The sequence below is a fragment of the Asterias amurensis genome, chromosome 5, assembly GCF_032118995.1.
Source record: "Asterias amurensis chromosome 5, ASM3211899v1".
Lineage (NCBI taxonomy): Eukaryota > Metazoa > Echinodermata > Asteroidea > Forcipulatida > Asteriidae > Asterias > Asterias amurensis.
The window spans coordinates 7,877,692-7,999,587 of NC_092652.1; the positions used below are offsets into that span (position 1 = coordinate 7,877,692).

Sequence of the window (121,896 nt, forward strand, 5' to 3'; positions counted from 1 at the left end):
TTTCCTTCGTGCGTTACACAACACACGGGACCAGCGGCTTTACGTCCAATCCGAAGGACAAAGCATCATGGTTAAGTGTATTGCTTTTCAAGGACACAAGTTTGAATTCGGTGCTCCAACCGAAGCAGAAAATATCAAAGAGAGTAAGACGTTTTCTTTATGCATATTTTATGTTGAGATGCACCAAATGAGAAGACTGGCTTGTGCACAATTACCAATAGTGTCCAGTGTCTTTAAGAGTGATAACTAAACGTATATACATTCCTCTTGAGATCGTTTTCATGCATAATGCCGCCCTTTCTAATTCTGCGTTTTATTGTTATAATTACAGTCGTTGAATCAATATGCTCCTACGCTTTTTAATAATACCGCATGGCGGTAAAAACAAAGCGAAATAACGTGTTACCGTTCAATTATGTACTCAACCTTTGGTGCTTTGTTTTATGGTTGAACATGACGACATACAGCAGCCCAGTTTATATGCGGATGACTTCGGATTATGAATCACATTATTTTTATATAAAAATATTTTTTATAAAAAGTTCACAAGACAATTTCAAGCTGGACAAACAAAAACAGAACGAGAGGTGGGCAAAGATCAAGTTTGAAAACTGAAAAAAAAATTGTTAGCCAAATTCTGTATTAAAGTGAATTGTCGTGTTGTGTTCATAATTAATGACAATAAAAAACTTACTTGGTTAAAAAGTAACACAAGCTTTTGATAGTAAAACGCATTTAGAGAGTCATTTCACTTAAAAGTAATGTGTTTTTCGACAAATATGCCAGTTTTTATCCCCAAAAATTAGAATATGACAAACGTAACTATCAGATACATTTCTCATGATTGTCTCTTCTAATTACGGATTATTACTCCTGCGTGGACATAAATAAACGCTCCGGATTTTCGGCGCTATATCAAAAACGCAACCACCCTTTGAAATGAAATGTTTACAGGTTAGCTCTGTTGTATACATCTTCATTTGTTTATTTTGTAAAATTGAACCATTCGAAGAAAAGTAAAAAAAAAAATTAAAAAAAAGCAGTTTCCCGTAAAAGCAGTGGACACTATTGGTAATTACTCAAAATAATTTTTAGCAGAAAACCTTACTTAGTAACGAGTAATTGGGAGAGGTTGATAGTATAAAACATTGTGAGAAATGGCTCCCACTGAAGTGACGCAGTTTTCGAAAAAGAAGTAATTTGCCACGAATTTGATTTCGACACATCAAGTTTAGAATTTGAGGTCTCGAAATCAAGAATCTGAAAGCAAACAACTTCGTGTGACGAGGGTGGTTTTTTTTTCACTATTATCTCGCAACTTCGATGACCAATTGAGCTCAAATTTTTACAGAATTGTTATTGTATGCATATGTTGAGATACACTAAGTGAGAAGATTTGTCTATGAAAATTACCAATAGTGTCCAGCGTCTTTAAGATCGAATATAATCATGGTTCACTCACAATATCATTGTTTTAGTTCAAGACCAACAGTTCAGCTGGGTCGTTTTAAACATTATCTATCCACAGAGATCAGACACGAAGATCTTAAAAAATAAAGCCAACGAAAATAAAGCCACCAATTTATAACCATGGTTCGTATTGTCGCAAGTGTGGGCGCGGGGGCTGTTCAAATAAAATATCGTGATAATGGACTGCTTGCAAGTCTAGTGCCTTTTTTCCGGACCAAGCTGGTTAGAACCAGATTGGTTTTGTTGCGAGCGCAATCTTCCTTGAAATACGTTAATTTAGCATGGTTTATGGCTGTATGATGGGAAAGTAAAACTAAGCCATGAAATTTACGAATATAAAATCGACTTACCAAACCAACATAGAAAACTAGAGAATTATTGACTATAGCTTCATTTCCGATTACTTGTAAACAATTGAGATTTTGCGACGTTTATATTAAAGCCATTACAAATAACTTACAGGGTTTACAGAAGGTAATGGTGAAAGACTTCTCTTGAAATATTAGTCCATGAAATCCTTTACTTTTTGAGAAAACGGTAAAACAATATAAAATTCTCGTTAGCGAGAATTACGGATTTGTTATAAACACATGTCATGACACGGCGAAACGCGCGAAAACAGGAGTGGGTTTTCCCGTCGTTTTCTCCCGTTTCCGATGTCCGATTGAGCCTTAATTTCCACAGGATTGTTATTTTATATATAAGTTGTGATACACGAAGTGTGGGACTTGGACAACACTGTTTACCGAAAATAATGGCTTCAAAGGCCGTGGACACTATTTGTAATTGTCAAAGACTAACCTCCACAGTTGGTGTTTCTCAACATGCATAAAATAATGAACCTGTGAAAATTTGAGCTCAATCGGACGTCGAACTTGCGAGATATGAATGAAAAAAAAAAAAACCTTGTCACACGAAGGTGTGTGCGTTTAGATGGTTGATTTCGAGACCTCAAGTTCTAAATCTGAGGTCTCGAAATCAAATTCGTGGAAAATTACTTCTTTCTCGAAAACTATGGCACTTCAGAGGGTGCCGTTTCTCACAATGTTTTATACCATCAACCTCTCCCTATTACTCGTCACCAAGGAAGGTTTTATGACAATAATTATCTTGAGTAGTTACCAATAGTGTCCACTGCCTTTAATACGGAACCTTTGTAATGGTAACACACATTCGGGCGTGATTTGCAAATGGGATTTTTTGACAAGCGTCGGTTGTTTTGACAATATTTCGTGTGCTGTGCCTGTAGAAGTTACAGCTTCTTTAATCGTCAAGTTTTTTGAGAAAAGGGGAAGATTTGGTCTGGTTGTTGCGTTGTACATGCTGAAATAATATTTTGTCCTGGTCACTGAGACGAATTTGTTGTTAGTTTGTTAAAGTGTTACTAATTTATCCAAAAGCCCTAGCACCTAAAAAGCAGCATTATCTTTAAGCTGGGTCAGTTTAATGTGTTTGTAAACAGTTTGTGCCGTACCCGAACCCTTTAATAGCGTGCCAAGGAAATTAAGTTGTGCACTTCACCGGGTCCAATGCTCACAAACAAAGGTAGCCGAAGTATTGTCCTTTACGGTCCTATAAACATAAGCTATAATGACGTCATTGTGACGATAATGACGTCAACGGGTGATTGGCCGAGTAGGTCATTAATGGTCTGCCATTACCAAGGAGCCTTACCGTTATGAAACATTGGACAATATTTGTTGCTTTGGACATTGTTTGCGAGATGAGCTGGGACTCTCAATGGGTTTTCCCCATTATGCTGATTCTTGGTTAGCATTTATTTATTATGTTAATTTTATATTTTGGAAGCACGTACACGGGTTATGCAAACAGTGATTGTGTTTCCTAAAAGGCGCTAGACATTATTGGTAAGCACTCACAATTGTTAGCATAAAATCTTACTCGGTATAACGAGCAATGGAGAGCTATTGATAGGATAAAACATTGTGAGAAACGGCTCCCTCTTGAAGTAACGTACTCACGTTAAAAAAAATTCCGCATGAAGCCTTTTATCAGGCAATATGAATTCAATTAAATTCAATTCAATTCATCAAGGTTTATTAAAAATATCACACAAATACACGACAGAAGTTAAAAAGACTTCAATCAAAGCACACATGAAAGCACACACACGTTGCACAACAGGGGTTGGTTTTTGTTGTCACTACTCTCTTGCAACTTGAGTCACTTGATCAAATGAGTCCAAATTGGCATAGATTTGTTATTTTATTCATTGCATGTTTTACCCACACGGCAGATCGTCTTAAAAAAAATAACAAATATCATTGTTAAAGCTCTTTTAAGAAATAGACGAAGGGGAAACTTGGCCAGAAGTGCCCTCTAGAAAAATTGTGCATCCCCTAAAAAATAATGTCACTCTCGTTACGGCGCGGCGTAATGGTTTGGAAGACCTTAGGAAACAGGTATTGTTTTGTAGGCTAGACCGGGCATATATACGGCGAATGTATGTTATTAGTCACGGTGATGGTTTAATCATGGAGGGCAGGAATTACCTATACATGGTTCAATTATAGCACTAGGAGCACTTACTCGTAAAATAATAGTAAAATTGTCACGACTCATTTCATATCTAGCTGTAGAGAGCCCGTTATGTTCCAAAACATGGCTCGTTTGTTTTGTCAGAGTCTGCTGAATCCATTCATGCGGGCCGTCATAAACCATATTGACATAGTTACAATTATTACCTCAGAGAGAAAAAGTGAGATCAGCAGCTGAAATAAGAAAAAATGGAGGTCTGTGCAATATTACCAAAGCGCATTTGCTACCACATGAATAAAACAAATCCCTCTTATTGTGTAACACGTAGCTTTTTTCTCTTTTAGTACTATTTACTTTGGTCGTCTTCAAAGTTAGCCAACTGTCGATTTCACCAAACTCTTCCTAACTTAGGATTAATCTTATAATCTTAGGAATTGAGGACGAGTTAAGTTCCGTATCGTAGACGTTAATAAGACGCATTGAACCCACCCTAAGTTAGGACAAGGTACTCTCTAACTCGAGATATGATTAATAAGAGCGTTTCGTGCGATCTGGGGCTGGTGCTTTACTTCTTTGTGATTTGTCGTCAGCATTTTTTTTTTAAATGTTCGCCTTGTCTGTCTTGTCCTTGTTTCGTGATTCGCTGTTTGGTTGTTTGTTTGTTTGTCTGTATAAGCGCACTTTTTTTACGTGCGTTACACAACACACGGGACCAACGGCTTTACGTCCCATCCGAAGGACGAAGCATCAAGGTTAAGTGTATTGCTTAAGGATACTGGTGTCACGACTGGCACTTGAACCATCTGCTACGCAGAATCATACTGTCGTATAAGCAACATTTACACAAAAAAGTACATCTGAAGTGTCAAAGAGTGAGGAAGATTGGACGGGGTCTCAAATTCTCAAAGAAATTTTTCCCAATGTCTAATCCGATTTTAATATTATGTTGTCGTATACGCAACATTTACGAAAAAGTACATCTAAAGTGTCAACGAGTGAGGAAGATTGGACGGGGTCTCAAATTCTCAAAGAAATATTTCCCAATGTCTAGTCCGATTTTAATATTATGTTTCGATTCATGGTGATCAATCATGGACATACGGTTGCCAAGGAGTCGGTCTGTATAATGCCCGCTATGCTGTTAGAAAAGACACCGTCGTCATGATTTGCACCCTGGCTGTTGACGTCACTACACTGCCAGGGCCTTGCTTAAACCTAGCAGTAATACTTTATTTCTGTATCACCCTGTATCTTTCCCTCCATCCTTACAATCTAGACTGTTTTAAAGACACTGGACACTGTTGGTAATTGCCAAAGACCAGTCTTCTCACTTTGTGTATCTCAACATATGCAAAAAATAACAAACCTGTGAAAATTTTAGCTCAATCTGTCGTCAAAGTTGCAAGATAATAACGAAAGAAAAAACAACCTTGTCACACAAAGTTGTGTGCTTTCAGATGCTTGATTTTGGGACCTCAAATTCTAAACTTTAGGTCTCAAAATCAAATTCGTGGAAAATTACTTCTTTCTCGAAAACTATGTCACTTCAGAGGGAGCCGTTTCTCACAATGTTTTAACTATCAACCTCTCCTAAATAATCGTTACCAAGTAAGGTTTTATGCCAATAATAATATGATTATTTTGACTAATTACCAATAGTGTCCGCCTTTAAAAAGAATATCAATTCATGCATTTAGCTCCACTGAATTCTCTCCAATTTAAAGGCAGTGGATACTATTGGTAATTACTCAAAATAATTATTATCATAAAACCTTTTTTGATAACGAGTAATCTTGATTACGAGGTATGGGGAGAGGTTGATAATTTTAAAACATTGTGAAAAACACAAGTGACTTAGTTTTCGAGCAAGAAGTCATTTTCAACTAATTTGATTTCGAGACCTCAGATTTATAATTTGAGGTATCGAAATCAAGCATCTGAAAGCACACAACTTCGTCTGACAAGGGTGTTTTTTCTTTCATATCTCGCACCTCAGACGACCAATTCAGCTGAAATATTCATAGGTTTGTTATTGTATGCATATTATGTTGAGATACACCAAGTAAGGAGACTGGTCTTTGACAATTACCGATAGTGTCCTGTGTCTTTAAACTAGCATCTTTATGGTCCAGAGTGGGCACGTCTTTCGTAGAATTATAATATTTTGTAATCATGTCATTTGAGTATATTATTATTGCCATGTATGATACCGACAATGTGTTGTGTTTTGAAACCGAGAAAAAATGGTTAAAAAATGTATACAGTCAAAATACCTTGCTAAACTCATGTCTGTTATAGCACACAGCTCGCGGCCGAAGAACAAACTCGTATACAGGAGTGGTTGGTGCAATTACAGCCCCGTGTGTGTATTGCATTTCATTATATACAAGAACAAACAGCTCCCTTAAATATCTCCCTCAATTTCCATCACCTGCTTTAATTAAAGCTGTAAAAAAAGTAGAGTTAAATAAATCATAACAAAACAATCCATGGATACTAAAAATTTCGCCTTGGCGCGAATAACGCACAAGGGTCTTTAGCAGCGGCGGATGTTTGTGAGGTAAACAAATGATATCACCTTGGCAACCGCAACAATGATTTTTCCTTCGTGCAGGGTAATAATTCATTGTTGGTCAGTCATTATAGCTCGTTATAAGAACTACAATGGTAAGCCCTCTTGTACTGCAATCCATTAAGTAGTGACAGGTGGTTTGGAACGAAAAAAAAAACGGAGTTATTGTGTCCTCTGAATCTCTGGTCTTCCTTTTATCTCGATTTCCTCTCTTTAAACTATCTTTACTAAAAAAAAAAAAATTGTAATTTTCTGTACACGTTACTGTTTCTTCTTGATGTTTTTCTTTTTGATGTTATGTTCCCATATCGAAGTTTGGATTTGATTTACCTTGTTTGAGTACGCTTTAAAAACAAAAATCAGGGTCAGCTTAACATGATTTGTATTTTGTTTTTGTTACTTAAAAAATATATAAATATTTCCCGTGTCTCATCGTGTACGTACACAATACGATATGTTGTCGTGTACGTACGCGATAAATCTAAACTTGTCTTGTACGTACACGGTACGTATGACGATGGGGGTTCAAAGGGGTGGGGCTAGTTCAAACGCATAGTCTCAAATGTGTAAAGCGAGGCGAAGTGAAGCAAGTATGGTTGGCTAGTAGGGAAACAAATATCCATAGATTTGAATTAAGATTTGGATGGGACTGGATGAATATATTCAAAGCACCTCGTAAAGACCTTACAAACCTCAATGTTTTCCGTAATAAAAATGCATTTACCCTTGCTGTAAAGTCATTGTTTTTTAATACTAAAATCTGTTCCTCCTCAGAGGATGAGACAATCGACGATTTTGTGCGGTAAAAAATTATGTCCATCAAAATAATATAAAGTGGCTTCTTATGCATAGCGTGCATATCCGTCACTCAGTGACGCCCAGGGCGCTGTTAACAAAATACGATAGTTTACTGCAAGGTATTATGGACTACGTTTGAATTATGAGACCTACTCTTTTTAAATAGCACCATGTAATGGTTTAGAAGGTGCTATGGAGCAATATGCTGGCAATCAAACTAGAACACCGCTGCGAACCCCTTCTCTTTTCGATAAGCGCACTTGGGTATTTTACGTGCGTTACATGACACACTGGACCAACGGCTTTACGTCCCATTCGAAGGACGAAGCGTCATGGTTAAGGGTCTTGCTTAAGGACACAGATGTCACGGCAGGGACTCGAACCAATAAATCCGGTGCTCTTAACCGCTAAACCATAACGCGCCAAAATAAATGTCAACAGTTATTCAAGTTGTTGATATAATGGTCGTTTCCCCCGGATCAACCAACGCAGCTATTATCCATAGTGAAGATTATCTTGCAATTGCATTTTTTTTTTTTTTTTTTTTTTTGAAAGGATAGTCATCTGCAGTCAATGCACGACACAATGGACAGATATTCTGCAACCCGCTTCATCGTCCTGACTGTTTTCATGATTGGTAAGAATCACAACTATATTAAAGAGACTTGCCAGAGTGATCAGCTTGCTAAGAGTTGACAAAAATAACAAAGAACAACATTGCAAAAGGTTATCAGAGATTCATCAGTTATACACGTACATAATTACGTACATGATGACAAAAATATGAAAATAGAACTGCTGAACGTACAAGGCTGAAAACCCTTTAAGGCAGTGGACACTACTGCGAATTACTCAAAATTATTATTATCATAAAACCTTTCTTCATTACGAGTAATGGGGAGAGGTTGATAATATAAAACATTGTGAGAAACAGCTCCCTCTGAAGTGACGTATAGTTTTCGAGAAAGGAGAAATTTTCCACGACCTTGATTTCGAGACTTCAGATTTAGAACTTGACGTCTCGTTCGAAATCAAGCATCTGAAAGCACACAACTTCGTGTTATTATTATCTCGCAACTTCGACGACCGATTGGGCTCAAATTTTCACAGGTTTGTTTTGTATGCATATGTTGAGTTGCACCAAAACTGTGAACACCTATTTTACAATTTCCAATAGTGTCCAGAGTCTTTAACATTAAAGTTGATTATCAGCATCCAATCCACAATCAGGCCTATCCAATAAGCAGCTACAGCTACGTCTACGGCTGGTTTTTTGCGCCATCGTGTGGGGAAGTATAGGACGTCCTTAGCAACACCCCTAGCAACAGCAGTAGCCGTAGCCAAATGCTGCCAATTCGGATTCCGCCAAATTTCCTGTGATTAAAGACATTATACACTTTCGGTAAAAAAAAAAAAATAAAAGTTCACAGGTTTACAATTAATTTATAGGGTTTACAGAAGGTAATGGTGAAAGACTTATCTTGAAATATTATTCCATGACACGCTTTTTGAGATAACATTAAAACAATATCAATTCTCGATAGCGAGAATTACGGATGTATTTCAAACGCATGTCATGACACGGCGAAACGTGGAGAAAGGGTGGGTTTTCCCATTATTTTCTCCCGACTCCGATGACCGATTGAGCCTAAATTTTCACAGGTTTGTTATTTTATATATAAGTTGTGGTACACGAAGTGTGGGCCTTGGACAACACTGTTTACCGAAAAGCTTTCGGTATAGCTAGGCCGATGATTTGGAACAATCTCCCGACTGCCATTAGGGAATCTGTTACTCTATCCGCATTTTGTAAAATTCCAAAGACTCACCCTTTTCCATATCAATTGCTTTTAAGTGCGCTGCAATCTTGGTGGAATATACCTTATACATTTTAATTATTATGTTTTGAGGGCTCTAGGTGCGAGCCACAGTTTGAACTCTAATGAAGAACAAGATCCATCATAATAGGAAGAACCTAACAACCAAGAGTGTCTCTATTCTACACACTCACCCTTATAAACGTCGATCGTATAAAATGATTATCAGTAGACAAATTCAAACCACAATGGATCATACGATTTATGTTGCTGTTGTTTTTATTTAATCGCAAATCACAGCTTCAACAGTTTCAACCGCAGCAACAACAGCAACAGAAACAACTGCGGCAGCAACAGAGACAACTGCAGCAGCAACATCTTCAGCCACAGATGTAACAACTGAGATATTAACTGTAACAGGAACAGCAGCGTCAACTGCAGCAGCAGCAACAGCTACAACAGTTTCAACTGCAGCAGCAACAACAGCAACAGAAACAAGTGCAGCAGCAACAGAGACAACTGCAGCAGCAACAGGTTCAACCACAGATGCTGCAACAGGAACAGCAGCGTCAACTGCAGCAGCAACAACTGCTTCAACTGAGGCAACAACAACAGCTACAGCTATAGCAGCAACAGCAGCTTCAACTACAGCAGCAACAAAAGCTTCAACTGCAGATGCAACAACAGCTTCAATTACAGATGCCGCAACTGCAGCAGCAACATCTTCAGCCACAGATGTAACAACTGAGATATTAACTGTAACAGGAACAGCAGCGTCAACTGCAGCAGCAACAACAGCTACAACAGTTTCAACTGCAGCAGCAACAACAGCAACAGAAACAACTGCAGCAGCAACAGATACAACTGCAGCAGCAACAGGTTCAACCACAGATGCTGCACCAGGAACAGCAGCGTCAACTGCAGCAGCAACAACTGCTTCAACTGAGGCAACAACAACAGCTACAGCTATAGCAGCAACAGCAGCTTCAACTACAGCAGCAACAAAAGCTTCAACTGCAGATGCAACAACAGCTTCAATTACAGATGCCGCAACACCTTTAACTGCAGAGGCAACAGCTTCAACTATAGAGACAATCACATCATCTGGAGGAACGACCGTAACCGCTGCAGGAACGACACAAGCTGCTGAAGGGACCACCCACACTACAGCTATAGCAGCAACAGCAGCTTCAACTACAGCAGCAACAAAAGCTTCAACTGCAGATGCAACAACAGCTTCAATTACAGATGCCGCAACACCTTTAACTGCAGAGGCAACAGCTTCAACTATAGAGACAATCACATCATCTGGAGGAACGACCGTAACCGCTGCAGGAACGACACAAGCTGCTGAAGGGACCACCCACACTACAGCTATAGCAGCAACAGCAGCTTCAACTACAGCAGCAACAAAAGCTTCAACTGCAGATGCAACAACAGCTTCAATTACAGATGCCGCAACAGCTTTAACTGCAGAGGCAACAGCTTCAACTATAGAGACAATCACATCATCTGGAGGAACGACCGTAACCGCTGCAGGAACGACACAAGCTGCTGAAGGGACCACCCACACTACAGCTACAGCAGCAACAGCAGCTTCAACTACAGCAGCAACAAAAGCTTCAACTGCAGATGCAACAACAGCTTCAATTACAGATGCCGCAACACCTTTAACTGCAGAGGCAACAGCTTCAACTATAGAGACAATCACATCATCTGGAGGAACGACCGTAACCGCTGCAGGAACGACACAAGCTGCTGAAGGGACCACCCACACTACAGCTATAGCAGCAACAGCAGCTTCAACTACAGCAGCAACAAAAGCTTCAACTGCAGATGCAACAACAGCTTCAATTACAGATGCCGCAACAGCTTTAACTGTAGGAGCAACAACAACTCCCAAAACAACAACTGCTGTTCCACGTAAGCTTGAACCTACTTACTTTTAACTTGTTGTACACATGCCCGAATTACAAATTAGGTGTTTGCTGATCTGGACAGATTTTTTTCTCTTCAAAATCTCGTTACTAATGAGCGGTAAACACGTTTAAACTCTCATGAGATACTCATCTCAGGTGGGTATGGGATATAAATCAAAATTATACTCGTTGGCAGGAATTGGAGGAACGAGAATTAAACTCGTTCGAACAAGATCAACAAAATAATCAAGAATAAAACAAATTCACATGTAACTATCCCGTACTCCGTTCGTGAAGGAATACTTCACAATATTTTACCACTGACCGTTTTTTTTTTTTTTTTTTTACAGCGCCCAAAAAGTTCTCCGGAGAGTTTCGGATAACAGATATTGGTGGTAACAAGACTGAATTTACTGAAAATTTGAAAAATTCCTCGTCTGCACAGTTTAGGATGATCAGTGACCTTGTGTGTACAGAGGTGAGTGTGTAATTATTGTTCACTTTTTGTTGAGACTAGAACGCACTGTTTTACGCTCATCGTTCGGTATATATAGACTTGCGTCCGCGTCAAATCCAATCCATCACCAGGGCCCAATTTCATAGCTCTGCTTACCGCCGAATTATGCGCTTACGTTCGCGATTCACCGCTTACGTGCAAGCGCCGAATTTCTGCGCTAGCCTTGTGAGCGTAAAATGCCCAGTAACGTGGAGTACGCACGCGCAGAAGCCCAAATTCGCCGCTAACCCGTGAAATACGCTTGCCGTAAGCACAGAATTCCCTGCTTCCGTAAGCGCCGATTCTGTGCTTACGGTAAACAGAGCCATGAAATCGGGCCCTGCTCTCATTCAGTTGCCGTAGCTATTCTCAGCCCTCTACCATTCCATTTTGCAACATTGTCTACCGAACACAGCTTAGGGCGACCTCTGCCACGACTTGTACCCAAAATATTATGCAGACAATCTATAACTGCAGCAGGTGGGCCTCCCTGTTTCAATGAGCATACCACTTCGCTATCCGCTCTAAACACATGGGCCCAATTTCATAGAGCCGCTTAGTGCTTAGCATGAAATGTTTGCCTTGATAACAAAACAGGATTACCAACAAAATATTCACGTGATTTCCAGGATATGCAAAGGACAGCTGAATACCAGTAACAAGCAATGTAAAACAAATGGAAATTTGGTTGGTAATTCTGTTTTTATCAAGAAATAAATTTCATGCTAAGCACATTTTTGTGCTAAGCAGCTCTATGAAATTGGGCCCTGGGGACGATTTCACAAAGAGTTAGGACTATTCCTAGGACTAGTCCTAGGAGATATACAAATTGCAAGGGTAGTCCTAAGTTAGGACGAGTAACTGGTCCTAACTCATGATAAGACTAGTTCTAGTCTAACTCTTTGTGAAATCCACCCCTGGTCACCTGTAAAACAACAGCTTCCCCCAATCAGCTCAGCCAACCATTCATTAAATATAAAATCTGTCCATTTCGTTGCGATAATAATATCATTCATTGTATAGTGGTCCCAAAGATGTGGAATACACTTCCTGCATATATCAGAGATGCCGGTTCATTTAAAACATATAATAAACTCCTTGTCAAAGATCAGGGTCTAAACAGCCTTTTAAAACCATTTGAATTGTTTTGTGCCTCAGCACCTTAGAGCAATTTGTGAAGTTTGTACAACTGTTTAACATTTGATTTTATTGACTGGTTGATTGATCGATTTATATAATTTTACACCTCAAGTTCGTTCTGAAAAGTGCCATGTATGTCTTGATGGGTCTAATTCATTTCTTAACTTGTATAGACGATGTGACATCTGACGTCACACGAAAACCATAACATGATTCGCGCGCATACCGCCGGGCAAAACCTTTGTGTTTTGGCAGCCAGCTAGAAAGTGTATGCAATCTCACCATGACGTATACAGTATTTTTTTCAACAGAGGGCGGTTTTAATGTAGACATAGGTCACATCGTCTATACATTGAAGCATATCGCAAAGTACCTTCAAGCCTTTTGTCAAGGTCTTCGCCACTCGACTTGCGCGAGTAGTAACCTCTTCCATCGCTTACGGAGCTGACCATGCCACGATGGTCTTGACAAAAGGCTTACTAAGTGCCAAACAGTCAGAACATCATCTAGTTCCTTATTCCTCATTGAAATGCTTTACCCACCAGCTTATCAAGGCTTCAAACGAGTCTGCGGGTGGTGCGCTTACTGGCTGTGAGGTCACAGCATTCAAAAACGGCAGCGTCATAGCCGAGTTTCGTCTGGAGTTTACAGCAACAGCAAATGTGTCGACCGAAACGTTAAACAGTCAGATTGTGGCTACACTCAACAATTCGGACACATTCACTGTCGACCCAGAGTCGATCACAGTTAAAGGTGAGTCTGCATAAAGGCATTCGACATTTTATTTTACAAAGACACACACATTTAGAACAACTCTAAATCTCCTGGATCATAATTGACCCGGTTTCAGGCCCTGGGCTTCTGACTCTGTTCTGGGTCATGGTGATCCGGATTCTGTGCCAATACGACACATAATACGGGTCAAACAAGAAAGGAGTCCGAGCTGTAACCAGTTTCCGGATCAGCATTGAATCCAGAAATGGTTCAGTACTTCATTGACCCGGGTCTGTTGTGGCCCGGAAGTGTTTAGAGTACACTCTTTACTGCAAATACTGGGGTTTTAAAATTGACACCGTGAGTGTTTCACATATAGATACCGAATAATTTTCACCGTAAGCTGTTAAAATAACACTAATTTCTGCCAACACAATTGGTGTTATCTAAACACCATAATGATGTTAAACTCGTTTCATCCTGTGGTATATACAAACACGTTGTCAATTATAACACCCCTGTGTTCGCAGGATAATAAAATTGAAAGAAATTCCCTCTGCTGCCGTTTACCTTCCCACCGGACAAACCTTTAAGCTAGTTTTCTCATTGTATTTTCAGAAATCATGGTTACTGTAGCACCGACAGTGGGTAAGTTGTACACATTTGACTGTTATTTTTACTACATCACAAATTAATTCTACAAAATGTGATAACCAGAGGGGGGGGGGCACTTTCCACATTTCCTGATATTATAGAGTGCGGGATCAGGCCCCATATTATTACTGTTCCTTTTTGTTTTCCTTTTTTTTTTTTTCGCCCAGAAAAGTTAGATGGTTTGATGTAAGTTGGTCCATTGCCATATTTAGAAGCACACATAAAACTGGTTCTTAATGGACACAAATAGTCAAAGAAAAAAATGGGAATGCAAAGAAGAAACTTGGATCAACAACAAAATTGATGTGGAAATGCGCATGAAAACATGTATTATTTTGTATTGCGATGTTATCAAATTGACCCTTTCGTCCCTCGAGAAAACGTCGGGCTGTTTCCACGCCCCTAAAGGATTAGCCAATTAGGGGGAAAATCAATTACCATGAAACTAATGAAATCAATTACCATGTGATTAGCTTGTCATGTAAAGAAGTCATTTAAATTGATTATATCTAATGACCCCTCGGGGATTTTCGTTCACATTAGACTTTTATAGCCCATTTTTAGAATATTACTCATAACATGACATTCACGTATATGACGCTTCCATTAGAAATGTCTCAAATTTAGGGGAAAACCCATAAATTTATGTTAATGAAACCCAAATTGTCGCCTTGCCGGGCTCGATGTTGGACACGTCACATAGCTCTATCCTGCACACAACTGATTCGCTTCTTAATTTTACTCAACTTTGTTGGAAATATTGAGGCATGACACCACACTGTCACACTTAAAGGAACACGTTGCCTTGGATCGGTCGAGTTGGTCTTTGAAAAGCGTTTTGTAACCGTTTGTTATAAAATGCATATGGTTAGAAAGATGTTTTAAACATAGATTACAATGATCCACACACATTTGCCTCGAAATGGCGCGGTTTTTCTTTTACTTTGCGAACTAACAGTAAACACGGTCGGCCATTTATGGGAGTCAAAAACTATAATGACTCCCATAAATGGCCGACCGTGTTTGCCGAGGAGGTGAAAGGAAAACCACGCAATTTCGATTGATACTTGTGTGGATCAAATTCTACTTTTAAAATATCTTTCTAATCTTATGCATTCTATAACAAACGGTTACATAGCGCTTTTCAAAGACCAACTCGACCGATCCAAGGCAACGTGTTCCTTTATTAATTGAGTCTTGCTATGTGTCATGTCATGCTCAACCTATTGTTTTAATTAAAGTTCATACACTCCATTGTCATAACTTATTTAATGCTGTTGAAGTAACAGCTGCATGCTCAGAAAACATGATAACATCAAGACAATCATTTGATTATTGTGTAAACAAAGCTTCCAAATATTCATTCTGTAGAACCATTGTATTGTATTGTCCGAACTATCCCAAAACTTAAATAAATTTTACTATCCAATAAAACAATAAACAGCTACTGTTATGTTGTGCTAAAACGGGAAATTGTTTGGCCAGCTAGTCTTTACTTTTATAGGTTCCATACAAAATGTTGGTCAACAATGTTTGAATTTTTTTAAAAGGTTACGGACAACTTGGAGGCAAACAACTGCAGTGAATGCTACAGGACCAGTTTGGTAGCATATGGGTCACTTTATACAAACGATATGTTTTGATCCCCAAGAAGTTATGAAAATATTCAAATTTGAATGGATTCTCTCCATGGTAGTTGCCTTGAACTGGTTGCATGTTACCTCGTGTGACATGGCCCTGGTAAGAGTTTGGTGGGGGGCGCCCCCAACGTGCGTTTAGTTCTTCTTGAAAAACAACCACAGAAGACAAGAACTATGAGTTAATTAATAATTTCCTCCGGTTGTAAAATAAATTGATTTCCTTTGTTTAATTGCAGCTGCTTCACCGACCACCATCAATGAACCCGTACCGTACGGTCTGTCGGGAGGGGCAATAGCTGGCATCGTAGTGGGCGCTGTTCTGTTCGTGATAGTGTTCGTCATCCTGTTAGCGTTCATAGTGATGAAGGTAAAAGGGAACGGCGCGAAAGTGGCTGGGGAACCAAACACGCCACGAACGACGCACGAATAAGAACACTTTGCCTCATTATTTTTTGACAATGAGGGTGCTTTCAACGGCAAGTTTCTTTGCATCTGTCGCAGTTTGATCTTCATTTTTGACTGCCTGTAGGTCTTTGGCTTTGTTCATGAGCATCTTTAAAGGAACACGTTGCCTTGGATCGGTCGAGTTGGTCTTTGAAAAGCGTTTGTAACCGTTTGTTATAAAATTGATATGGTTATAAAATTGCGTGGTTTTCGTTTTACTTCGTCGACTAACACGGTCGGCCATTTATGGGAGTCAAAAAGTTGACTCCCATAAATGGCCGACCGTGTTAATTCGCGACGTAAAATAAAAACCGTACAATATTGAGTGAGACTTGTGTGGATCATTATAATTTACTATTAAAACATCTTTCCAACCATATACATTTTATAAGAAACGGTTTCAAACGCTTTTTTATAGACCAACTCGTCCGATCCAAGGCAACGTGTTCCTTTAAGTGTAACGTCAGATGTTCAGGTTACCGCGATATATGCTTTTGCACTTAACGGTATTGCGATCGGATACCAGTGTGCGATATGGTTTTAAACAACCTTTATACTATGTAAAAAGTGTGCCTTTAAATGTTTTACCAAAGTAATGTTTTTGTATGGCGAACACGCATACAATAACTTTCACTTGTATGCCTTAGTTTAAGTAATAATTATTGTTATGTTTTTCATAATTGCTAAAGATTTTCCACCTTTGAGATATTTATATTTTTAAAGAGTGATAAAAACGATAGCCCGAAACTGTACATAAATCAATCACTATAAGCTGGTGTGATTGTCGCACGACCTTTCTAAAAGAAATATGTTCGTTTGGAATAGGGTCACCTTGACGGGGACCACGGGGAATTGGTAACAAAAATTATGTCCACCCTAAAATACTCAACCATCAAGTTTAGGTCAACGCTAATGATAACCAATATTTGTTTTTCTCGGCTTTTTCGGCTCTTCGCATCAAAATCTAAAGTACACTCTGATGCTAAGCTAGTCTTGATTCGCGGCGTTCGTTTTGTTAACATATAATCGCTGATATCGCAAGATGAATTACTGGAGAAGAGATGTGTGTATAAAACACACGTCTGGATCAGAAACTTTGAACAGGATTCATGTGCCCTTTTCGAAACCACGGCTTTGGCTTTGGATTCTGCTTCAGGCTCCGTTCTCTCGTCTGAGGACGAGAGCGCGTATACGTAAAGCATGTGCAAATTGTCAAAACCAACGGGCGGGGCCAAGCTAGCCTGAGCCGAATCCAAAACCGAAGCCGACGTCGTTTCGAAAAGGGTCATATAGGCTCTTTTTGAAGTTTACAGCCCCTTTTCGAAACCAAGGCTTCGGCTTTGGATTCGGCTTCAGGCTCCGCCCTCTCATCTAAAGCCCCAAACGCCTACGCAACGCAAGCGCAATCATTGTCAAAACAACCGCGGGGCCAAGAAGTAACCTGAGCCGAATCTGGAGTGGAAGACGTGGAAAAGGATCATATTTTTTGGCTAGTCCTGTTTAGGCAGCTGATGTTTGCGCCCTTTATCGGCGACTAAAACCAAAACCAGCGTCACTAATCGAGACTAATGCGAAGCTGATGATTGAATGCGATAAGTGAGGTATCGCACCGTTAAGTGTAATGGAGCTTAAAGCAAACGACATCCAAAGATCTGCTGAGTATCTAAAAGGTACATAATGTAGTTAATTATATGACTTGTTCGGGTTGGATGCTCGCGCTCGTGTCAAATTGAAATGAAAGTAACATTGTGTGATCGAAATTTCTAAACAATGAACGGAATTAAATCCGATGACTACTTTGAGCTAGTTTGCCAATAATAACACTGCAGAGCCGTTTACTGAGGTTTGTGCTCATTTTTGGTATCTGATGGAGACACAGGAGAAAATGAAAAAGGAAAACAAAAGGGTATCCATAAGGGGGATTTAAAAGACTCAGGGTACGCCACAAGGACATTGCGAGCAAAGTCTCTGGGAAAATGAAAAATAAAACTTACAAAAATCTTTCAACAAAAATTGCTCCTCAGGATGCGTTTTTGAGAACTTTGGGTTTTGTGTGCCCTGACAATTAACTTACGGGGTACTTTAACAATAAAGCAATGCTATCCAACAGAGTTTTTTTTTTTATTATTCTAGTGGTACCCCACAGAGAATTTCAAAAGAAAAGGTAACAGAAAAAGTAAATTTGCTGTAAATTAAATTAAATTCAAATCGCTAACAATGCAAAAAGGGGCTTTCTGTCGTAAACATTAACGGTCATGAATGCAGTGCAATGAAAATGAGGAAAAAATCACCAGCTCGCTTGAGTTGGTAAAAAGAAGATGCCCATTTAAAACGGGATTAGAGATTACATAATTATCAATAAACAGAAAATTCCCACTAACATTCAAGGAAGCCAATCATGGTGGCATTTTTTTAGGTTAAGTTTATGACGTGTGTCTTGAAAGTAACACCGTAGAAATAACGCCACACCTTCGAAGACAAGAACTGGAAACTGATTTATCAATTTTTTTTTCAAATCCAGTCGGTATTTAAAAATTAAAGTGACTTTTTTTTTGTATTTTCCTGAGAATTGGTTTGTTTTTAAAATCATCGTTTTACTCTTTGGTCAATTAAAGGGATAATTTGCGATATTTGTCATGTTTTTGTAAAATATTAGTGTAAATGTATCAGCACGAATCATCTTGAAATAATTAATATGTGCAATAATATATTAATAAAAGTAAGAATCATATAATATGTGTTTTAGACACGGAAGTTAATTTTACATGCAAATACAACAAAAATTATATTAAACAAGTATATGTAAATATAGTATAGGCGTATATTAATATATATGAGCAAAAAGTGTTTGCGTAAACATTGAACAGAATCTATAAATGCATTGTAATATTAGGGCTTCGATTTATAAAAATATTTGTATTCAAGACATTCTATTGTGAAAAGTGTTGCATTAAATTTTTGTTTTACTTTAGTTGCTCAGTAAGAAGACTTTAGAACTCTATAAGGTTCAGCAAACTTACCATGTAAATTCCATTGTTTTAGTTAGCATTCAGTCATAACAGTGAACAATATACTTATTCGCGGTAATCAATACCCATTGCTCAAGAGCTAGCTGTTGAATGATGTGCATGCTGGTCTAGCTATAAGCTATGGCTCAAACATTCACCGCCTATTTATTATAGCGTGCGTACATAAGCCCTTTTCCAAACCAGGGCTTCGGCTTTGGATTCGGCTTGAGTCTTCATTCTCTCGTCTGAAGCCCGCTGAGCACGTACGACCAAAACACGCGCAAATTCTCAAAACAATCGGCGGAGCCAAGCTAATCAGTGAGCCGAATCCAAAGCCGAAGCCGTCGTTTCGAAAAGGGCCCGAGTATTTACGAAAGGGCAACGGACTTACCTGGCAGGTCTACCGCCACCTAGCATCCCAAAAGTCCCCCATTGGACATGACTCTAAGAAAAGGGACAAATCACCCAAGGTGAAACAAGACATAATATGTATTTCGAAATGTTTGAGGACAGATTAATCATATATTTACTTATATACACTAAGTGCGACTAAGTTAGTTATAGTTAATTGATATCTTTATATTTTTTAAATGTTTATTGAAGTATTTTGTTAATTTATTTATTTATTTTATAGTTATGTGTGATACTTATTTATTTTGATAATAAAACAAGCCGTGGGTCTCCATAAGGATTTAGGTACTTATTAATATAATATATTATGTTTTTGTAAATAATAGTTTCGTAAACCACCACAATATTGTGCCTAATCTTAAGAAAAGAATCATGATAGTAATTTTAAAAGTATTTAATCTTCAGCTAACATAACTAAACATAGGTTTTTGGTCTAAATATTTGGCAAAGTGCTTATAAAAAAAACGAAAAACCAGACAAATATGATACCCGAGTGCAGCTTTATGCATCAAGTGTCTTGCAATATTTCACTTGCAGATGCAATAGTTCAGTGTTTATTTATGGAAGCTGATTGCCTTAGAATGTTTTCAGTGAAGTTAAATAAATTTAAAACAAATGATGATAATCACACTATTGGTTGGTTGTTCATTTATGTTAAAGAATCAGACGAAAATGTCAAGCATGCATGAGGTGGACCGCAAGAGCTGGGTCGAAGTCCAGGCACGGGGCGGATGGGGGGGGGAGGGGGTCGAGACATGTGCCTGTCAATTTGTTCAAATTTACACATTGTAAGAGCAGCCATATTTGTTTCCAATAACTACAAAAAGGGTTGATCAATTGCGCTATTTCTTATTTTGAACTATCACTCTGTGGTATAATGTAGTGATTTCTGTGTGGGTAAAACTCAGAGGTTGACACATAGTGTGGGAAGGCAGCTTATAGTCTTTTTATGGACCCGTTAAGGTGCACACAAATACCCAACTGTTTGCACACAAAAAAAGGTAATCATTTGGATACATGTAATTGTAATCGTCACATTTAGGTAATACTTTCAGAATGCTTCAATGACACCTTTTGTACTTTCTGTTGTTCCTGTGTTGAAGCAATTCCTATTGGTTTTGTACACAAATGACTAGTAAGGACCCATGAAAACAAAGAACCGACTAGTGAGGACCTATTGTCCCTTTAGTTAATAAATGTCCTCGGACTTAAGGCAACACAAACACACAAACACAGTTATTTTATTACCCCTAGTACAATCTGCCTTCCGATCGCGCCCATCCAGTGGGTCCAGCATGTTTTTTTTTTGTTTTTTTTCAAGGGCTGTTTGGAGGGTTAAAGTAAAACATGGCATCATATTAGTTGCGTGGGGAGGTACACCCAACCCCTCGCGGTGATAAATTGTTGCCCAATATACCACAAAGCCACGACTGTATATCCATCCGGTCCTATCAAATCAAACTGCATGAGTTTCCAATCCACTTTTTAGTAAACCTCGTTACCAAGAGCAGCGCACCGTCTCATCGACCAAGACATTCTAATGGGAAAACATAGCGCGGTGAGATCATACACCACTGGGAACGAGGTGGCAATTCGTTCGCGACTTTTGAAAAGTTCAATAACGGGAGAAATCGTTACTCCACAACGGTATTTAGTTCGAGAACAATGCAGTTTTAAAGGCACTGTACACTACTGGTAACTATTCAAAATAATTGTTAGCAGAAACATTTAATGAGCAACGGAGAGCTGTTGATAATACAAAACATTGTGAGAAACGGCTCCCTCTGAAGTATTAAAGTTTTTTAGAAAGGTAACTTCTCACCTGAATATTCAAAGACTTCAAAGCCTATTATTAGGCATCTGAAAGCACACAAATCTGTGCAACAAGGTTGTTTTGTCTTTTATGCTAGTTTGCAACTTCGAGAACCATTTCAGTCAAAATTTTCACAGAGTTGTTAGTTTATGCATTACCAAATGGATACACCAAGAGAGAAAACTGGTCTTTGATAATTCCAGCCGTCGATTTCACCAAACTTTTAGAACAAAGGACGAGTCGCAACCTGGCATTTTAAAATGTAAACCTTAAGATGAATCCAAGTTAGGACCAGTTACTCGTCCTAACTCGAGACAGGATTAATCCTAGCCTGTTGTGAAATCGGCTGGTGTGCCTTTAATTCTAGTTGGTCGATTACAAACTGTGCTTTAATCATTCGGACGCTGAATGTTCAATCAACGGCACTCGATAATCAAGGATCGTTTTTGTTAGCTTTTTTTGTTTGCTTTTTGTGCAGCTTGTATTGACATAAACACAATTCGTGTTTCCATGAGTTCAATAATGCAAAAGGGCCCTTGAATACGTCTATCATACTAATTGACATTCATGTTTAGTAGCGAATTTTAAACTCAAATTGCCATTATCAGCGACACAGAAAATTTAATACACGTTATAACATCACTGTTTTCTCTGTAATTAATGTGTACGTTTGGTTTTGGTAATGGGGGGGGGGGGGGGGGGGTAACGTAAATAGCAAGATGGTGTCCAACCACAGATCAATGACGTCACGCGGGTAACGTCATTGTATGCGGCTAATTTATGTGGGAGTCCGAATACGGACACGTTGCGCATCTAAACTGCACGGCGTTGAAAATGCCTTAAAAAACGGTAACAGTACTATAAAACGCGGGAATTCTGTCTCAAAAATGGCGCGAGCGAGAGTTATCGCGTGATGAAGTATTGGCTGAAAGCTTGTGAGCACAAAAACGTGCCGAGCATAACAAATTATTACTCAAGAGAAGCTGCTCACCAGCCAAAATTACATTAAGTTTACATTGGTGTGACTGGTGCCCAATTAACTCTTTGCATAGCTGAGACATTTGCCAAGCAGTATTTTCTGTTTAACAGCTTTATGAAATTTGGCCCAGGTGAATCGGGCCTACACCGAAATGTTTCAAACATGTTGTGTTTTTGTTTGAGCAATGTATTCAAAGAAATGAGTTCAGGATTAGCAAGCCGACGAGGGGGCGGGGACACTGGGTGTTGGTTATTAAAATTACAACACTAATAGTGCTGTACCTTTGGGAAGAGTTAATGGCTTGACCTTATCAGAGTCTTTCTCTTTAAATGCCCGGTCACACAGGCCCCGATAACTAGAACGAAACCCCAACGATAAAAATGCACGCCCTCGATTGGTTGAATAAGCGTGGGTGTATTCTGCGTGGAGCAATTCAACCAATCGAGGGTGTGCATTTTAATCGTTCTCGTTTTCGTTCTCGTTTTCGTTCTCGTTATCGGGGCCTGTGTGACCGGGCCTTTAGCCTTCGAGTGGAAATTAATACTCATTAGGCCGTTAACTATATTTTTAAATTGGAATGTAAGTTCGCTATGAAACAAAGGTGTATGAATTAATAAAGCATTATTTCAACTGCCACAATTCATAACTTTCAGTGTATTACCAAATCAACATTTTGTTGGTAACATTGGATGTGATTACTCGAAACAAAAACCTTGATCAAGTTGTGTGCACTCTTCGTTTTTCATTGCTTATAAAAGCTCCAGTCACTTTCGGTAATTGTCAGAAACCATTATTCTCACTTGGTCCACCTCAACAGAAGCACGAAATAACAAACCTGTGAACATTTTGACTCGATTGGTAGTCGAAACTGCATAAAAAAACAAACAAGTGTTGGACATTTATTTTGTGCGCTTTCATAATTATGCATAGTACTAATAAAAGGTTGCAGGCCTTTACGAAATCTTTTATTATTTGAGTGAGAAATTACCCCTTCCTCAAAACTTTACTTCAGAGGGAGCAGTTTCTCGCGTTGTTTTATACTATCAACAGCTCCCCATTGCTGGTTTCCAAGTAAGTTCTATGCTAATATTTATTTTGAGTAATTACCAGTAGTGTCCAGTGCCTTTAAAACAGGGTTGTTTTTCAAAAGATCAATTTATAACGGGAGTACAGTTCATGCAAAGAGAGTTTTCCGATTGAAATAAATAGTGTCCACTCATCACACAATCATGAATTATTCCAATTTAATAATGAATTATTGGCAAATCTAAGAATCAAAGATTAAACGCACCACCCATTGAGTCAACCAAAATATTGTTAACAAAATCAAGCTTCCACCCCACCCCACCCCCAAAAATATAGTAATAATATTGTATAAAACAATAAAAAAGAAAAAGAAAACCCGCAAATTGTCACTCAAGTTTAATGTTATGTTTATTCATAACCACGCAACGGATAACCTTTATCCCTTCTTGACGAGTGGGGAGTAAATATCTGTAGCACCACTCATCAAAAGGGAAATATTGTTTACTAGAGTTTGTACGCCGTTGCCACCTCGTTGCCAGGAGCCTTTCGATAATTACATAGCAATTTACATGGTTACCGACATCAACAACAAACTTTGCTCCCAAGAGCAAAGATCTATCCCCGGGTAGGACAGGACTCGCAACTTCGCTACTGCGTTATTCTCCGTTCTGGATTCATTTAAGCGGGCAGTTGGAGAGATTTTACGGTGAGCACATTCAACACGATTTGACGTAAGTATAATAACCCGTGCGGTGTTTTGTGTTCTGCACTTGAATCATTATTCGAAGTTGGTAGTTTTCGAAGTGTCCGTTTTTGGTGTTATTAATGTCAAAGGAAATAGGGGAAATTAATGAAAATCGGGGTTCGAATCTAACTTGAGGAAGTGGCATAAAGTGAGGGTTCAGTTTTCTGGAGTAAAGCCTGTTCCATGCTTTCTTTGAAGGCGAATGCGATACGAGTGTTTACGGTACAAAATTCGCCACGATTATTTCGCATCAGTTTAAATATTGCTCAAAATCGTGCAAAACATTAGTAAGTGAAGGCAGTCCTGTGACTTCAACATTTATATCGCATTTACATTCGCAGGATAATTGTCAGATTCAATTTATTTTTAACAGAAGAAAGAGACAATGACTGCGCGATCTGGCTTTACAACATTTTTTTATAATTTTTTCTTCATTTTCATCAATTTATTTCGTCTACCTCAGAAAATAAAAAAAATATTAAATGCAAGATACAAGTCACATTTTTTCATCAAGTCTAAGGTGAAAGACTTGACGATCGGTTCCAGGTTATATTCACTGAGTACATTTTATTTATTGGCGGCTTCTTTTTATCTTTTTGCTACACATTTGTCTTTGTTTAAACTAATCCTTTGTTTTTCGTCATTTATGTTACATAATGATTTGATTTTTATATTTGTATATTACAATATTGTGCTTCTGTTATTCCTTTATTTTTCCGTCGTTCTTCAGTAAATTATCTGAACATTATTCGACGAAGCAAATGATTTGACGAAAAACTTGTATTCTATGAAGTTTATTGTTAAGTGCTTGTTCTTTTTCCCATTTCAAAGTAAGAGCAATTTGTGGCAAGTAGCTTCTAACTACTTTAAACTTCCATGCATTCAAAGGTTGGTACGTTTGGTTAATGACAATTACAACTAAGGCCTACTTGGTCAAACGTACAACAGCTTTGGATGGTAAAAAAACAACATTTTGAGGAACTTCTCAACTCGAAGTACTGTTGTTGTGGAAAAAGATATCACTGATCATCACAACAGAATTTGTGAATCTGAGAAGCGTTACTGAATGTAAGGTTTCTTAGATTGTGTAGTCAAACTGTATAACATTCTTCCTGCGTGCACGACCACTCCGTATTTTCGGCAATACTGTCTCAAATTTGCAACCACCTTTTGAAATGAAATCTTCACATGTTAGTGAAAGGCAGTGGACACTATTGGTAATTGTCAAAGACTAGCCTTCACAGTTGGTGCATCTCAACATATGCAGAACATAACTAACCTGGGAAAATTTGAGCTCAATCGGTCATCGAAGTTGCGAGATAACAAATGAAAGAAAAAACACGCTTGTCGCACGCAAGTTGTGTGCGTTTAGATAGTTGATTTCAAGACCTCAATTTCTAAATATAAGGTCTCGAAATCAAATACGTGGAAAATTACTTCTTTCCCGAAACTACATTACTTTAGAGGGAGCCGTTCCTCACAGTGTTTTATATTGCCTTTAAATTGTAATGAGGTCTAACTATGTATAATCGAAACAGTGGTTTCAATTTCCTAAACGTGTACAATCTCTCTAAATGCCTGACGGACCTCTGCAACAATATGGTAACATTTTGGAAATCAAACATTATAAACAAAATTATCATGTCCCTTCTCCATAAATGCTGCAAGTTCGTGTTTTTGGTTCCTCTTCTTTGATTCGAAAGCACAATTGCGATAATTAAAACAATTAACAGAATTACAAAAGTATAGCTAAAATTGAGAGAAAAAAAAGAAAGAAAAAAAAACCAAATAATAATAATAATTATAATAATAATAATAATAAAAATAATAATACAAAATAACATGCTAAAGCAGATAGAATTTACAGATTTTAAAATCGTACCAGTATCTGCCTTTCACGAATAGTTAATAATGCACCAGGATTTCACATTAATATTTGCACAGTATCTCATTGTATTATTGAGCGGCATGTCCGACTAGGATAGCTGTTGAACTTTGCGCTTAGTTACTGTACGTTATTGCTATAAATATTATGCGGGAAGTAGATATTGCTATGTACACTAGCCCGTATAAAATGCATGCACAAGTTACTTATTAATTAATCAAAGCATAAATAATGATATATGCATGGTCGTTTTGAACAAACGAACATAAACCCCACATTTCAATTTAAAGGCTGCACTGGACACCTTTGGTAAGTGGCAAAGACCATGTATTCTACTCACTTGGACTCAATTGGTCATCGAAGTTGCTAGATAATAATGAAATAAATTACACCCTTGTTGCACACATTATTTGTGAGTATAAGAAAATACCCCCTTGTAAATGCCTACTTTACTTCAGAGAGAGCCGTTTATCACAATTATACTACCGACATTTCTCCATTGCGTGTACAAAATGTGTCCAGAATGTGTTCACGCAGCATAAATGATCCACACATGAACTGTGTAACATACTGTTAAATTCTATTTCAGATAACATATTAAAGAAGCATCATGGAAAAATACACGGCCGAGATTTTCCGTCTTACTATAGTACTTGTGTTAGGTGAGTCATAACTGAGAGTAACTTCAAAATTAATATTTAAAGGGTCTGCGTACGTATGATAATGAGTCTGAAAATTAATGTCAATGTAAACTTACGTTGATAAGATGTACAGCAGCCCAATGTTAACTTTAATTATATTGAATTTTAACTCGTTCTTTGTAATGGAGGTGTAAAGACGGAATTTATGCCGAGAGACGGGTGTGGATACTAAACGACTGACCTCATAACCCTTACGACAAAATGTATTTCATCTATTTTGGCAAATATGAACGGGGGTTAAAGAGAAAGGCCTAAGTTTGTAATAATAAAAAGGGTTTGCGGTAACACCAATCATGTATACTAGGTATCTCTTTTGAGTTAAGCGTTGGTTCTGTTCTGAAGAAAAAAAACCGGTGGTTAACGACTCAATGTGTCGATCAAGAATGACTCTGGAGATCGTCTTCGTCTTCTCCTGAAGACCATCTGAGCATACTGATCAAAACGTTGAGTCGTGTACTACAGGTTATTTTCAACACCAACACTACTCAAACAGAGATATTCAAATGGTGTGTTACTTCCACCATGCAAAGTTTCAAATCCTACTTGAGTTACTTAAATGACTTTTCCATGTGTGTTTGTGTGTGGTACCTTTTTGTAAAGCAGTTGCTTGTATTTTGGGACAAACGGCCACGACGGATGTGGCTGGAACCGAAATAACAACAGCACCTACAGCCGAAATGACAGCAGAACCTGAAACCAAAACGGCTGGAACTCACACGTATGGGCCAACTGTAAAACGAACCGAGGCAGGGGCCGTCACTGAAGCCATTACAACCAATCCAGTGAATACAACCAATCCAGTGACTACAACCAATCCAGTGACTAAAAGCAATGGTAAGCGACTTATCGATAGGGCCTGCCACACCATGGCATTTCGCCTGAACGTATGCCGACGTATTCACTAAATATAGTTCGACATTTTTTAAAGTCCAAGAACGTCCACAGTCCTGAAGAATTGCATCTGGAAAATCTGAGTCGACACCACTAAAATTCTCTAAACGTCTGACGTTTAGCTTTGGCCGGAAAAGCCCTATAATATCAACATGACACCGATGAACATTGCACAATGTACCGAAAGAAAGGTTTTCTGAAGCCACAAAGAAAACCTGTTAAAAATAAACTCAGTGCTTTCCTAGTTTTTCAAAGAGTGAATATCAGGCAAAACATAAGAGTGAAGTTTCCCATTATAAACATATCATATCATATATATCATGTATTTTTTATAATAAGTGCACATTCGAGAACATAATCTGTATGTTTATGTATTTCGTTACACATCATGCACACACAATGTGGTAAGCATTTTGTAACAATATATAATTACTCAACCACCACCCCACCAGCAAACGAAACTGTTATGAAAGTAACTATTTAAAGACACTGAACGCTATTGATAATTTTATTGCCAAAGACCAGTCTTCTTACTTAGTGTATCTCAACATATGCATAAAGTAACAAACCTGTGACAATTTGAGCTCATTGGTCGTCGGAGTTGCGGGATAATAATGAAAGAAAAAATACCTTGTCACACGAACGTGTTTCCAGCCGTTGCAACTGTCAACTTGTCGCACAATGTTGAAAGTAGACTGGTGCTTTGTTTAAAGCAACGTTTTACTATACAACGATCCAATTATATCCATGTATTATAAACAACCAGCATAAATATACGGATCCGGCAAATCCTTCGACGCATCGTGATCTTTTGGGTTATAGGATAGAAACGTTAAACGTATTCGTCTGACAGCCTATACTGATGTACTACTAGACTACTAGACCATTTTTATTTTTGAGTTGCCGATGAAAAGTACAAAGGAAATAACCAACGTGTGCGTAATTTCAACGAGTACAAGATGTGGTTCAAGGTTTAACAGCCGCGTCGGTTTTACCAAACTCTTCTTAATAATGTATAATAATTTGGTTTGCGGTAACACCATGTGTGTATCTACTTGCCAGGTAGAGTTGTTCTTAGGGAACTGTCTTGCTTTATTCTACTGCCGCGGAGTAGATAATCGGAGGTTCGAGAGACTTCTCAGTTCTGAAAAGAACTGTCCTGCTTTTTAACTAAGAACAACTCTACCTGGCAAGTATACCAAATATACATTCATATCTCACCATGCAATGCCTCAAATCCTATCTTCTTAATAACTTGCGATAAATCTTAAAGGAACACGTTGCCTTGGATCGGTCGAGTTGGTCTTTGAAAAGCGTTTGTAACCGTTTTTTATGAAATGTATATGGGTAGAAAGCTGTTGTAAAAGTAGAATACAATGATCCACACAAACATGCCTCAAAAATGCGTGGTTTTCCTTTTACCTCGTCGACTAACACGTCGGCCATTTATGGGGGTCAAAAATTTTGACTCCCATAAATGGCCGACCGTGTTAGTTCGCACAGTAGAAGGAAAACTATGGTGGCCCTGAAGGGACATCGCATATCGCAAACGTGTGCGCATACGTATGCAATGTCGTGAAACAATTCGCAAATATGTGCGCACACGAATGCAATGTCGTGAAACAATTCGCGAATATGTGCGCACACGTATGCAATGTCGTGAAACAATTCGCAAATATGTGCGCACACGTATGCAATGTCGTGAAACAATTCGCGAATATGTGCGCACACGTATGCAATGTCGTGAAACAATTCGTGAATATGTGCGCACACGTCTGCGAATATTATTTGCGATGTCGTGAATTTTATTGCATACCATGTTGCATACCTTTGAATAAAATGTCTAATGATCTGGGGGGTTTCTTTCCAACAGTGAGATAAGCGGTAGTCATTGCAGCAGTAGTCTTTGTTGTGAGGCAAGCGAGGCGTGTGGTCGTCCTTGGCCTGGTGCCAAGTTCCTGGGTATACACATGCTTTACAGAGGGAGCCTGCTGTAGCGCCACAGGACTCCCTAGATCGGTAACAAATTATCCACAACTATGACATCATCCTAATGGTATGCAACATGGTATGCAATAAAATTCACGACATTGCAAAACAAATCGCACTCGTGTGCGCACATATTCACGATTTGGTTCACGATATTGCATACGTGTGCGCACATATTCACGATTTGGTTCACGAGATTGCATACGTGTGCGCACATATTCGCGATTTGTTTCACGACATTGCATACGTGTGCGCACATATTTGCGAATTGTTTCACGACATTGCATACGTGTGCGCACATATTCGCGAATTGTTTCACGATATTGTATACGTGTGCACATATATTCGCGATTTGTTTCACGACATTGCATACGTGTGCGCACACGTTTGCGTTATGCGATGTCCCTTCGGGGCCACCATAGAAAACCACGCAATTTCGAGGCAAACTTGTGTGGATCATTGTATTCTATTTTTAAAACATCTTTCCAACCATATGCATTTTATAAAAAACGGTTACAAACGCTTTTGTTTTGACCAACTCGTCCGATCCAAGGCAACGTGTTCCTTTAAGTTCCGTATCCGAAGACGTTAGGACGCATTGAATCCATCCTAAGTTAGGGCGAGTTACTCGTCCTAACTCGAGATCCTAGCGTTTAGGATTAATCCCAGCGCTTCGTGAAATCAGCTGCGGGATTGGAAATTACACACAAATCTTTTAGTCTGAAAGATTATGAAATTCTTACTAAGAGCCATGTTTTATGTAGAACATTCTCCACTGAAATGAAGTTGTACTCGATAAAAACTGCGAGGCTGTTACTTGTACAAAACCAATTATGTCTGTCAAACTTCTTTTACATTTGCACATACACGGTCAACCTTTATAATGATAGTAATACTCAGAATTGAGAATGAAAAAAACCCGAATGTATTATGAAAAGGCCCTACAGCACTTATGAATAATGAATTTCATAATTGTTATTATCAGATCAGAGAGAGTTCGTGGGGACGTTGAAAATCACGAAACTTGGCGACAAAGTTGCTAATTTCACAGATGACTTAAAAGACCCCAAGAGCGAGCCGTTCAAGAAATCATCGACAATCGTCTGCGATGCAGTAAGTATAAGAATGAATAAGTGAGTCGCTCCGTTATGAGATATTTATCGTGAGTTGAGAACAAGAAAACGATAGAAAGGAAGACATTTGTTTTATAAGACATTGCCCGGCACATCGTAAACGAAAATTCTCAAAGGTAAGTTCCGTCGCCGGCAAATATTGCTTGCAATGCAGTAGATGCATGGATAAGTTAGTGGTTTCTATGTGGATTTGGAAGTATTTATCGGTTGAACTATATATGAGACCAAATCCTAAGCACCATGTAATGATGGTTAACAAGGTGCTGTGGCACAATATGCTGACAACCAAACCGGGAACGCCGGGGCGACCCCCTTGTCTTTACGATAAAGTGTTGCTACGCTCTTTTGCGTGCGTCACACTACACACGGGACCAACGGCTTTACGTCCCATCCGAAAGACGAATCATCATGTAAACACAGTTGTCACGACTGGGACTCGAACGTACACTCTGCTGATCAAAAACACCAGAGTTTAAATCCGGTGCTCTTAAAGGCAGTAGACAGTATTGGTAATTACTCAAAATAATTATTAGCATAAAATCTTACTTGGTAACGAGTAATTGGGAGAGGTTGCTGGTATAAAACATTGTGAGAAACAGCTCCCTCTGAAGTGACGTAGTTTTCAAGAAAGAAGATATTTTCCACGAATTTGATTTCGAGACCTCAGATTTAGAATTTGAGGTCTCGAAATCAAGCATCTGAAAGTACACAACTTCGTGTGGCAAGGGTGTTTTTTCTTTCATTATTATCTCGCAACTTCGACGACCGATTGAGCTCAAATTTTCCCAGGTTTGTTATTTTATGCATATGTTGAGATACACCAACTACGAAGACTAGTCTTTGACAATACCAATTGGGTCCAGTGTCTTTAAACGCTTGGCCATGACACGTAAATAATATGCAGCCAATCAAACCAGGAACACCCTTATTTATACGATAAAGTGCGCTAGGATATTTTACGTGCTTTACACAACACACGGGACCAAGGGCTTTACGTCCCATCATTGTCATCAATTTCAATTTTTTTTTTTAATATATCCAGCTCAAAATTGCCGCCAAGGACGACTCAATTGGCGAGGTGGAAGACTGTTCAATAACTTCATTTAAGGCAGGAAGTATTGTGGCGGATTTCTCACTCAAATTCAATGCCGATACAAAATTTACTGCAGCTCAACTTCAAGAAAAGCTGGTGGAAAGTTTCAATAGCTCCCTCGATACTGGTATAACATTAGACGTAACTTCAATTACTTTGGAGGGTGAGTTACAAAGTTTACTTTAAAGTTGGGACGGGGAGTTCACCTCAAGAAGAGAGATTTTAAGCTTTTTCAAGGTTGTTCATAAAACAACTTATTTTCATATGTTTTTTTCTACAATCTGTTTATTAATTTTTGTTAGCACTGTACACTCAGTACTTTCCCGAGTCCTGTGAAAAAAATATTACAGGCATGTTACTCGGGTGGGATTCGAACCCACGAACCTTGCAGTTCTAGAGCAGTGTCTTACCAACTAGACTACCGAGGATGCCCGGTTACTGGAGACAGCTCAAATCCTAAACTTTGGCAGCGGGTACCGCAACGATAACAGTAATTCAAGCATAAAATTGCCTCCACGTCACGTTTTTAATATTTTTGTTCAATTTGGTCTACATCTCTTAAATCTGTTTGATGTTTCCAAAATGTTCAGTGTTTTGTCTGGACTGTTTCAATCAAGGTCAGTTTGTTAGTTTTCCCGCTGTATGTTAAAAAAAGGTTTCATCTATTGTTGAATCGCCTCGTTGGATTAAAGACTAAACATTTCTAATTAGTGTTTTTGTCCGTTACAATTTCAGAGAAAACTGGGGAGGAGAAAGCACGTAAGTGAACCATATTATTGTTTCGAGCATGTAAGGACAATAAATTATTTCAGTTTTGTGCATGGATAATTCCCCCTGTTGCACCGCAAATGGTTTAACCGATATGTTCACAGGTTTGTAATTAAAGTCACCTGGAAGTGGTATTTTTTCAAAATAAAGCCTTTGTCACTAACATATGTGTTTTGATGAGTGGAATGTGAATAAACAGTTAACTAAGGTTTTAAAAAAGTTCTTATGTTATTTACAAATTTAATTTAGCAGACCCCGACCCGAGAGGGCGCTGTTCGTGACGTCAATCGAGGCAGACTTTGCCTGTAATGCGTAGAGTAAACACAATTGCAAAGTATATGTACGGACCAAGTCGTGAGTTTGTACGTTTAAAAAAAAAAATGTTTTTTTCCGGCAATGCCGACCAGGTGTTTTGCTGCTGAATGCAGAAAAACACTTTTTGAAATGTACCAAATCACGACTTGGACGTACATGTACTTTGCATGTGTGTTTACTATACGCATTGCAGGCAAAGTCTGCCTCGATTGACGTCACAAAAGGGGTAGGCGGAGTCAGCCCCCCCCCCAACAACTTTATATATATTTTTTAAACATATAAATCGTGACAAACAATTACTAAAAAAAATGTTTTATTGTTCGTAAGCATATACTCTTATGTTTGAAAGAAAACAAATCTATTTCCAGGTGACTTTAATCATTTTGATCACACAAAACATGAACACTGGCACTGTCTGTGACTTTTATCAGCTCTGCCATACCTTTATAGACTGGCACTGTCTGTGACTATTATCAGCTCTTCCATACCTTTATAGACACTGGACACATTTGGTAATAGTCAGGTGACCAGTATTTTCACTCGGTGTATCCCAACATTATGCATAAAATAACAAACCTGGGAAGTTTTAACTCAATTGTCATAGAAGTTGCAAAAGAATTATGAAAGAAGGAAAGAAAAAGATGAAATTAAAAAAATAAAGTAGCACAAACGAAAGAAAAAGATATTTCCCTCTAATCGCGTACACGATAACTAGTTGTATATTGTTGTACGTACACGGTAAGTCTAAACTTATATTGTACATACACGATAAGTTTTTGATTTATTGTGTACGTACATAATAGGAAATATGTGTCCATGTAGCGACAATATCAATCGCTTTCCAAATTATCACTTCTGCAACGCGGCTCATTTCCCCAAGAAGTGTTCATTATTATGAGAGACCAGCTTAATATTAGTATCTTTATTTCTTGAAGATTTAACACTTAATCTTCAATCCTGTCTGTTCAACCACCAGCTGCTGGGTTGTCGACCGGAGCGATTGCCGGCATAGCCGTTGGGGCTGCAGTGGGTGGACTTCTCCTTATTGTTGTTCTCGTGCTTGTTATCATGAAGTGTGCGGGAGGCAGCAGTAAGGTATCCGGCAGTGATCAGGATTTAAGGCCAGCGGCACCGCCAGGAGACGCTGAGGTTGACAGGAGTGATGGTGTGTTGCGTGCGTAATAATAATAGCTCCCCACAGATCGAAAACCTCATAATAATTGTTTGCTTTTTCTCTCTTTTGGCCAATAAAGAGTATAGGGTCTTAAATCGTTACGTCGTGGAATGAAGAATATTTAAAACCATATTGGGCTACCTGTGTCTTTAAAAATACGCGGCACTGCCGATGTTTTCCCATAAGAACCAGCACAATGTCTTACACTAGACAATTTTGATTTTTGGAACGCTAGGTGGCAGCAGACTGGCCGAGTAAGTTCGTGCGGTTCTTGTTAATGTGGGCACTTGCCACCGAGCATTTCGAAGTCCTCCATACATGGCTTAGTTATAGAAAACAGCGACGATTTGTTTACAAACGTAAGATATTAATCAGGTGGAGGGGTTTTGTTTTCTTCTTCTGTGTTTTCCGTGTTCCTACTACGATGGCCTTACAAAAGTTTGAAAAGCTGGCAAGTGCAACCTTCGATCGCAGTTACGGTTGTCGGTTTGTGCACCCTTTTGTCGAATTACTAAAATAAATTACCGAGCAATCTCAGTAGGGCTGTGATGTGAAAGCAGTGGGGCAAATGGCGTTTTGCATGACTGGTGCAGACGTAAAGAAAAACCTCCGCAATACACACAGTGTACGCCTAGGGGCATTGTAAGGAAAAATTACCAAAACTTGCTTTAATATTTCGAAACTAAAATATTACACATTATAATCCCTGTCAAAAAAATGACAGTAAAAAGAAATAACTAAAACTTTACAACTTTTTTTTTTAATTTTGTACAGTTTTTGTTGTATGTGTTGGTTTAGAAAACTAAAATAAAATTATGTGAATTATTTTTAAGCATACTTTTCACGAATGAATAATACATCCCAGATACAACAATACTAAATATATCTTTAAAAAATGTACATAGTGTTACAAGTTTTTACCATTTTATAGATATACATATTTGGTATTTTCAACAGAGTTACGCAGAAGACGGGGTCACATATTGTTCGGTAACTTGTACTATAGGTTTTCCCGGCCAATTTCAGCAAAAAATTAACCAATTTCATTAACATGCATTCAAATTCACGCATTTTCCCCTAATCCCCTTAAACCAGGGTTTCTTTTTAGCTCTTTTAATGCCTTCAATTTCGTTTTCATGCACACACGTTCGCATTTTTCTCGTTCAGATTCGCTTCAGTCATTCTATTTCATTTATAGGTATTCAAGACTACACTTTGACCGTTCTTAAATGGAATTTCTACTACATTATTTACAAGTGATGCATTCAAATTAAGACTCACCGAAGCGAACATGATTTTGCTGCTAGTTTGAGTTTTCTTTTTCATTTATGTGCAACGAATTTCAATTTCTTTGCATTCAAATTAAAGATGAGTTAGACCCCCTATGGCTTTATGACTTAACTAAGAATTATACCTCCTTTGCTAGCACATACATGTACTTGTCATGGGTGTTTCTGCTACAGTGCGGTACATGTCAAGTTATAAGTTAACAAGTTTTTTTAATGAACAAAAAGCTTAAAATTATAAAGGGTCGTTATAAAATTTTAAAACAAATTAATCTCAATGTTATCTTGCAATGTGCCGACCAGGGGCAGCCATTGTTCGTTCAAAACCTTTGGGCTTAAACGTCAAACCGGTGTACAAATGAGTTACCCTGAAAGTATCTGCCTTTATATAGGATAGCAACGAATCAGCACATAACATATAATTTGAATTTGAATGCAGACAGATGGAAAATGTTTGCCCATTAATGAAATTGAATGGTTGACCAGCTCTTGCTGATGGCTTTAACGAAATTGAATGAGTCTTGCGGCCTGATGAAATTGAATGATTTTGTTTGACCAGTGAATGCTTAAAATGTTGAAATTGAATAACTCTTTTTGACTCTTGAATGCTGATTCAAAGTGCATTCATTTTCAAAACGAAAACGAATGAGCCAGGAGTTAACGTGAATGGATTTTTGTTGCATTTGACCGGGAAAACCTATATTAATTGCTGTTTAATTTGTTTGAAGAGAAACAAAAGACTTGACAAGTAATCACAGTTTTATTAAAGTTGTGTGTTGATGTTTCGATAAATTAATTTGTCTGTATAGATCAGAACAACACAAATAGGGCCTGGTGCATGTTCGTGTTTCTTAAAATTGTGTAGAAGGTAGTTTTTTTTTATGAGCCCATCCCCTTTAATAAAAACGCACCAATTGTACATTGAGATATTCTTCATGCTATTCCTTGCTTTACCAAACAGAGGATGTGAGGATGTATAGAAAGGCACGGGTGGATTTCACAAAGGTAGTCCTAACTTAGGACTGGTCCTTGAGATAGGACCAGTCCTAAGTTAGGATGGGTTACTGGTCCTAACTTAGGACCAGTCCTATCTCTTAACATTGCCTAGGACTAGTCCTAAGTTAGGACTACCTTTGTGAAATCCACCCCCGAGCTAGTTTGTAAGATAAAAATTGGTGATAGACCCGCCTGTAAAGTGTGTGTGCAGCAAGGATCGATTTCACAAACATATAGATTCATTCAATAACGAGTTGTCACTTATAGTGCCTTTGGCGTATAGTGATTTCCATTGTGGTTGCAGCGAATAATTAGGTTGGTATTCCGATTCATATTGGGCACGTTTTTGTGAGAAAACTAAACCCGGGCTGCAACTGCGCTCGAATACATTGAGCACTTTAGATTCATCGTGAAATGACTGCCAAATATTATTGTCAGCATGACTTTAATTGTGTTATGACATCACACGTTGCTTAGCAATTAGGATTGATGCACAGATAATATCGAACTTAGCTTTTTGTTAAATCAACCAGAGGGATTGTAAAAAAGCAAAAACAGGGTGGTGATTTTTTGGTGAGGCAGTTTAAAGACAGTGTACACTATTGGTAATTGTCAAAGACGAGTCTTCACAGTTGGTGTATCTCAACATATGCATAAAATAACAAACCTGTGAAAATTTGAGCTTAATCGGTCGTCGAAGTTGCGAGATAATAAAGAAAGAAAAAACACCTTGTCACACGGAGTTGTGTGCTTTCAGATGCTTGCTATCGAGACCTCAAATTCTAAACTTGAGGCCTCGAAATCAAATTCGTGGAAAATAAATTCTTTCTCGAAAACACTCCACTTCAGAGGGAGGCATTTCTCAAAATGTTTAATACTACCAACCTCTCTCTATTACTCGATACCAAGTAAGGTTTTATGCTAATAATTATTTTGAGTAATTACCATTAGTGTCCACTGCCTTTAAACAGATTGTGCATTTTGCATGTCGAATTTTTAGTTGATATACCGATGTAAAGCCATTATACACTTTCGGTAAACAGTATTGTCCAAGTCCCACACTTCGTGTATCATCGGAGTCGGGAGAAATTAACGGGAAAACCCACTCTTGTTTTCGCGCGTTTCGCCGTGTCATGACATGTGTTTACTATAAATCCGTAATTCTCGCTATCGAGAATTGATATTGTTTTAATGTTTTCTCAAAAAGTAATGCATTTCATGGAATAATATTTCAAGAGAAGTCTTTCACATTACCTTCTGTAGACCCTGTAAATTATTTGTAAATCTGTGAACTTTTTTTTTTCGTCTGTACCGAAAGTGTTTAATGGCTTTAATAATGGGTTGAAGTGTGTTCACGTATAAAAATCACCGCAGCAGCCCACAACTAAAACTTTGAACAGCTCGCTCAAACTTAAAACTAACTCAAATATTGTGGTTCTAAAATGAATAACGTAAAATCACCACAAGAGAGAAACAAACATTGACTAATCTATTGCATGCGTGTGTACTCAGCGCCGAATTTTTGTCTGCAGTTATTATTTTGATTTGTAAAATAGTTGCTATTTTAGATAATGTACTTATCCACGTCCGGTGATTACAGGTTCAAATTGGTAGAAACTAATGAGGTCAACCTAAACATAATAACTGTACCCACTACCTTTAACTCCCTTGTGCTAAATTGCTTGATATTTGTACATCATGAATTTGTTTTTATATGGTTTAACTCGTATACACCAAAGTTTAAACTCAACATGGATGTGGGTTTCTTGCCGTGATTTGTATTTTAGTATACATTAAAATAAAAGTAAAATAAATATTACGTTTAAAACGTAAACATATGTTGACTTATATCGAGAAGTACTGACAATGCCTCATTCTTTCTAGACTTGACTCAAGTCCCAATCCCGTGCCAGCGTCAAAGAAATAATAGTTTCCGGGCCCCAACCTTGATCGCCGCTGCAATAACTACATTTTGACGATGGGGGCGCACTTGTCTTATGTGACTTGACTGCTGGCGCGTTGTGTTTCGGACCTCACACGATCAAGGGACTTGAATCAAGTCTACATTCTTTCCAGTGTTTATTGTACTACACAGTGTAGGCTATACACTGAACATAAGTTTTTGAGTCAGTGGTGTACTGAGAGTGGAGAGTGAGGGGGATGTAATCTTATATACTCAGGTCAACCATTCTCTTCTGGTTGTCCCCATATCATATTTTTAATGACATTTGTGTCATTTATATGACAATTTCTGGAAAAATAAATATAGTTTTAATACTTGCTGACGATATGCACTTTTTCCATTGTTCACGAACGGTTACTTTTTGCAGTGGATACTATAGGTTAAAGATTATGAATTGTGTCTTTAAAAAAAATGCAGTTTTAAAACGTTATTAATATAAAGGGGTCCATCAGCCAACTATCAAGAGACAATTTTGAAGTAAAAAAAAGCATGTACGACGAATTGACGCGATTTTCCTGAAAACATTGCTCTGTGAATTCTCAAAACCTTGACGACTTACGAAGCTGAAACTTATACAGGTTCTATTTCATTCTCACTGAGTATGGATTCATGTCATGGCCAAAAACTTGATTTACAAAAGCTATCGAAACCATCTAAAGCAAACTTGAAAACACAACTTATTATACTTCTCACAAAAAACAAGAAAGCAACATATATAGTAACAGTTTGTGGTAATATCAAGCAATGGTAATCTCTAAAATGAGTTGATGTGGTTCTGAAAATAAACTTTGGTTCCAACTCGACATTTCTTTCGATCAGTATGCTCTGATCGTGTTCTGGAGAAATCAGCAGATTTACCCCAGCAACTGTACTCAGCGCTGATGTATAAATGAACACCTAATCTGTCGGAACCGCCCCTATTGTCTAAACCTAGACATCCCTTTGAACCCGAACCACTTTCCGTCCCTGAACCCCAAGGAAACTGGAATATTGAAGGTCTGCAAAAAAAACCAAATCAATTATTTTCTTCTTGTTATTCAATTTTGTTTTTCTCTCATTCTTTTCTTTCACCCCTGATGCGTTTTCAAGCAATGCATGTCATGTCATCGATCAACAAAATTAGCCTTCAAAGTCGTGCACCAAACGCGCACTCACAATACCCGTGAACTTTTACACCAGACTCCACCATTCATTCTTGATGGATGGTTGTCGTTATGTCAGTGGTGTCCGCGTCAGGTTTGTTCACTCTGCTGACTCTTCATCGAGTCGGACCAATCGGATGTACTTGTCTACACTTGAATGGGTTACAACCGTTCGTGTGTGACGAATGACCCGGTTTTTAATACATTTTTGGGGGAGATGGTATCTCACGCACGCGCAGTTTAGAGTATACCAGACAAGACAATGACCCCTTTTCGAAACCAAGGCTTCGGCTTCAGGCTCCGTCATCTCGTCCGAAGCCCCGATCTGAGCATGTACGCAAAGCACGGGCAATTGTATAAAAACAACCGCGGGCGGGGTAAGCCAACCTGAGACGAATCTGGGGCAGAAACCGAGGTTTCGAATAGGGCCTATGCTTGGCCCACTGAAGAAAGATATTTATTTTTATTTTTAGACATAACTCTGCGACGAAGGTAACACAAAAGTTGGGCGACGGATAAGTGACGATATCGTACCCGACGGTTTGAATTTTATTTGAACCTGTTGTGTTAAGCCAACGATGTTTTGGCTCAATATTGGCTAGTAGTTTGTATAATTGATACCATTTGGGCACACACCGTGACCCATAATTACTATAGAACTATACAATATTTCTGGTGCAAAGCGGATAGTTTGTAAACATTCATATGTAAACAATAATAGTTGCCCCCTTACTGGATCTACAATAGTTAGGTCATACCATTTCATAAAGCAATTAGAGTAAACAACCTTATTACGGGATTTAGGCCTATGTGCTGTGGAGATGAAATGTCACATACACGAGGGGGATTTATTGGCTCTTCGGTCTTAAGTCGGAAACTATGGTTGCCTTTGAAGAAATAAAGTTCAATCCAATGCAGCATTCATTTTGGTAGTTTTAATCACAAGAACGAAAGACAGAATCATAACAAAAGACAGAACCACTGAACAAATTATTGTAGTTTTGCCAAGTACAAAACAAGCAAAAAGTAAACGCAAAAAGCAACCGATGGTATCGATAATAAAATTAAAAAAAGGACGCGTGAACGCATGGCCTTTTCGAAACTGACAGTTTTAGCTCGGGCTCTGGTTTAGGCTCTTTGTCAGCCCGTTTTGAGTCCACATACCGAATGCACTCGTTTTCAGAACGACTTTCTAAGCATTAGCTGGAGCCGTTGGTCGTTCAGTGGTCCGGTCATGTAATTGTGCTCCAATGATCATCCTGTGACCGTTGACCTTTCTAAGGACAGACAGTTAGCTGCAAAGTATTCATGAACGACCGAAGTTTCTAAAAACAAAACTGCCAGAAAAGACAGTTTTCAGCGTGGATAACCCACATGGGGTCGATCACATCTTACGCGAGACATGGGTACGATACCAACAAGTTGAATCAATGTCTCTAGTGAGTCAAACTCGGGTCATGCCGTCTGTGACATTCCTAAAGAGGCCACGTTACAACTGAAGCTGTCACTTCTTATTCTTCCATGAGAGTACAGTCACACTCCACAATGTACTAGAGGACTATCAATCATTTGTAGGAATGCTCCACCATTGATAACAATCTTAAATTGATTTGCAAGAATATGTATTTATAGGCTCGGTTTAAGGTCGGTGTGCATACGAAAGAAAAAAAACTACACTTAAAAAAAAAAGGTCTGCTTGTACGGAAAGAAGCGTATTGCCGCCACATTAAAGGAACACGTTGCCTTGGATCGGTCGAGTTGGTCTTTGAAAAGCGTTTGTAACCGTTTTTTATAAAATGCATATGGGTAGAAAGATGTTGTAAAAGTAGAATACAATGATCCACACAAACATGCCTCAAAATTGCGTGGTTTTCCTTTTACCTTGACGACTAACACGTCGGCCATTTATGGGGGTCAAAATTTTGACTCCCATAAATGGCCGACCATGTTAGTTCGCACAGTAGAAGGAAAACCACGCAATTTCGAGGCAAACTTGTGTGGATCATTGTATTCTACTTTTACAACATCTTTCCAACCATATACATTTTATAAAAAACGGTTACAAACGCTTTTGTTTTGACCGACTCGTCCGATCCAAGGCAACGTGTTCCTTTAATAAAAAAAGACTCTCTCTCTTACACGATAAGTCTAACTCATCGTGTACGTACACGATAAAGCCAAGCTCGTGTCTGTACAGGATAAATGTTGTACTGCACAGTAACTTATCGTGTACATCCGCGATTATTTTTTGACTTTTCGTGCACGTACACGATAATTATTATGTACGTAAACGATCAGTCTGGACTGATCGCGTACGTACACTACGTAAACGATCAGTCATCGTGCACGTAAATGGAGTTTGCTATTTATGATCAAGTTCGGGTGGCGACTAGACTCGACTAGACCGACTAGACTAGCCAGAAACCATAGAGCATAGGGAGATTGACTACATCGAAGCATGCTCTGGAGCATGGTCGACTATGGTCAATTTGAGAGCTACGTCACACAGTTTCTGGTCAAGTCTGGTCGCTCGATCGAACTTGCCACATGTTGCGGCAGTACGTCTCCAATGCTTGAACGCTCTCACGTCCGAAAAGAAAATTGAACATTCTCGTCTGAATGTTCTGCCTCGTTGACATGGTAGTAAGGAAGTTTTGATGGGCGTGTTAAGTATACAAAACATGAGACAGTGCAATGTACTTTTTCAAAAGAGTAAACAAAAACAGGTTTTTTAGACGGACCACATTGGCGCTGCGACATGTCGGTGAAGTGTTCACGATGACGGCGGCATGGTATACACGTTGCACGTCTGTCACAGTACCTTACGCAAGCGCAAGAAATAATTATAATATATAATATATATTACAAAGCATAGAATTCGAACTGACTCTAGCTACCGGGCAATCTCGGAAGTATAGTTAAAGACACTGCTCTAGAAACGCAAGGGTCGTAGGCTCGAATCCCACCCGAGTAACATGTCTGTGATATTGCTAACACACATCGGTGTATAAATTATGGGTAGAAACCAAAATCAATAAATAAGATAATATAGGTGGACATTTTCATTATAAAGTTAACTGACTCGTAGTGGGGCAGATAGGGGAATTGTGCATTTTGATGGGCCATTGACTTTGGCACAAGTCATGAGAAACTTCGGTGTTGTTAACAATTGGGCCACAAATACTGGTAGAATAACAAGAATAATTCAAAAAGTTCACAATGGCTCACATAGGTGAATATCCAACCTATGTCTTCCTTTCCAGTGGTACGTCTGCTATGACCCTATATAATAGCAATATATCTTACACATTTTGTACTCTGACTGTGAGTTAAGTTCCCTTTCGTCCCAAGGCACAATCCTTCACCTAGTGCTGTCGGAGTTGTGCACAATTATATTAAAACAGAGATTCTGTAACATGGAAAAAAGAAATGAAAAAAAACCGAATCCGTATGTTAAAGGCAGTGGACACTATTGGTAATTACTCAAAATAATTATCAGCTTAAAATCTCACTTGATAATGAGTAATGGGGAGAGGTTGATAGTAAATTATTGTGAGAAACGGCTCCCTCTGAAGTGACTTATTTTTCGAGAAAGAAGTAATTTTCCACGAATTTGATTTCGAGACGCAAGTTTAGAACTTGAGGTCTCGAAATCAACCATCTAACTGCACACAAGTTCGTGTGACAAGGGTGTTTTTTTTTTTTCTTTCATTATTATCTCGCAACTTCGACGACCAATTGACCAATTGAGCTCAAATTTTCACAGGTTTGTTATTTCATGCATATGTTGAGATACACCAAGTGAGAAGACTGGTCTTTGACAATTACCAATAGTGTCCACTGTCTTTAAGTCAAGACGACCTGATCACTTTGTTTTCAGAAAAAATAAACGAGGGGAAAACAGCTGACATACTGAAAAGGCAAACTCTATGTTTCCACTTACTTTGAGGTAATGATTTGTACAAGTTAAAAGGTGGGCTACAGGGGCAGGGTCGAATGTTTGCTTCTACAATTGAAACAAATTTGAAAAGCCTGTTTTGTTTGCGTGTTTTTGATAAAGTTGACACCGATACATCATATCCAGAATCATCTGCACTCTAAGCACGATATCCCTTTTGTGAAGCACTGGTGCGTAGAGCGAAGTTTTGCAGTGATGATTTTTTTTTTTTACGAATAATATGAGGTTCAGACAGGGGGCGGAGAACTGTGTCCTTGTGGCGCGTCTAACTGCTCAAAGTTACCCTACACTAGTATTTGCCTAACATCAGTAAAGTTGGTAAGACACTGCCCTGAAATTGCAAAGGTATTGGGTTTGAACCCCACCGAGTAATAACTATACCTGTGATTTTTTTCACAGAACTCGGCGTATAATTATTTGTAAGACCCAAATTAATTTCATTGAAGTTGTTCTTACTATCTAACGGCTACGGCTAGATGTCCGTGTCACCACAAACAGGATGTCCTTCGCAACACACTTAGCAACATCCGTAGCCGTACACTGAAAAAAAATATCCGTAAAATTAACGGTACTTTACCTGGCATCTCGGGTGTGCCAAGTAAAGTGTCGTAAACTTCCACCGTGAAATTTACGGCACTTTACCTAGCACCCTAACTGCCAGGTAAAGTTCCGTAAATTTTACGGATATTTTTTAAACAGTGTATCCGTAGCCGTCAATTCAGATACAGCCTCAGTATGAAAGGTTGTGATGCTAAAAACAGAAAAAAACACTCACCGCTTTACACAGTGTCAGAGACAAGAAATTTATTATGATCAATTTCAGGCATCAAGGTGAGGCTAAACTTAGATTACTCCTTTGTATCAGCCTTACATCTGCCACAATGTTTAGGCTTTATTTCTTTGTCCACAATTCAAAACTCGAATATAGTTTGATAATCGAGTGGACCAGCGACCCTCACATCTTTTAAATGCACGTCTCGACAAAACAGACAAAATATTGAACCTATAGAAACATGTCAATTAAATCACCTATATGCGGCCTTAACTTTAATTCAAAAATGACTTTGCATTAACCGACTCGCCCTCTTTATATTAAGGGGAACCCGTAACTTATATAAAACTGTAACAATATAGGACGGTGTGTGACCGCATGGCACGGTACAAGCATTGTCAAAGTTCGGTTGTTCTTTTGTTGGACACGACTTTGACTCTGACGTTGGTTTCGAGTGATCGCACGCGCTTGCCTTGGAACAGGGGTTGTCTTTTCGTCTTTTTTCATAACCAGGGTCGTGTTTAGTCGTTATATGACGCTTGCATGGTTGGGTTGGGTTTGTCCGTGGACTCGCGGGGACCTTGACGAGAACGTATTTTAAAGTGATCGCGGCGACGACTTTGGGATCATTTTACGAAAGTTGTTCGTCATGGGTTTACAAGCCGTTCTTTTCACCGTGATAGGTGCGGTCATCCTCCTGTTGAACACACAAGGTAAGTTTGTTTTTGTGATACTTGTATAAAGTGAAGTTTATTGAGTGAATTTTTATAGGGTTTTTTTTTTTTATAAATTAAGCTCCACTTGAGCACAATATTAAATGCACTAACCACGTTTCATTACTTAGACTCATAATATTGATCAGCTTATCTTTATAGTATGCGGAACTTGCACGACTATGAGCCCTCCAGTATTGCAATACATTCAATCACGGGCATCCCATTTTTATTTTTCGGGGTCTTAAAACAAAGGAGGCATCTTCGTTAGTTAAATCAGCCAACAAATTTCCCACTACGGGAGCACAGCATTCAGCCAGGACCTCTCAATGTCCTCAAGTTGTGTTTGATTTGATCTAATTTAATTTGGAAACAAATAAAAATTATTCTCACAGCCAGTAGGCTAATTTACGTGACTTGTACAGGTTCAAAAAGAAACCAATAAAACACAATAAAGAAATTACAAGTAAAAACAAACCATTAAAATACACAAAACAAATTAACATCAAAGGTAAAGATTAAAGTTTAAAATTAATCACTAACACTCCAATATTTGTAAAACAATGTTTCAACATTTTTTGCAAGAAATTTCAATAGGGATTCTAAAAACAGTCTGGGTTTTTTGGATATGTTGATAAATAAAAAAATAAAGCTTTTAAGAGACTGCACTGGAGCACGAGAGAAAGTTTCTAAGGCGCGGCGGTAGTTCATTGTGCAAAACCCACGCAAAAAATACTTACACCTGCCTTTGTAATAAGAAAGTGTATTTTTTTTAATCAATGTAGTATTTATTAGGAAACTGGTGGGGAGTTGTATACTGGTGTAGCACTTAGTAGTATTGGAGAGTTAGTCTGGCTCGATAAAGCAATACACAAAGGTGACGCCATTTGGGGGTTCTGTCACTTGCATCCCTGAATCAAGAAATTGGGATGGAAGCGGGCAGGTGGTGATCCTACTTCGATGTAAGTGGGACCATTTACATACGACACACAACGAATTGTGGGACCAGCTTGATATTAAAGGCACTGGACAAACACCTTTGGTAGTTTTTTAAGACCAGTATTCTCACTTGGTGTATCCCAACGTATCAAACCTGTGAGCATTTTTATTCAATTGGCTTCGAAGCTGCAAGAGAAAAATGATAGAAAAACACCCTCGTTGCACAAATTTGTGCGCTTTCAGATGCCTAAATAAAGTCTTCTGCTTTTCACAATGTTTTATAAGTATCAACAGCTTTCGAGTGACCGTTACCAAGTTAGTTTAACATTATTTCGCGTAATTTATTAATACCGATAGTGTAAAGTGCCTTCAAAAACATCAAGTAATATTGTGGATCGTGAACAGACACAGACTTTAGCAAATTTGGGAGGGGTGTGACCCCAATCATCCAAATCCCCCCCCCCCCCCCCCCAATGCCACCCACACACAAATAATTTGACTCCGAAATTATTGTAGTGCGTAACCCAGTGATAAGCCTTCTGGTAAGCCTACTGGTCTAAGTCCGTTTGAATCTTCCACTTTGGTAATTGGATATAGTTGATGGAAATTTGCACCGGGAATTTACATAGAAAATAATAATTTTGGTTTTACCCATTGTTTTTCAATTCAACTCAATTCATAAATGGTTTATTAAAACATGACTCGCAGTTAAAAACTGAACTGCACATGTCAACATCATAATATGTTAAAAAAAATACATAAAGTAGAAGTTAACAAAGAAAAGGACATCAAATAAGAAATTATTATTATATACATTGACACCCGATGTGTGTAATACCCGGTACTTTCTCGAGTCATGTGCGAGAGAATAACAGGGATCATAAAGGTTATGGGTTCGAATCCAACCAGATTAATATTTCTGTGATTTGTTTTCGCAGAGCTTGGGAAAGTACTCAGTATACAGTGCTTACACAATTGAATTTGGAAGTTTTTGTAACATAGGGTTTCGGTTAGAAATAAAACGAAAAGTTACTGCCCAACTTTTTGTGATTTAGGGGGAAGTTAAGATCGGAGGTAAAACGACTCCCTCCCCAAGATAATTAGAAACGCAAATGCAATTTTTAGGAGATTATTAAAGCGTGAACACATTTTACTTTGAAACCCTGAGTAGGTTAACGTGTCTGTAGTCGTTAAAACTGTTCTGTATTTGTTTCACAAAACGAGCCCCCATCAACCTTAATGTCACGCCTGTGGGTTTTCATTCAGCACTTCTCTCTATACAAACCGAAACTGCAACTTTTGTATTTGTTTAACAAAATACCAGCAGGCAGAATTGCTCTATAGTCTATGATTATATTATAATAAGTTCAGTCATGTATAACTTTAAAAAACATGGCTTTGGGCTTTTCACTGGCGTTCACGCGAAACGTTGCACTCAAGCAAGTGAAGCGTGCCGCATAGAATATGACTGGTTAAGTTTGTAACTAAAGATGAGGGTCGTTCACAACTAGACAGTTATACGCCAAGGACACCTGCTTTTAGAAATGGAGTACTTACAGCTCAGCGTAATTTAACTTTTCACCTGTATATAATTGATATAAGTTTGAATTAAGTTTTGCGGTTTTAACTTTCAAAACATTCAGCTATCCTCTGGCAGACTAAATAAACTTCGAGGCCCGTATGCTACCAAGGTTTCCATCTGAGATAGAGCGTATCCCTCTAATAAAACATTGTTGGTTTTTATTTACACTTGAACAATACATGATTAATGTGGCATCACATGTAGGAACACGTCGATTCAGGTACTTTCTGCCAAAAATTAAAACCAAGTCAAGTAAATAAAAGTGCACAAAATATGCACTTAGCTCCTGTGACCCTGCAATCAGTGGGAGCAAGCAGTAGCAGTGTCATTTTACGTATCAATCTGTATCATTTTGTCCAGGCTAACATTTTGAAAATAAATCAATTCAAATAATTTGTCAGCAATATATCGCACATTTTGTTCATGTTTGAGTTGCAAGGGAGAAACAAATCTGCCCCCCCCCCCTCTTTTTCGTTTGGTTTGTATTTCGTAATGTTTTTCTGTAATAAAAACAAAACATTTGTATAAAGCTCTGTAGCACAATTCAGCCTTTGGCTGCGAAGTTTGACAATATTGAATATTTTAATAAACCAATAATATAACAAATGATACATTAATCTGATCCTTTCCACTTTTTGGCTGGGTTTGAGCAACAATGTAGAAAAACGGCAAAAAGTTAACCTTTTGAAAATAACTTGAGGAAAAGTTGCTATAAATTTATGACCACGATTGTAGTCAAAAATTAATCTGTTTACTGTATACTTTCACCTCCTCAGGTACACTGTCTGCTCACCACGACCCACATCAGATTCACCACCGTCGTCATCATCAAACCTCCCCATCGAGCAGTGACGCCAATACTCGGTCTCCTCCTCATGGAGCTGCTCTGCTTCAAGATGCAGCGGCGTCCGATGCTTCCATGGACAGCAAAGGAGATGCTCAAGAAGACACTGAACGAGAGGGCAGGCAACACCATCATCACCATCATCATCCACACCACAACGATTCTCATTCCATTTCAACGTCATCGGACCTTGAGGAAACTCTAGCAAAAGACGAGGCGCAAGCTGCAGAAGCTTGGGCTTTTCTCCAGGGAGACGACCCGAGACAAGGGCACGTCGACCATCTTGCTTTGGGAGAAACAGACCTCGAGAAAGCCAGCATCAAGGAGAGTGAAACCCAAGACAAACCCATCAACCAAAACTCACCAAATAATCAGGGCACGGGGTCAAAAACTTCGATCGAGAGTGACAGTAGTGGCATTCATCCTGAAGACACAATTATTATCGACGCTCAGAACAGCACCAAGTACGTTTCTGAATTTCTTCGTTTCTTCAACATATCGCTACCATCCATTCCTGCAGATGAAAGCCTTGAACTATCAACCAAGCAAACCACTTCTCTCATGGAAGATCCAGCACAGACCTCGGCCAAACCTACTCCAGACATTTTGCATGAAAGTACCACACCATTTTTCGGCAGCACAGGCAAGCCTGTCGACAAAGACGTCGTTGACACAACCATTGCCAGTGAAAGTACTTTTGTGACAACATCCCCTTTAAGGCAAACATCTCAATCAGTGACAACACAACTGATAAGCAGCCCAATCAAGCCTGTCGGCACAGACATTATCGACATAGTCATAGGGGGTGAAGAGAGTGCTAACACAACAACACCTTCAATGCAAACATCTAAGTCGGTGACAACACACGGCACGACTCAATCTACAAGCACCTCAGGCAAGCCTGTCGATACAGACATTATCGACATTGTTCTAGAGGGTGAAGAAAGTGCTAACGCAACAACACGTTTAGTGGAAACATCTGCTTCAGCAACGACACAAGGCACGACTCAATCCACAAGCACCTCAGTCAAGCCTGTCGATACAGACATTATCGACATAGTTCTAGAGGGTGGAGATAGTGCTAACACCTCTACACCCTTAAAGCACACATCTCCATCAGTGACACCACAAGGCACGACTCAATCCACAAGCACCTCAGTCAAGCCTGTCGACACAGACATTATCGACACAGTCCTAGGGGGCGAAGAGAGTGCTAACACAGCAACACCTTCAATGAAAACATCTTCGTCAGTGACAACACAAGGCACGACTCAATCTACAAGCACTTCAGTCAAGCCTGTCGACACAGACATTATCGACATAGTCCTAGGGGGTGAAGAGAGTGCTAGCACCTCTACACCTTTAATACAAACATCTCCATCAGTGACATCACAAGGCACGGATCAATCCACAAGAACCTCAGTCAAGCCTGTCGACATAGACATTATCGACATAGTCCTAGAGGGTGAAGATAGTGCTAACGCAACAACTGCTTTAATGGAAACATCTTCGTCAGTGACAACACAAGACACGACTCAATCTACAAGCACTTCAGTCAAGCCTGTCGACACAGACATTATCGACATAGTCATAGGGGGTGAAGAGAGTGCTAACACAACAACACCTTCAATGCAAACATCCAAGTCGGTAACAACACACGGCACGACTCAATCTACAAGCACCTCAGTCAAGCCTGTCGATACAGACATTATCGACATTGTTCTAGAGGGTGAAGAAAGTGCCAACGCAACAACACGTTTAATGGAAACATCTGCTTTAGCAACGACACAAGGCACGACTCAAACCACAAGCACCTCAGTCAAGCCTGTCGATACAGACATTATCGACATAGTCCTAGAGGGTGAAGAGAGTGCTAACACAACAACACCTTCAATGCAAACATCCAAGTCGGTGACAACACACGGCACGACTCAATCTACAAGCACCTCAGGCAAGCCTGTCGATACAGACATTATCGACATAGTTCTAGAGGGTGGAGATAGTGCTAACATCTCTACACCTTTAATGCAAACATCTCCATCAGTGACAACACAAGGCACGACTCAATCCACAAGCACCTCAGTCAAGCCTGTCGATACAGACATTATCGACATAGTTCTAGAGGGTGGAGATAGTGCTAACATCTCTACACCTTTAATGCAAACATCTCCATCAGTGACAACACAAGGCACGACTCAATCCACAAGCACCTCAGTCAAGCTTGTCGATACAGACATTATCGACATAGTCGTAGAGGGTGAAGATAGTGCTAACACAACAACACCTTCAATTAAATCATCTTCGTCAGTTACAACACAAGGCACGACTCAATCTACAAGCACTTCAGTCAAGCCTGTCGACACAGACATTATAAACATAATCATAGAGAGTGAAGAGAGTACTAACACAACAACACCTTTAATGCAAACATCTCCATCTGTGACAACACAAGGCACGACTCAATCCACAAGCACCTCAGTCAAGCCTGTCGATACAGATATTATCAACATAATCGTAGAGAGTGAAGAGAGTACTAACACAACAACACCTTTAATGCAAACATCTCCATCAGTGACAACACAAGGCACGACTCAATCCACAAGCACTTCAGTCAAGCCTGTCGATACAGATATTATCAACATAGTCCTAGAGGGTGAAGAAAGTGCTAAAACAACAACACCTTTAATGCAAACATCTCCATCATTGACAACACAAGGCACGACTCAATCCACAAGCACCTCAGTCATGCCTGTCGATACAGACATTATCAACATAGTTCTAGAGGTTGAAGATAGTGCTAACGCAACAACTGCTTTAATGCAAACATCTCTTTCAGTTTCAACACAAAGCACGAGCAAGTCTACAAGCACCTCATTCGAGCCTGTTGACACAGACATTATCGACATAGAGGGTGAAGAAAGTGCTAACACAACAACACTTTTTATAGAAGCATCTCCATCAGTGACAATACAAGGCACGACTCAATCTAGAAGCACATCATCAGTCAAGCCTGTCGATACAGACCCTATCGACATATTCCTAGGGGGTGAAGAGAGTACCAACACAACGACACCACGGTCAGTGCAACAAGCTACCCAGTCAACAAGCAGCTTGACACCAATTTCTGGCAGTTCAGTCAAAGCATACACAACATTACCCACAACAGTCCATACTGAAAAAGCTGCGTCGAATGGAACGAACTATTTTGTTGATAAGACAGAAACACTTAACATACAAGATGGGACCTTAAAGGAACAGCGTGTCACCCCTCCTGATAGGCCCAGCAGTCTAACAAGCACCAGCCAATCTGTCACCAACGACACACAAACACATTTTGTGTTTTTTGAAGTTGAAATTATTGAAGAACATGTACGAGACCCAGTATTAAAAACGACACCCCCAACACCAACATTTCATCGTAGTGCGACACCAAGCGGCACTTCGAAACAAACCGAAGTCACCTCGAAAACTACTGCACCACCAACATCTGCTGCAAGTTCATCAGGTCAGCCTATAGTCAGAGTAGAGAACGGCAGTGGATTCAACAAGGGTACAACTACATTGTCAAGCAAGCACACGACACTGCCGCCAAGAACACAGCAAAGTACTACATCAACCAGTACCATCTCGGTTCAGCATGATAAACAAGACATCGAAGAAAAAGATGGTGGGTCGGGAGAAGTGTATGTCAGTCCAGTTTCTGCAACCAAGCACAATACAGCACCACCTACTACATCTACGAGCAGCTCAACAACAGCTCTTCATCCAGAACCAGAACCAACTGTAAAGAATCAGTCAGTGGTTCCAGTCGTGCTTGCTGCAGAACCAGAACCAACACCTGAGCATACACCTGAACCAACAACAACTTTTCATTCAGAACCAGAAACAACTCAAAAGAATCAGTCAGTGGTTCCAGTCGTGCTTGTGGCAGAACCAGAACCAACGCCTAAGCATACACCTGAACCAACAACAGCTTTTCAGTCAGAACTAGAACCAACTCAAAAGAATCAGTCAGTGGTTCCAGTCGTGCTTGTGGCAGAACCAGAACCAACGCCTAAGCGTACACCTGAACCAACCACAGCTTTTCATTCAGAACTAGAACCAACTCAAAAGAATCAGTCAGTGGTTCCAGTCGTGCTTGTGGCAGAACCAGAACCAACGCCTAAGCATACACCTGAACCAACAACAGCTTTTCATTCAGAACCAGAACCAACTGAAAAGAGTCAGTCGGTGGTTCCAGTCGTGCTTGCTGCAGAACAAGAACCAACGCCTGAGCATACACCTGAACCAACCACAGCTTTTCATTCAGAACCAGAACCAACTCAAAAGAATCAGTCAGTGGTTCCAGTCGTGCTTGTGGCAGAACCAGAACCAACGCCTATGCATACACCTGAACCAACCACAGCTTTTCATTCAGAAGCAGAACCAACTCAAAAGAATCAGTCAGTGGTTCCAGTCGTGCTTGTGGCAGAACCAGAACCAACGCCTCAGCAAACACCTGAATCAGTAACAGCTTTTCATCCAGAACCAGACCCAACTCAAAAGAATCAGTCAGTGGTTCCAGTCGTGCTTGTGGCAGAACCAGAACCAACGCCTAAGCATACACCTGAACCAACAACAGTTTTTCATTCAGAACTAGAACCAACTCAAAAGAATCAGTCAGTGGTTCCAGTCGTGCTTGTGGCAGAACCAGAACCAACGCCTAAGCATACACCTGAACCAACCACAGCTTTTCATTCAGAACTAGAACCAACTCAAAAGAATCAGTCAGTGGTTCCAGTCGTGCTTGTGGCAGAACCAGAACCAACGCCTAAGCATACACCTGAACCAACAACAGCTTTTCATTCAGAACCAGAACCAACTCAAAAGAATCAGTCAGTGGTTCCAGTCGTGCTTGTGGCAGAACCAGAACCAACGCCTCAGCAAACGCCTGAATCAGTAACAGCTTTTCATTCAGAACCAGAACCAACTCTTAAGAATCAGTCAGTGATTCCAGTCGTGCTTGTTGCACAACCAGAACCAACGGCCGAGCATACACCAGAATCAACAGCAGCTACTCATTCAGAACCAGGAACTACTCAAAATGAGCATTCACGGGTTCCAGTCATGATTCAAGCAGATACAGAGCCAACGTCCACGATTAAGCCTGTTCAAACAGACTTCTTGCAAACAGAACCAAAAGCATCGTCTGAATCACAGCCATTGCTGCCCATAGTTCCACTTGACACGACTGCAAAGCCAGCGAGCAGCCCCAGATCAGAATCATCAACAATGAGCATTCCCACAACAGTCCACTCTGCAATTGACTCCATAAAAGACAAGGTGACTCCACTCCACACGGAAACGACTGCAATGCTTGCGAGCAGTCCAAAATCAGAATCAACAGCCGTATCGGAACCATTGTCGACAACTTCTCCATCGCAAAGAAGCAATCCCACTGCAATGACTGCAAGACTACGGAGTAGTCCCACGTCGGAATCAACACCCGTATCAAAACCGTTGTCGACAACTCCCCCATCTCTAAAGAGCAATCCTACTGCACCTGTGATCGACCTGATAAGTGACGAAGTCAGTCACTCATCGTCGACTCCACTTCAAACGGATAGTAGCGTTACAACTCGCCTAGTATCGACACATGCCAGTACGAAAGCCACCGCGGTAGCTATGTCGACAAGAAGACTAAACGAGGCCGATGACATCGGAGTTAAGTTCACCGGAAAGTTTCGTATTCTTATCGTGGATGGAGAGCTTGCTGTGTATACGTCAGACCTGAAAGATCCCAACTCTCCAAAATACAACATGTTCGCCGACATCGTTCGCACTGCGGTAAGTCATCATTGCTTTCTAGTGATTGTTTCGAAGTCAACAAATGTTGAGATGAATCAAGTTTCTTACCAGACCTTATTGCAAATACTCGGTACGCGCACAATATACGTGAAATGAGGTGCATGCTGGTCTAGCTAGCTTTCAAATTTAGGCACTAGCTAGACCAGCATGCACCTCGTTCGACAGTTTGCGCTTGCGCAATGGTATTTGCGAAAAGGTCTTTACCAACCACATTGAATTGCATAAACAAGTGATAAAACATTCCAACAAGTACAGCAACTCTGTTTTCAGTCGCCCCATCACGATCAATTTAGTTTAAGCATCAAGTGCGCAATAGTCCATTTTGGAACGTTATAATAAAACCCTGCCATTCGACTACTGTCAATGCTTTATAACAATGTCTACCTATAGACTAGTCATAATACTGAGGGATAAACTAACTAATAGCGATCCAACAGTACTCCAGATGGTCTTGATATTGTATTTCACCAATCGGATTTCACCATTCAGGGAAGGATCGACTTATGGATATTTGGACGGGTTGGGTCAGGTGTGCCCCACACAAATAACATTGTTATTTCTTACACGACAGACCAAGGGTATTTGTGTTCGAGTTCCCTTGGAGACAGCGGATCAGTCTATGTTGTACAAAATCAAGCGGATAAACGACCTTGCCCTGGCGACTCAAACTTTTAAAGTATTTGATGTCAAGGATTAGGAACTATTAACACCGTCTAATCATGACAAAACACTCCGTTTACACGTGTTATATGCATATATCTCGACAGGTCTTGGAAGCCCTGAGCGACTACGGAAACTACATCGGGAATTGCCAAGTGGTGAAGTACGCCCCCGGCAGCGTCATTGCGTACTACGACCTCAAGGTCAGCGAGGGCGCCCAAATCACCTCGCCTGATATCAGGACACAACTGATCAGTTCCTTCAACTACTCGGACAAACCAGTGTTCTCCAGAGTGAGCGTGGACCTGCAATCATTCACAGTGACAAGTGAGTTTGTTTGTAGCTCTCTGGTGATGACTCTTAGAGTTTAAAGGCAGTGGACACTATTGGTAATTACTTAAAATAATTATTGGCATAAAACCTTACTTGATTACGAGTAATGGGGAGAGGTTGATGGTATAAAACATTGTGAGAAACAGCTCCCTCTGAAGTGCCATAGTTTTAGAGAAAGACGTAATTTTCCACGAATTTGATTTCGAGACCTCAGATTTAGAACTTGAGGTCTCGAAATCAACCATCTAAACGCACACAACTTCGTGTGGTAAGTGTTTTTTTTTTCTTTCATTATAATCTCGCAAGTTCGATGACCGATTGAGCTCAAATTCTCACAGGTTTGTTATTTTATGCTTATGTTGAGATACACCAACTGTGAAGGCTAGTCTTTGACAATTACCAATAGTGTCCACTGCCTTTAACATTAATTTTGGGTTTATTCAAGGTAATACAATGAAGCAGACTTCAGATGAGTTGGTCTGTTTTTCTTTTATCAAAGGGGATGGGGATGAGAGGATGTTAACCACACATAATTGACACAAACATGGGGATTCGTCCATTATGTTCATTCGCTCTAACTTCACATGCTCCCTTCACAGAATACTTTACTTTCAAAATGTTGCGGAAGACATTGCAAGGGGCGAGATTATTAAGTTGTAGTTAAAAATCCACAACACTAAGCAAAAGCTCAAGCATTGCTCATCTCAAGAAACAATCAAATACAGAAGGAAAGTCAATTACTTTGAAATTTGAAAGGGATCTAACTGATAACAGTATCAACCTGATTATAGATCGGATGCCCTACAAGGGACAAGGGAAAAGAAGAATGACATAAATTACGAATATTTGTTAGGTATGACCTCAGTCAATCACTCATCAAGCACTTCGCTGAGATACTTGTAGCGTTTGACGTGTGGTCGTGTAAAGTTCACAAGCTTGTATGTTTTCTCATTTTTTATTTCCAGGAATTCAAGAGAGCGACGGCGAACTTCCAACGAATGACGGTAATTATTCACTGCATTTTATTATTATAAGTTTGCTACTCCCTATAAAGATTTCTCGCAAATTCATTCCCTGATCATAATCAAAGCAGAATTATGCATTCGTCTCACAAGGCTTTGTATGTGTCTTTAAGGCAACTTTAATCATCTTGTTCTATTTTAGTTTCGAGCTCAAAACGCATTGTTTTATCTCTTAACGTAAAGGAGTGAAAAATTATCACTCTTTACATCTTGAATTACCCTCAAATAGCTCTTTAAAAAGAGTGGCGGGTATTTCACTTTTTTAGAGGGGTCTCACTACAGGACAGAGTGAAAAATCACTCAAAAAGATAAATCACTCAAAAAGATGCACACTTCAATCGAAAAAGAGTTGTCCCTCATATTGCTCTTCAAATAGTGCTTTTTTACTCTTTTGAAGTTAGGGAGTTGGAAAGCAATTTGCGCCAAATAAATTACTTCTGATTATTTATCGACTGAATTTGTAATTCACAACAAAAACTAATTTCGAACCCCGTGTTCTTTTTTTTTTTTTTTGCTTCAGCTTCCAAACATGATGACGTTGGGGGTCTAGGCACCGGCGGTGTGGTGGCCATTGTACTGACGTGTATTCTACTAGCATTCGTCATTGTCGGCTTGATCATCCTCGTCGAAGTTCGCGAGAACAGGCGAGAAAAGAGGAGAACAGTAACAGCCGGGAAGTATGAAGTAACGGACAATGATGGAACAGGTTCTCCAGTGTAAAACAATGCTTTTTTTTTTAACACAGCCTCAAAGATTTGTTGTATAGCTGCTGATACTATAAAAACTATAGGCCTTATGCACATGACGTCATTTCAGTACGGCGCCCCCGCATTGAGGTCAAACGGAGGTTGTTCATTATCCAATCTATGTGCGTTTCGATTGTTTCGTCACCGTTTGACCTCAAAGATGGCGGCTGGATGACGTCAATGCATAAGGTATATTTTAAAACACCTAGATAACATAAAAGGGACACGTTGCCTTCAAATGGTCGCTTTTGGCTATCAAAAAGCGTTTGTTATGAAATGAATATGGTTGGAAATATGTTTTAAAGTTGTTTTTAAAATGTTTTAAAAATGTTTTTTTAAGTTGTGTAGTTATCCTTTTACTTTGTGAACTGTTATAACACAATCCTCTTCTTTGTAAAACCATGACTTTAAAACGTCTTTTCAACCATAGTTTATTTCATAGCAAATGCTTTGAAACACTATTTATAGCCAATAAAAGTGCCCAAATCAAGGCACCGTGCCCCTTTTAGTTTAAATCAACCACCAAGTGACATGTCTCGTCCCCAATATAGAAAGTACTTGTGGGTAAGGGTTTCTAGTAAAAATAATAACAAATAAAAAATGGGTCAGAATTGACCAGGAACCCGGGTCCCGTGGGCCTTGACCAATTTCTGGGTCAGTATGACCAGGAACCTGTGTCAAACAAAAAGCCAGATTCCGGGTTGAAATCCGAATGTTTTGTTATAACCTGTTTCCAGGTGAACCTGACCCAGAAGTTGATCAAGCCCATTGACAACCTGAATCCGAGTTAATTTTGACCCGGAAGTTTTTTAGAGTGTATCGTGATATATATTTCAAAACTTGGTTCTGGGTGTTGCGAACGTATTGCATGGCGTTTTATGCACACAATAACTGCTTAGCAAAGATAATAAGCTGTGAACCAGTTAAGTCATAAATTCAGTACGTTGGATGATCTTTCTGTTAACTCATGTTGTGCTTATCGGCTTTTTGAAATCGACGGTAGATTTCTCTTTGGCAAAAAAGACCGAATGATACGTCGAAACAACACTTGGGTGGTGATCCCGAGATGGACCATGAATGTGGGATATAAGATGGGGAGTTGGGGAGGGGGTTGGTGTGGTGGAGGGGGGGGGGGGGGTAGGATGAGGGTTGGGTTGGGGTGGGGTAAATTCACCAACTGAGAAAGGGGTGAGGGAAAATGGGAGGGTCAAAGTTTTTGGTTCATCATTGTATAGTTAATCTGTATTTTTGTTTGTTATACTAATTCTGGCATGTAACACTTGGCCGGAATGTTAAACGCAATTCACTATACTGAAATAAATATCTGGGTTTTACTTGGGGGATATTAATGAAAACACCGTCTTGCCTTTGTCTAATTGAACTTACAATCTAAGGTTTTTGGCTGAATGTTTTATCAGTAGGTAAGTTAAGGAGTTGTTAGAATTATGTAATATTTGTGTCAGGGTAAAACAAAATATATTGTCTTAAACCTTTTTGGTACTATATTAATTAAAGTCATGCTGCTCTGTCAAATTTGTTGCCGATTTTACCCCCAACAAAGTTAATCTTAAAACAATCGTTTTGGTACAATCGAAATATAAACATTCATTCTATACTACACACGCATATATTCCGCCAATTTTAAAGGAACATTACAGAATTAGTTTTGCTTGCAAACAATTTGCTAGTAGTGTAAGCACTTCATGTAATCCACCATATACATAAACTGACAAACCTCTAGAAAATTGAGATCGATCGGCCATCCGGGTCACGAGAGAACAGTGAAACACCAATTCAAAATTTTGCATTGCATCGATCGATGACAACAAAAAATGAATAAAACGCTCAATGAGCGATCAGCTCCAAACGCGAAATTAGATTATTTATTTCTCATCAAAGTTATGAAATTTCAGACAGAAATATTTTTAAACGATATTTTCTACTATCATCATCATTAGACAGTGCAAGTTTTATGTAAATCTGTGATCTTCACGATTTTTGTTTCTTACCAATTTTGTAACGTTCCTTTAATTGTAGCTAACTATTATTGTTAGTTACTACTATTATTATTTTTGTTTACAATTTTGTGCATTTTGCTGCGCAATGTCCGGTGCGTGTGTGGAGGGTCTGCTAGTTTTTCGTTTTAAATCTGCATTAACAAAATTTACCATCGGGCTTATCTTACCAGATATAACTTAATAATAATTACCTATGTTTTTTTACATGCTTTGTACATAAATACTTAAATGCTGAAATATCTCCTAAACGTTTTCATGCCGCAATATTCCTAGTTATTAATAAGGGGATTGGTGTATGTTTTAAAATCATTGAATAAAGTTTTGTTGCAACAAATGTTGACGTTAAAGGATTGTATTATGTTGTTTCAACACATTGCCTTTTTATGTTTGCAGATTTATATTTTGTTGGCAGTACGACCATGGGAACCCTCTCCCATGCAAATAATGTCACAGTTATTCTAATTCTTTGTTCAACCCCAAAAATCATTTCAAAATTTACCCAGTCAGTTTCCCTTGTGGTTTATATTGATATTATTCTAAATCAGTGCGGACTGGCAAGGCACAGGTAATAGTCAAAGAGAAGTATTCTCACTTGGTTTATGCCAACATCAACAAATAAATTTGTGAAAGTTATTTGGACTCAAGTAGTCATCAAAGTTGCACGTATATAGGGGTATATTTTGTTGCACAAGTTTGTGTGCTTTAGATACCAAAAATGACCTCAGGCCCGGTTTCTTGTAAGAAATTACCTATTTCTCTAAAACTATGTTACTTCAGAGGGAGCCGTTTCTCACAATGTTTTATACTATTAACAGCTCTCCATTGCTCGTTACCGAGTACGTTGTTATGCTAACAATTATTTTGAGTGGTTACCAATAGTGTCCGGTGCCTCCCACTCACTCCATATTGTACCTTAGACTTCTTACTTTCACGAGTCAGGCATTTGAATGTCAATGGCTTTTTGTGTAAATCACTTTAACCCAGTTCAACCCGAAGGATTTAAAAAAAATTTAAAAAATAATGAAACTTTGGCACATGTTTTATTAAAAAAAAAAATAATAATAGAAAAAAAAAGTTTTAGTCCAAGGGCCACCGGAAAATGCAACTCGTATGGCGGCCATCTTGGATTTTAGTTTGGCCGCCATTTTGGACATGTTTGTACAAATATATCCTCAACTCACATGTGACGTTCCATTGAATAAGAATGCGTTTCAACGCCTTTAACCCAGGCAAGTTTTAAAAACGCCAACGGTTTCTAGAAAACGTGTATCTTCAGTTGGAGTTTGAAATTCCCGGGAAAAAACCTCCACAGTGCAAGGGCCAAGATATACGTTCAAACAATTAAAATTATTTCAATATTTCAATTGACGTCATGTAATCATTAAAAAATATACGGGAAAGGCACCCTTGTCAGATTCATTGCAATGGCACATTGACAATATGTCGTCTTTATTTGCACATGTTTATGTAAAAGTTACAGTTTATACCCTCAACAAAAAACATCTATTATACAATTGTTTGTTTTGCTTTTCATCGCTCGACGGGAGGAACCTTTTTAGCATGCAAATATGAAATTTGTGTAGTTTTATAATATACAACAAAATGTTGTGAACCCAGGCATCCTTCTGTGATAAAAAACAGGTTCACTGGCGCAAGACATAAAAAATGAAAGCCTTAAAAATGTGATTGATGCTGTAACCAGTGTATAAACTACACCTTATCTATACTTACACTATAAGTAACAACAGCTTTAATTTACCTTATCTAAGTTTTACATGCCCTAAACTAGGTTACAGAAATATTTTAAGCTGCGAAAGTGATGTGACGTCACACTAGACGCCCAAGATGGTGCGTAAACACGCTTTAGAACAGCCTATCGCTCGACGGGAGGAACCTTTTTAGCATGCAAATATGAAATTTGTGTAGTTTTATAATATACAACAAAATGTTGTGAACCCAGGCATCCTTCTGTGATAAAAAACAGGTTCACTGGCGCAAGACATAAAAAATGAAAGCCTTAAAAATGTGATTGATGCTGTAACCAGTGTATAAACTACACCTTATCTATACTTACACTATAAGTAACAACAGCTTTAATTTACCTTATCTAAGTTTTACATGCCCTAAACTAGGTTACAGAAATATTTTAAGCTGCGAAAGTGATGTGACGTCACACTAGACGCCCAAGATGGTGCGTAAACACGCTTTAGAACAGCCTATGGCAAGGATTTTTAAAAGCCAACTTTTGGTGTGGTTCGCAATAATACGTCTTCCTCGCAGGCCTTTTCTATGTCACGCAGTACGTATCGAGAATACAAAAAAAATAAATGTTTATCTGTCTTTCTTGAAAGTGAGCTAGACTAATCCCAAAAAAGGGTTATAGAAAGTTCTTCTGCGACCGTTAATCTGGGTTACCCTAACCCTAGAGTGATTCGGCTTATACGCCAACCGATAATCTGGGGGTAACTTCAACCCTTGATCTGGGCTACTTCAACTAAAATCTAGGTTGTCCTTAATTTGGCTTACTTCAACCCTTGATATGGGTAACTCTAACCCCAATCTTTTAGTATTAGGCCCAACTCATTATCATGCGGTTGACCGACACAATATGGGCTATACATTCCCAGAACAGGGGCCCGTGGATCAGACTGACCTTAAATTGGGTTAGAATAACATTGAATCTGCGGGTAAGCCTGGCTCTTCCTTAACCTTGAATTGAAACTGACCCTCAGGGCGGGTTAAACTGACCCTGACGTTCAATCTCAGTCAACCCCTAACCTGGGTTGACCCTCAATCCGATTAAAGTGACCATGAACATAAGTTAGACAATCCTTAATCTTGAGAAAAGAAGACTGGCGCCGAGTTGTTTTAAATATGGGTCACACTGACCCTAATCTGGTCCGGTTGACCCTTCAGTATTGGTCAGACTAACAACACCAGGAGCAAAAAAGTAATGACATTAAGACTAGATTATACTAAGAACTGAACACGCTTGCAGCATTGACATCCTTCATTTATAAATATTTATATACACACATCGAAAAATCAGCCAAAAAGATATCAATACAAAGAAAAAGCAATATATTTGATTTATTTATTTTATACAATATGTCGTAATGTTCAAAAGCATAGCTGCTTTCATCCACCAAATAAAAACACGCTCAATCTGCCAATAAATTCATTAAAATTCATTTTTAGAAGCACTTTGGGAAAAAAAATTATGAATTATCACCGTCTACAACTCCATTGTCCCTGTCACTTCAAGCACAAAACAAGAAAAAAAGATTGCAGGATTTTGTAAGTTTTTTTTGTGTGTGAATTATTATTTCAAGAACCCCACATCATTGAAATAACTTGTCTTTGTTTAAAGCCCGAATCTTTTAAAAACTGCCCAGTCAGTAATTTTCCTTTGAGATTTTTTTTGATATCATTATCTAATAAATAAAAAGTTGTCAGTAACCCTCATCAAAACAGAAAAAAGAACCCAGCTGACAACTGAGAAAGCGTAAGCAACAAAGTAAAAAATTCCAAGTGGAGATAAAAAACAGTTTTCCGTAAGAAATTATTGTTGTTTTGCTTTAAATCAACCGTGGATCACAGTTGGTCAACTGTGGATCATTGTTTGATAAATTACAAGTTTTTCAATAACCCTTCATCAGCCACCAGAAAGAGCCCAAGCGGCAACGGAGAAATCGCAAGCAACAATTTAAAACAGTTCCTTACGGAGATAAAAAACAGTTTTCTCGCAGAAATTATTGTTGTTTTACATTAAATTATTTATTGTTGACCAATTGTCTACCATGCAATCACATCATGCTTTTTGAAGTGAAGCTGTATGTTGCCTACTTCATCTAGTTCTGGCGATTGATACACACTCCCGTCTGTACGTCGCTCTGTAGAAGGATCTATAGGCAGTCTCGTAACCCATCCTAGGACATCAGGAAAGACAAGTTGATACATATCAAAAAAGAGTTCATGACACATGGTGAAAATTGTATCAAATAGACAGGCAGACAAACTGATCAATATATTAATAATAATAAAATGAGCAATAAAATACTACGTGATCAATATATAATTTAAAAAGTTAATATATCATAAATTAATATAATAAATTATTATATAAACAAGATCCGGTTTGGATCGAAAGCTGAGGTCGTCTACCCTACTTATTCATAATAGATTAAATAGATATCAATAAACAGAAAACTTAATTAATAGGTTAATAAAGAAAATTGATAACATGATTATTTATCAATATTAATGAATTGATGATTGAAAATCATAAACCTAAGTAGTGACATAACTGGGTAAATGACACATTTCAATATTTGATCAAAGATAAAATAGATCAATTAACAAATATCGACGTAGGCCTAAACTAATTAAGAAAATATGCAAATTGATGAATTGATGAGGAAAAATTGATGGGTATACAACAAATATTTGAAGTACTGTCACACTGGGGGAAAAAAGACCAAAATATTAATATACCAAATAAAAGACATCGAGATAAACGCACTGAAATGAAAAATAAAAGTACTGACACATGTTGCCAAATTAACAACTTTAAATTGAAAAGTTGCAAGAATTGGCAAAATTTACAAATTCGGCAGCTGAAGAAATTGAAAAGTGGAGTAACTGACAATATGATAAATGACGCTTTTCCGATGCATTCACAAAAAGAAAAAAGAGATAAATTAATAAATGTCGGCCTAAACGAACTGTAAGACAAAAATATGCAATAAGAGATGATTTGATGAAGGAAAAAATATACCAACAAATTTAAATAAAATAAAACAAACCAATCAGTAAGAAATTCGAATTGGTTCAATTGACCATTTGGCATTGGTATAACTGATGAATATTGATATACATGCAAGTTTGTGAATTTATAGATATATCTATATAATCATTCATAAACTTATGAATACAACATAAATGGATTATAACAAGCCAAGAAAATGTGTATTATGGATGAATTGAAACGATAATGTTGTACCGTAGAATTTATAAAACAAATACTGAATGAATAGTAGTCATGTGTAGAAACAACCATTTTAGTGCACCAAATAACTTATTCAAAAACGCCTATGCATAATTCATAAACATCCCTTCAAAATGCATACCTGGTCGGTGTGCATAACTTTTGTGTCGTTTAATTTATTTGAACACATGCATGCATAATGTTATAAGCTTACGTTCAAAATGCATACTTGGTCTGTGCGCACAACTGTTGTGTCGCCTAATTTATTCACGGACACTAATGCATAATTCATAAGGATCTGTTCAATATGCATACCTGGTCTGTGTGCATAGCTGCTGTGTCCAATAGCCGCATTGTACCTGTACGGTTCTGGCGACTGGTTTGACGTAGCTCCGCTGGTAGCTGATTAATGTAGATTTCAATTTGCATTGGCGTCTTTGACTGCAGAGGAAAAAACATGAAGGGATAAAACTTGCACATGCTGCAGAACATGAAAGAGGTTCAGTGTGGCACGAGATTCTGACACCCCCCCCCCCCCCCGAATGGCGAACTGTGTACAGATTTCTTCTGACAGAAATGTGTCAGGAGATTCTGCTAATCCCCGCCCCACAACCTCATTATGGCAAACGTAAAGAGTGGTGTTTTTCACTGTTTTATATGTATAGAGTTTATCGGAACTTCATTGGTAAAGTAAGTTGGGAAAGTGCCTGTGGGCATGTCTATAAGTTTGAGATGTCACGTACTCATTTAAGACAGTTATTTTTTTCAAGAGCGATTTAACTCACCTGTGAGCGGATTTCGTGCGGGCAAAGTTGGACGGGTATGGCGCAATTGCTGGGTTAACTTGAGGCCTTAGAATAGGTTTACGTGGTCCTGTGTTGACGAGAAAAAAAAACACAATCAGTACAGATTCATGATGTTTTATTTTACTACACATCCAACAGTACAATTGGCGCCAAAAACAAGAAGGGTAGGGAAATGGAAAAAAAAAAAATATTGTTCAGTTCTAGATGTTGGAGTAAAGACATAGAAGGGAAGACCCATGCAATCAGGTGGGCACTAAAAACCCAATCCACGTGAGGCTCTTATTCGAGGTGGGGATTCGAACCGGGGTCTGCATAATTATGTGGAAAAGCAGAGAAAGAAATCACTAAACCAGCAAATAATTTCAACCATTTATTGGCATTTAAAATAATCAACAATAAAAACAGAAACAAAATTAACTCCACGGGGTGTTAAAGTAACACCAATGTATTTTTGACAGAAATTGTGTTACATCCTATGCTATGGTATGGTGTGAATTTAGGTTATTGTTATCTATATGTGTGGCAACACCCATAGTGTCAATTTTTGTTATCTTGGTGACAAATATTATTAAATCATTAACATATCAATTCTCAAAGCAAAGGTTTTGGAACTTACTTCGTTTCTGGCAGAAAGACCCAGAAAAGCCTGCCATACAAGTGCATTTATCTGGGCCGGTACATCTCCCACCATTACGGCATGTCACACGACAATAAGCTAACAAGAGAGGGTGGAAAGTTGACACAACTTTAGTGGACATTTTAGGACTAAGCTATTTGTTTCTTCTATAAATAGAGACAAAGTGATTTTACAAAGGATATTTTAAAACACACGGATCATTTAAAAATAGACAATGGATATTACGCATAATGAGTTTTAACTTGACGATAATGGCATAATAAAACAAAAAAGTGCTATGTTCAATATGTCAATACATCAAGTTAAATAAAATGTGAAGATTAACTGATATTGTTGTGTTTCATACTATTCATTTTTCATAACAATAACAAAGACGAACTGCAAAAAAAAATACAAAATTCAAAGAGAGAATATCTATATGATGAACAAAACTACACAAGAAAACTATTACCCAAAAGTGTTTTAGTTCAAAAAGAGAAAACCAATAAAACAAAATACATTACATATTTAAAATTATTTTGGTGTAAAACATTAATTAATATATAGAAAATGTAGGTTATGAATAGACTTGTGGCACAATATATATTGTATGAGGAAAAGGCAAGAATGGGGAAGAAAACAAATTATAACAAATTATTTTGTTTCATTTTACTTCAAAATAACACACACTGGAAATGTACACAAAATTTGATAACAACACATAAGATCAAAGTATACAGGAAAAATTGCAAAGATAATGTAAAGAGGGCAATGTAGTGCAAGAAACACAAGACTCTTCTGCTTCCAAGTAAAGTGCAGACTCCTTTTACTCAACCTGCCCATAAATAACACAATGCAACTAAACAAAGAAATGCAACCAAATAAATAAGCACCCGAACATACAATGAACAACCCAAATTAGTCAAATACAGATAAGTTCTGTCAACTACAAAATAACAAGAAAATAGAAAAACAATTGCAAATAACAACAATAGCGAACACTTTGCGAGCAATTAAGATATTTTGCATAATCAAAAAACCAATGTTGTGCCTTCTCTCTTTATGCAAATATAAGCCGTAACGACAGTGACGTCATCAACTAGCTCACCTATTTGACAAGTGAGCCCTCTATAGGCCGTTGGGCATCGACAGAAATCTGGCCTGATGCAGGTTCCACCATTCTCGCAAGCCCGGGTGCAAAAGGCTGTCAAGAAAGCATACAAAACAAATGAAAACAATCCGAAATTTTCATTTTTTATTAATGAGAATGACATAACAACAGTTCAACAAAGAAACACTTCCGTATTTTGAGGTAAACCAACATCCCCCCTTTGTTCTCACCATGTTGTATTGATTTAAATTCTGTGTATATTTTGGTTTGCAGTAACACCAATTATTGTTTAAATAGTTTGCTGTGAAGATGCTTCTTCTTTGGGAACTAGGTCCGAGACTTGCTTTTTTGTTTCTGCTGACTTGGAGTAGAATTTGTTTGTTTATTCTTCAAGTTCAAGTATTGGAAAATCCCGAAATCAAATCGACATTAGATGTGAGATCAAAGAGGAAACGTTCTTCTATGGTTTAAATCAGAAATTATTTAAATCTAAATTCTCAACTCATGTTTGAGGTGAACACAACCAATTTTTGATTTCAGAGCCGGTATAGTTGTTATTACCACAAAATGACACTCACCAAACCAAGTACATTATACAAAAAATTGTTATCGCTGTTTGGTGTTGTGAGCCCAGACCACCAGAAAACGCTGTACATCATATTTGTGAGAAGGTACAACATTGGTTTTTAGAAAAATAATGATACGCTGACAAAAATTGCAACTTCTTTCATACAACCTACATGTAAAAGACTCAAAAGACTGTCTCATTCTACGGTTTGTTTGACAACCATAAGCTAAATTAATCAATATCACAAAAATTCATCAATTAAGTTTCTTAATGTTTGAAACAGTGGTCTACTTACGACTCTCACATTGTCGACCCTGGTACCCCGCCGGGCAAGAACATTGATCGGGACCAGTGCAAGTGCCGCCATTTTGACATGGCCGAATGCAAGCAGCTAAACAATGTAACGGAACAAAGATAAAACAATAGGTTTATTAGTCAATGACAGAGGGATAGAGTCTTAAAATAGCAATTAGCTCGAGCAATGTTCAAAGTATAAGACCCATTTATTCACGTACATAGCATAATTATTGTAAAAGGTTCACAAGGTGATGTTGCGCAATCTGCAGCCAACCATACAGGAAAAACCAGGGCAGCCCCCTTCGTTTTAAAGTGTAGTGGGTTGTTTTGCGTACATAACACACGGAACCTACAGCTTTACGTCCCAGGCGAAGGGCGAAACAATAATGGCTATGACTCTTGTTTAAGGGCACAGTGTTTCGGACCGGGACTGGGACCAACGCTCTGCTGGTCATAACACAGCTTTAATAGTCCATTCTCACACCACATGCCCGGTATAAAATTACATAATAATGAAAGATGAAGGAAAATAAGAAGTAAATATTTGTACCGTGTTCATATAATGTCCTAGGACATCCGAGGCATACAAAAGAAAGAAAAAAAAATGGAAACTTTACAAATTAGATACAGTCAACAAACTCCTTAGCATACTCCTTTAAAAACTTTAACAAGGACAAAGTTTAGATGGCAAAATACACATCGTGATCCACCATAGTACATGGTGCGGCCCCTCCCCTATTGTGTCCTCATTGTGTGCTTGGAGTCACAGAAAATCTTCAGAGGATTTGAGAAGGGGGTTACTTTTGTAGTCCTACCAGAGGAAAATAGTGTGTTAAAGACACTGGACACTACTGGTAATATTGTCAAAGACAAGTCTTTTCACTTGGTGTATCTCAACTCAATATATGCATAAAATAACTAATCTGTGAAAATTTGAACTCAATTGGTCACCAAAGTTGCGAAATAACTATGAAAGAAAAAAAAACATTGTCACATGAAAATGTGTGCTCTCATATGCTTGATTTCCAGACCTAAAAATGGGGTCTCGAATTCAAATTCGTGGGAAAATTACTTCTTTCTCGAAAACTGCGTCACTTCAGAGGGAGCCGTTCTAACAATGTTTTATGCTATCAACCTCTCCACATTACTCGTTACCAAGTAAGTTTTTATGCTGATAATTATTTTTAGAATTACCAATAGTATCCACTGCCTTTGGAGTACGGGAATACTTTTAGGGGAAAAGTTTCCGTATGGCGCCACCACTTTTTCATTCGAAATGAAATAATATAGTATCTAATTTACCTCAATGAGATATCCCTTTTTGTAAAAATGAGTGAAAAGGGTGGTGGCGCCATACGGAAAGTTATCCCTTTACAATATCCCTTTAGCAATAATACAATGTTTCCCAATACAATTTTGGAAACAGAAGGTTGCTGTTAAACAGAACAAAATAACACTCAAAAATACCAAAAGGGAGCTGCATAAAGCAAAAGTAATTTCAAAATACCGAAAGCCTACGCTTATTTGTCTTTATAGCTTTCTGTGGAAAAGGAAACAATCTTAAGTAAGACAAAAGACATACAAAACATATCTTATTACTCCCCAAAAACAAAGAAATTACGTTTCTCGCAAAGGTTTAAAAACACCACAAAATGTCAACAAGTTACAATAAAACAAGTTACAAAAGCAAAGCAACACATACAACAGCTGCACATGTATGAAACAAAACACAATGATTAAAAAATTATTGTCCGCCACATACCCAGTCTATAGCCATGTAGACAAAAATAATATAAGACAAGATGTCTTATAAATAGTTGACACACAATAATAATAGAAGTTTAATGCATATCTATGAACGAAATAAAATAAAACTGCACATTTTACAGAACTAAAACAAAACCAGAAGTCAAGAGTTGTAGTGGATGTCAGACTTACCTCTCCCGCAGAATGAGCCCGTGAACGCAGGTGGGCATTCGCACTGATTGGGTGCCACACAAGTTCCCCCATTGCGGCAGCGTATGTCACACACAGCTAAAGTAAAATAAGGGGGACAGAAAATAGAAATCTTTAAAAAAATATATATTTAAAAAAAACGGTGTCGATCAACCGAGCACATTCACTCAAACGAAATTCATCTTGCTAGAATTGATTCAGGAGGGCTCCTCATTATAGTGGCCCATTTTGAAGTATGGGGAACACTGTATTTGGTTTGGGTGTGTACAGACAACACTCGTGCAACAGTGATGTGTCCATCATAGTATTACATCGACAAAATGGCTGCAATCTAGGGAGCGTGCCACTGTACTTGAAGATGGTTCGATTCCAAATCTAGTTGCCTTTACAATCTATGCAGAGCTCGTTAGCACTTTCAAAGCAACGCTTTGATTTGCATACAAATACGTAGGCTTATCAAATGGGCAAACGACACATTCATCGAGTCACAAAATACACCTTTGAATCCTATGAATACCCTGGCCCTCTGGCATTTTTTGCTACAAAGGCAAGGGGTGTGAGGACGCGTGCCATGCCAGCTCAGTCTAATAGTACAGCGCGCGCGGTATTTGAAAAGCTCATTAATATGCAGCTACATTTTTATGTAGCTTGAACATCTCGGTCCAATTGCATAGAGCTGGTTGAACACAAAATGTGCTTCAGCAACAACAACAAAACATAGCTGGGTAAAAATCAGACTACCGGCCAAGACTCCGCTCAATTGTTATGCTAAGCATTGAGGAACCATGTGCTAAGTAAACATCAGCTATAAATAGGCCTACCAGTCACAAGCAATGAATATGGCAAGACATTTGTGCCAGTAATAATAATAAGCAAACTATTTTCGTGTTTAAACAGCGGCTACAGAATGCTCAGAAATAATTATATTGTCACATTTTTGTAATAGATGCAGTCCATATGAAACAAATCAAACTGGCCCCGACCAAAAACCAAGTATAGACCTACATATGGTACACTGCAGCTTCAGTAAAGATCAGCAGACCAATAACTAAATCTACAAAATATATGAACCAACTTCAAATACACCGTTGTTTTGATTTCATGACCTTCGTTTCAATTTGACAATGCGGTTGACCAATCATTCATAACACAGCAACATATGTTTTTGTTTAATAATTTACAGTTCAATGGTTTCAAGTTTATAGTAGATGATCTTTAGATCATTAACTAAATTTACAAAATAAATGAACAATTTCAAATAAAATTAAGTTAAGTGCCGTAAACTCATTTTTGATTTGTCCTTGCGGTTTGTTACCTTGATTTTTCAGTTGAACAACGCCATTCCCTACTAAGCTCAAATCTCCGTAATCATACTGCTCTTGTTACCATTAAATCATAACACAGCATTAAAGCACTAAATCATTACACAGCGAAATAAGTTTTTCAAAAAGTAATCAAAAGTTCAATGGATATCACAGTCCCGGTTTGACTATTTTGATGAGTATTCGGCATCAGGTCAATTTCGAGTGGAGTCAATTTCTGGAGTTAACTCGCTGTGGATTTCTCTATGACTTTATTTCCCTGATTTACGGCACCTCGTATGACGGACTATAGATCAATCATTTTTGTTTTCAATAAATCAAACAAAAAATGTTCAACCGTGCTAAGGGAATTCGAGAACTAGCACTTATTGTTGTTATGTTTCATGCAGCGGGTAATCAGTTTAAAGGTTCACGGCTCATAACAAGATCCCGTCATAAAACCAATGCTCAATGTCACATCACCTCACCCCCCCCCCACTCCCCCTTCATGTGACGCATCAGCTAAAGTATAGAAATGACACGGTGGTTGAATTGTAGTGGTTTGTTTTAAGGCACTGGACACCGGGACCCACTTGGTCAATCCAAACATCACCTGTGAAAGTTTGGGCTCAATTGGTCAACGAAGTTGCAGGGAAATAACGAAAGAAACAACACTAATGTTGCACAAATTAATTTGTGTAATTTCACATGCATGGGAAAGTATACATCACTTTATCCCCCGTGTAAATTTATAACATATATAAATAAATCTCTCATCGGGGCAGTATGTTTTTTACAAGTTATAATTTTCTCGGTTATATAAAGTAAATGTTTTTATACTGTCGCTGTTTCAAAGAAGAGCCTGGTGTTGAATTGAATGAGTTTTGTTGGAATTCACCCGGTAAAACAAGTGAGCCGTGTTATCACAGCGTGCAAATTACTTGTAAATGACAAGCCTCCCTTGCGATTAACTCCCCTGTATTTAAACCTCACAGACAACCCTGTTAAAAGTGCAACAGGAAAAAAGAAACGGGGATCCGTGAGAAATTTACGAGGTTAATGTTAATGAAATGTGACTGAACTCACGGGTGCATGTTGGTGGAGCGAACCCAGCGGGGCACAGGCAGTAGTCTTTGGCGACACACTGGCCCCCGTTCTGGCAGGCACGACTGCACAACTCTGCAAAAAGAAGATTCCGGGATTTGAGTTAGTCAATAATGAAATTGGTCGGAGAGGGGAAGCTAGGGGACTTCGAAGATAATGATGATGAATTTGGTGACACTGAGAGAAAACCTATAAAATTTACTTCCCTCTGGGAATTAGGGATGCGTGAGGGAAGTTAAAATCGGGGAGCAAACTGTATAATTGGTTTGGTAAGTCAATAACTATCTGGGCCAAGGTAGGAATATCTTTTGGATTAAAGGCACTTATCACGTTTGGTAATTGTCAGCAACAAGTATTCTCACTGTCGTGTATCCCAACATAATGCATAAAACAACAAATCTGTAAACAAAAAATTACTCAATTGGTCATTGAAGTTGCAAGAGAAAAAGGGAAAAAATCACCGTTGTTGCACAAATTTGTGTATTCATTTTAATACTTGAGTAAGAATAGTATACCCCTTTCTAAAAAAAAATAATAAGTTACTTCAGAGGGAGCTGTTTTTCACACAATGTGTTATACTATCAAAAGCTATCCATTGCTCGTTACCAAGTAAATTTTATGCTTACAATTATTTTGAGTAATTACCAAAAAGTTTCCAAGTTTCCAGTTCCTTTAAACCTCGTTATTTATATACGATGACCATTTGGGTTCTTGGCGCCTTTCTCCGTGAAGAAAGGGGGAAAGATGCATTTATTTTTCCAGTTTGAAAACAAATGGACTGTTGGATTGGTTCATCTGACAACTGCTAGGTAGAAAGAACAACTTGCACATTCAGACATTATACTATCTTTTTAGTTTTTTTAGCCATGCAGTGGACATTATTGGTAAATGTCAAAGACCAGTCTTCGCACTTGCTGTATCTCAACATATGCATACAATAACAAACTTGTGAAAAATTTGAGCTCGATTGGTCGTCGGATTTCATAACTATGAAAGAAAAAACACCCTTGTCACACGAAGTTGTGTGCATTCAGATGCTTGATTTAGAGACCTCAAATTCTAAACTTGAGGTCTCGAAATCAAATGCGTGGAAAATTACTTCTTTCTCGAAAACTACTCCACTTCAGAGGGAGCCGTTTCTCACAATAAAATACCAAGTAAGGTTATATGCTAATAATTTTTTTTTGAGTAATTACCAATAGTGCCCAGTACCTTTAAGGGAGTAGGGTAGGAGGGGACAACGACACATTATGCACTTTATCATATCAATAGTGCGCCCTCACCTAGAGTTCAACAAGAGGATGTTCATTTTGGTCAAACCTGTGCGCAGAGTGTACAAATCTGTGCGTTTTTATTGTTTCGTTAACGTTTTCCCTCTAAGATGGCGGCTGTTTGACGTCAGCGCGTGAGGTCATGAGTTTTTTGTTTAACCGAATCGCACCATTTTGTGTATTTCTTTAGATCTCGTTCTGGGGAGGGGGACAAGAGTTCTGAGTGATGGGAATGCTACAGTAGTTGGCGAAACAAGTTATTAATGACCCGACCCAAATCTTCCGAGTTCACATTAAGGGGGGAAGAGACATTTCGATTTGAGAAACATCTATAATTTCTCTTTTTTTTTTTGACTGATCATCACGATGGGCTGATTTCCTACTCTTGCTCCCGAGGGCCCTGCGCATCATCATTATGGCAGGAAACATTGATTGGATGTTTGTGCCAAAGAAATCAATTCTGTATCTTCCAATATTTTCCATCAATACAACCTTATTACAAGTTTTATAATCCTTCCCAACATCTTCAACAAGTTGAATTATTTCTGGTGGCTTGTTTCCCGGATTATTTCATTAGTATTATCTATATCAGTGTCATCTCGGTAAAGATGCGTAGAGAAAGAAGGAAGATTAGACGTGGGGAAAAATCAGACCAAAAAGTTAAGTAAATTCTTTCCAGTCGGTGTCCCTTGTGGTTATAGGAACACTACATAAATGTTTTTGCCAACATAACAGCTGATTATAGCAGTGCAAGCACTTTATGTTTTCCACCATAATTTGACAGACAGAAATATTTCAAGGGATGTTTTCTACTGTCATCATTAGAACTAACCGTGTAAGTTTAATGTGAATCCTGTGATCTTAGACGTATTTCTTTTCCAATTCTGTAATGTTCCTTGCAATAATTAATTTGCTATCAGTGCGGCTCTCTTGAGTTCAACAACAAGCAACCCACACTTTTCAAAGGTAAAATTACAAGCGATTTCCATAGACCAACTCCCGATCCAAAGCAACGTTCCCCTGAAATACATTTACAAAGTTGTAGGCTACCTGTTTCACAGCTAGCACCAACAAATCCTGCTTGACATGCACAATGGCCGTCCGAACGACAGAAGCCGCCATTTTTGCAGCTTGGTTTGCAGACATCTGTAGTGTAATGAATGAGAAAATAACATGAAAATAATGTGCACCCTGATTGCAATATATGTCCTAGGGAAATCGGTCCATTTGAGATTCTGTCCCCATATTATGGGCCGTTAACAATGGGTGGAGGATGATTCAAAAGAGGGCGCTATCAGATTTCACAAAGCAATAAAATTCATCGCAAGACAAATTTTCAGTATCACCATAGAGACTTGTATTGTGACATCACACTTTACTTAGCAACTACGATTGATTTGAAGTTACGATCAATTTGAGACCTTTGTGAAATCGGCCCCAGGGTCCAATTTCATAGAGCTGCTAAGCACAAAAATCTGCTCAGCATCAAATGTTTGCCTTGATTAAAACAGGATTTCCCAACCAAATTTCTACGTGATTTTCAAGATAAGCATACAACAGCTGAATACCAGTAACTAGGAATTGCAACAAAATGGAAATTCGGTTGGTATTCCTGTTTTTACCAAGGAAGAAATTTAATGCTAAGCAAATTTTCGTGCTTAGCAGCTCTATGAAATTGTGCTCAGGTTTGTACACACTTCGCCGTAATATTGGGGAGGTGGGAACACAGAATCTCCTGCCACGCCATGGTCATATTATATGGAACGCCACATGTACACAATTATGTGATTTTTCAAAAGAAGGACAAAATATTTGTTTACCAAAGCAATGTCGATTTCGGCATAGATTTCTCTCCACGACTATTTTCTGTCCGCTCTCACATCCGGGTACGTTGTTGTCGTAGCAATAGGCCATCCTCATTTCCACTCCGTCACCGCAGGTTCGACTGCACATGCTCCATGCTGACCACTTCAACGCAGGTACTTCGTGAAAAATAAAATGAAAATATTTTCTCTTAAAATGCCAATCACCTTTGATAATTCTCAAAGACCCGTGTTTTTACTTGGTGATATCAACATAACATGAAATATCAAACCTGTAAATGTGGACGCAACTGACACCCAACTGGACTTTGAAGTTGCAAGACAATAATGAAAGGAAGAAAACTACGTTACTTCAGAGGTAGCCGTTTCTCACAATGTTTTATACTTTCAACAGCTCCCCACTGCTTGTTCCTTTCAGTCTTTATGCTAACAAAAAAATTGAGTAATTACCAATAGTGTCCAGTGCCTTTGACGACTAAGAACGTTGTTCTAAAAGAATTGTTCAAACTTTTAATTAATCAAGTTCAGTATTGAAGTATTGTTTCTAGAATAAGTCAACTGAGAATGTCACACAACAAACGGAATGACTAATTAATGGTAGAGAGGTTAGTCTCTGATCTGCCATTCAACCCTGCACCGTCAAGGTCAAATGTTTGCATGTAATCACCGTCCCCTAAACACGCCGTCTCTAGAGTTCTGTCCCCCCGCCGGTAATGAGGAGGTGACCGCTGAATTGCAGAGGTGTTGCGTCAAATTGTAAACAGGTGATCAAAACCCACAGGGGAAAGAAACCCACTAATAAGCTCATCAGTCAGATGAAGGGGGGGGGGGGTGGGGTGACGCCTTGAGAGAATTGGAATGATCCATCAATTCCACGAATGTTCATAATTGATTCCTGATCTGCACGAAACAATATTTTTGCTAAAGCTTGATCGTATATATTTTTTTAGGGTTTCCCAAATGCCCCATTCGGGTGATTGAATGAATGCCCACTCGATGAAATTATTAACCACTACATACAGTTGATAACTTGATTAGATTTGTTAATTCCCTTTTCCCCCTATTGAGCGGTCATGTTCAACTTGGGTCCCCCTGGGGGTGGAGATTCAGTTAAACAACCTTGAACCCAGGTGAAGACGCGGATACCTTTAGAGTGCAACACGTGTTTTTATCTAACTGCTGTAAATAAAAATGTGTATAGAATAGATGACTCTCGGGTAAAATTGATCCATTTCAGTATGGGTCTCACTGTTTCAATATTTCATCCACACAAATTCATTTATGACATACTGTCAAGTAAAGATTAAGCTGAATTGAATGGGCATATGCGCTGGAATTGCCTTCAAAGTTTATAATCACGCACCGATGATCGTATAACCAGTCAAGACTTTTGGCAATATCTCAAAAAGGCTACAACTTTACGAAATGAAATTTCACACGTTAATTCTGTTGTACATACCTTCATTTATACAAGATTTAAACAATCGAATGGTTTCGAATGTACATTTTGCCGTTAAAACTAGTGGTCTGTAGAAAATAATGATTTATATCATCATAAAGCCAATAATATAATTGCACCATCCTTATAAAAGACCTAAATTTACAAAATTTAGTTATTCCCTAATGAGCTTTTAACATTTTGTGACTCAAGTTCCGCCTTCGTTGGTTTTAGAATAACGAACACATAATCTACCATAATTATAGAGGAACAGAAAGATGAATCGACAGAAGTCATAAAACTGGTATTTATAGTTTTAAATGATGTACATCATCACGAACTACACGTTTATTTCACCCGAGGGAGTGTTCTTTTATACATGTATCTCCTGTTAGTACTATGAATGATCCATGTGGTGGTAGTTGACATTATGTGAAAGTTTTGTTTTACTCTTTCAAAAACAAAACTTACAAATATTAGAAATTCACCAGGCAGTGTTTATCAGTTGGCTGCAAGTTCAACAGGGTGTTCAAGCAAGGGTTTTGTCAAACTATGTATACAACTTAAATCTAGATTTGAACTCAGAGTATCTAAAAACAGCGTCGGTAAAGTAACACTAATAAAAAATAGTTGTTTTTGCAGAAACTGAGTGTCATTTTAAGATCCCAAGATGTAAATTGTTATTTTATAATTGCAATTGTGACAACACCGATTGTGTCAACTTTAACACCCCCAGTTTGTTAAGTGTATCCCATATATGATTGTTTATAATGCATTTTTTTTACTAAATTCTTGCTACTTTTTTTAACTGTTGTGTATTATTTAAAAAAAAACATAATATTGCTATTTTTGCTCATGTTTTTTAATCCTGCATTTTAATATTGTTCTTGACTGTACAGCGCTTTGAAACAGTGTTAAAGCGCTTTATAAATGCATTTAAGTTTTAAGTTATTGTGTCTTCGTCGTGTGCTTGAAATCCCAAGAATTCTTATTTATTTGTAGACTTTTTTTTAGGGGTGGGGTGGGAGAACGTTTAGGGGATACCCCCTGCCTAATATCGTACGTGGTAAATTCTGAATTTAAACATTTTTACACTTACCATTGCAGTTATCCAGTTTGCACGTGACGGTCTGGGCAGCGATCCCCCGCCCTGTTTTACAGTCCCGTAGTCTGGAGTCCGGTCGACAGCGCGTGAAGCGGTAGCGGGTACCAGTGCCACACGTTCTGCTACATGTACTCCAAGTAGACCAGTTTGCTAAAATAAAACATTAGAAAACCAACAATTATTTTTGTAAACAAGTACTTGAGTATAAGTAATCACGTGTAACTGAATCTATGAATGTTAGATATGTTTATTTAAAGTGACATTATTGTATCGTCTGCTCAGAACTACATGTTTCTCAGGCATCTGTACACAGGTTGTGCAGCAAGGGTGTTTTTCCTTTCATTATGTTCTTGCAACTTCGATGACAAATTGAGTAAACATGTTCACATGTTTTATGTTGGGATACACCAAAGGTGCCCAGTGCCAGAACTGAAGAGGGTCAAAGTTCACAACTCCTCTATCACACATCAACCATCTTTGCCTGGTTGCACAACAGGGCCCAATTTCATGGCTCTGCTAACCGCCGAATTCTGCGCTTACGACGACACGATTCCTCGCTTACTTGCAAGCGCCGAATTTCTGTGCTAGCCTTGTAAGCGTAGAATGCCTAGTAACGTGGACTACGCACGCGCAGGCGCCAAAATTCGCCGCTAACCCGTGAAACAGGCTTGCCGTAAGCACAGAATTCCCTGCTTCCGTAAGTGCCGATTCTGTGCTTACGGTAAGCAGAGCCATGAAATTGGGCCCTGGTGATGTGATTACTGTATCACTAATTAGCAATACATCCCAGGATTCCAGACTATATTTCCAGATAGGCTCAGCTTGGTATTAAGTAACTAATCAAGATGGCTGCTGGGCGATTAGTGTGGGAGAATCACCTAAAATCAATACCATAGTTGAATGTAGCATTATCCAATTAAATACCTCGTGTGATTAAGAAGTAAACAAACAAATGTGGAGAATTTATCGATAACATAAACATTCCAACCAAAAATGTACACAACTACAATTATGAATACGAAATCTAACATGCTGCAGGCCTTGCAGGGGCCGGTATTTTTTTCTCTGGTAAGGGGCGTGCACTTCTTTGGTAGGGAGTCAACATTTATATGTCTATTGGAACTTTGCCACGTGCACCTTAGCAAACTCATAGGACACCACGGCAATTACTGTGGGTGCCCGAGATTTTCTTCTGCTGTTGCCGTTAAAAGTGATTTTTTTAGTGTTAATAACAAAGAATACTCAAACTTACAAATTTAAACATTGATTAGCCATCCGGCACATTATGCAACACCGAGTACAACATGAATGTGGTGTTCTTTGTTTTTGTAATTATTATTTTTTTTTTTTCTTTTTTTTTTTTTTTTACAAATTTTGCAGTAAATTTGTTCTTCTCCGTACCATCTTTGTCGGCCTCGATCTGCACACCGGGGTTGCCCCTGAATGCAGAGACATGCCGACCGGCGTCTCCATCTTCCGGCCGGTACGCACTCTCACGCCTCAGGGGGTCCACGGTCGTCGCAATCGACGGTAGCGTCGTGGTTGCTTCCTCCAGGATCGCGATAGTCGTTGTCGTGGGTTTTGTCGTCGGCTCCAATCGGGGCAGTGTCGTCGGTTCTGTCGTGGGAACTGTCGTGGGAACTGTCGTGATTTGAGTCGTAGTTGATGGTGGCACTATGGGAGTGGTAGTCGCAATGATCGAATTCGGTGGTGCTTTAGTTCTAAGATTATTGTCTTCATTTGAGGGATTTGTTGGGCCTGGTGTTTTTGACGGTGAAGTAGGACGATTCGGCGACCCTGGCGGATGTACGTAGAATATTTCATTGCCTTCTTTGTAGTTGATGTCCTTGTCTGGTAACGGAATCGATGACGGATATTTGCTGTAATCCGGAGCCCAGTCGATGACGTCAATATCGACATCGAAAAAATTTTCATTGTAAAATGGCACCGCCGTGGTTGTCTGCGGACCAATAGTATGCTCTGTCAACAATGGGAACACGTTTTCAGGGACGGCTCCGTTGTAAGGCTGCTCATCATTGGTAGATCCGCTCTCATCGGGCTGATGGAGGGTCGGCGTGGTCGGTGGGTCGTCCAATGCGATTGGTGTGTGCGATTCTTTACCGGGGCCCTTCGGCCTGGGTTTGGCCGTCGTTCCGCTGTTAAGAACGGGGAGGGTGAGATGACTGTCAGTATCTTTCTGTAAATCGTCCGTGATGTTCAACGCGGTCCATGTCGATTCAGAGGCAAACTGTGATTGGAAACAAAAACTTGTAATAACCCAGCACAATAAGGTTTTTAAATTGAAATAATACGATTTTAAAAATGTTAAGACTGCAGAACTTGCAATCACGGGGTTACTGGTTCGAATTCGACCAAGGTAATTGCTGATTTCGCAATCACTTTATAATTAAATTTATGATCACATTATTATAGATTTACCTTCACCGGTATTGTATGCGTGTATTGCAACTGAAATTATTCAAAGGACCGGGACAAGTTTGTATGTGAAAGTACTTTCCCTATTAGTCATTGCAGTTCTCAACAAAACTTGTTGGCAAAGGATCCCAAAGGAAGTTTTTAGAATAGATAATTCAATTTGTTAATTGATTTAATGAAAGGCTCAATTCGTCATTCTGCATTTCATGTATTACCTTGTCAGCTACATGCACATTGCACATCTTTGACAATTTAACAAGTTATTGTTAAATTTGAAGCGGTTTTGTTCACGCGGTTAGAATATAGATTTGAAATACACACTCTGAAAAACATAACTGTCAGTAACGCTTCTCATTTTCCAATAGTGGTGGACAAAAAGTGATACTTTTCCCATATCTTCTGCAGAACTTCGAATTTGTGAAAAGTTTCACAAAATGCAATATATGCCTACTATCTTAATCTGCTGTACTTCTTACGCAGTGGGTTTTTATTGTCCTAAATGATCAGAGTCATTACCAAACGAATATAGACCACAAGTTCATCGTCACACATGAAAACAATCTTCACCCATTGAAAGGATGATGTGGGGATCCTAATGGAAAATTTGTCACAAAAATCTGAACTCACCGTTCCCATGGGCATGGCACATTGCAAGGCTGCTGCATCCGGGTCGTTGATCAATGCCAGTTGCTCAATATCTCCCTGAGGAATGGTTTGGTGGAGAGAGAGAAGGAGAAGTAATTATTTTTTATATTAGTCAAAGGCAGTGGACACTATTGGTAATTACTCAAAATAATTACTAGCATAAAACCTTACGTGGTTACGAGTTAATGGGGAGCTGTTGATGGTATAAATCATTTTGAGATACGGCTCCATTTGAAGTAACGTAGTTTTCGAGAAAGAAGTAAATTTCCACTTAATTGATTTCGAGACCTCAGTTTTAGAATTTGAGGTCTCGAAATCAAGCATTTGAAAGCACACAACTTCGTCTGACAAGGGTATTTTATTTGTTTTCTTTCATTATCATCTGGCAACTTCGACATTTGATTGAGCTCAAATTTTCAGAGGTTTGTTATTTACGCATAATGTTGACATACACCAAGTGAGAAGACTGGTCTTTGATGCAATATCCAACAGTGTCTATAACGTCTTTAACTTCTCTCGACAAGTTCAATTAAAGTACAAACAAACAAGAAATGAAATCTGTTGATGGTATAAAACATTGTAAGAAACGGCTCCCTCGGAAGTAACGTAGTTTATGAGAAAGAGGTAGTTTCTCAGTCAATTATTAAAATACTTCAGGCATTAAGCCTTTTATTTGGGCATCTGATGGCACACAATGCGCAACAAGGGTGTTGTTTTTTATTATCTTACAACCAAATACGTTTTCACATAATTTGTTTTTGTATACGTACGTTGGGATACACTAAGTGAGAAAACTGGTCTTTGGCAATCACCAGAGACGTCCATCTCTTAAAAATGTGCGTACAAATGAGAGCCTGAAACGGGATTTTGTTTTCTGGAGCAATTTTTATTATATCGAGGGTGTAGTGAGTGAGTCCATTTGGGGAAGGAGAGGAAGTAAACAGGTTGGAATGGTGTTCAGCATTCGCTTCCTTAATATGACAGGTTTGATGTTAAATTGCCTACCCATGTCTGATTTTGCAATCCATTATGCATGATTTTGAGATTAATTGATATTGTCAACATTATGATGGATGACATCACTGTCAAATCCTCTGAATTTTGGCAAAATTTACGACTTTCGTAATGATTTCCATTCCAGAAGAGACTGCTGTTTTCTCCACCTTTTTGAGTTTCTTGTTTTTTAGGATTTGAAACTTTGCATGGTTGAAATACGATATGGAAAGGTTTGCGGTAACACCATGTAATGACTATCTCTAATGAGTTGGGGTGGTTCTGAAAAGAACCATTGGTTTCAACTCGACGTTTCAATCAGTGCTCTGATCGTCTTTTGGAGAAAGCTCTGATGCTGCATGCTGCTTAAGAACTGTGGAGGCGGATTTATTGTTATGGTTTACCCTCTTGTTTCGTCATAGCTCGTCAAAGGCACTGGACACGTTTGGTTGTCAAAGACTAGTTTCATACTTGGTGTATCCCAACAAATGCATAACTTGAAACTGTGAACAATTGGGCTCAATCGGTCATCGAATTTGCAAGAGAATAATGAAAGAAAAACACAATTTTTGTTGTACAATATTGTGTGCTTTAAGATGCATATTTTCCAGCGCCTACAAACGTGTTCGTTTTTTGTTTGTCCTATTTCGTCATTATATTTCATTCTGTAATTAAAGTTCTGTTCCGAAGTTCTGTTCTGAAAAGGCATTTCTATAAAAGTCTTTTGCATATATGCCTTCTTGTCACTGTGTCACCTTTAAAATAAATTCTAGCAGTTCTTTATACCTTTTTGTTTGACAAACCATCTTTATAGTTTTACTTGAAAGTTCATTTTACAATAATATCGAAACAAATGTGAGTTGGAATGAATTGGTTCAAAACGAGCCACAGCCCCCCCCCCCCCCCCCCGCACAGCCACCACCACCGTCACTACTTCAAACATGACTACTTTATATTCGTCAACTCCTAAACTGTAAATGAAAACCAAGGACCCGAAATGGACCATCAGTGTAACTTGATCAATGGGCTTTTAGATTTTTATTTATGTGAAAAATAAACAGAAACACGAGGCGTGTATAAACACATTGCATAATGCATGTCTCATTCTTAACAATGACAAATAGTAGTCAATGGCATGAAGTTTGGGCCATGGCAGAGTCTTTCTTTAGCCTTCAAGAAAGTCTCGGATCTAAGTTCATTTTCGTTTTACACCCTTTCGTTTTGACAAATCCCCTGTCACACTGATGAGTAAAAAATGATGCAAGTTTTTAACATAATATAATTATTTTACCTCAAAGTACATGTCGATCATGTTAGGCTTGGAGTTCCCGATGGAAATATCTCCCGGTCCGTTGACTCTGATCGCCTGACCGTCCTCCAGCTCCACCCCGAACTCCCTGGTGCAATCCGCGAACATCGTCACCGAATCCCTCCTCACGCTAAAGGCCAACATGTGCCACTTCCTCTCCAGGACCGAGTACCCGGAGAAGCTCACTGCGTCCGGTCGCATCTTCCCGGTCACAGCATCCCGTCGGCTGAAGACGAGCGCGGGTGACGAGCTCAGCTGAACCCCAAGCTGGACTTCCCCGTCCGGTCCGGTGATCAACACGGCGTATAGGTAACCGTTGAGGTTGCTGGCGAAGTAGCGAGGCGGCTTGACTACCAGGAGGATGGAGAATTCTTCCGGAAAGCCTTCGGGATAGACGCGGGAGATTGGGACCTTCAAGACGGCGTCTTGTGAGACGTGGAAGGCTCTCCAACGACGGGGTGATCGACGCACACCGGCAGGGAACGAAGACAGGGACATGTACTGCAACAGATCTTTTACATCTGAAAATCAATTTAAAAAAAGTATAGCTTGGGACTAGAAACCATTCGTTTATTCTTCCAGTTATCACCACAAAGGAGAGTTGTTAACAGTAGAACACATTGTGAGAAACGGCTCACTCTGAAGTAACATAGTTTTTAAGAAAGAGGAAACAACTTCTTACTCAAAAATTTAAAGACTTCGGGCCTGAAGCCCTTTATGTATCTGAAAGCACACACACTTGTGAAACAAGGCTGTTTTTCCACTATTATCTTGCAACCTCGATGACCAATTGAGTAAAAAAATTACAGATTTTGTATTATGTTAGGACACACCGAGTGAGAATACTGATTTTTGACAATATTACCAAAGGTGGACAGTGCCTTTAAACGATTGTACAGATAGGAGAAATGTGTTATCTTCATAATTTGAAGGAAGGGGTGACTGGTGGCGAAGAATTATGTATAGACCAACATTCCTTTCGGATGCCACGGGTCGCCTTATATACAAATCGGACACTGATAAACAGAAATAGAAGGATTGCCTGTCATATAAAATTCATAAATCTTATCCTGGCTTGTCAGCAAATTGTTCCATACTCAAACAAACAGGGAAGATTATAATACTGCCCATAGGTGGGAATTTCTAATGGTCTGAAGGTTATACACCTTATCTCAGTGATCCATGTTTACTTGGCGTCTCGAATATTTTATACTCGAAAGTCTATAATTTAATGAAAAGAGATCGGTGTTTCGTATAGGCATGAAATATAACGAATGCACTTTTAGAAAAAGTCAAGGGTCGTGCTCTCTGCTGTAAACGCTTAACAGGTCTGCGGGTACCAAATAGTTGTACAAGGTAGGGAGCGCTAGATGGTTACCAGGGCCTAATTCCATAAAGCTGCTTAGCAGAACAAAATGCTTGACAAATTGCTTTGCTAGCAAAAATGAAGTGGGGGCATAAGCCACACCAATGCATATTTAATTTAGCTGGTAACCTGTTAACTGATAAGCAGCACTTTTCCGTGCTAAGTAATTTGTTGTGCTTTCAAGCTTTATGTAAAACGGTGCTAACTGAGGTGGATCTCTCTAACCACCGAGTCTAGGCAATAATTGGCGTCAGTCGTTCTGCTAATCTAAATTTCCCCACTTCCTATAGAGTGATGGGAAAAAAATACAAACATGTAGTTAGTCGCGTGGATACACAGCAACACACGGGGCACCTGGCTACGTGTACCTAAGTGAACCCCACTGTGTTGATGAGACGAGATGCCTCCATTCTTGGCCCCGAGTCAGGGCCCCTGATGACCAACCTTCATGCAACTCAACACAAAACACAAACGATTACGTTGTGAATTGTAACGGCTTGTCAAGATTTTTTAAGGGAAGGTGCCAGTGGTTGCACCATAGATGGTCTGTGCAACAAGAACGTGGTTTTTTTTTCTTAGAACAACGATAACGTGTTGAGCCCATGTTTGTAAGTTTATGCATCACCAAGTGAGGAAACTGGTCTTTGAAAATTACCAAAAGTCTACTCTGCCTTTAAAGACACTGGACATTATTAGTAAATGTCACAGACCAGTCTTCTCATTTGGTTTGTCTCAAAATATGCATAAAATAACAAACCTGTGAAAATTTGAGCTCAATTGGTCGTCGAAGTTGCGAGATAATAATGAAAGAAAATAAACACCCTTGTCATGAGGTCTCGAAATCAAATTCGTGGAAAATTATACTTCTTTCTCAAAACTACGTTTCAGAGAGAGCCGTTTCCCACAATATTTTATACTATCAAACCCCTCTCCATTACTCATAACCAAGTAAGGTTTTATACCAACAATTATTTTTGAGTAATTTTTGAGTAATTTTTGAGTAATTTGCAATAGTATACATTTGCAATAGTATACATTGCCTATACATTGCCTTTGAGTCATAATAATGACGATCTTTTTTGTTTCTCAACACGCTTCAGCCTGAGCTGAAAACTGTATGTTCATATACTTGGTTTATATAAAACCTGCCAGAAATCAAGTTTCTGTAACTATTACACGCGCTAGTATCCTCTGTGATTTACATTGATTTATGTGCATGCAACCATTGAGGTAATTGAACGTGGCACTGGCCTCGCGAGAGGAAATTGCTGATTGGACGGTCAGCTTGAACAGTTTAACCAATTTGCGCGAGTACTTCATCGCATAAACGACATTTATTAAGAGTCAAGGCTCGTGATTTAAAAAATTGTTTCAAATCAACTCAAATATTATTAATAAAACATGTGAGAAATTAGTTTTCAAATCAGTTAAAAAAATAACAAAAATTAATATTAAATTGCCGATCGGACGGTCAGTTTGAGAATTTGTGCAAACGTACTGCATCGCAGAAATACAATTGTTGGAAGCCAAGGCTAACTATTTAAATGCAATTTGTTTCAAATCAACTTTTAATAACACAACAGATGATAAATAGTTTTCGAAATCATATCGAAAATTAATAATAAAACAAGTGATAAATATTCGATGAGGGTTTTTGTTTCAAATCAATTTAAATATTAATAATGCATAATGCAACAGACGATAAATAGTTTCAAAATCAAATCAAAAAATTATTAACAAAACAGGTGACTAATATTGTAAGAATTTCGGAGAGTTATTTCCTAATTAGTTTAAATATTAATAATAAAACAGGTGATACGTTATTGGAAGGGGTCATGATACTATAGAGGGTAGAGGTCATCTCGTGACCTCCTCTATTTAACTTTCTTGGCGTGTCTTTGTATAGCATTTAATAGCTCGGGTGTTTCTAACATCAGAGTTTGGGCTCGAGTCCAATTCGTGAGACCTGTGTCCTTAAGCAAGACACATGATGCTTTGTCCTTCGGATGGGACGTAAAGCTGTTGGTCCCGTGTGTTGTGTAGCGCACGTAAAATGACACAGTGCACGTATCGACAAATGGGGGGGGGGGGGGGTCGCCGAGGGGTTCCTGGTTTGATTGACTGCATATTGCGCCACAGCACCTTGTATACCATTGCATGTAAACGATGAGGTCTCATAATTCAAACGTAGTCCCACATACCTAGCAGGGAAATACAATTCCGTAGATCTGCCATGGCACAAAAAGTAGCTAATCGCTACAAGATATTGCTAACCAGAATAAGGTTACCAGCCAAACTACCCTGTAACATGTACAATTTGTAAGTGGTAATCCTGTTAAAATATGCATAGCAAAAAAATAGTATAAGCAATGTTTTCTGTTTAAGCAGCTTTATGAAATTGTGCGCTGACGGATATGCGCGCTATAGTCTAGTCAAACTAAAGAAATCGTGTTTTTTTTTTTCTTTTTTGCAAAGGTCTCTTGAAACCCTCCAAAGCAACGTGTAGAAAAAGTAGAAAAAGGGAAGCATTTCCCCATTTTCACATACAAATAAGAAGCCACTATTACCTGAGCACTCGAAAAGGTTGCAATGTCTGTTCTGCTCGGCCGCTCCTTCGCAGGCATCCGGCACGTCTTGGACGCACATTCTACGTCTTGTCTGAATGCCGTCTCCACATGAGACGGGGCACGGGGACCAGGGAGCCCACGACCTCCAACCTGGAAGAAAACCAAGAGGAGAGAAAGTTTTTGTAAGAATGAGCATTACGCCCTCATGGCAAAAAAATATCCTCTTCAAACCTGGTATACTTGAAGAAGGGCTTCTTTCGATGGTATAAATAATTTTGGTAATCATTTCATTTCGAAGTAATGTGGTTATGAACAAAAATGTAAGTTTTTTTGTTATCCCACAAAATTTGAATTCGAGATACTTTGCTGTCAGAAACAATTCGATCCGATTTTGTATAACAGTTCTGATTCATCGTGGACAAACCGCTTTGGATTTTCGGAAATTATTTAAAACTACCTCCTTTATTATTATGTTTTATGTTATCAGTGTTATTGTTCAATATCTAAACATTTACTTAACAAATCAAACGTTCCAAAACCTAAGGTAGAATTAGCTTTTTAAGGAGGTCTCCATGGTCAAACATTTTCAGATGGTCCTCATCAGGTAAAATAAAATGTCTCTAACCTCACTTTAAAATGGTGTAAATACCATTACTGTTTGACATACTCACTCGAAGCGATATTTGAATTGACACGTGACGTCAGCGAATGTCAAAAAACCAACAAACGAGTCTGCCTAGTAAAACATAATTCTTGGTACCAGTCAACTGGTACAAACCAATGCCGTTTCGACTGAAAGTCGTCAAAAAGAATTCTAAAAATTATTTTTACAAAAAAAGTGACACAGACCATAATTATTTCTAGAATATTCTAACATTGTTATACCGGCCATGCCACTAAGTGTACACCGCAATGGGTTAAAGATGAGTTAAAGGCAGTGGACACTATTTGGTAATTACTCAAAATAAATATTAGCATAAAACCTTTCTTGGTGACGAGTATTGGGAAGAGGTTGATGGTATAAAACATTGTGGGAAAAGGCAACCTCTGATGTAATGTAGTTTTCGAGAAACGAAGTAATTTTCCATGAATTTGATTTCGAGACCTCAGATTTAGAACTTGAGGTCTCATATCAACCATCTAAACGCACACAACTTCGTGTGACAAGGTTTTTTTTTTTCATTATTATCTCGCAACTTCGATGACCGGTTGAGCTCAAACTTTCACAGGTTAGTTATTTTATGCATATATGTTGAGATACACCAATTGTGAAGGCTAGTCTTTGACAATTACCAATAGTGTCCACTGCCTTTAAAGAGGCACCAACATATACATTACATTTCCAAGTATATACAAGGTTAACCATAATCTTCTACCTCCACGAAGCTATTATAATATAAATACTTTCCAATAATTAATAACTCAGCCTGTGGGGTATTTTGTTATCAGATGATAAGAAGAAACCGAAAACCACGAAATGAATTATTGACATGACAAGAGTGTTGTTATTCGCTCGCGCTAAACAATGGTAGGTAGTGACGTCACAGTGTAAACTATCAGAACCCTCTTGCCAATAGAACAGAGAAAGTCACGTTACTGAATTAAAGGCACCGGACACGTTTGGTAATTGGCCAAGACTAGTATGCTCACTTGGTGTATCTCAACATACGCATAAAATAATAATTAGGCCTATGTGAAAATTTGAACTTAATTGGTCATCGAAATTGCAAGAGAACAAAGAAAGAAAAAACACCCTTGTTGAACACATTTTGTGTGCTTTCAGATTCCTAATAAAAGGCTCCAGGCCTGAAGTCTTTAATATTTGAGTGAGAAATTACCTCTTTCTCAAAAACTACGTTAATCCAGGGTGAACCGTTTCTCACAATGTTTGATACTATCAACAGCTATCCATTGCTCGTCAACTACGTTTTTATGCGAACAATTATTTTGAGTAATTACCAATAGTGCCTTAAAGGCAGTGGACACTATTGGTCATTGTCAAAGACTAGCCCTCACAGTTGGTATATCTCAACATATGCATACAATAACAAACCTGTGAAAATTTGAGCTAAATTGGTCGTCGAAGTTCCGAGATAAAACACCCTTGTCACACGAAGTTGTGTGCGTTCAGATGCTTGATTTCGAGACCTCAAATTATAAATCTGAGGTCTCGAAATCAAATTCTTGGAAAATTACTTCTTTCTCGAAAACTATGGCACTTAAGAGGGAGCCGTTTCTCACAATGGTTTTCACCATCAACCTCTCCCCATTTCTCGTCACCAAGAAAGGTTTTATGCTAATAATTATTTTGAGTAATTACCAATAGTGTCCACTGCCTTTAAAGCAACGGTTATTATTACCAGTCATGACACCATACAATGTTGATATACAAAACGGATGACACGTCGGAAGAATGGGACTTCCTTGTGTGGTCTTAGAATGACACTGTCCAGAGACATTTCGGCCATCTTAAAAATGCGTTTGAAGTGGTTTGAAAACACGAGTAAAACACGGATTTCAACAATAGTTTGTTCGGTGCAATAAACCAACTGTTTCAACGAATAGCGTCACTGGAAAACTTTGCAGATTACATTTTGTGTTATTTTGTCGAATGAGGTTTCGCCCAACTCACAAGTCCGGACGGCTACTTCAAGTTGAGAACTACACTTCCACAAATGTGAACATTTGTACTCATTGGTCATCGAATTTGCAAGAGAATAATAAAAGAAAAACCACCCTTACATAAAATAATTGTTGTGCTTTCAGATGCCTAATAAAAGGCTTTAGGCGTGAAGTCAATATTTGAGTAAAACAAATTCCCTTTTCCAAAAACTACATCACTTCAAATGGTGCAGTTTCTAACAATGCTTCTTATTATCAACAGCTTTCTATCAAGTAAGTTTTTAAAGACAATGGACACTACTGGTAATTCTCAAAGACCAGTCTTCTCACTTGGTGTATCTCAACATATGCACAAGTAACAAACCTGTGAAAATTTGAGCTCAATTGATCATCGAAGTTGCGAGATAATAATGAAAGAAAAAACACCCTTGTCACACGAAGTTGTGCATGTGCTTTCAGATGCTTGATATCAAATTCGTGGAAATTTACTTATTTCTCGTAAACTACGTCACTTCAGAGGGAGCCGTTTCTCTCAACCGCTCCCATTACTCATTACCAAGTTAGGTTTTATGCTGATAATTATTTTGAGTATTTACCAATAGTGTCCACTGCATTTAAGGTATTTAGTTTTTGGAGTAACTATCAAAAGTGTACACTCCATTTAAAAACAAACTACCCAGTGTATCATTTGAGCTTGGATTTTGTTTTTGGATTACTGACACAAACAGATGAAGAAATATCCAGCAGTTAGGGAAATACATGGTACAATTTTCCCTGTGGAACGCAGCTGTCTATGCCCATAAGCTTGGTCTGCAATTACTGCTAAAAGGTAAACACTCAGGTACAAAACAGGAATTACATAATTTGGTTAGCCCAAAGAAGAAAGATAATCATCTCAAACCAACTTTATTTGATTTTCTAAAATGTTGTTTTCAATAACTGAAAAGTTCGTTACTATACCTATTACCTGAAAATATAAAATAAATAGCGACGACCTCCATCACAAAGAGGCCAAGGCCACGTAAATACACTGGAGTAATTTGTAGATGAGGCTGTGGGAGTTTGACATCGCATTAGGCACGATCACCCCCTGGGGAAAAGGTCGTTATCCAACGTCACGCCAAAGTTTGGTTTGTTGTGTCATCGGGTTCGGGGCGAGGTGACAGTTAACTGTGTCTTGTCAAACGATTCGTGATAGTGGAATGTCCACCTACATTAATCGGCATATGACTCAGTTTGGTCTGCATGGACAGTGAAAGTGAATCTTTTTTTGGCGGCTTGTAATGTTTAGAGATAAAACGGGGGAGGTGGGGTTAAAAAGCGAGTCCCACTAGATTAAAAGGGATGGACCGAATTAAAACATTGATGGAATAGTTACTACGATACTGCACAGAAACACCATTACAAACGAACTTATCAGAATACATTAGCATAAAACAAACCTTGGTAACAAGCAACGGAGACATGTTGATAGTATAACATATAGTTTTTGAGAAAGGGGTAATTTCTCACTAAAATAATCAAAGACTTCTGGCCACAAGCTTTTTTATTCTTTATCTGATAACACACTATCTGAAAACAAACCTAATTTGATGAATTTTTTATGACAATTTTTTCAGCTCGGGTCGGGTCACGATGCTTTGAACGAATGGGAATAATATACTATTTTCTCAATAGTGGTTAATGACATCCTAAAATAGGATGTCGACACACCAAGAAATCCATCAAAACCTTTTGCTTAAAGACACTGACCATTGGTAATTGTCAAAGCCCAGTCTTCTCACTTGGAGTATCTCAACATAATAATAATATGCACAAAATAACAAACCTGTGAAAATCTGAGCCCAATCGGTTGGCGAGGGTTGCGAGATGGTAATGAAAGATGAAAGAAAAAAATACCCTTGACACGAAGTTGTGTGCTTTTAGATGCTTGATTTCGACACCTCAAAATCTAATTCTGAGGTCTCGAAATCAAATTCGTGGAAATTTACTTCTTTCTGGAAAACTGCGTCTCTTCAGAGGGAGCCGTTTCTCACAATGTTTTATACTATCAACAGCTCCCCATTACTCGTTAGCAAGTAAACCTTTATGGTAATAGTTAGTTTGAGTAATTACCAATAGTGTCCAGTGCCTTTAGTGCTTGATTTGAAGATTCTCGTCATCCTAATAATTTATAAGCGATACATTTTTCTACACCTTCAGAAAGTCGCCATTCAGACATTCTCTGGACCTCAACAGGTTGGATGGCACATTGTTAAGACTTAATAACGACTTGCAGATATGTTGGAATTCGAAAGAAGTGTGCACGTGCCCCTATGCACAACTGTTATCAGTCTTTCATCATTACCATTTTGACCCCAAAACACGCAGCTCCAAAAGGGGTTGATCACCCCTAGCATCATTTGATTTCAGACGGGTTAAAGCAGTTGTCTGGACGTCGGTAACTACACTTTGTTTAAAGGCAGTGGACACTATTGGTAATTACTCAAAATAATTATTAGCATAAAACCTTACTTGGTTACGAGTAATGGGGAGAGGTTGATAGTATAAAACATTGTGAGAAACGACTCCGTCTGAAGTGACATAGTTTTCGAGAAAGAAGTAGTTTTCCACGAATTTGATTTCGAGACCTCAAGTTTATACTTTGAGGTCTCGAAATCAAGCATCTTAACGCACACAACTTCGTGTAACCATGGTGTGACAAGGGTGTTTTTTCTTTCATAGTTATCTCGCAACTCCGACGACCAATCGAGCTGTACATTTTCACAGGTTTGTTATTTTATGCATATGTTGATATACATCAAGTGAGAAGACTGGTCTTTGACAATTACCAATAGTGTCCACTGATTTTAAAGGTATAACGAGTGGGTACCGGTACATTTTGTTATTTTGGTGCATTGTGTTGATTATTTTCACTAACTTTCAAAGAAAACTCACAAAGTTTGAACAAGCAGCCTTCGTTGCAAACTATTCAGTAAATACTGTTGAGTAAACTTAATAATATTAATTAAAATAACATATTTGTACTGTTTTCCCAAAGAAAATGACAATGATCAGGTAAATCATCTGGAAAAAAGGGTGTTTTAATGGTCAACTTTTGATGGAAACTTTTTTAGTGGTCTTGAAAATAAGGCCAATTCAAATCTAAAATGTTGTTCCCTTTAAGCTTTCAATGACCACTTTTCCTCCAAGCGCATACTTTTATCAGGTTGTACCCACCATTGTAAATAAACGAGGGGTGATTGGGGTCATTCTAACACAGCAAATCAACCTCGTTATTTGGACTAAACGTGAACTAAAGTGCTTACAAGAATCAATTGAAGAGGTTTTTCTTGTAAGCAAACTGCAGGACGGCGAGGATTGTGCGCGTGAGTGACGGACCTGTATGAACTCGGGGCAGAATTTGACAAGAAATAGACTTGTTATGAGTCGATTAACAACGTCTGCCCATCAGTGCTTTAGAAAATGTATGCGATGCGGGTATATCATGCGGGTAGGCCACTTCTCGGAATCACTTTAATATAAGCAATATTCTTCTGTGCTAAGGACGTTTTTGTGCTTAGAGGCTTTATGAAATTGTAACCAGCTCAACAAAGTTGTTAAATGACCACGATAGAACCCATGGTGAAAATTGTTAAAACAACTTTCTATAACTCGGGATTCATTTGAAATATCTTGGTCGATACAAAAAGACGCAACGTTCGAGCGATTACGTTTGTTGCCTCTCTCAGAATTTCATGACATGGCCCTTGTCAACAAAAAAGGAGGAAACATGAATTTCTGAAGTCGCCTGCCTGTTGTTAAACATGTCATGTCCCACTGACAAAAAACAGGTCGGGTTGGTCTCAGAGTGATTGGCTCTGATCCAAAGGAACTCAAATGCTAGTCTTCAGTGGAGACGTTAATTTTGTTAATAAACGTAGTCGCCGATATCGCAATACGAATTACTGGAGGAAAGATATATGTATCAAACACACATCAGGGCCCAATTTCATGGAGCTGATAATTCGTTTCTGCTAAGCAAAAATGAACCGGATACCAGTTGTAAACTTATTCTGGTACATTTGTTTGTGCTTAGCTGCTTTTTGAACACCTCTATGAAATTGGGTCCTAGCTATTTTAACCAGATTTGTAGACTTGCCCAGTCCCTCTGAACTAGCCACCCAACCAGCCAATGTTGCGCCCTCTACTCAAAAACAGCGTCACAAATCAAGAATACTAAAATGCCGGCCGTCCAATGTAATATTCACAGGAGGTAATTAAATTAACAACAAACGAAACTCGAAATATTGGGACGTTCAATTTTGTCACGAAGACAAAAGTTTGGATAGAGTAGCCGCCATGTCCCTCTGGTTACCGTCTCAGACGGCTGTAACTAAAGCCTAGGGTACAGTTTAGTGACGTTATGCAGAAAGTGTTTCCTATATAAAATATTATTAGCAAGAGTTAGGAAAATGGATCAGTTAAAAACAGAGCACACTCCATGGTATTTTCAATAGGTCATGATCACTGCTCAGCACATAATATTTAATAGCTTAAAATTTACTTGGTAAACGAGCAATGGAGAGATGTTGATAGTATAAACATTGTGAAAAACGGCTCCCTCTGGGGTAACGTAGTTTTTGAGAAAGAGGTCATTTCAAAAAACCAAAAGACCTGAAGCATTTTATTATCTTTTTAGGCATCTGAAAGCACACAAATTTGTGCAACAAGGGTGGTTTTTTATTTCATTCATCTCTTACAAATTGGATGACCAATTGAGCCCAAATTTTCACAGATTTGTTATGCGCATGCTGAGGTACACCAAGTGAGAATACTGGACTTTGACAATTACCAAAGGTGTCCAATGCCTTTAAGGGTCTGTTTAATAGTAAACCAGGCCTTGTACAATAATGAAGTCGGCGAATTGAACCTATACCAAAGGAACCATTTCCCCTCTCAATTCCTCTACTCTAATAATTCAACTCTTAAAGTGATTAATGCTGTTGTGTTTCCAAAAACGAAGATTTAGTGTGGCCCAAAGAAGCCGCCAGATCCCTTAAACGGTTTGACCTCAGCCGCTTCCAAAGACCTACAGGTGAGACTATAGGGTATCAATCTTGCTGGGAAGGTGGGTGGTTTGCGGGCTGGGTTTGAAACTTGAGGGTGTATTTACGTAATAAATTGGATTTGGGGGGGATGGGGAGCCCTTTGATATGTCACACCTTGTCATTCTTGAATGACCCATGACAATTGAGAGTGACATGACTTTACGTTTGGTAATCTCTCTCTTTATGGCAATAAATATTTTTGGTTACAAACGTAAACAGTAGCTTCCGATATAAAGCATTTTGAGAATCATTTCACTTCAAATTAAAGGCACTGGACACTTTTGGTAATTACTCAAAATAATAATCATCATAAAACCTTTCTTGATTAAAAGTAATGGGGAGAGGTTGATAGTATAAAACATTGTGAGGAACAGCTCCCTCTGAAGTGACGTAGTTTTCGAGAAAGAAGTAATTTTCCACGAATTTGATTTCGAAACCTCAAGTTTAGAACTTGAGGTGTCGAAATCAAGCATCTGAAAGCACACAACTTCGTTTGACAAGGGTGTTTTTTCTTTCATTATTATCGCGCAACTTCTGCGACCGATTGAGCTCAAATTTTCACAGGTTTATTATTTTATGCATATGTTGAGATACACCAAGTGAGAAGACTGGTCTTTGACAATTACCAATAGTGTACACTGTCTTTAATATGGTGATTTATGTAAACAAAATCAGTTTATATCTGGGCAGTAACATCTTTGGACTTTGGGGCAAAATTTCCAAAACGCGGCTACCTTTTGAACTTGTTCACAACAGTCGAACGGTTCCAAAACTAAAAGGCAAACCTTTCTTTTAAATTCAGCTCTTATTAAGTCAGTATTACACATGAAAATGCCGAGCACACCATACTTATTGTAGTTCGTAAAACATCTAGGCCCCAAAAAATTTATTATACATCAAATGGAATGGGTTGGTTAGATTACTAATACTAGGGGGGGGGGTAAGGTTTGTTCAAAGAATAAAATGTGTATCTAAAAACTAATTGTCCCGAGAACAAAATTACCATCTGGCTAAAATTGCCAACACCTGGAAGAAAAATTGACCGTGAATGGTCGGTTTGTTAATGAGCACAATATGGTGAGGATGTACTCTTGAAAACATTTGCTGCAGCGTTCCTTTAACGACTGATAGGTGAATGTTTCATCGTTAAAGTATTTAATGTGTCACTGGAACTTGGAAAGGGAAACCGGGTAACTGGTGAACGTGTTTGTTTTTTAATCTAATCTAGATAGGAATTGCCGGAAGTGCCAGTGGAAACTAATATGGTACGAGTTGTGCTGGCTCTAGCGTGTAAATCATAAGTTTTTTTCGGTACATAGTGTTGTTGGAACATAGTGGTGTCGGAGTATAAAGCAGTCGCCTATACGGCTGCTTTTATGACGTGTTACGATTTAAAACTGAACTAGAGGTGAAATAGATATGGGGTGGGGTCGGGGTGGGTGGAGTGATGCGTGGGGGTGGGGTCAGGCAACCTTAGTCAATGGGTTTCTGTAGTGACTGTGGATGGAATATCTGTTGGTCGGGGTGACCTTTTATTTTGCTTTAAGTTTGTTTTAAGTGTAATGATTAATCTTTAAAAATAACGATATTGGGTGATATTAAGCATAGTTCGATATTTGTTAAATTTAATATTTATATCATTCACGCATTCATGACAAATGAGACGAAGAAGAAAACAATAATATTTTATCAAATCGTTCACAAGAACTATACAAAAACAAACAGTGAGAGCCATTGATCCCTGTCATTGGTCCCGGTCATTTCTTCCCCCGATTCACAAAAACACGCCTGCATTTTGTCTGAGCAAAACAAGCAGGATGTATTTTCAACAGACGAAATCCAGCCGCTAAGCTCTTAAAGCCAAAACCAAATCCGGACTGCGGGTGAAATTTGTCTTTCACTTTGGTGTGGGCTTCCCCCTGCCGTCCAATGGTGCGATTACCAGGGGGTTAATCTGCAAGATCGAATCGCAAACCTTTGTCGGTGATTAAACACGAGGTTATTTTACACTGTTCATGATTAAGCGGCATTTTTAATAATTTCAGATACGGCAATAACAGCTAGCCACTATTTTATATTTATAGCCTTGGAGAAAGACCCTGCTAGGGTCGAAACTTCAGTAAATTTTTGTTGTATACTATTTATAATTCACATCTTTAAATGCTTTTTCACGTTCGGTTTTCCTTGTAATTGCCATTTTTGTAAATGCATCGAAGTGACAACTTTCACCAACTTACGTCCTGAACTAAAACATAGGCCCTCGATGACTAAAAACTTGCACATAAAAGCTCGACGAGATTGCGTCATCATTTACGTTTACGACTATTGTCGAGGCCGAACGGTTAAGAGCACCAGACTCAAGCTCTGATGTTTCTGATCAGTGTGGGTTCGGGTCCCGGTTGTGTCTTTAAGCAATACACTTGACCATGATGGCTTCATCCTTCGGATGGGACGGTTAGCCGTTGGTCCCGTGTGTTGTGTAGCGCACGTAAATGAACCCATGTGCACTTATCGAATGGAGAAGGGGTTCACCCCGGTGTTCCTATTTTGATTGGCTGCATATTGAACACCTTGCAAACATTACATGGTGCTATGTAAATGAGTAGGTCTCATACTTCAAACGTAGCTACACAGTACCTTGCATGTAAATACTGAATGTTTAAGCGCATTGTGTGTCATTAAATGCACTGGACACCTTTGGTAGTTGTCAAAGACCAGTATTCTCACTTGATGTATCTCAATATATGCATAAAATAACAAACCTGTGAAAATTTGGACTCAATTGGTTGTCGAAGTTAAGAGATAATAATGGAAGAAAAAACACCCTTGTCACAAAAGTTGTGTGGTTTTAGATGACTTGAAATCGAGATCTCAGCTGAGGTCTCAAATTCAGTTCAAATATTTTAGTGGACATTTTTGTCTTTCTCAAAAACTGTGTTACTTCAGAGGGCTGTCTCTCACAATGTTTTGGACTATCAACAACTATCCATTGCTCGTACCCAAGTAAGTTTTTATGCTAACAATTAGTTTGAGTATTTATTAGTGTCTATAAAGTGCCTTTAAGGGACGAATACGAACTCTTTAAGAAGCCAAAATAATTATACGTTGACGTTAACGTTTATTATGCAAGTCAGACTCGAGTTCGGCCTTCGGAATGTACATTTTCTGTTTTGCCCGATGACAACTAAATATCACAAAATTAAACCAAAGAAATTGTTCAAGGCAAATGTTTTAAAGAGATACTTAACGTATAGGAAGGGAAATCATTAAGTAGATAACAAGATCTACTGATCTCCAATTTGACAGCAGGAAACAGTAGGTTTGCAAATTTAGGAAACAGTGGTTATTTATTGTCTTGTTTTGGCTATTGTTCTATGCTTTCTTGTATGTGAAACAAAAACTCTTTGTTTGCTTTTTTTAAAAGGAGACTTTGTTTAAACTTTGGTGAGATGGGAGAACAGTCAAATAGTTCATTATTTAAACTTAATTTGGCACATAGTCATCTCGATTACGATTTACAATGGGGATGTGTATAAATAATGCAAAGAAATTCCATGATCTTCCATTTTACGTTTTGAAAAGAAACACTCAAAAAAATAATTAATCTGACAACAAATCATAGAATTATCACGTAATGCTCTATACGCCTCATCAAAATTGGCAGCTGCATGATAATTAATAACTATCACTATTGTAACCCCACACCGATGTTTGTACAAACACACTTTACACTAGGCTGTGATAAAAAGTGATAACTTCCCTGAATAAACTTGCACTGCTACTCCTCAAACTGCATTCTGTGCAAGGGCGAATCATCCATTACAACTATACCTCTAAATTGCACAACAGAGCATCTGGAATGCACAATTTGTCGGGGACTTTAAGCGGGCCCACGACCCCACGCCGAAAAGGCTTCACGCTCGCATGATCCATCTCTTTTCAGATTTGACCCCCCCCCCCACCTTAATTTGTGGTCTTGATCCGCCCTTGATTCTATGTTACTTTTTTTCAGGCTGTATCGTTCCAATTACAAACAGCTCTTTAAAGCCCTGTTCTATCTATCCATCTACACCGGACTCTAAATCAGAAGGAACAACGTTTCCTTCGATTCAGTCTTCCCCGGCTCAGATGAGCCGACAGCAGGCCTTCTGTTCCCTGCGCAGCCCCGGATGTTTTGGGCCACACGACTTTGGCTGTGTCAATTACTGCATCTGTCCACACTACATTATCCACGTTATAGCTATAGGCGTATATGCTTCGTAAACGCAAACTTAGTTAGGCTCGGCCCAAAAGAAAACTGCACACCTAGATTTTTGTTTGGATGGGGACCAGAACGAAATGCTGGGAGGTTTGTTTTTGTGGGAAGTTCAGTTTATCCTGTTATCACCCAACCCATGTACTGTTAATTTCTCCATTGAACGAAAACAGTTTTGGGATAACGCACGTTCCCCACTCGTTGATTACAAAACGAATAAATAAATAATTGGCTTGCCCGTAAGGTTTGGGTGGTGGCAGGAGTGGGATTATAAAGCTTTTGAGCCACCACCCGTCCGTACCTCCATTTCCCGTCTCCCCACCAACCCCAGGACCAGCTTATGAAGTAGAGACTACGTATCAGTGTTACTCGTACTATGTAGGCGTGCTAGGTACTCAGTACTCGTACTCGGGTACTCCCTGGTACTACCCGCCCACGAGGTCAACTCGTTACCCGTACTCGAGAATACTCGGTACCCGTACTCGAGTACTACTTGGTTCTCGTACTCGAGTACTACCTCGGTACCCGTACTAGAGTACTACATCGGTACTCGTATTGAGAATTACTCGGTACGCAAACTCGAGTACTATACCTCAGTACTCGTACTCGAGTAGTACCTTGGTACTCGTACTCGAGTACTATACCTCGGTACTCGTACTTGAGTACTAACTCGGTACTCGTACTCAAGTACTACATCGGTACTCGTACTAGAGTACTACGTCGGTACTCATACTCGAGTACTACTCAAGTACCATTCATAATTATGGTACTCGTTCTAATACTTGGCAGCAAAAAAATACTCCCCCTCGAAGTCCATACTCAACCTTCAGCTGAAAAGGAAATGTACGCGAAGTAACGTACCCTAAATTGAGACCTTAGTTACCTGCTGACGTCGTGATACACCACAAACATAAGTGCAGAACACAGCCGGATATTCGGGCAATAAAAAAAAACGCCAATTATTGTAAAAGTTCGCACTTTTTAACGAAGAGTGACTTGTTTCAAGTGACGAACAAAATAATATTAAGACAACATTTGACCAAATAAGACATTTTTAAAATTACATTTCGCACACTAATAATTCACTTTCTAACGGACAAAATCTGATTGTGTGGAGCGGCACTTAATTATAGCTTATCTTGTGTGATATTTAGATGGACACTATTAAAGCAACGAAGATCTAAATGTTTTGCTGCTTGATAAGGTTCAAAACAGATTCAACAGCCCCGAATATTTGTTCAAAATGGTCTGGTTCTGACAAATTTCATCATCAGGTGCCAGGTGAAAGCACTTCTAACAGACGCCACTCTCTCTCTACCTGTACTTTTTACTAATCACCACGGGGGCCTTTTGTGGCTTTTGGGGTCAGGTTAGCTACACCAGTTTGCACTACTCTCCCCCTTTGATGATACAAGGAGCCAGACCCAACCTGACCTCTCAGACTGAAAGCATTTTATGCCTGTAGCCATGTCATCAATTACCTGTTTTGGGGAATTGCAAACAAAGTAATACGTGAGCATTTCTTCTTATCAGTTTATATTCGTTTCTTCATGCGGTTAAAGATGACCCCCCTAAAGCATTTTTTAAGAAATCATATTTAACCATGTTGTCTGGTTTTTGGTTCTCGCGGGATTTGGTTAATGCACGTGATCTCATTGAAACATGCAACATTTTATCAAATCTGTTTTGGAAATAATATAACATTTTAAAGGGACTGTGCATATTATATTCGTCACAGGACACTCGGGGCGGAGGTCGGTGAAGTTTAAACAGGTTTCACACAACGTGGTGGGACAATGTACTTCTTTGTCGGGTAACTTATTATACGAAAACCAATTGTCTTCTCGAATACTTGAGTGTCTATAATTTTGGGCCGGAAGGAAGTAACTCATTCGGGCAAGCACTGTGGCTATCACAAATTGCGGAAACAAAGTCCACCAGGCATACTCTGATGGAATTCGAACCCACGACCTCTGCACTCTAGATAAGGTATTTAAATGGCCATTAGACCTCCGAAAGTGTCTGCTGACAAAGGTGCATTTCAACTCTATCTCTATCTCTTTCTCTTTCTCTTTAACGAATCGTGTCCTTAACTTACTTTTGGCACGTAACGCTTTCCCGAGTCCTGCAGCGGAATTAAAAGGCCTACTACTCAGTTGGGAGTCGAACCCACGACCCTTGTATTATATAGGCCATAACCATTCTACAACCGAGAGTGCACGGTGACACTAGGGCAACAGAACTTTTGTTTCTTTCTCTCTTCTTAGTTAATTGTCTCCTTTCATCTCTCAAACTTTACAACGTTACGCCTGCCTGTGCCCTTCATGACCCTTGCCTCATTGCGCCCATGGAGGTATTTAAAGGCAGTGGACACTATTGGTAATTACTCAAAATAATTGTTAGCATAAACAAATTACTTGGTAACAAGTAATGGGGAGCTGTTGATGGTATAAAACATTATGAGAAACGGCTCCCTCTGAAGTAACGTAGTTTTCGAGGATAAATAATTTTCCACGAATTCGATTCCGAGACCTCAGAATTAGAATTTGAGGTTTCGAAATCAAGCATCTGAAAGCACACAACTTCGTGTTTTTTTTTTGTATTAATATCTCGCAACTTCGACGATCAACTGAGTGGACACTATTGGATATTACTCAAAATAATTATTAGCATAAAACCTTATTTGGTAACGAGTAATGGGGAGCTGTTGATAGTATAAAACACTGTGAGAAATGGCTCCCTCTGAAGTTATGTTGAGATACACCAATTGAGTACACTACTCTTTGAAAATTACCAATAGTGCCCAGTGCCTTTAAGAAATCTATAATACCGAGGGAATCTACATGTTTATTCAATTATTGTTCCCCGTCTACATTATTTAAACCAAGTATGTGATTAAGGGCATTAGACATGTTTGATATTATTGTCTGAGACCAGTATTCTCACTTGGTGTAACCAAACATTATGCATAAAATAACAAATCTGTGAAAATTTGGACTCGATTGGTCGTCGAAGTTGCGAGATAATAATGGAAGAAAAAACACCACTGTTGCACAAATTTGTGTGCTTTCAGATTGCCTAAACAGTTCTTTAATAAAATACATCAGGCCTGAAGTCTTTAAATATTTGAGAAAAAGAATTACCTCTTTCTCAAAAACTACGTTACTTCAGAGAGAACAGTTTCTCACGATGTGTTAAACTATCAACAGCTTTCCTTTGCTTGTTACAAATTAATTAAGCTAACAATTATCCAACAATTATTTGAGTAATTACCAAGAGGGTCCAGTGGCTTTAAAGACACTGGACACTACTGGTAATATTGTCAAAGACCAGTCTCCTCACTAGGTGTATCTCAACATATGCATAAAATAACACACATGTGAAAATTTGAGCTCAGTTGGTCGTCGAAGTTGCAAGATAATAATGAAAGAAACACCCTTGTCACAAGAAGTTGTGTGCTTTCAGACATGAAAATCTTATTTCGAGGTCTCGAAATCGAATTCATGGAAAATTACTTCTTTCACAAAAACTCCGTTACTTCAGAGGGAGCCCTTTCATAAATTGTTATGCTAATAATTATTTTCAGCAATTTACCAACATTGTCCCCTGCCTTTAAAGGGACAAAAACTGGGGGAAATACCTGTTCATCCAATTATTTTCCCCCTGTCTACATTATTCTGCCCGAGTGTGTGATTAACACAAATCAGATTAGGCAGAAACAGCATGATCTTATTGGTAACATCTGCTCTAGTGCCTGCCTCTTCCGGAGTGTTTTATTCTCTATACCCGCTAAAAGACATTCATGCTTCACACTGCCACACGTCATGTTCGGTTACCAGACTCTTATTTGATATGCGTGAACATTATTTGTTAAATACTTTTTGTTCTCTCTCCTGAAGACAATCAGAGTATGCTGTTCGAAACGTCGAGACCAAACCGGCTCTTTTCAGAGCCAACACTTTCTCAACAAAGTTTGACTGTAAATTTTCAAGTGTGGACATACAATTTATTTGATTATTGAAACACACATTGACAACAACTTTCCAACTATTTATATCCTTTACACTATAGGATGACTGAATAATATTCCAAAATTTATAAGTAACATGGGGGTTCCCTTTGGCATAAACACGTCGTCCTGTTCGGTTACAATACTGTCATTTTGATATAAGTTTAGACATGAAATGAATTTAAATTTAAATGAATCACAATCACAAAAAACTTTCCAATATTTAACCCTTCACATCCTCTAGAAAAGGATGGCTGAATATCATCCAAAATAATAAGTAACATGGTGTTTTCCTTTGGTATGTATACATGCAATCGGTTACCACACTGTCATTTTGACAAGTGTGAACATGAAATCGATTTATATTTAATTGACTCCCACCCACAAAACTTGCCAATTGCACTATTCGACTAGTAAGGATGAATGAATAATTTCCAAATTAATAAGTGACATTGGAGTTTCCCCTTTGGAGATGTAAAATTGTCGTTATCATCATTTATAATCTTACACTTTCTCAGCGGATGGATGGGTAGAATTCATCCATCATGTTTAATCTGACAGTGACGTTTTTGGTGATGTCCTATATCTAATTAATTATCACTTCTTCGGAAAAGCCTTACATCGAAGTTTCCTTCTATAAATTATCATTTTATATGCAGTCATATTGACATGCCTTTGATGATATAAAGCTACCCATCAAACCATGCTATATTTTATAGTTTTACTCGGGTGTGAATTTTGAGTTCACTTGAGTTTGAGGATGATGAGTATTGGATACACATAGCTATAGTTAAACGTTGATTACGTACGAGCGCTACTCAAAATCGTTTTTCTTTTCTTTTTCTCAAACCTCGAAGTCGGAAAAGCGTATAGTGTGGGTTGAATTTAGTACTCGTGTGGTATTTAGTACTCATTGTTAGGCATACTTATTAGTACTCAAGAGTTTTATCACCGATAGTTATATGTGTGACTTGCTTCGTTAATTTCTTGATTTTCAAGAGTACTCGTACTTTAAGAGTACTAACCGCACAAGTAATATTTCAATGACAACGAAATCTGAAATACGTACCCGAGTTCGGGCTACGAGCACTGTAAACCTTAAGAGCTTTAAGTTGGACAATGTTTTGTGAAATGCCAATTGAGACTACGAAAGGGGCCTTTGAATCAAAGATCTGCAAAGAACTGAAAAGGTGCTTAAGAGTACACGTACTGTAAAGAGCTGTTTGGGCTTAATTAGGAACATTTTCAAATAAAATTTGTCACGGATCACATTTGTAGGTAGTTTAAGTCCTTACCTAACCTTCAACTAGTTGACACACATTTCAATGAGTGCTAGAGCTGAAAAGATGCGTATGCGAATACAAACAATGTCACTTATGTTGGTTTATTCGGGTAAACAGCTAAACTGGGCCACGCGTCCAGTTTAGTACAATTAGTACTAACTTCTGTGCGATTGTAATTCAAGTGCTAATACTGAAAATGTAGGCCCAATGTAAAGAGCTTAGGTTTAGTTGGGTCCTTCTCCAAATGAACTGGGCCACGGGTACTAGACAGTTTAGTACAATTTGTTTGAAGTATTAACATATAATAAACCTGTATGATTGTAATAGGCCTACACATAGGCCACGAGAAAGGGTACTCGAGTACAAGAACACAGGGCAACCCCATAATGCTACTCATGTTGCACCACTCCTTTAGCAAGAAGCACTTGAAGCTGATGACACACAGACGGCTGTTTTGTAAATAATGATTGACCTTAAAGAGTTTGGACTGCGAGCAGCCGTTAGGGATGGAAGGAGAGACTGTCCCAAAAGCTATTATGGATATGTGCATTATTTTCTTGAAAAGGTATCTTAAAGGAGTTAACCCTCCCCTTAAACTTGCTTATAACAAAATGCATGTGTTTACAATGTACGCCAAGTTTTGCTTACCTTCATGCTTCCATTTCTCACCGTTTGTAATACTTTTAACAGCTCTCTCCATTGCCCGTTACCAAAGAAGTTTGTGTAATAAAATTTATTTGAGTAATTATACAAAAAGTGTACCGTGCCTTTAACGAGAAAATAAACCTTGTGAGGATAGATGGAGGCACTGGTTCTCTACCGGGCGTTGGAGCTGATCTTCGGGCGAGATTCTCTTGAGTGGATGCGCTGCGTTGGCCCTGCACTGCGGTTGAACCCGTGCCCCTGTTTATCTTCAATTATCGAATTATGACAGCCACGAAAACGAGTGCTTTCAGATGTGTTTCTTTTTCAATTTCTCGGTTGTTTCTGTTATGGATTACTGTCAATTTTATCGGGAAGTTCTTGTGGTTGAAGGCACTGGACACTATTGGCAATTACTCAAAATGATTATTAGCACAACCCTTTACTGACTTGGTAACGAGCAATGGAGAGCTGTTGGTAGTGTATAAAACATTGTGAGAAAAGGCGCCCTAAGTAACGTAGTATTTAATAAAGAGGTAATTTCTCACTCAAATATTGGAAGACTTCAGACCTGAAGCTTTTTATTATGCATCTGAAAGTACATAAGTGAGTGTAACAACAGTGTTTTTCTTCATTGTTCTCTTGCAACTGCGATGCCAATTGAGTCCGCATTTTCACAGACTTATCAATTTATTCCTATGTTGGGATACACCAAGTGAGAATTCAGGCCTTTACACAAGGTGTCTAGTACAATGGGCCAGATAAATAAAAACTAGCATTTGCTTTTACTAGTCTTTTACTTAAATCCTTATAAATAAAAGTAAGTCTTAATATTGCTAGTAATTGGTCGAACTAGTAGGTAAAATCAATGCTTGAGGGACTCTTCTTATTGAGATGTAAATAAAAGTGACATTTTACTATTACCTGATAGTTTCACAAGATACTGGGCCGTGTAAAGGCCAGCATTAACAAAAATGTCGATAAGTTTAAGATCAGGCATGAGAATTTTCTCAAATCTCTATAAATAACCTTTTACTGGAAAAACACCATTTACTTGAACGGATTAGTAAATGGTCAGAGAAAAGCACAATAGCGGGGTATTCAGGAGTATAACAATAGAGGCATGGACTCGCTGATCAATAGCGATTAACTGAAATGCAGGCGGGGCAGTTTCCACTTAGTTTAGTTTTTGATGGCGGCAGTGGCTATGAGGAAACAGTCAGCCTCTCCACGCCAGAGCTCCAGAGATTGGTTCTTTTAGAGCAATTAAAGTACACAACAAATGTATAAGTAACATTTATAGTTGGATCATTAGGCCAAGGGAAATATCCCTTTAATACTGACCCGATACCGAGCCATATGCAACACTGTTGTTCAAGTAAAATCTCAAGCTCCTCATACAGTAGCTTGTAAAAATACAAGTAATTGCTACAGTATGTTAGTAAAATGTCGTTTTTATTTATATGTCTATAAGTGAAAGGTAATCCAGCGAGCAAAATGTTCATGCCTGATCTTTTACTTTTCAGTCTTCTTGCTAATGCTGGACCTTTAACTTGATAAGTAATTGCTAGTTTTTATTTATCCGGCCCAATAAGTAGGTCAGACCCTGCTTGTTCAACAACAAAAACCTGACGACATACTTAGCTGAAGTAAGACACCCCAAGTCTTCCCAAAACCCAAATGTAGGACGGTTCATATAGGTTTTATTATGCGAAGTTTCCTTAAAGGGAAGGTACACGTTTAGTAATTACTCAAAACAAACATTAACTTAAAAACTGACTTGGTAACGAGCTGTTGATAATATACAATATTGTGAGAAACGGCTCACTCTGAAGCATAGATTTTGAGAAAGAGGTAAGTTCTCACTAAAATAATAACAGACTTCTAACCTTTTAAGCCTTTTATTCCTATCTGAATACAATTCGTCCAACAAGGGTTTTTTTTTTTCTCTCATAATTTCTCGCACTTTCAATGACCAATTTAGCTAAGAGTTTCACAGGCTTGTTATTTTACGCTTATGTTAGGATACACCAAGTGAAAAGACTGGTCTTTGACATTTACCAAACGTGTTCCTTCCCTTTAAATGTCCAGCTGATTTTGAACACATTTGACAGCCACACTATAACGCCAGTGGTTGAGGGGCGTACTGGCCTACGGCTAAATGACTGTTCAGAACAAAAATAAAGGGGCCTAAATGTTAAAAACATTGTAGTTTATTGATATGATACTTATTGTTTTGCAGTAATAAGTGTTATTTTAACAAGCTTTGGTGTCAAATTAGGTTATTTTGGTCCGGGGGGGGGGGGGCGGATAATGTGACAGCAAACATGGTGTCAAACAACGAACAACCAATTGTTGCAGTGTAAACATTTGCCAAGGATCTAAAACTGATTTATTTTGACCTTAGAGGCCCTCTTTAAGGGTTTTCGATAACTTTTTCAGAACTGCATTTCCCGACAAGAAAGATTCTTCACACGAAAAAAAAAAAAAAAAATGAAATGCGATCGTTGATATCACATTACAATGGCAACCTTGACATATTTTAGCGTACATATCCCCCATCCGGATATTATTCTCCGATGAAATGTAGGCCACACGGTGTGGTGTTGTGTTTAAAACGGTTGCAAATGTCGTTAGCGCAAGCTGTTTTTTGTTTGTTTATGTTTCCTTTCAAAAATAAATTAGACCGCAAGGCAGCTGTATACATTATAATACATCCTCTACCGATATCCTCTCATTATCATGTACCATGTGCGTAACTCATTTTTGACACATTTTTTTATCGTGATGAAGCTTGACATACTTATTGTATGGTGGCCCTGAAGGGACATCGCATATCGCAAACGTGTGCGCATACGTATGCAATGTCGTGAAACAATTCGCAAATATGTGCGCACACGAATGCAATGTCGTGAAACAATTCGCGAATATGTGCGCACACGTACGCAATGTCGTGAAACAATTCGCAAATATGTGCGCACACGTATGCAATGTCGTGAAACAATTCGCGAATATGTGCGCACACGTATGCAATGTCGTGAAACAATTCGCGAATATGTGCGCACACGTCTGCGAATATTATTTGCGATGTCGTGAATTTTATTGCATACCATGTTGCATACCTTTGAATAAAATGTCTAATGATCTGGGGGGTTTCTTTCCAACAGTGAGATAAGCGGTAGTCATTGCAGCAGTAGTCTTTGTTGTGAGGCAAGCGAGGCGTGTGGTCGTCCTTGGCCTGGTGCCAAGTTCCTGGGTATACACATGCTTTACAGAGGGAGCCTGCTGTAGCGCCACAGTACTCCCTAGATCGCTAACAAATTATCCACAACTATGACATCATCCTAATGGTATGCAACATGGTATGCAATAAAATTCACGACATTGCAAAACAAATCGCACTCGTGTGCGCACATATTCACGATTTGGTTCACGAAATTGCATACGTGTGCGCACATATTCACGATTTGGTTCACGAGATTGCATACGTGTGCGCACATATTCGCGATTTGTTTCACGACATTGCATACGTGTGCGCACATATTCGCGAATTGTTTCACGACATTGCATACGTGTGCGCACATATTCGCGAATTGTTTCACGATATTGTATACGTGTGCACATATATTCGCGATTTGTTTCACGACATTGCATACGTGTGCGCACACGTTTGCGTTATGCAATGTCCCTTCGGGGCCACCATATTATTGTAACTATTTTAAAGGGGTGGTGGCACGGTTTTTTGTGTCTCGCTTTGTTCACCTACTTGAATAGTACAATGCCAATAATTATTTAGAATTGATTGCAGACAGTGAGGTTTAGCCCCCACTGATTGCTTAATTTGACCTAAAGTGCCACTTTGTTACTACTGCAGAATTTCGCAATTTGGACCCAAGGTGTCATTTAGTGATGAAGGCAGAATTGCGCAGTTTGGAGCTAATTGCCGTTTCAGTTTGCAACAATAACAACAGAATTCTTACAACTTGGATGTAAAGTACCGTAATTATTTCAGTATGACAGCAGAATTCCACAATTTGGAAGCAAAGTGTCATTTCAGTTTTAACGAAGAATTCCGTAATTTTGATGTAATGTGCCATTGTAGTATAGGCAGCAGAATTTCACAATTTTAAAGTAAAGTGCCATTTCCAGTAGTTATCATTGAAAAACTTACTTTTATAATTTTGGAACATCACACGGAACTCTGCGGTGGCTGGCAGTACTAATTTCAAAACACTTTCGACAATGATTTAAAAAGAAAATAAAACAAATTTCTGTGCAAGTGTTTTTCTTGATTAACAATCAATGTCGGTCATTACTTCAACTCTGCTTGTGTTCAACGTGAGGATAAGGAACTCATCAAATAGCCAAACAGTACTGCGTCTTGAAAACAGTTGACACTGATTGATGGGTCCCGGTCAAGTAAAACATGACCCGCAATAATTGTAAAGATTTCCCACGCACAGCACCGAGCGTAGTCTTAAAGGAACACGTTGCCTTGGATCGGACGAGTTGGTCAAAACAAAAGCGTTTGTAACCGTTATTTATAAAATGCATATGGTTGGAAAGATGTTTTAATAGTAGAATACAATGATCCACACAAGTTTACCTCGAAATTGCGTGGTTTTCCTTCTACTGTGCGAACTAACACGGTCGGCAATTTATGGGAGTCAACATTTTTGGCCGACGTGTCAGTCGACGAGGTAAAAGGAAAACCACGCAATTTCGAGGCATGTTTGTGTGGATCATTGTATTCTACTTTTACAACATCTTTCTACCCATATGCATTTTACAAAAAACGGTTACAAACGCTTTTCAAAGACCAACTCGACCGATCCAAGGCAACGTGTTCCTTTAACTCATAAAAAAAAAAGATCCTTACTAATAATGCTTAGTCAATACAATTGTTCTAAACGCGCTGTACACCTTTGTGAATTGTCAAAGACTAGTATTCTCACTTGGGATATCCCAACTAAGGCATAAATAACAAATCTGTGAAAATTTTTACTCAATTGGTTATCGAAAGAAAAAACACACTCTTGTTGTGTTTTCATAGGCCGAAAAAAGGCTGAAGACCTGAGAGCCCTTTTGATTGAGTGAGAAATTACCTTTTTTCAAAAACTACGTTTACTTCAGAGTGAGCCGTTTCTCACAATGTTTTATCGACAGCTCTCCATTGCTCGTTAACTAGTAAGTTTTTATTCTAACAATTATTTGAGTAATTACCATTAGTGTACCCACAGTACCTTTAAAGGCAGTGGACACTATTGGTAATTACTCAAAATAATTATTAGCATAAAACCTTACTTGGGGACAAGTTATGGGGAGAGGTTGATAGTATAACACATTGTGAGAAACGGCTCCCTCTGAAATGACGTAGTTTTCGAGAAAGAAGTAATTTGCCACGAATTGATTTCGAGACCTCAGATTTAGAATTTGAGGTCCCGAAATCAAGCATCTGAACGCACACAACTTGGTGTGACAAGGGTGTTTTTTCTTTCATTATTATCTCGCAACTTCGATGACCGATTGGGCTCAAATTTTCACAAGTTGGTTAGTTTGTGCATCATACGTTGAGATACAGCAAGTGAGAAGACTGGTCAGTGACATTTACCAATGGTGTGCAGTGCCTTTAAGATGTCGTTGTGCGGAAATTCTCTATGGCGTGACCATTGATGATAAGATTTTCAAATAAACATAGAATTTTCTACACGGCCTACGTAAAAAATTCCTCGGTTTAGGAAGTGTCATAAACCCCAAAAGGTATAAAATACCCAATGTCCAACAGTGTCCAGTCCCTTTAATCAACATACAAACAACACAAAGACGTTACTTTGGTTCCGTCTGTCCGAAACTTGGTATCCAGTTAGAACTGTCACCGAGACCGTAACCTTTTCGACCCGTTTTCTGTCCATATAAGTTGACCCACAACTTTGAGGCTGCGCCACTAGACCTATTAACTTGACACACAGGGGAAGATGCTAACAAAAATCTAAAACCATATTAAAAACCTTAAAAACCCTCGCACCTTGACTTCCATTCCACACAGATGCTTTCAATTATATGCTCATGGGACGTTGGGCAAATAATGATTTAGTTCACGCAGTGTTTGCTTGCTTTGATGGCACTAACGCCCCTACGGGACGGACAGCCGTGCGCGTCGAGAAGTTGGCACCCCGGTGGAAAAAGCTTACCGGGAATGAAGTATAACACCCCGACCGGGGAGATATTAGATAACGTTACTGGTTAATGGCGCATCCTGACTATTAGTTTTGATTGGCAACCCTGTTTAGTGTACTTTTGTTTGTCACCGGTAGAGGGCGCGAAAGCGACTGTTTTTGGAGGTTGACTCAGAAGGACTGGGCGAGTCTAACACAACTGGTTCGCTTTGATTCAGATGTTTGTGTATAATATACAGATCTCTTCTCCATTGATTTGTTTTGCGGACAGTGTTGTGATGTCTGTAGTTATAGAGGCAGAAAAAAAACATGTTTAAGTGGATATAAATTTACCTTGGTGCATTATTGAAACAAAACTTCTAACTGAAATACTGTACGTGTCTACAGCTCATGGATTACAAGTTGTCAATCTTTTGACTTGTTTCATCACCCAAATTGTGCAACGTCTCTAAACTGGATTACTTGTTCACGTCTAACCGCAGAGTGATCTTTCGCCAACAAGAACATGCGCCCGCGGGCTACTGTCACTCGTAGACAAACAATTACTGACCCGTCAGATGACGGTGGCCTTTAAAGTCACCTGGAAGTGGTATTTTTTCAAAATAAAGTTTTGTCACTAATATAATGTGTTTTGATGAGTTGAATGTGAATAAACAGTTAACTAAGGTTTTAAAAAATCAGTTCTTATGTTATTTACAAATTGAAGAGTAGACCCCGACCCGAGAGGGCGCTGTTCGTGACGTCAATCGAGGCAGACTTTGCCTGTAATACGTAGAGTAAACACAATTGCAAAGTAAATGTACGGAACAAGTCGTGAGTTTGTACGTTTCAAAAAAAAATGTTTTTTTTCCGGCAATGCCGACCAGGTGTATTGCTGCTGAATGCAGAAAAACACTTTTTGAAATGTACCAACTCACGACTTGGACGTATATGTACTTTGCACGTGTGTTTACTATACGCATTGCAGGCAAAGTCTGCCTTGAATGACGTCACAAAAGGGGTAGGCGGGGTCAGCCCCCCAAACAACTTTATATATTTTTTTAAACATATAAATCGTGACAAGCAATTACTACAAAAATTGTTTTATTGTTTGAAAGAAAAAAAATTCTATTTCCAGATGACTTTAAAGGCTCCGGACACCTTTGGTTATTGTCTCAGACCAGTCTTCTCACTTGGTGTATCCCAACATATAGATAACAAACCTGTGTAAGATTGGGCCCAATTCTCTGAACCACAAGTCGTCAATCATTAACTTGTTTCAGTCTATCACCCAAATTGTCAAACGTTTCACAACTGAATGACTTGTTCTTGTCTAATTCACAGAGTGAAGATGCCTCCGAGGGGTTGCTGTCACTCGAAGACAAACTGTGACTGACCCAAAAGACTGTAATAGCTGACCCTGGACTTAAAGGACTGACCGATTGGAAATTTGAGGGCAAGACACATCCATCCTCAAAACTAACATTTTTTTAAATCGTGTGCTGTTGCCATGTGTTTTTTTTTTAATGTCACGGTGCATACTTTTGAATTTTGTCTTAATCCATCTCTCGCAACAGTCTCTTAAACCACTATTTGGAAGGGAATCGTTTCCCAACATGGGATGTTGTTATACACTGACAATAGCTGCAGTGCTTCTTACCAAAATTAGACACTCCCTTTAAACAGAAAGTTGCCATTTTGAAAGTAAAACAAAAAACGAACTAGCTATAATACAAAATGATGACTAGAAGTGAAATTAGCGACGTCTGTTTATACTTTCTTCTTGCTCGGGGAAAGCCATGCCGCTGATAAAATTACACATAATTCACTAGTAATTAATGATTAATTAATTAATACGGTTACAGCCAAGATAATTTTGGTTCGAGTCTGGTTCCCAAAAATGTAGAGATAATAATTAGGATACATCTATTTGCTGGCAAGGGTCCAGTGTGCAGAGACAGAGTGGAGACCGGGGCAAGACATTAATAGGGAAACAGAAAGAAACTTAACATCGACGTGACATCTTTAAAGGATGTTATGCCAGGATTAGCAAGGATAAATAGTTTGAAAGATTACGAATTAAGAAGTTACTTTAGTATTACAAAAAATTCTTCTGCGAAATAATTTCCCTCTAAAATGAAGGCATTATTCGAAAAACAATATGTCTGAAAACGTACACAAAAATAAGGCTCAAAGAATGGTTTTTCATTTATTTCTCCTGACTCACACAACGAATTAAGCCCAAATTTTCACTGGTTTGTTCATGGTTGATTGATCACACAAAACATGAATTATAATAATAAAAGTAATAGTCGATTTTTATATAGCGCTTTATACACCCGAAGGGCGTCTCAAAGGGCTGAAACATACAGTATTTCCTGCAAGGTTTGTGGGACTAGGTTTTTGAATTATGAGATCTACTCCTTTTACACAGCACCATGTTAAATCGTTTACTAGGTGCTGGGGTGCAGTTTGCCGCCAATCCAGCCAGGAACACCGGGCGAGCCTCTCCTCTTTTCGATAAGTGCACTGGGTTCTTTTACGTGCGTTACACAACACACGGGACCAACTTCTTAACGTTCCATCCGAAGGACGAAGCAATGGTTAAGTGTATTGCTTAACGACACAAGTGTCACGGGTGGGGCTATTCTTTCAACTCTACCAGTCCTGTATAACACCTTAAAATGATATACAGTTTACAAAACGCACTGGTTGTCAACATCAAAGGACTAAGAAACCAAATCTTCGGTAATTTGCACTGCATCACGTTCCCCTTTTTAAACAAAACGGTGTCATGATTTTATTACGGAGGGTTGAAATTGGATAACTCACTTTCTAGTCTACATTCAACAAAATGTTTTACAGTCTCCCATGGTGATAGTGGTTGGTGCCGATTTTCCTTTTCCGCCGAACATAAAACTCGAGTGATATGAATGTATTTGTGATGACCTTCCAGCAAATGAAAGCTGAAAGGCATGCCGTCACATTTAGCGATGAACGGTAGGGGAGGGCTAGCAGCACCCGGTGAGAAACACTATGATGCTCGGATTAAGGTCTCCGCTCCGTGCCATCGCGCGGTGCCATTGTGCCCACTCCCCCGGCCTGCTCTAAGAGATCACCAGTACACCACAACTCGGCCCCCAAAAAAGCAATTTCGTCTGCCCATTAACGGCAGGCAAACATTTCACCACATTTTGTTTTTGAAAATTCTATGTTCTCTACGGTCGTCTTTCGCAGCGGGGTATTTATACGGTAGCTTAAAAGTGACATTCCGACTATCAGTTAGTGTTAGGTTCAATGTCGACCACCCATAGGTCGACATGCGTCACAGGTGCTAGTACTGGCGGGGAACGAAATTGTCTTCTTTCTGGTACCTAACAAATGTAGGTGCAGTTGTTGTTACGACTTGCAAATTAGATTAAATCTATTAAGAAAAAGTCCATCTCACAAAATGCACCTTATAATATAAACTGATAATGTCTGTGAACATCTGAGGGAATTGTGAAGTATTTACAGACAGTGTAGGTTTCGGAGTTGTAGTTGGAAACCTATTTAAGGTGTGACACCATTATTGAATTTTCTTAGTACAACGATTGTCTACTATATAGACGTTTATAACGACGTTTTATCATATGTTCCTGTGTCGTTATAAACACACAGACATCAAGCATAGCTTTTTATAACGGTGACGCATCGTTATAGTACTCTGTGTATGTAATAGACCTTTATCACGGTGTGGTCATCTTGATTTTACTCAATTCCAACTCATTGTAACCAAACTGAGGCCGGGCGAAATAACAGTCTGGTGCCATTTTTGCGCAATGAATAATAGCATTTCTTACTGTTATTGGAAACATGGAACATGACCAAGATGATGACAGCGTGATAAAGGTGTATAGCTGTAATGAATGATCGAGTAATAATATCATTTCTGAACCCCAAAAGCCAAGATGTAATATGTAGACCGGTAGCATCCGGCCGGCACCGGCAAGGATAACATAAGTGTCAACGCTGCATGCCGGATCCGGATGTTGCGTTAACTTGATCTTTTCCGGGTCATTTTGACACAGATTCCGGACTTCGGACCATACTGACCCTCCTATGGATCAGGCTCCACTGGACACCGGATTCGGGTCGGTCGAGAGTGCGTAAATTAGAGTCTAGACCTATTCTGTTTATAAATATTACACACAAAAATCACCGATTTCATCAATATTTCCATACAATTCCCGATGCCGTGAATCAGTAACTCATCCTTACTCGATATAAGACGAGTATTAACTCTTTGTGAAATCCACCCCTCTTTCCTCAACCACAACCTGCTGTGTATCAACTATTTTTGACAGCAGAAGTTTTCCCGAAAGTGAAGAGATCAGACAATGTATTGACCTTGAAGCAAGCATGACTTCTGAGGTTATGAGGCATTAACAAGTAGTTGGTGACAGTGAGTATTCAGTCGCCTTGGAATGGTCTTAGGTGCCACTATTGTACAATGGGGAATTTTATACAATTTAAAGGGTTCGTGTTCTTTGTGTACGCCACAAAACACATGTCCGCAAAATGTCCACGGTAATATCTCAACAACAATACCAACATTTTGTAATGAAGTATTCGCAGGCTATGTTTTATTGTTTACATTATTAAAAGCAGTGGACACTATTGGTAATTAAATTACTCAAAATAATTATCATCATAAAACCTTACTTGATTACGAGTAACGGGGAGAGGTTGATGGTATAAAACATTGTGAGAAACAGCTCCCTCTGAAGTAACGTAGTTTTCTAGAAAGAAGTAATTTTCCTCGAATTTGATTTCGTGACCTCAAGTTTAGAATTTGAGGTCTCGAAATCAAGCATCAGAAAGCACACAACTTCGTGACACAAGGTTTTTTTTTATTTCATTATTATCTCACAAATTCGACGACCGATTGAGCTCAAATTTGTTATTTTATGCACATGTTGAGATACACGAACTGTGACAACTTTGACAATAATTATCTATAGTGGCCGCTGTCTTTAAATAGGATTAAAACAATCGAAAGGTTCTCAACAAACATATTTTGCGCATCGCCTGTTGTTCAGGTGGCATAATTTTTAATTTCAAACACATCTGCAACTCCGTAAAATCACAAAAACCAGCAAAGCCAATCCAAATTGAGCTTACCGGGGAAAGACAACGATTAAGACCCCCAAACTTAGGGCAGTCTGAGGGTCAATTTTATCATTTGAACGATACTTACAGGTAAAAGTATAGGTTTTTTTTACTCGACTTTCTCCCCACTGGGTATTGTTGACACATGACACATACCGAATTTATCAAAATAATTCCCAAGGTTGAATCACGGAGACGTACTTCTGTCCATTCCATTCAATTCTATTATTTACCTTTTCACCAAATTGCCAGGAATTTTATGGAATTTCGGCTTTTGAAATTGGCTTGCACACAGGAGAAATACACTGATGAAGAGAACACATGTTGAGTTTATTTAAAGAATAAAGTTCAAGGAAATAGACACACATCTCCAGTGTTAATCGTGGGTACGATTTATAACGCCCACTTTGTAGACAAGTTGTGACAGCTGGGGTTCGCGCGGAAAAGAAAAGGGACTTTCTTTCTTTCTTTCTTTCTTTCTTTCTTTTTTTCTCGCCAAATCTGCGCGGTCGCAAAGTTTGACATGCAGTATTTACAACAAATTGCAATTGCAAACAGGAGGTCAAAAGCCTTGTCGTCCAATTTAGTACCTCCAGATGATGGAAGGAAATCAAACATTGAACGCAATTCCAGATGGGTTATTTAGGCTAGAATTTTGTAATGCAGAGATATTAATGTGAAATTACGCGAACATAGTGCAAAGTTGATTGTTTATTTGTGCTCAAACCTATTAGTAACGTTTGCGCAAATCTATGCAAAAACATTACTTTGCGTTAATGAATACGGTTTTCAAAATCCAGATGTGCGTTCTTCTTTTTAATATTATATACTCAAGCTTCGTTTTTATTTCTAAAAATGAAACCTTTCTCGACCTTCTCGTATAATCAACTCTAACTTCTCACGCTCGTCAACAGTCATACTGGAGGGACCCAAGCTTTGGAATTCGCTAATCAACTTAAAGCCTCTTAAAATAGTACTATAGGCTACTACCTAATAATATAAATAACATTCATAGCGTTTAATACTGGCATTTCTAAGCGCAATAATCTGACGTTACAAAGAGATGGGTCTTTATAAAAAAATTGAGCTTTGAATGATTCAGAAGAGGTAGCTTGACGGATATTATTTAAGCGTAAACTTAAGGTTTTCTCTTCTACTAAATTCCTATTGTTGAAAGCATTTATCCTTTTACAAAATGCTGACCTTTGCTCGTTATGTTCCATTGTTCGTTAACTACTTTCACTGTTGGCAGCTTGTGCATTGTGACTTCTTGAATACACCTGTCCTTTCAGGAACATTCTTCCTACCTGGGGCGCGGTGTGTTCCTCAAGACATCAAAAATCATTTCCGGCTTGCAGCACATGCTTTCTCAGGGACCCATAACCATAGATGCATTGCTTCCCCCCCCCCCCCCCCCCCCCAGTTTCATGAACATCCATGCGTATTCTTTGTTTAATAAAGTCATATCAATCAACTAATCAAATCTTAAATTCCAACATTGTCTGTTTCTTTGATTATTATTTGATGCTGTCAAAATATTTTGACTGATTGATGGATTCTCTCTCCCATAGTGACAACACCCATGGTATCATTCTTAAGTTTGCACAGTGTACCAATTTACCTTGGCCCCTCTCGCTAGGAAACCGGTAGACTTTAAAGAAACACATTGCCTTGGATCGGTCGAGTTTGTCTTTGAAAAGCGTTTGTAACCGTTTGTTATAAAATGCATATGGATAGAACTGTGTTTTACAAGTAGAATACAATGATCCACACAAATTTGCCTCGAAATTGCGTGGTTTTCCTTTTACCTCGTCGACTAACACGGTCGGCCATTTTATGAGAGTCAAATGTTTGACTCCCATAAATGGCCGACCGCGTTATAGTTCGCAAAGTAAAAGGAAAATCACGCAATTTCGAGGCATGTTTGTGTGGATTATTGTAATTCTACTTGACAAAATTGTCTAACCATATGCATTTTGTTACAAACGGTTACAAACGATTTTATAGACCAACTCGACCGATCCTGTAATAGAACTTGGGTATGACACCCTTGAGTATAGGCTAGCCAGGGAACAGGTTGTCATAAACAAGGCAAGTTTCATAAAAACACACTTCCCATATCAGTAATAGTAATGTTACATCTCTCCGCAACTTACAGATAAACTTGGGTTTACATCTTAAAAAACACACACCTCGGTATTTGTATAGTCAATCTATGCCATGGACATGCTTCTGTTCTGTACACTAAACAAAGATCTGTACACGGTATACAAACAAACTGTGTGGACGTTTGTAGGTCCACATCGTGTTTGTTCACATTAAAGTATTTCAAGTCCCTATCCCCGTGTGGACATATTTATTCTTTGGGTCTACACTTCGTTTGTAGCGTACACACACTTGGTGATTGATCATACCACCATTGTTGTTTTACTTATAAATGTGTTTTTAAATCGTAGTAATTCATAAGAGAATTTTGGGGCAAATCTTCTGGTACAAGATCAAAATAATATGTTCAAGTTATGTCAGCATGGGGGGGGATGGTGGACTGCAATTCACAACAAACAAATCAAATGCGACTTTGGACAAGGGTAAACGAAAATCCTCATGAAGCCCCGCCCATCTGAAGGCAATGTGGGAGTTACCCGACCTGGTTGGATTGATTTTGACTTGAGATAAGGGAATCATAATGCATGCACCACGCTGAAGGCCTGAAGCTAAACTTGATCAAAATGAACGACCACGAAGTCAACTTTGTCACCCCGTCGAGGCTTTGTTACTTTCCAAAACTTTCTAAAGAGAGTTCAGTTTCGACGGGAAAGTTGATTGAGTAGGCAATTTGTTGCTATTTGTTTACAGAAATCGAGTCTGCGTCTTTGCTATTCATTCTTGACGCGAACAAAATGGGATCTGTTATAAGAATAACAATATGTAACGTTTTTGCACACATGATGTAGTCTTGATTCGTGACTTTAGTTGGACTGAACAAACAACTCACTATGTAACAACCAAACCCAATAACTGTTTGAAGAAGTTAGTTTTTACAAGTGTCAAACTGAAAGGCAGAAAAGAATTGTTGTCAAATACAAAAGTGACGAGGATAGACATTCATGTTCCACGTGTATCCACGTGTATTTGCGGTAGCTCACATTGTGAACAACTAATGACAGGGTTAAAATGGAAGTTTTGTATAGACGATATGACCTGTGACATAAGACCCATAGAGCCTGGACTTCCTGCAGGCACGATTTGTATACAGCCTAAGGGTAGAATAAATCATAAAATCTAATATTTTAAGTAGATTGCGCTGTCTAATTCTTATCAATATTTGATATGATGAAATGTAAGGGGGCACATCTCAAAATTTACTTTTACTTTCATAATTCTTGGATTTATGTGGATATTATGACACAAAATGTCAATTTTCCCATATGACCTGTGCAGTATTATACCTGCCAGAATACTCAAAGAATGTAAAAGCTCACACTCATTGTAAACAAAGTTCACATTGTCTATATTCCCATCATGTGGGCAGTTCCGCGTCATAAGACTATAGTTACTAGCCCTGGTAGGACGTCAGTGTCACTGCACTTGTATACAACGGAGGAGTCCAACTTGGGCTACTGTTACTCTAAAACTCCACCCAAACCTACTTCTTCTCGCGTTTGTCGCTAACACAGAACTTGTTAGATATTAGTGGCATGTTGCACAATCCACTGCTACCAGCCCAGAGATAGTGTCTGGTTCAAACAGGGGACAGGTTGTGATTATGTAGCAACACAACCACAGTTCAATGCCATATGCCTTAACTGTTCAAGTGCATCTTAAAAGGAAACTTAACGGATTATGATAACAGGATAAATCTGCACTTACCCACTACATTGTGTATCCTTCTTTCCTGCTCGGCGTCAAATTCCACTGCGGCACCGAAGATGTCATCGTACCGTGCGATGAGCCTCACTCCATCCTCCTCCCGGCCTCCCGTCACGGGCACCGCAGTCAGAAATATAATGTACTTCTTCCCCTGGCTCACTTGGGCCAGGCATCTCTCTCTCGACCCAAACCCCCGGATGAGGTACACTTTGTCCCCGGGGTCTGGGTACGACAACGCGCTGGCCTGGTTGAAGAACAGGTAGCCCTTGTAGACCTCGTCGACTCGCACCTCGGCCGAGTAAACGCCACTCCCGCCGGGCGGTGTCAAGGCCCGGTCCCGGAGGCGAACCACCGTCCCGGCGATAACTACCTGGGCCATGACCGTACGGTTCTCAAGCGATGTGGGCATCCATCCCTCGGTCAGCATGTTGCAGGCCTCGGCCGGCACCTGCGAAGCTGTAAATACTGCTATCCAGATGACAATATAAGGAAAGGCTGATAAAATATGTGTCCACATTGTTGCTGGCTGTTGTTGAGAATACCTCGGCATTGTGTCCCTCCTTCAACTCACAAACCTTTTCTCCTCACAAAAAGCACAGTATCTCCACTTAAACAAAAGTACTTATCTCTTCTCCTGCTGCGTATGTTCACAAGGCATGTTCTATACTGCTCCAGTGATGTTCAACATACAATAGGACCGCATTCTCATCCGTAAAAGCAATTGACATTTATTTTCAAAGTATATAAAGAAGTCAGGGTTAGCATTCCGAAGTTTTCTTAGCGAGAGAGCAATGATGTCGTCTCGATAAACGCAAACGCAGAAGTGCCTTGCCAACGCACAGATCTTGGTGGTTTTATTTTGGATGCCCAACAGCATCCGTGCGCCGGATCACTATACGTTCCCAAGGACACGCGACCGTCCGATGACGAGATTTAGTGCAGATGCGCACCAGCTCATTTACTCACACACCCGCAAACTAGCCGCCGACAAATCCCACTCAAACACCGGGTTCTGCTGATCGCGTAAACGAACATTAACCATTCCTGAACTCTTGGAGTCTGCTATTACTGCATTACTGCTGCCCTGTGCTACCACTGCACTGTGACGGCATAACTGAGGAATAATGTACAGAAAAATCCTCAACTGCGCAACTTCTGAACTGCTGCTGGCCTGTGCTACTGTATACTGTGGCGGCATAAAAAATGAGGAATATACTATACAGAACATAGCTCCACTGCGCAACTTCGTCCAAAATAGAGAGGAGTGACGTCACGATGCCTTGTCACTTATATACACAGAATCTTGTACTCTAACTATCCTCCCCCCATCCATCGACTTTTCGGATCGTATGTAAAGAAACCTTGGCACACTATTGAAGTCTCACAGGTCAATCCCTTCGCAGAATGCCCCCAAGCCCAACAATATTTGGAAGCTTTTAAACATTAAATTGTCAATCTAGCGAGGGCAAAAGTACATCCTCAGTCAACCCGCGGTATGGGTATGGAATGAGGGAGGTGTGAAGTATGTGTACAATTCCAGATACGGTAGATTTGTGCGCAGATTGCGCCCAGAAATAACAGACTAGAGGCCGTTCCTAGATTATGACCTTTGACCCCCCTCTGGTATTATTTTGGGGGGATAATTGATAAAAATCATAAACGTAGATTGAATGACAAAGTTATGTACCCCGCAGGCTTTACGAGCAAAGGTTTTGTAGGTGCTGGTGTTTGATGTTTGTGTTTAACCAACAGTCCATGAAATTAAATCTTTATTTGTTTCTTTATCGGACACCGATCTTAAACTTGGACGTATTTTGGTTTCAGGATTTTGATTTATTACTAATTTGTTTTCAATGACTGGAAAATAAAACCTGGTATACTTCGCCTTAAAGAATCATATTAGAATAGCCTCAAGATTAATGGCAGTGTTAATAGGTTTATTGTCAAAGAGTGATTTCCACGGTAAATTTAACTTTTTATTTCAAAATTATTTTGTAAAAAGTGAAATCACCCCCTGCACCAGCCATACAACCCAGGAGAAGTGGACGACTGTTGCGTCAACGGGCAGGTAGCCTACGACGATTGATGATGATCAAACGATTGGAGATTTCATTATTGTGTTTTGGCGTGATCGATGTGGATCACACAAAGTCACAGATCATAGTGAGTGTTTGCACTTTACAAAATGTGAAGAGCTAGGTTAAT

At 38.8% G+C, this 121,896-nt stretch overlaps 4 protein-coding genes across 7 annotated transcripts in view; 3 read left to right on the plus strand and 1 right to left on the minus strand.

The window, feature by feature from the left end:
* Nucleotides 1–20,210, plus strand: part of LOC139937030 (uncharacterized) — a 23,077-nt gene extending 2,867 nt beyond the window's left edge. The window contains exons 2-7 of one of the 2 annotated variants that reach the window (XM_071931978.1): nucleotides 7,895–7,976; nucleotides 9,457–11,079; nucleotides 11,426–11,553; nucleotides 13,257–13,464; nucleotides 14,044–14,073; nucleotides 15,956–20,210. In XM_071931978.1, the coding sequence (XP_071788079.1) occupies nucleotides 7,913–7,976; nucleotides 9,457–11,079; nucleotides 11,426–11,553; nucleotides 13,257–13,464; nucleotides 14,044–14,073; nucleotides 15,956–16,149 (2,247 nt within the window). In that variant the 5' untranslated portion in view covers nucleotides 7,895–7,912 and the 3' untranslated portion in view covers nucleotides 16,150–20,210. The remainder of the gene's footprint in view (nucleotides 1–7,894; nucleotides 7,977–9,456; nucleotides 11,080–11,425; nucleotides 11,554–13,256; nucleotides 13,465–14,043; nucleotides 14,074–15,955) is intronic. The other variant, XM_071931979.1, reaches the window with a different exon arrangement.
* Nucleotides 20,211–24,013: 3,803 nt separating this feature from the next.
* Nucleotides 24,014–38,233, plus strand: LOC139937031 (uncharacterized). Of its 3 annotated transcripts, XM_071931982.1 has the most exons (8): nucleotides 24,016–24,131; nucleotides 26,620–26,692; nucleotides 27,332–27,500; nucleotides 27,537–27,565; nucleotides 30,597–30,724; nucleotides 31,787–32,000; nucleotides 32,573–32,596; nucleotides 33,897–38,233. In XM_071931982.1, the coding sequence occupies exons 2-8, from the start codon at nucleotides 26,641–26,643 to the stop codon at nucleotides 34,100–34,102; spliced, it is 822 nt and encodes a 273-aa protein (XP_071788083.1). In that variant the 5' UTR covers nucleotides 24,016–24,131; nucleotides 26,620–26,640; the 3' UTR covers nucleotides 34,103–38,233. The 3 variants fall into 3 exon arrangements, with proteins under 3 accessions (XP_071788081.1, XP_071788083.1, XP_071788082.1); XM_071931980.1 differs by having other exon boundaries at nucleotides 24,014–24,131; nucleotides 27,332–27,565; XM_071931981.1 differs by having other exon boundaries at nucleotides 27,335–27,565.
* Nucleotides 38,234–44,763: 6,530 nt separating this feature from the next.
* LOC139937029 (uncharacterized) lies at nucleotides 44,764–57,982 on the plus strand. Its single transcript, XM_071931977.1, has 5 exons — nucleotides 44,764–44,924; nucleotides 48,222–54,115; nucleotides 54,904–55,123; nucleotides 56,095–56,133; nucleotides 56,672–57,982. The coding sequence occupies exons 1-5, from the start codon at nucleotides 44,861–44,863 to the stop codon at nucleotides 56,869–56,871; spliced, it is 6,417 nt and encodes a 2,138-aa protein (XP_071788078.1). The 5' UTR covers nucleotides 44,764–44,860; the 3' UTR covers nucleotides 56,872–57,982.
* Nucleotides 57,983–60,347: 2,365 nt separating this feature from the next.
* On the minus strand, nucleotides 60,348–120,901 carry LOC139937707 (uncharacterized). Its single transcript, XM_071932988.1, has 16 exons — nucleotides 119,692–120,901; nucleotides 86,615–86,764; nucleotides 82,664–83,202; nucleotides 80,362–80,436; nucleotides 78,700–79,546; nucleotides 77,293–77,448; nucleotides 74,753–74,914; nucleotides 73,983–74,078; nucleotides 71,644–71,736; nucleotides 69,239–69,334; nucleotides 67,299–67,394; nucleotides 66,433–66,528; nucleotides 65,325–65,423; nucleotides 64,688–64,775; nucleotides 64,218–64,343; nucleotides 60,348–62,844 (listed from the first exon to the last, which is right to left on the minus strand). The coding sequence occupies exons 1-16, from the start codon at nucleotides 120,239–120,241 to the stop codon at nucleotides 62,763–62,765; spliced, it is 3,351 nt and encodes a 1,116-aa protein (XP_071789089.1). The 5' UTR covers nucleotides 120,242–120,901; the 3' UTR covers nucleotides 60,348–62,762.
* Between the last annotated feature and the right edge of the window lie 995 nt (nucleotides 120,902–121,896).

Coding starts and splice junctions, on each gene's coding strand:
- LOC139937031 (XM_071931980.1), top strand. CDS start 26,641: ATGGAAAAATACACGGCCGAGATTTTCCGTCTTACTATAGTACTTGTG. Junction 30,725..31,786: donor CGACAATCGTCTGCGATGCA/GTAAGTATAAGA, acceptor TAATATATCCAG/CTCAAAATTGCCGCCAAGGA. Junction 32,597..33,896: donor AACTGGGGAGGAGAAAGCAC/GTAAGTGAACCA, acceptor TTCAACCACCAG/CTGCTGGGTTGTCGACCGGA.
- LOC139937029 (XM_071931977.1), top strand. CDS start 44,861: ATGGGTTTACAAGCCGTTCTTTTCACCGTGATAGGTGCGGTCATCCTC. Junction 55,124..56,094: donor GCAATCATTCACAGTGACAA/GTGAGTTTGTTT, acceptor TTTTATTTCCAG/GAATTCAAGAGAGCGACGGC. Junction 56,134..56,671: donor CGAACTTCCAACGAATGACG/GTAATTATTCAC, acceptor TTTTTGCTTCAG/CTTCCAAACATGATGACGTT.
- LOC139937707 (XM_071932988.1), bottom strand. CDS start 120,241: ATGCCGAGGTATTCTCAACAACAGCCAGCAACAATGTGGACACATATT. Junction 86,765..119,691: donor AAGGATACACAATGTAGTGG/GTAAGTGCAGAT, acceptor GTTTTCTTCCAG/GTTGGAGGTCGTGGGCTCCC. Junction 64,776..65,324: donor GTCTTTCTGCCAGAAACGAA/GTAAGTTCCAAA, acceptor TCGTCAACACAG/GACCACGTAAACCTATTCTA.